Source organism: Monodelphis domestica, chromosome 5, assembly GCF_027887165.1.
Source record: "Monodelphis domestica isolate mMonDom1 chromosome 5, mMonDom1.pri, whole genome shotgun sequence".
Taxonomy (NCBI): Eukaryota; Metazoa; Chordata; class Mammalia; order Didelphimorphia; family Didelphidae; genus Monodelphis; species Monodelphis domestica.
Genome location: NC_077231.1, coordinates 226873090 through 227017268, shown reverse-complemented (window position 1 = coordinate 227017268; position 144179 = coordinate 226873090). Strand labels below are relative to the sequence as shown.

The window sequence follows — 144179 nt, the reverse complement described above, 5'->3', positions numbered from 1 at the left end:
GGGGAACCTAACTCAGCCTCTGTAAAACAGATAGTATCCTATCATACCAGGAGCATGAGGACAGAGGATTGACCTAAGAGTCACAAAGACCTGAGTTCAAATTCAACCTTAACAACTACCTAGTATGATTCTAGGCAAATCACCTAATATCTTGCCTCAGTTTCCTTAATTGCAAAATGGGAATTATAAGAACATCTACTTCCCAGGGTTGTTGTGAGGATCAAATGAGATAATATTTGTAAAGTTTTTTGCAAACCTTACAGTGGTATATAAATGCTTATTTCCCACAAAGAGTCAGGCTAGTCCTTCTGGTCACTCTCTAAGTTTGCCTCTACCCTCTGACCTAGCTCTTTCCTATGATTCTCTAAACTGAACACACATTCCATGGTGTTTGACTCCTTTGTGTCCTTCCATCCCCAAACAGTAACCATCATTCTGGAAGTTTTCTTACTAACAGAGATCAGGAGAACTTGGCCACTAAGGAATGAAGCATTTCTCTGTTGGAGCATGCTAGAAAGTGAGGTCCCTGATAACTGTCCTAGATTCCATGCCAGGGAAAGGACATCCAGCCAACATGACCTTGGAGACAGAAATGAAGATTCCAGCTCCTGGCCGGCCCTTATATCTGGGGACATTGTACAGCTGTTGCTCAGATACCTCCATCCTTGGTAATTACTCTCTTGAATGCAAAGCATTGTTCCAGATGGAGGGGAGGAGAGTGTCAGAAAGGGATTAGTGTAAACAAATCAAATTTAGAGAGTCGCAATGATGAGCATGTCTTACCTTTTTCCCCCTCCCATTTAGAACCCAACTAGATCACTTTACTGTGATTGAAGACACTCTGTGATGGCAAAGCCAAGCCAGGAGTGATGAGGGTTGTCTGGAGAGAGTGGGATAAGGAGGGTGGTCTGTTACCCTTGATGGGAGAAAGTCAAAATAAGAAGAAACATTTGTAAACTCTAACAAAAAGAAGCCTGAGTGATCATACACACTGTCAGGAAGAAGGGAAATGCAGATTGTCACATATAATCCAATGTGTTTGTGCATATCTACTAATCTGATTCAAGGGTGGCCTTGAAGGACAAAAAAAGACTCAATGTATCAGAATGAGGGACTGGGAAAAAGCAGAAGAGCAGGTGGTTCCACACTTTCTCTTGATAAGGGTAAGGGTTGCAGTTTGTTTGAATATACATTGGCTTCTGATCTTTACCACTATCTAGAAGAGAGGCAGCTGGTGGCTCAATGGATAAAACACTGGACTTGGAATCAGGAAAACTTGAATTCAATTTCAGTTACTTTTTAGCTGTGAGACTCTAGGCAAGTCATTTTGCCTTTGCCTCAGGTTCCTTATTTGTAAAGTGGGGATAATCTTTTTTCCAGCTCAGGAGGTGGGATTTTTTCCACCTCTGGGCATCTGTACTTCTTGCCCTTCTTACTCTCCTTCCAGGTAATGCCTCTTAAGCCCAGCTATCCCTGCTGGAAAGAACACCCTAAGATGACAGACTGCCATCTCTCTGAAATCTGCCATTTACTCCCTGATATCTCTGTCCCATTCTAGGCATCACTGTGGAACAGGAAGACCCCTCGAGAGCAAAGTGACAAGAGAAGAGCAATGTAAGACTGAAGTTGACATCCTCACCTCTGACTGTTGATGCAAAGACCAGTGCCCTGAACATCCATGGAGAGCTGAAAGCAAGTAGGGGGGGGGGGTAGGGGAGGGGGAGGGGGTGATATAAGAGGCTTTGCTAAATATGTGATACCAAGACTTCCAGACAACAAACCCAGGCCACCCTCAAGTATAGTAGGACCGCACAATATTCCATCTATTGATGAACCACCTGGGATATCAGAAGATCTCTTTTCCTGATGTATTTGATAAAGAAATAGTCACCCACACAGTCATGGTAGTGCTCTATGGAACCCAGGCAAAAAGCTTTCATTAATGAAAATGCCAAGAATATAGAAGGATTTTTGAAGTCTATAGCAGAAAAGTTTCCTAAAGTAGCAGGAAAAGGAAAGGGAGAGATGAAAACAGAGAACAGTGAGGAAAAAAAAGTCTACTAAGGAATTCAGGTGTAGATTTTATGGGAATTTTGTTCTTGAGAACAATCCAGTGACTTGTGAAGATGCAATAAAAATCTATGCCTCCCTTCCAAAGCTCCGTAGAGGCCATGGGGTGCCCCCTATAGTTTGGTTGTACCCTCTGGAGAAGCTGAGCTCCACATCTGCTAAGCTGGCCCAAGGAATCAACATTAGCTTGGCATGTGATACCCAGGACACTCTGGAGAAGTTATCTGAATGTGACAAGAAGTGTAATGACATGCTGGAGGCACCAGGTCTCTCAGTCTTTTCTTCAGCCTAGGAAACACTTGGGCTATTACAGGAGCTAAACAAGCAGCACAGATTTTACAGAAGAAAATAGCCAAGGTATCCATTGCCCTGATCCAGGCAAGCAGAGCAGAGGAAGATGAGCTGGCTAGCACTTCAAGGATGGAAAGCCAGTTCCCAATTAGCTCTAGAATGCTCTGAGAATTCCTTGAGATGACTGTGGTAAATTACTACCTCCCCTTCTGAAGGAGATGAGTCATAACTGACTAGAGTGAGTTACAGGACATGGTACTAGGCTCTCTCAGGCAATTTGTCTTGGTGTTTGCACTCACCTCCTTGCAGAAGGAACCCTACTTAGCAGATGGGAAACAGTATCTTTGGAATCCAGTTTCATTCAGTCCTGAATGTAAGCAAAAGACATATTCCTCTTGAGTGGAGGACAAAGAGACAAGGAGAAAAGCAATCCAATTGGCAGAATCATTTTCCAAGTTTGCTAAGGCCAATCATTCCACTGGGAAGATTCCATTCTTTGTGGCATCTGTCTTCAACTAGGAGAACAAGGTCGAATCAATCCATTCACCTCTACAAAAGGGGCTCACTAGTCAGTTCCAACTTTGAACTACCAGTCAAACCTCTTTCTCCCAAGATTGGGGGCATCACATGTAACTGTGCAGAAATCATACTGACCCCAGCATTTGGGAGAGAGGAGAGGATCACTGGCTATCAGGTAGAGAACCAAGTTGTAGGGTCTTGTGTCTAGAAGTCCAGGAAAATTCAAAGTGAATGGCCTAGAACCTAACACAGAATATGGGTTCCAGTTGCAAAGGTGTGTGAGCACGAACATGGTGAGAACCGTGATGTAAGCTGTGCTGAGAGGATACCACTTTCTATCAGTTCTCCTGGGAAGCCAGAAGCTTTTGTAACTCTTCAATGGCTGAAGCCAAGTGTTGTTGGAGCAGGAATCAAGAAAAGGAATCTAGAATACAGTTTAGAGAGAAGAGGAGGGTGAGGAAGAGGAAGGAGAGTGGCATGAACACAGAACAGAAAGTAATGAGAAATACTGTGGCATAGATGGACTGACACCTCAGATTGTATACTGGTTCCAAGTTTCAGCTCTGTATGATGGTAGCTGGACAAGTGAGAGCAGTGACAAGTAACCCTGTGAATACCTTCTCCACCACAGGGGAAGCTACAGACTCTTGTAAGGAGCTTGTCTCAATCAGAATCCATAAGGATGTTTCTCATGACTGGAATATTTGAAGTGTGACAAGGGTTGAGCAAGAAACTTCAATTGAGCTTCACAGTTTACCTAATGAAATCACAGAGGATCATGCTCTGAGAGACATTTTCACACTTTGAACTATGGAGGGGGTTGATGAAGACATCTTTGATCAATCAAATTCCATTCCTCCCCCTCCAAGAAGAATGTCAGGTACATATCTACTCATTGGATTGATTAAATTAAGTGCCTGAAATTCTTACCATTGGAAATCATACCCTACTGGGGGTAACTCCCCACAGTTTCTGAAGCTATTCTTTTTATTCCAAGTATATTATTCCTTATTCTAGAAATACAAAAACTGGTCTTTGACATATGTTTATATTTATACTGGAAATCAAGTTAAATTGTTTGATTAGGGGATTTGGGGAATTTTAAGGCACTCCTTAGTATAAACAATAGAAAAAATTCTAGAGCCAAAATGGTCACCTCTTCTGACTCCTAGTAGCATTTTATATATATATATATATATATATGACATCTCTACAACATCTCTCTAGGGAACCTGAGAAATCTTTCTCTTTTCTGTAAACAGGGAGCTCTGTAGGAGAAACAGAAAAGCCCATTCCTTTCTTTATTGTACAGGACTTGAGATACCCAGACAAACTTTTCCTAGAGGCAGCTAGGCATCACCTGATGTCAGAGATCAATGCTGTAGAAAACCTGGAAAAGCAGATGCAATGAATGGAAGCTTGAAGATCTGTCCATCAAGGAAAAATTCCAGAGGAGAATGTGACCTGGGGAAGGCAGTTAAGCAGGGGAGACACAAACTGCTTCATACTGACTCTTTTTCCTGAGACTTGAGGAGGAAGAGCTAAGGAGAATTCTCTGCCTTTTGGTTATTGATTTCTCTCTGAAATATTTGGAGCTTAGTTCTGAAGACCTTTTAAAACTGTTAATAACATCCCTCTCAAAAGACCATATAATTTTACTAACTCTTTTCAAGATTTACAATAGATCAGGGAAAAGCCTGAAATCCCTCTTTCCTATCCAAATCCCCTCATCCTTCCTTCCTTAAAATAGACCCCTGTTTCTAACAATGTAGAGAGTGAGTTATCTGTTAAAATTTCAGTCAACTTACTCATTTGAATCCCAGCTTGACTACAACTGAAGAGGATAACAGATGTTGGGGGCGGGGGGGGGGGGAGGAAGAAAGAATTCTGACTTCTCATCACCTTATTGCCCAGTGTGCTTACCCAGCAACTCCATATTACCATAAACAACTTAAGAAAGGAACACCTAATACCCTGAGAGCTAGACCTGGAGTTGAGAAGATTTATTTTCCTTTTATTTTTTAATTAATTTATTTATTTAGAAGATTTTTCCATGGTTACATGATTCATGATCTTTCCCATCCATCTTCCCTCCCCACCCCAGAGCTGACAAGCAATTTCACTGACTTATACATGTATCATTGTTCAAAATCTATTTCCAAAATTATTCATATTTGCAATAGAGTGATCTTTTAATGCTAATATTCCGATCATATCCCCACTGAACCACATGATTGATCATATGTTTTTCATCTGCATTGTTACTCCCACAGCTCTTTCTCTGGATGTGGATAGCTTTCTTTTTCATAAGTTCCTCTGGATTGTCCTGGACATTGTATTCCTACTAGTAGAAAAGTCTGTGAGATTTGATTGTGCCATGATGTTTCAGTTTGAGTTGAGAAGATTTAAGATGAAATCCAGCTTATTAGCTATGTGATTGTGGGCAAGTCTCTTAGCTTCTGTCTTCCTCAGTTGTTTCATCTGTAGAATGGATAATTTTCATAATAACTGTATCTATCTTACAGAACTGTTTTGAGGATCCAAGAAGATAATTTTGGTTAAGCACTTTGCAAATCTAAATACACTATGAGTTCCATTTAATTCTTTTCTGTCACTAAATGTGTAGTCAGGCTTCCTTATGACAGGAAAGCAATAATTTCTAATGTTATAGTTTATACTAGCCACAATTTAAACTGAATCTTTTGTTGAATCTTGGGAATTAGAAGCATCTTTAGAGATAACTAGAGGAGGCGGAGTCAAGATGGTGGCCTAGAAGGAGCAGAAGTTCAGACCTCTGAATACTTTTCCTTACTGATAACAAACTGAATGCTCCGAGGGGATTGAAAACCAAACCTAACAACAAGACAGAGCCAAGGAACCCTCTTGCTGGACTCAATTCAAAAGGTACACCTTCCCTAAGGGGAAGGCAGAAGGAAGGTCCCAGGAAACCTCCCTCCCCCCCCCCCCCCACCTAGAGCACTAAGGCTCCAGAAGCAGCGGGAACCTCTGGGTGGGAAAAGGCACTGGTCTGGATGGTGTACCTTGTGGGCAGGGCTGTGCCAAGTTCAGAATGTCAAACACAGATGTTGGGGAAAGAGCTGGAGAGGGAGCATAGAGCTGGCACCCTGGCCAGAGCTGTGGAGATCCTCCATATTGTTCCAGCCTTCCAGGAGGTTTTGGCCTCAGAGCACATCCAGCCCAACCCAGCTGAACTTAATCCCATAAAAAGTCTTCAGAACTCAGGGATGCCCAAGCTCCAACACCCCTCCCTCACTGATTGCTGGACTTTAATCCAATCAAAAGCCTCCAGAGGACAGGGAAGCTCAAACTCCAACAACCCTCCTCAACAGACTGCACTGAGAGATCTTCTGTCAAAGCTCCAAGAGAGGAGAATGACAGAAAGCCCCAAAGTCAAAAAATGAGAGGAGCAAGATCACAAACAAATATGGGGAGCAAAGAAGGGGGGTAAATATGAACAAACAACAGAAAAAGAAGAAAGACATTACAATAGACATCTTCTATATAGCAAACGGAACAGAGGGGGAGGGATCAACAAAAGATAAATCAGAAATCCCAGCTAACTGGATACAGGCTTTGGAAGAATTGAAAATGTAATTCAAAACACAATTAAGAGAGGATGAAGAAAATGGGGAAACAAACTTAAAAGCTAAGATAAGTCATCTGAAAACAGAGGCACTTGAACTAAAATGAGAAAATAGTTCTTGAAAGCCAAAATCAACCAGCTGGAAAATGAGGCAAAGGAGATGAAAGATGAGGTAAAGAGGATGAAAGATGACCTTCATAGAAAATCAGACCAGAAAGAGGATGACCAAAAATCCCGGGATGAAATCCAGTCTTTAAGAACCAAAATACAACAACTAGAATTAAGTGACCTCACAAGGCAGCAGGACACTATAAAATAAAACCACACACACACACACACACACACACACACACACACACACACACACATGTATATATATATATATAACTAGTGCTAAAAAAGAGGTTAATACTAAAAGAAATGGGAAAAGAAACAAATGGGGTAAATTTATATGTCACAAAGAAGCTCATGGCAGGAGGGGGGAGAACATCAATACACTGAAAGGGTGAAGAGGTTGGAGATAAGAAATACTCAACTCTTATGTGCATTGAAATTGACTCAAAGAGGGAAGAACAATCCAATCTATTGGGGCAAAGAATAGATTTGCACCCTATAGGGGAGTAAAAGGGTAACAAATGGAGTGGTGGAGAGGGAAGCAGTACAAGGAAGGGAGAGAATAGGGGGGGTAGTTTTAGAAAGATTGCAAGAAAAATAAGGGGGGGGAATAAGAAGGGAGGAGTGGTAGAAAGGGAAGTAAAACAAGGGTGGGAACTAGGGGGATTGACTAAAAACAAACATTGGGGTAGTAGGAAATAGTTAAAGAAGAAAAGGCAGGACCAGGAGTAGAAATCAAAATGCTGGGAAATACACAGCTAGTAATCATAACTCTGAATGTGAATGGAATGAACTCACCCATAAAATGCAAGTGAATAGCAGAGTAGATTAGAATCCAAAACCCTACTATATACTGTCTACAAGAAACACACATGAGGATGGTAGATATGCACAGGATGAAAGTAAGAAGTTGGAGCCAAATATATTGGGCCTCAACTGATAAAAAGAAGGCATGAGTCGCAATCATGATAGCTGACAAAGCCAAAGTAAAAATAAATCTAGTTAAAAGAGATAGGGAAAGTAATTACATCCTGATAAAAGACAGTATAGACAATGAGGAAATATCAGTACTCAACATGTATGCACCAAATGGCATAGAATCCACATTTCTAAAGGTGAAACTAGTGGAGCTCAAGGATGAAATAGATAGAAAAACTATACTAATGGGTGACCTGAACCTTCCTCTATCTGAACTAGATAAATCAAACCAAAAGATAAGAATGAAATCTTAGAAAAATTTGAGTTAGTAGACATTTGTAGAAAAATAAATAGGGACAAAAAGGAATACACCTTCTTTTCAGCAGCACATGGTATATTCACAAAAATTGACCATGCATTAGGGCATAAAAACATTGTAAACAAGTTCAAAAGAGCAGAAATAATAAATGCAACCTTCTTAGATCACAATGCAATTAAAATAATAATTAGTAAGGGTACATGGAGAGGTAAATCAAAAATTAATTGGAAATTAAATAATACGATTCTCCAAAACCGGTTATTTAAAGAACAAATCATAGAAACAATTAATAACTTAATTGAAGAAAATGACAATGATGAGACATCTTTTCAAAACCTATGGATGCAGTGAAAGCAGTACTCAGGGAGAAATTTATATCCTTGAGTTCACATATTAACAAATTAAGAAGGGCAGAGGTCAATGAATTGAGCATGCAAATTAAAAAACTAGAAAGTGAACAAATTTAAAATCCTCAGATTATCTAAATAATCTCTAAATTAGAGATTTAATTATTTTTTAATTTTTTAATTAATTAATTAATAATCTAAATTAGAGATCCTGAACATCAAAGGAGAAATTAACAAAATTGAAAGTCAAAGAACTATTGATTTAATAAATACGACTAGAACTTGGTACTTTGAAAAAACAAATAAAATAGACAAAGTACTGATCATTCTAATTAACAAAAGTAAAGAAGAAAATCAAATTGACAGTATCCAAGATGAAAAGGGAGCCCTCAGTTCTAATGAAGAAGAAATTAAGGCAATCATTAAAAACTATTATGCCCAATTATATGGCAACAAATATGGCAATCTAGGTGATATGGATGAATACTTTCAAACATATAAATTGCCTAGACTAACAAGGGAAGAAATAAATTACTTAAACAACCCCATATCAGAAGAAGAAATTGAAGGTATTAAAATTGGCAATGAGGAGACCAAGCTATCACTCTTTGCAGATGATATGATGGTTTACTTAAAGAATCCTAGAGAATCAACTAAAAAGCTAGTGGAAATAATCAACAACTTTAGCAAAGTTGCAGGATATAAAATAAACCCGCATAAGTCATCAGCATTTTTATATATCTCCAACCCATTTCAGCAGCAATAATTAGAAAGAGAAATTCCATTTAAAGTCACCCGAGACAATATAAAATACTTAGGAATCTATCTGCCAAGACAAACATAGGAACTATATAAAAACAACTACAAAACACTCTCCACACAATTAAAACTAGATCTAAACAATTGGAAAAACATAGAATGCTCATGGGTGGGAGTAACTAACATAATAAAAATGACAATCCTACCCAAACTTATTTACTTATTTAGTGCCATACCCATTGAACTACCAAAAAACTTTTTTACTGAATGAGAAAAAAACACAGCAAAGTTCATTTGGAAGAACAAAAGATCAAGGATATCCAGGGAAATCATGGAAAAAAAATGCAAAGGAAGGAGGACTTGCAGTCCCAGATCTCAAACTATACTATAAAGCAGTGGTTATCAAAACAATTTGGTAGTGGCTAAGAGACAGAAAGGAGGATCAGTGGAATAGACTTGGGGTAAATGACCTCAGAAGGCAGTCTATGATAAGCCCAAAGAACCCAGTTTGGGGAACTAAAACCCACTAATTAATAAAAACTGCTGGGAAAATTGGAAGACAGTATGGGAGAGATTAGGTTTGGATGAAAATCTCACACCCTACACCAAGATAAACTCAGAATGGCTGAATGACCTGAATATAAAGAAGGAAACTGTAAGCAAATTAGGTGAACACAGAATAGTATACTTGTCAGATCTTTGGGAAAGGAAAGACTTTAAAACCAAGCAAGAGCTAGAAAAAAAATCACAAAATGTAAAATCAATCATTTTGATTAGATCAAATTTAAAAGCTTTTGTACAAACAAAACCAATGTAACTAAAATCAGAAGGGAAGCAACAAATTGGGAAACAATCTTCATTACAAAAACCTCTGACAAAGGTCGAATTACTCAAATTTATAAAGAGCTAAACCAATTGTACAAATAATCAAGCCATTCTCCAAGTGATAAATGGGCAAGGGACATGAATATGCAGTTTTCAGTTAAAGAAATCAAAACTATTAAAAAGCACATGAAAAAGTGTTCTAAATCTCTTATAATCAGAGAAATGGAAATCAAAACAACTCTGAGGAATCATCTCACACATAGCAGATTGGCTAGCATGACAGCAAAGGAAAGTAATGAATGTTGGAGGGGATGTGGCAAAGTTGGGACATTAATTCATTGCTGGTGGAGTTATGAATTGATCCAACTATTCTGGAGGGCAATTTGGAACTATTCCCAAAGGGCGATAAAAGACTGTCTGCCCTTTGATCCAGCCATAGCACTGCTGGGTTGGTACCCCAAAGAGATAATAAGGAAAAAGACATGTACAAGAATATTCGTAACTGCGCTCTTTGTGGTGGATGTGGTGGAAAATGAGGGGATGCCCTTCAATTGGGGAATGACTGAACAAATTGTGATATATGTTGGTGATGGAAAACTATTGTTCTCAAAGGAATAATAAAGTGGAGTAATTCCATGGGGACTGGAACAACCTCCAGGAATTGATGCAGAGTGAGAGAAGCAGAACCAAGAAAACATTATACACATAGACTGATACACTGTAGTACAACCAAATGTAATGGACTTCTCCATTAGTGGCAATGCAATGACCGTGAACAACTTGAAGGAATCTATGAGAAAAACCACTATCCACATCCAGAGGAAACACTGTGGAAGTAAAAACACTGAAGAAAACAACTGCTTGAATACATGAATCGAAGGGATATGGTTATGGATTTAGACTCTAAATGAACATCCTAGTGCAAACACCAATAACATGGAAATAGGTTCTGATCAAAGACACAAGTAATACCCAATGAAATTGCGAGTTGGCTGAGGGTAGGGTGGGTGGAGGGGAGGGAGGGAAATAATGTGATTATTGTAACCAAGAAATAATGTTCTAAATTGACTAAATAAACTAATTCAAATGGGAAAAAGAAGCATCTTTAGAGTTCTACATCCTATCTGAAGATTGAATTCCCTTTATAATATCTCTAACAACTGTGGCCATTTCCAAAGATGGTTAGCTCATTCTCTCCCAGGTCATTCCATGTTGGAGGTAGCTCAAATTATTGAGAAATCCTTCTTTCTTTATTGAGTTGAAATCTTCCTTCTTATAATTTACATCTATCTGTACCAACTTTATTCTTTGGGTCAAGCCAGAGGTCCAATCCCTTTTCTGTAAGATAACCCTCCAGATATTTAAGAACAAAGACTAAGCCCTTCCTCAATCTTTTCTCTGCCAGCCTAAAAATGCCCTGTTCCTTGCCCTGTTCCTTTAGTGAGTGAGAAATCCCCTACCCCACTTTATGATTGTTTTATTACCAATTTTAACATTTGATTTCATTATAATTTTTGCATAGGTTAGCATACTTCTTATGAAAAATCTAGGAATTTCTCACTTATCTGACTCAAACAGCAGGTGTTACAGCTTTTATTAAGATTTAATTCTAGATAAAAGTCAAGCATTGTAAAAGTTAAGTGAATATATTTGAGCATCCTGCTTAAGCAAGAATAGTCCCAAGAACAAATATCAGTTATGACCCTTGGTGAATTATTGGTGACCTTCTGTAAATTTATATCGTGCTTAGTCAACTCTATCAAACTCCCTTATTTTATTGTTTTGGGACTATATTGCTGCAAGGTGGGCCAGCCTCCCACAGGGGATGGGTTCTTAGGAAGGTGTCAGCAAAATGATGGATGGGACACAGCTTTTGCATTCAACCCACATCACAGGTTTCATAGGATAAACTGCTCCCCTTTGGCTGAAGCCTGGCTTTATTTTATACCCTCATGATCACACATCTACTTGGCACACAGTTTCATTCCCAACATACATGTTTCCATGGAACCTAACAACACACAGGAAGTCAACAAAACACTGTTGCTAAGTGCAGGATCAGTGGGTAGAATCAACATGGCCCAGATACAGGTTAGGGAATTCAGAGCACAGATTTGCCAGAAATTGTTATGCCTAGAAAAGGGGGTCCTATCTAAGTGGGTATATAAGAATCTTTAAGTTTAATTTTGTAAGTGGGCTCTCCTGGTAATATCCTGGAGGGACAGAGTGGGACATCAAAATAACCCTGCAAGTATGTTGCTCTCATCCATTTTTCCTGGGACTAAGTAAGAATAATAATTATGGAAATTCCAATAATAATGGATTTTAATAATGAAAGTCACTTAGTGGGGTTTCAGTGGGTGTTTCTATTCTTCCTGGGGGCTGCATTGCAGTCCCCGGTTTCCACATGGACTGTGTCAAACAGTGTGATCTTTGATGGCTCCCAGCATCTCCCCCTTTTTTGTTTTTTAATTGGAGTGACTTCAATTCATTTTGGACTTGATGTAAGGTAGAACCTAGTTATGGATGATGACTATTATGTAGTCAATCAATCTTCTACATAGGTGACATTCTACAATTTGATTGGATATTATCAAATCACCTAAACAACACTCTTGTGATGTTTCTACAACAAAAAATTTGTGATCATTTATTAGATTTCTACAACACTCTGATAGATATGATTAATGTGAATAAAGCCATTTTTAGGTTAGTACCCCTTGACCTGCTGAGAGGATCATTGTGCTTTTGGTCAGCTTTCACTATTAATCATAATTGCTTGGGAGATGAACAACAAAACATCTTTGTATCTAGGTGTGAGGACTTAAAGCAGATCAGTTTTGGGGTTTCCCTCAGTTTACAAGTTCTGTTTTTCTTGTGTTACTTTGAAGTGCCTAGCAATGATGCTTGGCTTTTTTTTTCCAACAAATTCACTGGAGTGTGGTAACTGTAGGAAAAGATTCATTATAGTACTCCAGCTTTTGGCCGGTGTTTATTATAGGGCCTTGGAGCATGTCTTGTGCTTGAGAAAGGAGGGGTCATCGGCAGTAATCTTTGGGCTTTAATTCTATAATTGCAATCTTTTTGGGGTAATCACCTAGTGGGCTTAAAGTAGGGTAGATATATCCTATAAGTATTGGGTATCATATTATTTCTCCTGTATTGGGGAGAGAATAATAATCATAACAAGTCCATTAGTGAGGAAGACTTGGGGAGAGAAGTCACAGAGGTGGATCAGCAGAGGGCTCTCATTTTGGGGTTTGCTTTGCAGACATCCTTTCCTCAGACTGTGACCTTGTCAGCTGGTTAGGGTATGATGGCCTCCAGCACTATATATATGCCCCGTGTAATTATATTATATGATAACTTTTATATTTGCTGATCTTTTGCAGTTGCTGACCTAATTGTTTTGATGATATTTTTATAAATACTTTACTTTTATAGTTGCTGACCCCTATTTTTACATTGCTAAGGTTTTTTCAAAATACAGTAGATTATATCTTTGATTTTTTGACAGTCAAAAACCTATAAATGTTAGCATCAGTTTGTTATATTAGGAGGTCACTCACAAAGCTTGAGGTCATTGGTCTTTACCAGAGTCTGGTTTTATTGTGAGACTGGTCCTCTCTCAATAAACCTATTTCTTTTTGGCTTGGAGACTTTGTTTTACTTTTTGGTGTCTTTGCTAATAAATTCTCACCACATTTATATGCCATCATTTCCAGACCCTTTCCATTTCTCATTGTCTTCCTTAGAATGAGTTGTAACTGGTCAGGTAGTAAAGATTAGGATGAAAATCAGAAGACACAGAATTCAATCTTAGCTCCATTTCTTTTTGCCTTTGGACAAGTCATTTAACCATTCTGGGGTTTAGGTTTGTCATTTTTCAAATGAGCAGGGTAGGCTTATATAATATTAAAGATTCCTCCTAACTCCCAAACCCATGATCTTAACTCCTGTAAATCTGGCGCCTAAATTGGAACAGGATGTAGCACATGGGATTCAACTGGTGTGAGACAATGGGACTGTCACTTAAAACCATGGTTATGATGGGAGCCTACAGTCCTGTGTTCACTGACTGCCAAATGGAAAATTTATTTAATGTCTCACAGAAAGTGAGTTCATGAAGTACCTGTTCTTTAATACTTTCCCAACCTCCACTCATACCCTTTGTTTCAGCTTGTGTCATCCCTAGGTGACAAGGGAGAGAGAGCTAGGGCATGAGCAGGAGGTAGTGTAGAAAGAATTGGAGACTCAGGTTTGGGGAAAACATAAAAGAGAATTCTGTTGATCCAGTGGTAATCCTTGACCAGAATTCTGAGAATAAATAGAATGATAGGTCTATGGATGCACCCCTCAGGCTTCATTAGCTAGACTTCCAGCTCATCACTGTCACCATTCCCTACTGACCCTGTTGGAAATGATAAGACTTCAGAGCTCCTCACTCAGAAAATTCCATTGACCTTTGATATTAGAGCAGGAAAAGCTTGCTTACATTCATCTTAAGGGCCATTGCTGGGAGCTAGGAAACTGTCTTGTTAGAGAAGAAACCTTGCCAACAGTCACTGAAACTTTCCCCGCTTTCTACTGGTGGCTAAGCATCCCATCTCTGAGGTGGGTCCAGGGCAGAAGGTTGAAGAGACTAGTCAACTAATATGGGCTTTGAGGTAGCAGTACTGACTTTCTACCAACCAAAAGCTTGAAGCCCATATGGTTCTCTGACTTTGTTCCCTTATAAATAAGACATCCCCAAAGTCTTGGTGCAGTTTCAAGTTTTAGTAATTTAAATCTGTACTAAGAACTTACAGGTAGCCTGGAGTCCTGTTTCTCTTGCCTTACCCCCAGCAGCCCACTTTCCCACCTCCTCCCAGTTCCCAATAATTGAGCCCAATGTTGTTTCTGTCTGGTGGCTCCACATTTTACTAGAACAGAGAAAAGTTGTGATCTGGAAAAAAGATTCCATGGAACTAGAAGAATGGCAACCACTGATGATGACACAATATTATTTTCACAGAAACACACGACACTGTTCTTCCATGTTCATGCCTCTACTTCTACCCCTAAAAACCCCTTTGGGGGATGCTCCTGCCCCACACTCCCTTTAACTTGGTTATGACCCTGAATTGAGGTCACTGTAAACCTCAAAATTTCTCAGACTTATGAACGTTAGGGGTTTCCCCCATTGGGGAATCTTCTACTTTAAAAAATTCCCTAGCAGATGGTGAGAACTCTACTTGAGTGTGGGGGCTCCTAGCTATGGGAGTGTCCCTGCTCCATCTTACTTAAGACTGCTTTAGGACAGAAAACTGTTTGCTAAACAATGAAAGTACTTTGATCCATGCTTATGGAAGGGACAGGAAGTTCTTTGAGTCATGACTGTTTAAGAATTGATACAATGGGATACTAAGTACTTATAAAGGTGGGGCAACTTGTAAACTACTTAAACCTAAAAGGGTGATAACTTATTCAGAGGTTTTTTCTTAATGAAATTTGTCGACACAGCAGCATTTTTTCCTGACTTACTAAAGAGATTAAAACTACTCAGCTGTGAATTCAAAATGGGCAGTCCTTTAGAAACATCTACAGTGATTGGTAGATGTAAGGACTTAGGGGAGGTGACAGAGGAGATTTTTCCCTTAAAAATAAGAGCTCAGAGAAGAGCAAAAGTATCTCGATTTCTGACTCTCATTCTGGAGGAGAGCTCCTTGAGGAGCTCCTCTGAGGGGCTCTGTCCCTCTGGGGTAGGAGCTCTGGAGGCTTTTGAGAGAGGCCCCTTTGAAACAATCTCTGGCTGGAAGACTCTTTGAGGAAGGACGCTGGCCTGGTGTTACTAGAATCCTTGTTTAGTCAGACCTTGTGGTGAGTGTTAAAAAAACTGACTGATTTCTCTTTTAAGACTCAGGTCTAGGCCATATTGGCTTGAGGCCCTTCATACTTATTCCTTTCTTACTCTCTCTCTCTTTCTTTGATTACTCATTGTATTGTTAATTAAAATCTCTATAAAACCCAACTGACTTGGGTATTTGAATAATTGGGAATATTTCCCTGGTGACCACCTTATATTTGATTTTAAAACCCAAGACACTGTAGTGAAACATATTTCTGCGGTCAAATTTACTCACCCTCTCTTATATCTATCACAATTTATATCTTCCACTATTTTAATCACTACAGTTTAAGACCTCAACCATTTTAAATCTCACATCACTCACTAAAGAAGCATGAGTTACGGCTCTTTTTGACTTCAGGGAGTTTAGAAATGAGGAGACTCCATTAGTTCCTTCAACCCATTTCAATTCTTATACTCAGATACAAAAATCCTCTCCAAATCAATCAGTGATAATGAAGTATCTACACTAGGAAGAGAAACAAGACAAACCCACACAAGACTTAGAGACAATTTATATTGTCTAAAAGAACTATATTGTGGAAATATGGTTTGATCAATGACACATGTAAAACCCAATAAAATTCTTGTTGGCTAATGGGAGGGGAGGGAAAGAATATGAATCATGTAACCATGGAAAAATATTCTAAATGAAGTAAATAAATAAACTTTAAAAATTAAAAAAAGCACTATATTAAAAGTGATTCTTTGTAACTAGCTGGAGATGGTAGGGAGAGGCTAAAGTTAACTACCTCAAGAAACAAGAAATATTTATTAAGTGCTTACTAAGTATCTAACACTGTGATGTTCTGGGTGATACAAGATACAAGATGAAGCAATTCCTGCTTGCAATGAGCTTTCATTCAATTAGGGAAAGCTTACATTCTAATTGGCTTCCAGACTGGGGGGATTGTGGCAGTTCCTCCTAAGATGGATTCCCAGCTTTCCCCCATTGTACAACAAAACCCCATTTCTGATGTATGTTAACCATGTGCTCTCCTTTTAAGATAGGAGTAAGGGGAAAAGTTACAGGATAATTATTGATAGGAGAAAAGATACTATTTTCCACTTTTGTTTCCAAATCTATATGTTGGCTTTGAACACTGTCATAGGTTGAGGTGGGATTGGATCATTGGATCATGGGATTGGAATTCCCCCTTCCCCCAATTTACTTGAGTCATCTAAGAAAAGGGATGTGGAATTTCACATTGTTGATCCTAGCTGCTAGGAAATTATTTGGGCCTAGGTGGACACATGTATAAAATCATAATTAGGGAGAAAGGGGGATAACTAAATTAGAGATCCTTAGTGGCAACAAGTAGAATGAGTGCTTTCTTAGTTTAAGGATTTTGTTTTAAATGAAGATGACATTTGATCAAGGTGCCTTCTCTCTTCCTTTTCCTTCAATTTGGTGGTAAATGTACCTCCTAACAAGAAATTATATGGTAATTCAAGTATCTGCACTCAGAAAGGGAAAAAAAGAAATTAAACCATAAGACTGATATGTTTAAAAAATGATTTATTTAAAATTATTCCCATATCCCCAAACAAAGCCTTATAGGATAATAGAAGTTGGATGCTGTAATGCTCCAGTTCTGCATCTGAACTGGAAAAGTGTAGATACTTCAATGATGGCTTCTCAGTTTCTCTTTTTAGTATATGAGAAGCATGTAGTCCTCAGGAGAACAGTGTCATGAAACGAGCTATTTCATTAAAATTTTCTTTGTTTGTGGTGTCAGTGTCAAAAATGCTTGGAGTATCAACAACACAAATGTCTCTCTCACTCCATCTGACCCAGCCTTTCCTGTAGACCTTGGTGACTAATCCTCCTGAGCACTTGGACTCAAACTCTCTCCTGGCCAGGATGGTGTTTCCTGTGGCACTTTTCCTAGCCCCTGTTTTGCCCACAAGGACAATTCTGAGTTCTGGCTCCCTTGAGTCTCCTCTGCTATTGCCTGGAACTGTAAGAAACAAGAAAGAAAAATGAATGACCTGGTTTTATACATTATTTCAATAAAGCCCTGCTCAGAAGTCACAGCTTGACATGGAGGCAACCTTTAGATACCAGAAGGCAAAGTCAATTGAACTCAAGATGAAACAGATCCTAACAATCTGGACAAGCTATGAGTAAAGGCCAGTTCTCTTTCATCCTAATGAAATTCACAGATCCTTGTCACCAGAAGGGAGGCCACCACCTATTTTTTTTTTTGAGGAGGAGGATGGAAAGTAAGATGTCACTCTTTCTCTGGGGAATAAAATGAATGAATTAGTGTTACTTGCTGAAGAACCCATGTACACATTTATATATAGTCATATTATGCCTAGCTATACTAATGACTCAGAGCTTTTCAGAATCTTTATGATATGGAAGTTTATTCCTCCCTCACCTAAAAAAATCTGAATTAATATTTCATTTATAAATCCCAAAGAGAAAAACTATTATCATCTCCATCAGAAGATCTTTGATTTTCCCTAGAGAAAAACCCCAAAGCCATCTTTCTACTAATTCTCTCTGGGAAGACTCTGCTCATATTAACTGGATACTATCCCATTTGCCTAGGTAGTTTTCATTGAGTCTTGATTCTTTTCATTTCGTTCTTAAAATCAACTTATAACCTGGGACAGAGTCAACAAAACCTTAATTTATACTTTAATTTTGACTGGTCTCTGAATAGCAAAATCTTTCATAGTTGATCATCCTTATAATATTACTGTTAGTACATATGATATTCTCCTGGTTCTGCTCAATTCACTTTCCATCAGTTCATGTATGGCTTCCCAAGTGTTCTGAAACCAACCCCTTTGTAATTTCTTATAGCACAATAGTATTCCATCACAATCAAATATAACAGCTTATTCAGCTACTACCACAAGGGCATCCCTCAATCCCATATGTTTCAGGACTGTAGGGGCACAGAGAATAAAAGGTGTGGTGCCAAATGCTTGGGCTTATTCACTCTCTCTGACTCTCTCTCTCTATCTCTGTCTCTCTGTCTCTGGCTATCTCTGTCTCTGTTCATCTGTGTCTCTGTCTCTGTCTCTGCTCTCTGTCTCTCTCTGTCTCTGTCTCTATCTGTCTCTCTCTCTATCTCTCTCTGTTGGCATTCTTGCAGGCTTTGGTATTTTGCCGACTTTGGATTTCAGCTTCCTGATTCCACTTAGATTATTATTTTAGCTAGGTGATATTTTGTCTCCTTCCTACATTTCCCCTTCCCTCCTCCCATATCCTTCTTGACTAAACTTCATTGTTAAAAGCTTCTAATAGACTTGTGACTTGAGAGGTAATTTTGTGAACAGAGACCACAACAATTTTTTAAATTAATATTACATTTAATACTCTTTTCTTAGATCTCTTTAGACTACAGACATTTCTGGTCAAAGGGTATACACAGTTTTATAGCCTTTTGAGTAGAGTTTCAAATTGTTCTTTAGAATAGTTGGACTAGTTAGTGCATTAGTGTACTAATTTTCTTACATCCCCCCAGCATTTGACATTTTCCTTTTTTGTCCTGTTAGGCAGTCTTATAATTATGAGGTGGTACCCCAGAGTTGTTTTAATTTGCATTTTCTCTAATGAGTAGTGATTTGGAGTATTTTTCCATGTAATTATTGATAACTGATTTCTTCTGAAAACTGCCTTTTCCTTTCTTTTGAGTATTTTTCATTTGGCAGCTAGGGGTGTTTAGAAGCCCCGATTAAGGTCTCCCCAATCATGATTTTATAGATAAGTGTCTACGTAGGTCCAAACAACTTCCTAGCACCTGGGATCATCAGCCTTGAAATTCCATATGCCTTTTCTTAGTTGCCTCAAGTAAGGTAACCATGAGTTACAGAGGAGTTGCTGCTCTGCCCAGAAGGAGTTTCCATCATGGGAATTTCCCATAAAATGGTGATGATTGTAAAAGTCCAGAAAAATAAACAACAACAAAATACCTTAATGTGGGATTAACTATCCAAAAAAGCTAACAAAATCTTAGGCAGCAGCAGTTGGAGTACAATGGTTTTATGATGGCAAGTGACAGTCTCCCTGCATTTCATACTATGCAATATTGGTGTGTTATATCACGTTCCAATTTTGTCAACACATTTGAAGAATTTAGGATCATGGCTTTTAGAGGCAGAGGAATGATCAAGGTTATATTAAGTCTTCCTCTGATATTTGACAATGAGGACTCTAAGCCCCAGGTGGATTAAATAAGTTACCCAAATCACAAAGGATAAAAGAAATAGTCAACACTGGATTTAAGGTTCTCTGGTTTCACGTTGAATCTCCTTTTGCTACATGACCAGCTAGAGCTCATGCTGAGGAGGACAATAAGGAAGGAGAAAGGTCTGGAAGTGATGGCATGCCAGGAAGAGGGCAAGGAACAGGACATGTTTAGGCTGAAGGAAGGGCTTGGTCTTTGCTCTTAGGTATCTTACAGGGTTATCTTCAAAAGGGAGTAGACCTCTGGCTTGATCCAAAGAATAAAGTTGGTACAGATAGGTGTAAATTACAAGGAGAAAGATTTCAATTCAATAAAGAAAGAAGAATTTCTTAATAGTCTGAAGTGACCCCAACATGGAATGGCCTGGGAGAGAATGAGCTCACCATCTTTGGAAATGGCCACAGTTGTTAGAGATATTATAAAGGGGATTCAATCTTCAGGTAGGACGTAGAACTCTAAAGATGCTTCTAATTCCCGTGACTCACTGAAAGCTCAATTTAAAACGTGACTAACATCAGCTATAACATTAGAAATGATCATTTTCCTTTCATGACTACACATTTAGTGACAGAAAAGGATGAAAAGGCATGTCATAGTGCATCAAGATTTACAAATGTTACCTACTTGAATCTTCACCTCAATTCTGGAAGGTAGGTATTATTATTATTATTATTATCTTCATTCCTAGATGAAGGACTTGCCCAAGGGCACATGGCTAGAAAGGGTTTGAAGTTGGATTACATCTTCAATCTTTTCACCTCCAGGTCCAGCTCTCTACCATATTCACTGCCAAACCGCCTCTAAGAAGCATTTGTGTGGGTGCTTCAAGCCCGGTGCACTGGAGAGAGGAATATTCCAATGAGAGTACTACTGTCATCTCCACAGAGCTATGCCTGCATAAGGAGAGGAGAAAGATTGCTCAGATTCCCCAAGGAGACATTGTAGAAAGAATATATGACCCAGCTAGGAGAAAGGAGTAACCTTCTATGGATCCTTCCAACTCTAGGATTTTTTGTTATTGTATCTATACTATGGACTGTCTTAAAATTCTCAAGGCAAGTGCTTTAAGCTGACTTTCTTTTAGAAAATAAACACATGCCAAAGGTCACTTTTTATGTCCCTGCAATAAAAATCAAGCCTAAGAAAATGGAGGCAAATCACCGCCAGCTACACCTAGATTTCCAGTGGTAAGAGTTTCTGGCACTTAATTTAATCATTGTAATGAGTAGAGACATCTGCCTGGCATTCTTCTGAGAAGGGGAGGAGTGGAATTTGATTGATCTGAGATGACTGATCAGCCCCCTCCCACACTAAGTGGACCCTTACAAACACCAAATAAGTCTCTCAGTCAGTCTAACCCTTTGTAATTCATTAAGAAGATTGTGAAACTCAATTGGAAGCGTCCTGATCAAATCTCACAACACTTCAAATATTCCCGTCATGAGAAACATGGTAAATGCCTCTTACCAGAGTTTGTAGCTTCCTCTGTGGTAGAGAGGGTCATCACTGGGTCACTCTTCTCACTGCTCTCACTTCTCCAGCTGCTGTCATGCACAGCTGAAACTCGGAACCAGTACACAGTCTGAGGTGTCAGTCCATCAATGGCACAATCCATCTTATCATTTCCGGTTCTGTGTACACACCATTCCCCTTCCCCCTCCTCACTCACAGCCTCAGTCTTCTCTCTATACTCTATTCTGTATTCCTTGATCTTGACTCCTGCTCCAACAACACTTGGACCCTGCCACTGGAGGCTTACACACTGTGGCCCCACCACAACAGCTTTTGGCTTCCCAGGAGGGCTGGTAGGAGGAAGTGTTCTCACAGCACAGCTCACTTCACTGCTTTCACCCCGTCCTACTTCACACACATTAGCACACTGGAACACATACTCTGTGCTAGGCTGTAGCCCCCTCACTTTGAACTCCTCTGGCTTTTCAGACACAGGGATGGTGGTCCAGTCATCTTCTCCTACAACTTGGTACTCAACTTGATAACCAGTGATCTTATTCTTCCCAGATGCTGAGGTCAATATGAGCTCTACATAGTCATGTGTGACTCCACCAATCTGGGGAGGGGGAGGTTTGACTGGTAGCTCAAAGCTGGTGCTGATCTGCAGTCCCCTTTCTTAGAGGTGAATGGAGATCCCCTTGTTCTCCTCGTCTGGGATGGATGCCACAAGGAACTGAGTCTTCCCAGTGGAGTGATTGTTCTTGGCAAACTTGGAAAAGGATTCTGCCAATTGATTTACTTTTCTCCTTGTCTCTTTATCCTCCACCCAGGAGGAATATATCTTTTGTTTACATTTAAGACTGAATGAAACTGGATTCCAAAGCCATTGTTTCCAATCTGCTAAGTAGGGTTCCTCCTGCAAGGAGGTGAGTGCAAACACCAGGACAAATTGGCTGGGAGAACCTAGTACCACATCCTGCAACTCACTCTGGTCAGCTATGGCTCTCACCTCTTTCAGAAGAGTAAGGAAGGAATTTACCACCTTTATCTCATGGAACTTCTGATCTAGGAATTCTGAGAGCCTCCTAGAGCTGAATGGGGAGTGCCTTTCCCTAGTTAAAATGCTGGCCAGCTTATCTTCTTTTGTTCTGCCCATCGGGATCAGGGGTAACACTTTGGCTATTTCCTGTTGTAAAATTTGTCTGTGCCTCTTATTCAGCATTTGGAATAGCCTGAATTTTACCTTGGTTGCAGAAAAGACTGAGAGACCTGGTGCCTTTAGCATGTCATTACACTTTCTGTCACATTCAGATAACTTTTCCAGAGTGTCCTGGGCAGAACACAGCAATGCCCAGGACATTCTGTTGTTGTTCCCTGTGGTTGGGTGGATATATTGGCATCTTGTGTCCTGTGGAGTACACAGAGGGGACAACCAGACTCTGAGGGGCATCCTCTTGTAAGCAAACTGTATGGGAAGGGAGGCATAAACTTTTATTGCATCTTCATAAGTCTCCAGACTATCCTTAAGAACAAAATCCCCATAAACCCTACAGCTGAATTCCATAGTTGATTTTTTCTCATTGTTCCCCATTTCCATCTCTCCCTCTTCCTGCAACTTTGGGAATCTTCTCTACTGCAGCCTTCAATTTTTGTTTTATATCCTTGACATTTTTATTAGTGGAAACTTTCTTATCAGATACAAAGAAAGTCTGGGCCCCATAGAGCCCTGCAGTGACCACGTGGGTGGCTGTCCTACTTTTCACAATATTATTCTAAGAGATATTCTCATAGCCCAGGTGGTTCATCATTAGATGGCAATATTCTGTGGTCATACTGTACTTGAGAGTGACCCTTGCTTGCCATCTAGAAGTCTTGGTGTCACATAAATATTTGGCAGAGCCTCCTATATCAACCATCACCTTCCCCCCCCCCCACTTGCTTTTAGCCCTCCATGAATGTTCAGGGCACTGGTCTTTGCATCAATAGAGTCAGAGGTGAGGACGTCAACTTCAGGCTTGCATTGCTCTTCTCTTATTACTTTGCTGTTGAAGGTGTTCTTGTCCCACAAAGTGATGCCTAGAATGAGACAGAGACATTGCAGAGGGGCCACAGCCTGTCACTTTAGGATGTCCTTTCCAGCAGGGATAGCTGGGCTTAGGAGGCAGCATCTGGAAGGAGGGTAAGCAGGGCAAGAAGTACAGGTGCCAGAGGTGGAGAAAATTCCCAAACTACTATAGGCCACTTTAACTTTGTTGCTTTCCAGTGACTAGATAGAGGGCCTTTCCAAAGCTTATGCCTACTCTGAACCCTTGAAATTGAATCCTTATTCCTTCTACTGTGTCATTAGGATTTGCTCCCCAGAACTCTACATCACAGCTTCCCATGTTCCCTCTCCCTTTACCTGCTAACCTAGGGAGGGTGTGCATTTTGCATAGCTCTACCCCTTGCTCTTCTCTCCTGATTGTGGTTTGTGAAGGTGGGGTGATTTCCAGGCAAGAGAATTTTTTGCATGTGTCTTTACTCAGATTTTTACTTTTGTTTTTGTATTTTTCCTACTCCAAGTGATTATTAACACATCTTATAAAAGATAATACTTGGAGTTATTGGATATTAGTTTAAATCTTATACCACCCACTGGGCCTGAGTACACACCTCTCTACTCTGAGCTCCTCTTCATCTTCCATAAGTAAGGAAATCTCTTCCTCTAAGCTTTGGAACTAAAAAAAAGTTCAGTTTGACATAGATTTCACAAGGTTTATAGAGCACTTTCCTCCTAACAGCTCTATTGGATAAGTAGTGCTAATGCTGGGTGTATGGGGTGTTCAGGGAGGGGTAGTATCTCTGGTATGGAGGGCTTGTCATGCCCTCCTAGGGCAGCTCTCCAGCCTCTGACCCTCACCTGACACCCAGCTCTCACTTGTGGCTCCCAGTAGCTGCTAGCATGAGGCAGTAGCCACACACCGGGCAACGGCTTTGACAGGCCGGCTAAACCTTGTGAGGGTAGCCATCGGGTCATCGTGGACCCCTGGTGAACCAGGGCTTTGCTCACCCAGCATGTGAGGACTACTTTGGCGGAACAGGCGGAAGAAACCAATAAGAAGGTTCAACGGCTGAGAGGGCGACGCAGCAAAGCACTGTGGAGTGCTTAGGGCATGTTGGAGCACAAAGGACAACACGGCCATCCAATGCAGCTGAGGAAGTCTCCAGGTGTAATGACTTTTCATGCCACTGGACCCAGGCTTCCAATGCCGAGAGAGTGGGACTGTCTCTGTGCATCGACTTTTCCACTTAAATCTCCTTCTCACACAAGTGTCTTTGTGCACACTCATCTATCACTGATGAAAACGCACAAAGACAATCATCATCCTCGGTTACTGAGAGACTACTACTACCATTTTACAGACAAATAAACTGAGATTCAGAGAGTTGGAGGTTAACTTTTTGGGCAGCACACAGGTAGACAGTGTCAAAATAGAGCTTTCATCTTTTGACTTCAGGAGCAGGCTGACACATTGTCTGCCCTAGAGAGACAGCAGGAGGTGACCCAGAATGAGAGCAGTGCTCCATGAAGGGAGAAGAATGAACCCTCTATAAAGCAGGCTCATCAGTGTTAGCTAAGGCTACAATCTTTGGAACATTCTCTGAGACATGAAGAAGAGTAGTTATGCCCCTAAAGAAGTATGACTCCTTCTGGGTTGTCTTGGTCAGGCCACTTGTTCTGAGACAGCCTATACTGCCACCTAGCATTTATTTTTTTATTTTATTTTTTATTTTTAAAACTCTTACCTTCCGTCTTGGAGTCATATACTGTGTATTGGCTCCAAGGCAGAAGCGTGGTAAGGGCTAGGCAATGGGGGTCAAATGACTTGCCCAAGGTCACACAGCTGGGAAGTGTCAGATTGGAACCTAGGATCTTCCATCTCTGGGCCTGGCTCTCAATCCACTTAGTCACCCAGCTGCCCCTTGCCACCTAGCATTTAGATAGCACTTCAATATTTGCAAAGAAATGGGGAATGGCTGAACAAGTTGTGGCATATGATTATGATGGACTACTATCATAGTGTAAGAAATGACCAATGGATGGTTTCTGCAAAACCTGGGAAAACTTCCATGAACTGATGAAAAAAGAGTAGTAAGGCAGCTTAATGGGTCAGTAGATAGGTCAGTAGATAGAGTGCCAGGTTTGGAAACGGGAGGTCCTGGGTTCAAATTTGACCTCAGACAATTCCTAACTGTGTGACCCTGGGCAAGTTACTTAACCTGAATTGCCTAGCCTCTTACTGATTTTCTTCCTTGGAACTGATATTTAGCATTAATTCTAAAACAAAAGATACAGTATTAAAAACACTTTTTTTTTTAAAAGAGAGAAAAGAGCAGAACTAGGAAAACATTGTCCTCAGTAACAGAAATATTATAAATGATTAACTGTAAAAGACTTAGTTATTCCCAGCAGTATGAAGGTCCAAAACAATTGCAAAGGACTGAAGTGAGGTAAATTAATTCATTGACCAGAAAAACTGTTTTTCCCTGGGGAAAGTAGAAATCAGAAATGAGCTTTCCTGTGGTCAGTCAGCTCAGAACCCAAACAACATAACAGTCAGGATCCAAGAGAAAGTAGCTCTCTTACTACATCCAGCCTAGATAAGATACATAATGTAATGTCCTGTACCCTACACCATTGATGAATATAGCTTCTAGATGATAAGGTTTGCTTGCTCCAATTTCATTCTACATCACTTCATGTAGGTCTTTCCAGCATTTTCTAAAATCATCCTGCTTACCATTTCTTATAGCAAAATAGTATTCCATCCCCATCATATTCCATAATTTGTTCAGCTCTAACTGATGAACATCCCTTCAATTTCCAACTCTTTGTCAGCACAAAAAGAGCAGTTATAAATATTTTTGTCCAAGCAAGTCCTTTCACATTTTTTTTTATCTCTCTGGGATACAGATCTCTTAGTGGTATAACTGGATCAAAGGGTATATGCATTGTGTCACATAGCTCTTTGGGCATAATTCCAAATTGCCCTCCAGAATGGTTGACCAGTTTACAGCTCCACCAGCAATGCCTTAATGCCCAATTTTGCCACATCCCCTCCAACATTTATCATTTTCCTTTACAGTCATATTGGCCAATCTGATAGGTGTGAGGTGGTACCTCAGAGTTGTTTGAATTTATATTTCTCTACTCAAAAGGGATTTAGAACATTTTTTCATATGGTTACTGATATTGTCGATTTCTTCATTTGAAAACTGCCTATTCATATCCTCTGACCATTTGTCAATTGGGGAATGATTTGTATTCAGAACTACATGATCTGAATAGGTTCTAAAGGAGAGGAGAAAAAGGCACAATACTAATCCCTGTGACTTTTGTAAATCTGACTTTCTTACACTGAACATTTTTCACATAAAAAGGACTCTTTTCTAACTTTCCCCTCTCCTGACATCTGGAACAAGACTCTGCATTTAAGAGGATAATTACCAGGGATGAAGGTATCCCAGTGGCAGTTATACAATGTCCCCAGATATAAGGGTCGACCAAGAACAGGCATCTCCATTGTAGTTACAACGTTCATGTTGTCTTCCCTGATGAAAGAAAAAATGGATTATATGAATCATGAAGCAACTCACTTTCTAGTATGCTTTAACCATAGAGAAATGCCTCATTCCTCAGTGACCAAGCTCTCCCAATCTGTTAGTCAAGAACCTTCTAGAAAGGAGGTGACTTCTGGGAAGAAAATACATTATTCTTGTATGAGGCCACAAAGGAACCAGACTCAATGGAATGGGGTGCTCAGCTTAGAGAGAACCATAGGAACAAGCTAGGTTGGTGAGTAGAGAAATGACTAGAAGGACTCATCTGACTGGGAGGAATAAACATTCATAAGCCATTCTAAGGTTTACAAAGCATTTTACAAATATTACTTCATTTGTTCCTTACAACTATTCTGAGAGGTTGGTGTGTTATTGTGCATGTTTTACTGTTGAGGATTCTGAAGTAAACAGAGAGTAAATAACTTGTAGGTATGGGGTGAGGGGGGTGTCAGAGCTAGGTAGAGTCTGAGGTTGAATTTGAAATTATCCACTGCACCACCTACCTGCTCCTGTTGGGATGCGATGTTATGTGCCTTACAAATGCTGAACCGGGATTAACTTGGAGAAGGCAAGGAGGCTGACTTCAGGATTTGGCTGATTTAGAGGAATTAGCCTTGAACCCTTGGACTTGGCTTATTGCTTGAGACATGAAGACCCCAGTCAATGGAGTCATGGTAGGGAGAGTAAAAGTATTGTAAGACCAGGTGTTTCTTGGCTCTTAATCATGGTTGTTGAAGAGCTGATCATTAGTGTAAGGAAAATGAAAATAAATTGTCTGTGTATTTAGCAATTAGAGACATATATAAATGTGCTTTTAATTGATAAGAATTGTACCTTTAAGACAGAGGGGGGTAGCTTAGTGATTTAGTAGCAGCACTAAGGAGCACTGCTAATGGGCCCAGGGATCAGTGAGTTGCAAAGGAAGGCATGGTCTCAGTCCCAGAGGTACTACAGAACAATGGATTGATCCAGCAGAGATCAAGACCAAAAGGAAAGAGAATAGCAGAGAAAATGAGAATGCTGGCAACTACAGGTGAAGAGAGATCCTCCCCTCTTGTCCTCTTATTGCCAATCTAAAGAGTTATTTCCTCCCCTGGGAAGTCTGAAGGTGGATGGGCTTTCCCATCGCAACTTGGGACACTGAAGGGGAAGTTTAAACAACTCAGTGAAGCAATAATTAATGGAGATGTGTTCTAATGAGAGCTCAGAAGGAATTCCTCTTGCCTGTAGAGTTCTATTGGCTTGGGAACCTCTTTGATTTACCTTTGCAAAGGCAATTAAACTAGTTAAAGTACTACCTAGTATGGATGAGAGGATTACAGACTGCATTTCAAGGACTTGTTTAAATAACATCATGCAGAAAGAGAATGAAATTCTGATGTCTAGATGCTAGAACCTCCAGCCAAGAAAAACAGATCAGCAGTTGAAGAGAGGATTCTTTCTCTTTTTGAACAAGAAGAGAGGAGCATCCTGCTGAGCTCAACCTGTCATTATCCCTCAGTTATATGAAAAATAAGATTAGTCAACATCTTTTCAGTAGTGGATAGAGACTTTTTCCCTGTGGGGAACAGAAGAGACTATCCACCCAAGAAGATTTTCAATTGACCCTTATATAATTGTACATCCCTCTAGATCAGGAAAATCCAACAAACTGACTCTACAATCTCTTCAGGAACTCACCCTGAGTGGAATTTAGGATAAACTAGAAATTAGGGATTTCCTAATTTTCCTCTACCCTAAACCCTACCATTCCTAAATACTCCAAAGAATAAATAGATCTTATTAATCCAGAAGAGACTGATCATCCTTTCCATCTAATGTTCTGGGGGAGATCAGGAAAACTATCAATTAGGGAAGGAAACCAGACACCAGAAATTGAAGGGGAATTTTTCCTTCTTACCTTTCAGAGCTCTGGACCTTGGACAAAACCTCTCCCCTTCCCTTGTGTAGTCTTACCTAAGAGAGGAAGTAGTGTTTTCTTTTATCTGTCCCTTCTCTCTCTCTTAGACCATTCTAACTTTGGTTCCTGACCTCCTACTAGTACACTAGTGACTATCTTTTTTTTTAAGGCAACTCCTTTGGAGAATTCTGCATATCTGGCCCCCTAAATATGAATTCCTTTTACAGCAAATTCCCCAGTGGAAGTAAGCAAGGAAGAGGGTAAATGCTTTACTTTTCTCTTTTATTTCTGGAAAGTTATTTGTAGAGTCTAATATATATATATATATATATATATACATATATATATATATATCAAGCTGTATTTAATAGATTCAATTTCATGTACAATCTTCTTTTCTATTTTGCTATGTATATAAAATATACATCTTATTTAGTTTTTGTTAAATTTGGGGAACATTTTTTAAAGAAACATAAAGAGAAAGTAAAGGCCATTTATCATCCCTTTATTGAATGAGTCACCTCTCCCAGATGAACTACATCTTCAGGTATTGAAACAGAAAGGAATTATTCTACAATAGATAAATGGTCAAAGAATATGAATATTCACTTTTCAAAAGAAGAAACCCCAGCTTTCAACCTCCTTATCAAACACTAGTAATTAGAGAAATGCAAATTAAAGCAGCTCTGAAGCTCCATCTTGTCTAGGAGAAATGACATATTAGGGGTGATTTGGGAAAATGAGAACACTAATTTTGTAAAGGTATTTGGAACTACATGTCAAAAATCTTGAAATCGTATAAAGTGTCTAGCCCAGAAATATAGCACAACTAGACTGATAACCCCAAAGAAATAAAAGATGGAAAAGACTTATGTGGAAACAAATATTTATACTATCTAAAAACTGGAAACCAAGGGCTACTGGGGAATGGCTGAACAAATTATGGTACATTAATTTAAATCAATGACAGTATAGATAGAGTGCTGGACTTGGAGTTAGTAAGAATTGAATTTGAATCTTACTCTGACAATAGCTATGAGAATTTGGACAAGTCCCTTTCTCTCAGCACCTCAGGTTTCTTATGTGTAAAATGGAAAAAACAAAAACAAAAACTAGCTTTTCTCCCACTGGATGGTTGTGATGACCGAAGGAAAAAAACACACATAAAGCAGTTTGCAAACCTTAAAATGCTAACAAACACTAGCTTTCTTTATTATTGTTATTTTTATTGGGCTATGAGGAATGACAAAATGGAAAGTTTCAGGGGAAACTGGGAAAACCTCTATGAACTGATGCATTGTGAAGTAAGCTTATTTAGAACAATTTATAAATTTTAACAATATTATAGAGAAAAATAATTTTGAACAAAGTTTTTAGAATTTTGATCAATATAATAATAATCACGATTCCAGTATCCTAAATGGGAATCATTCCCTACCTCCTGCCAGATAGGTAATGGAATTGTGGCATGAGTATATTATGAGACATACAGTTTTGGACATGGAGATATGGGAACTTGTTTTGTTGGTTTTGACGGTTTTCTTCTCTCTCTTTCTCTCTTTCATTCAAATGAGTAAATATTAGGAGAAAGAAATAATAATGTTAGGAAATTTTTAATAAAAAAGAACTACAAAGTGATATTTGAAAGATTGAAGGTAATAGAAAAATTAGAAGATTGGAGAAGGATGAATATTGTCCTTTAAAATTATAGAATGTGTCATTAGTAAGATAGCAAAGATACAGAAAAGGAAGTATTCATCTCAGAAAGTGAGCATGGAGTAATCAAAAACAAATCATGGAAACCTAACTTTACAGACTTTTAAAAATACTTTAACTGATGAATAAGTGTAATGCTAAGGATAGTTAACCTAGGTTACAGTAAAGTCTCTAAAGAATATTTCATGACATGGAAATGAAGGGGAGATTTGGACTAGATTATAATAAAATTAGATGCATTTGGAACTATTTAAATGATCAGCTTCAAAAAACAGCTAGGTGGCACAACAGATAAAGCACCAGACCTAGAATCAGGAAAATCTGGGTTCAAATACAGCCTCAGACATTTAATCTGAGTCACTTAACATCTGCTTGCCTCAGTTTCCTCATTTATAAAATGGGGATAATTATAGCACCTATTTCCCAGGATTGTTGCAACACTCTAATGGAATAATATTTGTATAATACTTTGCAGTGAGGGAGGCGAAATTGACCAGCCTTGAAAATACAGACAAGCTGGCTGGCCTTGGGAGTTTGTCAGAACCATAAATATGCCAGCTGCAGTGGGTACCTGATAAAGGCCAAGAAGACCCCAATAACATAAGAACCATAAACATGCCAAACCCCAGCTGTAGTGGGTACCAGATAAAAGCCAGGAAGACCCCAATAAATATGCCAAACTCCAGCTGCAGGAAGACCCCAATAATATAGAATTGTCAAAGTTCCAAGAATAGTAGGAAGCAGATAAGAGCCATACATGTAGGCAAAATTCCAAGGATAAGGGGCTGGAAAACCGGGCTTACAGAAAAGTATTTAAAGCCCAGCCTGTCAGAAGCAACTCGGAACTCTGATGATAGAGGTTCCCACTGATGCGCGTGTCAGTTCAATAAATGGCCTTTCTCTGCCAGTTTGCATTGTTCGTGGACCTCCATGGTGGTGGGTGAAATCCTGGACCTTAACAGCAGATCTTAAAATGTGACATAACTTCTAGCTGCTATCATTATTACTGAATACTCATTTGGTCCATGGTGACCTGGCAGGTCATCATTCAACAAGCTCCTCTTAATCACCTATATTTATAGTAAGCTAGAACATTGTCTTTGGAGTCAGGAGACCAGCCTTCTAATCCTGGCTCTGCTACATTTTTGAAGAAGGGGGTAAATTCTTAAAAGAGATAGGTTGGGTGAACTGGACCTCTATGAACCATCACTCTCTCCCCTCACACTCTTCCCTCACTGTCTCTGACTGGCCATTTAGCAGGACCAATTAGATCCCACCTTCTGGTACAGCCCAGGAGAGAGAGAACAGGTGTTAGCTCTGGGCCTCCTCTGACATAGACCCTGGTGGGCTGCTTGGAGAAGTTTGAGCTGGAGATTTGGACCACTCCAGCAGTTGTCCAGACAATGAGAGTGGCTCAGACAAATAGTCACTGTAAGGGCAGTGGGTGAAAAGGAGAGGAAAGCTCTAAGGAGTTTTGAGTGTGGCTCTTGAAAGGATGAAGTGAAAAAAAAAAAAGATGAATGAGCCCCAAACTCTGGGCTTTAGTAAAACCACATTTCTATAGCAAATAGCTCAACAATGAAGATTAGGGCAGCCAGGATGTTTCTGCCCTTCTAGACCTCAGGCCGCTCCCCAAAGACCCCACAATGTTTGGGGGTTCTAAACAATGTGAGTCTTTGCATCCAGATTCTGGACTCATGAATGTCTGAGATGAGTCCCTCTAGGCCAGGGGGTGCGTATGGAGGGTGGAGCTTCGGAACTCCACTGGACCAGCCACGCCCAGCTGTCAGGCTTCTTGCAGCAAGAAGTCAAGAAAGGTCCAAACTTCCAGGCTTCTAGGAAAGAGCAAGACTTGTAGGAGTGGGCAGGCCAGATTTGAGGGTGGTTAAGAGGACTCAGAGACGTCCAGGCTTGAAAAGAAGGGGCTCATTTCCTCTTTCCCAGAATCTTGCTTCTCTTTTAACTTTGATCACCTAAGAGTAACGTACAAGACTTCAGTTTGCAAAGAATTATTTTCTCTGTCAGCCTGACGTAATTCTGTGTGTAAGAAGCCTTGTTAGAATCTGAATCGGGATTCGGGTATTCTTTGATGACTGAACCTATACTTGAGCATAATAATATGCCCGGCGTTTTTACTGAGATCATCTCTGCATTGCGGTAATACGTACTTGGCAGCAGTTACCCACAATAGGAACTCAGAAAAGAGCTATCTCTACCATAAGGACGTGGTTGGTAGCAGGAATGGGAGACTCAAACTTTGTTCAGTCCAGAAGTAAGAAAAGAATTTGATGTGAAGAAGTGGTGGCTTTTGATGGCATAATAGCAGGTGGAATGGTCTGGGGGCTAATCGGTTAGCCTTGGCAGGGGCTTGTAGAATAGCTTCTTTGGAGCTGATAGTGTGGAGGGAGTAGCAGCTCCACTAGAGGGTGGCAGCTTCCTCCCAGGAGTGGAGCTGTTGTAGGGAAGCTTTGAGGTGAAACCCAGATTTGGGACAACAGTTTTTGCAAGAATGCAAGACTCCAAAAATTAGCTTCAAAATAAGAAGAGAAATTGATTAATTCAGAAGCAACGTTGAATGGCTAGGAGACAGTGTACAGGTGGAACACTGTCTCCCTGAGGAGATGGAGTCTGGGGTTTTTATACCCTTTTAACAACAGGGGTTACAGGATAAGGGGGTGGGGGTGAATCAGGAATGAGATAATTCATTGGGTTGGGGGTATAAGGGATGAACTCTGGAATTCAAGGGATGTTTGGATTAGGTACCACCCAGTGATTATCAGGGTGGAACTGGGAGGTGCACATCTATGTTAATTGAAGATCTAGGGGGAAGTCCATGGAGGATGTTTCTCTCAGGGATCAGAAAGGAAATTCCTATGTCCTTTTTGATCTGGAACACTTCTGGACTTTGGGGTGTCCACAGGGAAACCCTGGAAACCCAAAGCTAAGGAGTAGCAGCTTCCACTGTGGGCTGGCAGCGCCCACACACTGTGGATCAGGATTGGCATATTTATTGGTGTCTGGTAGCTTAGCATCTCTCTTCCCAAACTCAGGTGGAGGTATATTTTGGGGGGTTGTTGCCATAGGGAATAAGGAGCATGCACAAGATTGGGGGATTCTTCTGGAATGCCAGTTTCTAGGGCAAAAGTTCCATGTTTCTCTATTGTCCACTTTGTTATTATTTATCAGGGAGAAGTCTTTGTGCCCTTCCAGAGTGGGTACCTGGGGAGGGGATACACTGGAGAACCCTATAGATAATTAATTATTTCTAAGAACAATATAAGCAATTCATAAGACTGAATAGGTACAAAAGTGATGCCTTACATAGAATGGTACCAATATTGTACACAGAGTGGATAATTGAACAATCTATAATTCATGCTTGACTAATGCTGAAACTACAGGTTTTACATTTGATGTTTAACTAGTGTTCACTAGTGAGAAAGGCAAAATTTCAGAGTATGAGGGTCCCATTCCTATTACTGCCTCTTACTGCTCACTGTCAGCCCACATCAATAACACATCACGATCTTATTAAAGCTTGGGGATTTTAAGAGTAGGTTTGCTATGTCATATTTAAACTTTATTTAATGTTTGGGCATTTGTACAACCAGCCTATAGGAAATGGTGGTCTGGAAATTAGACTGGTGCATGCACACTTAGTAGTAGCTAGGTGGCACAGTGGATAGAGTTCTGGGCCTCTAGTCAAGAAGATCACCGACATTTATTAGCTGTGGGACCCTGGCCAAATCACTTAACCCTGTTTGCCTCATTTTCCTCATCTGAAAAATGAGCTGGAAAAGGAAACTTCAAATCATTCTAGTATTGTTGTCAAGAAAGCCTCAGATGGTGTGAGAGGATTTATTTTTATACAAACTGAATTTTTTCTATATCTGAGTTTTAAATTAGAGATGCCAATTAGTTCTTCGCCATTTGGACATGCTCCTTTGGTCTTATGGACTTCATGGAATGCCCTCTCTTCAATATCCTTAGAGCCTGGTATATAGGAAGGGAAGATAATGAAGTTCATCATACTTAGTAATAAAAACTGGTCTAGACTAGGAGTTATTGCTACCTGACCGTCCACCATCATTAGGGGTAGGGAAGGAGTTGAGAGTTTGGATGGATCACCTCCTCTTTGGTTCTTTACCAATTAGAGATGTCTTGGGATGTCCAAGAGAAGGGCTGAATAATGAGTTCCCAAATTGTATATATAGGCCTTGGGGAAGGGACATCAGGGTCTTTCCTCCCTGAGAGAGATGATTAATTTATTGGTTAATTCTAGCCTAATTAATACATTGGCATTCAGAAGCCAATCTCTTGAAATTCTTCATTGTCACAGGGATCACAAAAAATCAGACAGGGTTAAATAGTCTGAAAAACAACAATGCATACATTAGACGGGGGGGGGGGGGGGGGAAGCTAGGGTGACATAATCCCTATTTCCTCATACTTTTTTGCTCCTCTGCAGAAGTCATTTATTTCTGTCTATAAAACTCTGATGGTTTATAATCTGTGCTGCTTACTGAATTGGTATGCTAATGATAAACAACTTGTCTCTTATTTCCCAAGTTACTCTTATTTTTTTTTTTAACTAAACCCTTACCTTCCATCTTGGAGTCAATACTGTGTATTGGCTCCAAGGCAGAAGAATGGTAAGGGCTAGGCAATGGGGGTCAAGTGACTTGCCCAGGGTCACACAATGTGACAAGGAAATCACTTTAAAAGACTGATATATATTAATTTAAGGTCGCCAAGGAATTCAGCTATGTAATTCCTAAATGAAAACTCAAATCAGCAGTCAATCTTTTATGGAGTTTAATTACAATAGGAGGAAGAAAGGAATTAGAGGTAGAGAGAGAGAAAAGGGAGAGAAGGGAATAGGGCTTAAATACCCCTTCTGTTTAGGCTGGGCCAAAAGGCCCAAGCCCTTAGATAGCTGGGGCAAAGAAAAGAGATCAGTCCCTATTACTCACGTGACCAAAATGGAGAAACAGTCTCAGAGGCCCCCACCTTCAGCTTCCTTCAGAGCAAGCTTCTCAGAGCACACTCCAACCACTCAGACAAACTCCTCAACCACACCCTCTGAGTCTTCAGACCCCTCTCTCTTTAAGGAAACCATCCAAGTTCCCTCCCCTCAGTTCTCATATCTACCAATCACTGTCCATCAATTTCCCTGTGCCAATGGAGGCTCTAGCTTAACCCAGGACTGCCCAGAGGTCTCTGGCTTTGCACATGTCTGTTGAAGGTCATATTTTCAAATAATTAAATCTTTGATCCTTTGCTACAGCCCTTCCTAAATCCTGTTAACCTGAGTAGGGTAGAGATTGGAATAATTAAATTTTGATCTATGCTGCAGCCCTTCCTCAATCCTGTTAGGACTGAGTAGGGTGGAGATTGATTCCAAGTATCTCCATTGTATCAATTCTAAAATCAATCATGACTCAAAGAAATTCCTGTTCTATGCTTAAGCATAGGTCAAAGTCCTTTCCATTGTTCAGCAAAAGGTTTCTGTCCTAAAGTAATCTTAAGAAGGGAGGAGGAGGAACCTCCCATGCCAATGGGGTTCACATTCCAATAGACTATCAGTAAGAAATTTTCCAAGTATAAAATTTCCCAATGGTGAAATTTCCAACATTTATAAGTCTAAGGAATTTTAAGGTTTACAACAGCTGGGAAGTGTCTGAGGCCAGATTTGAACATAGGACCTCCCATCTCTAGGCCTGGATCTCAATCCACTGAGTCACCCAGCTTCCCCCTCAAGTTACTCTTATTGACCAGGGTGAGGAACCAACCAAGAGTCCTCCGGACAGTGAATTAAAAAAAATATTATACTAAAAACTTACCCAAATGCACAAAAATCATTTCCTAATTTTATTATGAGTAACTCAACATTTCTGTATGTTACTACTGTCTGTGGAAGTATGTGTATTGGCAACCTGAAAAAAATATAAGTACTATTAATGTAGTTATGATAATAGGTCTTTAACTAAGACATACAAATTACAATCTGGGAAGCCCCACACTGGAATTTCCAGTGAAAGATAGAAAGGGGAGTGATTAAATTACCTTTTGAAGGAAACAGTGACACTTCAGACAGGTTCTTCTGGGTTCATAGAAGCTTGGGAAAGACTCAGTAGTCAGAAGCTAAGGTGATTGGGAGTGACCTTGTTCCTTCCTGGCCAAGAGGCAAAACAATCTCATAGTTAATTCAACCATTATCTGTCCTTTGTGTTCTAAACAGTCACAGCCAGGGATGGAGTGGTGTCTGGTCAGCATGCCTGGGCCCCCCAAAGTCTTACCCTGGGCAACTATTCTAACTTCAACTGTAAGTTGGTAAAAATGTCAGGAACTGAAGTTGCCACCCACACAGTTGCTCCAATGACTCTCTGTTGAATCTAGTGGTATTTGCTACTGGGGTATAAACTCCCAAGTAAGCTAACAAAATGGAGCTGCCCAGTTGTACAGCCTCCCTCAGAGCTTGTTGCTTATTGACTCTGAGATATCTGCTCAGCAGTGTTTTGCCCTCGAAACAGATCAGACCACTGCCTAGGAGATCAGAGACCTTCCTCCCAAGTTGTCCTTGGATAGGAGAATAATTTACAAATATACAAGAAAAAGAAGCATTGTGAGATATAAAATGTATATTTCCAAGGTGTCATCTCATACCTATCAGTTTAGCTGAAATGACAAATGTTGGAGGGGATGTGGAAAAATGGGGACACTAATACATTGTTGGTGGAACTATCAAGTGATGCAATCATTTTGGAGATTAATTGGGGATTTCACCCAGAGAGGTATAAAAGTTTATACCCTTAGACCCAGCAATGCCACTGTTGAGTCTGTTTCCAAAGGAGTTTAGGGGAAAAGGAAAATATTCTAATATTATATTAGAATTATTATATTATATTATATTAGAAATATTATATTAATTATTAAACATATTCTAAAATATTTATAGCAGTTCTCTTTGTGGTGTTAAAGATCTGGAAATTGAACAGTTGCCCATTAATTAGGGAATGACTAAACAAGTTGTGGCATATGATTATGAAGGCATACTACTGTATTGTAAGAAAAGATGAACAGGTTAATTTTTAGAAATATATGGAAAGAACTACATGACATTAGGAAGAGCAAAATGAGCAGAATCATGAGAACATTGTATGAAGCAACAGAAATACTGTTTGAAGAATGCCTTGTGTATGTCTACTTCCAAAGAAAGAACTGATAAATGGTGTGGAAAGGAAACAAAACTGACAGTTTGTGGGGGAAAGGGCCAATTGGGAGTGGCAGTTGGGTCTTGTGACTAGCACGTCCTTCCTGTGGGGTGGAACTTCCTTCCTGGTGTTGGAGGAGGAAGGAGCTTGTCAGCCCAGTCTGGTGTGTCATGCTCTTCTTGGTTCAGTTGGAAGACACAGGCTTCTGAAGGTCAGATCTGTTCTTGTTTGCTTTCTGTCTACTGCTAAGATTCTAAAAAGAGAAAACTGTACTGATATAGAGTAGACAGAAGTGGGACAAACCCTCCGCCAGCCTCTTGGGCCTGGCCTCAGGTCTGAAGCTGAGAAAAAACTCCAATTCCAACTGGTTATTAAACTTTATATTATTTGAATTCGCAGTCAGATAAGTGCACTATCTTTTCTGGTCATAGAGGGAGCTGAACTTCAGCTCAGTCATTCCAGGACAAACAGTCCTTATCGGACCCCTGCTGCTTCCTCTCAGCAGGGGGCATCTCCCTCCCTTGCCTCACCAAGCAATATACCCTCTTTCCCCTTAACTTCTCTATACCCCATACAAACCTCCCACAAATTCCCATTTTTTCAATCCCATTTCCTTTCTCAATAAATATTACAATGGAAACCATCAAGACATAGTTACATGTATATTTTTTCATTGTTATATTATATATCATATTGTCATATATTTTTAAAAGTTGTTTTTGTCAAATGATATCTTCTCTAGTCCATGGAGGGGAGGAAGGGAGATACCTGGGTATTTTAATGCAACAAACAAATCAATTTTTTAAAAATGGTTTCTTACAGAAGGGGTGTTGTAGCTAGAATTTGAAGGAAGCCAGGGATGCCTGGAAATTGAGATGAGAAAGGAGAGAATTCCAAATATGAGTAACAGTCAGTCAAAAGCTAGAAGAGCAAGAAGGCCAGTGTCACTGAATCATAGATGATGCAGAGGGAAGGAAGGTGGAAGAAGACTAGAAAGGGAGGAAGAGACCATGAAGGGCTCTAAAAATTAAACAGAAGATTCATATTGGATCCTGGAGGCAATAAGGGGCCTGGAATTTACTGAGTAGGACTGAGGGAGAGTGTGTATAACAAAATAAAATTGTAAACACCTTTTTAAACCCTCATCCCTAAGTGAAGTAATCCCTTCTATTCTAGCTATGAAGGACAAGGGAGAAAGATGCAAAATGTTAAGGGAAAGAGTAGAAAAGAAAAAAGTGAGGGCAAAGAAGAGAATGGCATTTTCCCTCCAATGCTGACTAGACAAGTTTTTGATCTTCTAAACATTTCTAAATTTTTTCAGGCCTTCACATCTCTAAATATATAAAAATAATAGTCTGAGGAACAAACTAGTTTAAACACAATAGGTTCAAACATTTTCAAAGCTGTGGAAACTATAGATCTATCTGGGTTGCTTTAAAAATAAGAAATGGTATACACACACTCACACACACACACACACACACACACACACACACACACACACACACACACTCAACTTACCCAAAACTTTATTTTTGAAAATCTGGGTATTTTATCTTTCTTCTTTCTCTTTCTTAGAAGTAACCTTAAATTCGGTGGCCTTATAACTTGAGCCTTTTTTTTTTTCACTTGATTGGATTTGGAATAAAGATGGAATAATCCTAGAAGAGACTTGAAATCTGATTTTTAAAAATAAAGGTCAGGAACAAAAGGTTTATGAAGGTCCCCAGGGAGAGAACTCTGCATCTTGTAAGAATTGTTTGCCTTTATGAGCTCAGGACAAAGTGAAAACAAGGAATGAAAGAATTCTGGTTGTCAATAGATCTTACACTATCATTTTAAATGAAGTACAAATACCCCAAAAGAGGTCTTTTTTTGGGGGTGGGAGGAGGTTGAGCAAAGATGCTGGAATAATTTTTCATTTCCTTTTCCAGATCATTTTACAGATGAGTGTAAACCTTAAAATTTCACAGACTTATGAATGTTAAAAATTTTGCTCTACATTGAGGAATCCTCCAATTCCCTACTTGAAATAATTCCCTACCAGATAGTGAGAACTCTACTTGAATGTGAAAACTCTTTGCTATGGGAGTATCCCTACTCCACCCCCACTTAAGAATGCTTTAGGGCAGAAAACTCCTTGCTAAACAATGAAAGTACTTGAAAACCATACTTATAAAGGAAAGGAGTTCTTTGAACCATGCCTGTTTTTAGAATTGATACAATGGGATGCTAGGTACCTATAAAGGTGGGGCAACTTGTAAACTTACTTAAACCTAAAAGGTGAAAACTTATTCAGAGGTTTTTTCAAAATGAAATTAGTCGACACAGCAGCATTTTTCTCTGGTTCAAACTTACTGAAGAGATCAATCTATTCAGCTGTGAATTCAGAAGGGGTTGTCCTTTGGAAAACGTCTACTGTGATTGGTAGATGGAAGAATTTAGGGGAGGTAACGGGAGATTTTGCCCTTAAAAATAAGAGCTCAGAGAAGAACTAGGGACTCATTCTGAGAAGAACTCATTCTGAAACATTCAGATTGAGGAAGACTGATTCTGAAACATTCAGATGGAGGAGGGAGCTGGTGAAAGCAGCTGAGATGATGCTGGCCTGGTGTCACTAGAATCCTTGCTTAGACAGATCTTGTGGTGAGTGATAAAAAACTGACTGATTTCTCTCTTAAGACTCAGGTCTAGGCCATATTGGCTTAAGGTCCTTCATACTTATACCTTTCTCTCTCTCTCTCTCTCTCTCTCTCTCTCTCTCTCTCTCTCTCTCTCTCTCTCTCTCTCTCTCTCTCTTTCTTTGATTAATCATTGTATTATTAATTAAAAATCTCTATAAAACCCAGTTGACTTGGGCATATTCATAATTGGGAATATATTCCCTGGCGACCACTTTATATTTGATTTAAAACAAGACACTGTAGAGAAACCTATTTTCTGCGGTCACAAATTTACTACTCACCCACTCTTATATCTACTACAATTTAAGTCTTCCACTATTTTAATTATTACAGTTTAAGCCATATACTATTTTAAATGTAACATGAGGAAATTAAGGTAAACAAAGTTAAGTGACTTGCCCAGGGTCACACAGCAAATAAGTGTCTGAGGCTAGATTTGAACACAAAAAGAAGAGTCCGCTTGATTCCAATTCTAGCAATATTCATTGCACCACCCGTCTGATACTAACCTGCTGAAAATTAGGCTTGAAACTCTGTCCAGTCCAGAAGAATGTTTCCTTTTTCACTTCTCCTAGCCCCTGTATTCCCCATAAAGACAATTCTGAGTTCCGATTGCCTTGTCTTTTCCATTGCTGTCTAATTCTGTAAGAAATAAACAAAAATAAGAATGAATGATCTGGCTTTGTAGATGATTGTGATAAAACCCTACTCAGAAGTCCCAAAATGGCATGCATGAAGCCCAAGATGAGATAGGTCCTAACAATCTGGATAAGCTTTGTGTATGGGCCATCTTTCTACTATCCTAATAGAGTCCCAAAGCTTGCCACCAGGAGGGAGGTCACCACCCGAAGATTAATTTTTTTGGGAAGGGAAGAGGAGTAAGAGTACAAATATTCTAGAATTAACTATTACCCTTCCTCTGGGGAATAAAATGAATGAATTACTATTTTTCCTAGGAAAAGAAATGCAGGCATTTATATATAGCCATATTTATAATCAAGACCTTTTCCTCCTTGTTAGAATTTTGTTTGATGCTGAATTTTATTCTTTTCTCCCTTAAAGAATCAAGTCAATAGTTCATATTTAAAATACCAAAAGGGAAAATCTATCATTCCTTCCTTCAGAAAACATTTGATTTTCCCCTGAGAAAAAACTCAAGGCATCCTTCCACAAAAGTTCACTGGAAGTAATTAGCAACTTCTGTGTTTATGTCAATAGTTTCAATTGTTTCTTGATCCTTTTACTTTCATCCCTAAAATGACTTAAAAGATGGAAAGATCAGCAAAACTTGAACTGCCTTTTTAGAAGTTTTTTTTTTCAGTGAATTTTTGTGCCCTTTTTACCATTAGATCAATTCTGTTTTTATTTTTCTAAGCCCAGAGTTCTGTGGGTTTTAAAATTAATATACAATAACTAAGTGTTATATTTTAAAAGTTGCATTAGTAATAACTTGAAATAAAAAGGTAGAGTAAAACCTGACTAACTCAGCTTGGATCAGCTTGTGAGAGAAAGAGAGAGGAGCTTCAGAACTTATAAAATAACAGGATCACACAAATATGGGGGCGTAGGAGAGAGTAAAGGGAATTTTGGGAAATACTAAGGGACTTCTGAGGGATGAAGTCCAAAGGTTCAAAATCTCCATTTATACAGGTTTTTTTTAGTATTAATTATAATAGTTACCATGTATACAGGTTTGCAAAGCACTTTATATATAGCTCATTTTATCCTCAAAACAACTATGGAAGGTGGATGGTATAATAGCTAAGACAAATAGATTAAGTGATTTTCCCAGTACTGCTAATAAGTAAGGGAGGACTTCAGGCTTCCTGATTCCAAAGGCAGCATTCTATCCACTAAGCCATCACAGACTTTCACACACTCGAAGGGCTGGCATGTGAAGACAGCCTTATTTTGTTTGAGCCTGGATGGCAGAACTGGGGTCAATCACTCAACAATGGTTTATTAAGCCCCTACATTATGCTAAACACTGAGGCTTCAAATACTGAAGCAATATAATCTTTACCCTCAGAAAGTTTAGATTCTGTCAATGGGTAGAGACTACAGATGATAAATTCTTCCTTACATAAAGAAAAATGTAATAAATGGGCATCTCGGTGAGGCAATAAGACACAATAAATAGTTTCAGACAGAGACAATATGTCGGCTTATTAGGAATGGTGTCACAGATACTGAAAAGATACAAGTAATGAATCTGTTTTCTTTCTCTTTTTTTGAACCCTTATCTTCTATCTTAGAGCCAATACAAAGTATCGGTGGTTCCAAGACCAAAGAGTGGTAAGGGCTAGGTGATTGGGATTAAGTGACTTGCCCAGGGTCACACAGGTAGAAAATGTCTGAGACCAGATATGAACCAAGAACTTCCTATCTCCCAGCCTGACTCTCTTTCCACTTAGCCACCTAGCTGTCCCCTTATTTATTTTCTCTTTTTATAATTTTCTTACATAACTATAAAAGGGTAAACATGAAAAAGAAATAAGGGATTTAATGAGGTTCAACTCTTTACATTCCTATATGAGAAGATGATAACTATAACGCCTAAAAACTTTCTAATTTATTAGGGTAGTGAGAAGGAGGCTACAGAGAGAGCACAGTTGTGAGCTGATTACGTTGGGATGATCTCAAAAACTAAGAAGGGATGAGAAAGAAAGATGCTCTTGAAGAAGGGGAAAATAGAGAAAGGATGAAGGAAATTTCACCTATAAGAGAAATGCCCAAGGAAAAGCTTTTACAGTGGAGGGGAGTGAAGGAATGGGGGAAATTAGTTCAAAGAGGGGAGTATATGTACATACACATAAACATATATGAAAACAGTATTATAGAAATTTATCTTACACAATGAAAATAGGAGGAGAAGAGGACAAGAAATAGGAAGGGGGAGTGATAAAAGGGAGGGTGGATTAAGGGAGGCAATGATCAGAAACAAAATAGACTTGAGGAGGGGCATTGTGAAAAAAAGAGAGAAGAGAATAAACAGAAGAAAGTAAGATGGAGAGAAACACACAGTAATTGTATCTGTGAATTTGAAGGGGATGAACTCACTTATAAAACAGAAACTGATATCAGAATGAATTAGAATCCAGAATTCAGCAACATGTTGTTTACAAGAAATATATGTGAAATAGAAAATCAGACAAAAAGTTAAAATAAGTGGGTGGAGCAGAATCTATTATGTTTCAGCTGAGATGGAAAAGAAAAAGGCAGAAGCAGTAATAATGATCTCAGACAAAGCAAAAGCAAAAATCAAATGAGATAATCAGGGAAATTACATTTTGCTAAAAGTTACCATAGACAATGAATATAAAAAAAAATGTTACATCATAAAGGTCTCATTTCTCAAATTATATAGGAAACTGAGTCTAATTTATAAAGATCAGGGCCAGATGGCAGTCAGGTAGTTCAGTGGACTGAGAGCCTGGCCAAGAGGTAGGAGGTCCTGGGTTCAAATATGACCTCAGACACTTTCTAGCTATGTAACCACTTAACCCCAATTGCCTAGCCCTTACCACTCTTCTGCCTTTCAACCAATATACAGTATTGATTTAAAAATCGAAACTAAGGATTTAAAACACAGATTCCTTCCCCAGTACATAAATGGCCAAAGTATATGAACAAGTAATTTTTAATCATTAGCCAATAAATTGTCTATTTTTTTTCATAAAACCAACTCCTTGTCTTATTTATTAGTTCAATGGTTTTCTTACTTTCAATTTTATTAAACTCTCCCTTTATTTTCAAGATCTCTAATTTGGTGTTTGATTGGGGATTTTTAATTTGTTCTTTTTCTATTTTTTTACTAGCATGCCCAATTCATTGATCTGCTCTTTCTCTGTTTTATTGATATAAACACTCATAAGTATGACTTTCCCAAGTACTGATTTGACTGCATTCCACAAATTTTTATATGTCTCCACATTATCATTTTCTTTAATGAAATTCTTGATTGTTTCTATGATTTAGTCTTTGACCTAATTGTTATTTAGGATAAGATTATTTAATTTTTCCAATTAATTTTTAGTCCTTCTGCTGCCCTTTGTTGAATGTAATTTTTACTGTATTATAGTCTGGAAAGTATGCATTTAATATTTCTGCTTTTCTACATCTGGGGATGAGGGATTTATGCCCTGGGCCTTTCTTTGAATCTCCAATGCTTAGTCTAGTGCTTAACACAAAATAAAAGTTTAATAAATATTTATTAACTGAAACAGAGCACAACTTTTCCAAGCCTTCCAGGAAATGATCTGAAGAAAAGATTGAACACCACCACCAAGAAATGACCCTCAATCAAAAGAGATAATCATGTCTATACTAAATATGATGGCCTAGAGAGAAAAATCTTTGAAAATTTCAGAGTGAACTTTAGAGAAGGGGTGGGGAGAAGAGAAAAAAAGCTGCCTCAGGAACCCTAGGGAGCCTTTCTTTCTTCATTGTGTTTTTGGAAGAGATTGCTGCATCAGCCTAAAAGGCCTATCTAAGCCTAAACTTTTTATAACACTATGGAGTATCCTGGTCACCTCTAAAGAGAAGCCTCTCATCATACATCAATTAACTTTCTGGTTCATAACAAGACATGTATTTGGATTCTGATTAACATTGACCAAGCCCTGAATCTTTGATTCTGTCTGGCTGCAAGGTTTGAACTCAGTTTCTAAAGTGGCAGCCACACCAGATTATTTTCTCTATGCATTGGGGCTAGACCTATGGAGACTTGGTCAAAGTATTGTCAAGGTCCTTTCAGGAATGCCATATTGAAGATATGAACATTTTAACTTGAACTAAACAGACTACAAGGGCTTCTCAAGATGAGAGGCAATTACCTGGAATAAGAGTTTCTTTGCAGCAGTCACCAAGATCCCACATTAGAAGGATCCACCAAGATCTTCCATTTTCAGCAGCAGATATCCTCTAGGAAAGAATAATAGAGTCCTTTGGTGCCATCTTCTCCTAAGCTGGACATTCTCTTCAAGGCAAGTGATAGTAATCCTTCTGCCCTGATTCTATGCCCCAGAATACATGCAACGGCCGACCAGCAACTGTTACATAAAGGATCTCCTTAGTGGGTAATAACTTGAGGAGGAGAAAGAAGTCGGGAGAAAGGGGTAATAAATCGAGAGACACAGACAAATTAATTGTAATAAGGGATGGCGCGTGCCCCTGTAATATCTCCCTTTTTAGGGTATTCTATGAAAGAAGATATGAACAACAAAGAATGCATGGAATAGAGGATTTCTAGATAGGAATAGCTGGTGAGAGCATAGGTGAGAGGGAAACAAAAGAACAAAGGAAGGAGATCTTTAGAGACCATAGTGGGGCTCCAGAGAAGGATTGATCCAGATTGTAGAAAGCCAGAGTCAGAGAGAGGGAGGGACAGCACCATTCCTTCCTGTCTTTTATTAAGGTAATGATGGGGAGGTACGGAATGCATATGAAACAACACACAGTGGATTCACATTGGTTTGAGATGCTAATGATGACACATTCTAGCCCTCTAGCCCACACAATTCAAAGGAGCTTGGGCTTCCTGCCAGAATATTAATGAGTTTGCCCAGAACAAAGGAAGCATGGTGAAGTCCAACTTTCACTGCCCTCCAGAGGTCTGACCATGTGCCTTTCAAAGGAATACTGTTTGACCAGGTTAGAGCTATGCCTTCTATGGCTCAGGCCCAGAGACTCTTCTGGCCTTTGAACTGTATCATTAACTGCTCTGACCAAGTATAATATAATATCAATACATCAACCAAATTTTCCATATGTATATGCCTGGAATGGTACAATAAAATTCACTTATGACATACCCAGGTCCCAAATGGTCCCACTCTCTAGGACTTTCCCAGACTAAGCATGCACCTGGCCCTTATGGGCAACTACACTCACTCTGTGTTGTGAGGGAGAAGTAAGGAGCATCTCATAGCTTGGAAGTTCCTGTCAACGCTTCTATGAATGATAGGACTCTCATTAACCTCAGGTTCCCGTCACCACATGACCTGTTGTTTAATCTGTAGCTATAAAGTGTCCCTGAGAGAATATGTGTGTGAAAATTTTAGTTACTGAATTTGAGGGAAGATGAAGGAGCAAAAAATTTCAAGAAACTCTATATTTCATAAAGATGAAAGTAGATACACCAAAAATGTGTCAAAATTACCACAAATCTTCAAAAGAAAGCTCGCACTGCAGAGGAAGACATTCAAAGAAATAGAACATTTTTTCTGATGCATTGAAAAAATGTTATGAATTAAAATAAGTCAAAGCCAAAATGTCATGAAAGAAATATAATTAAAGACAACTGTAGAAACAGAAAACAGAGCTGAATTTTTTTTTAAAGATACAACACAGAAATAGACAATAATATAATAAAGATTCTGGAGGAATTAAGATATTAAAGAAAGAAATGTAATTAGCAATCTCAGAACATGAAAAAAACATCTATGTAAGCAAAATAACTTAATTATGGAAAAAGTAAATAAGATGCAAAAAGATGAGAGAAATCAATAACAGTAGGAGATTTCCACAACTGTAGTAGTAGTAGTAGTCTCTTAGTAACCAAGGATGATGATTGTCTTTGTGCGTTTTCATCTGTGGTGTATAGATGAGTGTGCACAAAGACACTTGTGCGTGAAGGAGATTTAAGTGGAAAAGTCGATGCACAGAGACAGTCTCACTCTCTTGGCGTTTCCACAACTAATGTGACACTAATAGGGTAAATCAAAGAGATTAGGGGGAAAGTTAGCTAGCTGAAGAAACAAAAACTGATCAATAAGTGAAGAGTAGAGAGTGAGAAATATAGCAAATGCACTTTTTCTAATACATGTGGAACATGTTTTAGGGCACAAACAAGTCATGTTCAGAAGGCACGATTTTAAAATATTATATAAATACCAATTTAAATATTTTTTTTAGTGATAGGGTTAGGAACTGGACTTGTGAGTCCTTTAGTAAAGAGAACTCTCCATTGAGGAAACTCTCTCCACCAGTAAAAACTAGCACCCTCTCTCAAATTGAGAGCTTTACATATGCCTTCAGCATTGAGGGCTGATTATCAAAACAGTAGTTCTAAAGAAGGAATCAAAGAAATGGAAAGAGGTATGTTGGTAAATGTTGACAAGTCAGCTCTACAAAAATATGACACACTTTTAAAGTCTCTGCTGCATTATTAACATTTTCTCCATCACTTTTGAGACAGTAAACAAAACAATCAAGTCCCGGTTTGTAACATTTGCCAGTTCCTGAGTTGTAAATGCTCATAACAGAAATCTCAGGTACAAATTGCAGCTTACACTACCATGCCATGGGCTAGAAGGCTCATGAGAGGTTAGCCAGTTCATACCCCTCATTTGATAGGTGAAAACCCCGAGACCCAGAGAAATTAAGGCACTTGGAGATTTTACTGCAGCTCTGAGAGGAAGATGAGGCTACTGCAGTCCAGAGGGAAGACATTGTGAGGCCACATCACACTTTCTCATAAAAATAGGAGCTCATATTGACAGTCTTAATTTTCATAGACATTATTTCATTTGATCTGAAGTTCAGCAAGAGAAGAGTGATTTATACTGTGGAGGAAACAAAAAAAAAAAATCTGTGTTCTATGACTTTGGAGGAAACATCTACTCAGAAAAAGGAAAGGACCAGAACCTGACTATTTTAGAGATTTTCAGCCAACAGCATATTCTTTTTAAAAAAATTAATTAATTTAGTTAACTTCTAACATTATTTCATGGTTTCAAGAATCATATTATTTCCCTCTCGTACCCCCACCCTTCCCGTAGCTGATGCACAATTCCACTGGGTATTACATGTGTCCTTGATCAAAACCTATTTCCATGTTGTTGGTGTTTGCATTAGGGTGTTCATTTAGAGTCTACATCCCCAACCATATCTCCTAATGTGGATGGTTTTCCTAATATTGAATCATCCTTGCATTCCTGTTACGAAACCTACCTGATCATAGTGAATAACCCTCGTGATCACTTGCTGGAGTCTTTTTGCTAGTATCCTATTTAAGATTTTTGCATCTATATTCATTAAGGAGATTGGTCTATGGTTTTCTTTCTCTGTTTTTGACCTGCCTGGCTTTGGAATCAGTACCATATTTGTGTCATAAAAGGAATTTGGTAGAACGCCCTCTTTGCTTATTATATTAAATAGTTTGCATAATATTGGGATTAGTTGTTTTTTGAATGATTGATAGAATTCATTTGTGAATCCATCTGGACCTGGGAATTTTTTCTTAGGGAGTTCTTTGATGACTTGTTTAATTTCTTTTTCTGATATGGGGTTGTTTAGGTAGTCTATTTCTTCCTCTGTTAGTCTAGGCAATTTATGTTTTTGTAAATATTCATCCATATCACCTAGATTTCCATATTTATTGCCATATAATTTGGCATAGTAGTTTTTAATGATTGCCTTAATTTTCTCTTCATTAGAGGTGAGGTCTCACTTTTCATCTTGGATACTGTCAACTTGGTATTCTTCTTTACTTTTTAAAAATTAGATTGACCACTACTTTGTCTACTTTGTTTTTTCAAAGTACAAAGTTCTAGTCTTATTTATTAAATCAATAATTCTTTGACTTTCAATTTTATTAATTTCTCCTTTGATGTTTAGGATCTCTAATTTAGTCTTCATCTAAGGATTTTTAATTTGTTCACTTTCTAGTTTTTTAATTTGCATGCCCAATTCATTGACCTCTGCCCTCTCTAATTTGTTAATATATGAACTCAAGGATATAAATTTCCCCCTGAGTACTGATTTGGCTGTATCCCATAGGTTTTGAAAGGATGTCGCATAGTTGTCATTTTCTTCAATGAAATTATTGTTTCTATGATTTGTTCTTTATCCAATTTTGGAGAATCACGTTATTTAATTTCCAATTAATTTTTTATTTACCTCTCCATGTACCCTTACTAATTATTATTTTTATTGCATTGTGGTTTGAGAAGGTTGTATTTATTATTTCTGCTCTTTTGCACTTGTTTGCAATGATTTTATGCCCTAATACATGGTCAATCTTTGTGAATGTACCATGTGCTGCTAAAAAGGTATATTCCTTTTTGTTCCTATTTATTTTTCTCCATATGTCTACTAACTTTAATTTTCCCAAGATTTCATTCACTTCTCTTACAAACTTCTTGTTTATTTATTTCTGATTGATTTATCTAGTTGTGATAGAGGAAGGTTCAGGTTCCCCACTAGTATAGTTTTTCTATCTATTTCATCCTTGAGCTCCACTAGTTTCTCCTTTAGAAATTTGGATGCTATGCCATTTGGTGCATACATGTCGAGTACAAATATTTCCTCATTATCTATAGTGCCTTTTATCAGTATGCAATTACCTTCCCTATCTCTTTTTTAACTAGATCTATTTTTACTTTGGCTTTGTCAGCTATCATGATTGAGACTCCTGCCTTTTTTTTTTTTAATCAGTTGATGCCCAATAGATTTGGCTCCATCCTCTTACTTTTACCCTATGTGTGTCTACCTTCCTCATGTGTGTTTCTTGTAGACAGCATATGGTAGGGTTTTGGTTTATAATCCACTCTGCTATTCGCTTGCATTTTATGGGCGAGTTCATTCCATTCACATTCAGAGTTATGATTACCAGCTGTGTATTTCCCAGCATTTTGATTTCCACTCCTGGTCCTGCCTTTTCTTCTTTCACTATTTCCTTCTACACCAATGTTTTGTTTTTAATCAGTCCCCCTAGTTCCCCCCCTTATTTTACTTCCCTTTCTACCCCCTCACTTCTTATTCCCCTCATTTTCTTTACATTCTTTTCATACTACCCCCCACTCTCTCCCTCCCTTGTACTGCTTCTCTCCCCACCAGTCTGTTCGTTACCCTTCTACTTCCCTATAGGGTGCAAATCAATTCTCTGTCCCAATGTATTTGATTGCTCTTCCCTCTTTGAGTCAATTTCAATGCACATAAGAGTTGAGTATTTAACTTTTGCTGCCTCTAGATGGCATCTTGACTCTGCCTCCTCCAACAGAATATTCTGACAACGCTGACATCAGAGAAATATATACCCATAGCCTGCATACCTCCTCTGTTTTCTATCCTGTCAAACAATGCTGAGGTTGGCTGCAAATTCTAAATTCAAGGGGAAAGAAGTCAGTTAATTAAACTTAGAATCTATTTTTGTTTGTTTGTTTTACGGAAATTGAGTAGATAATACTAAAAAGGTCTAATAATATAATGCAGAAAAATATGGTTAAAAATCAATGGCTGGTAGTAAAAGCTGTTAAATCTTCAAATTTTAAAAATCAAAATAAATGATTAAGAGAATTGCAATTTTCCTGTTGCTGCCTAAGCCCAGATAGCATGTTGTGTCTCATGAACCCCTTTTGTGTTCTGGTTAATATTCCTAATCCTTTCTCATAATGTGATTTGTTTTTTCTTTTGTTTTGTTTTTCACATTTAGAAGAAATGTTTCACTGCAACAACAGAAAGTTTTGTGAAGGCTTCATGTGCCAAAATATCCTTTGCACGTATATGCTTTCAGTTTCATTTCTCATATAAAAGGCAACAAGGAAAGTTTATCAGTCCTACTTTAGGGCTGTTCACATTCACAAGAGTCTTGTCATCTGGTGGCTCCATTTTGAAGAAGCGAGAGGGGAAACACTGGTTTTTAAAAGTAAGTTGAGAGAATTTTTTTTCCCTTTCAAGTTCATAGACTTCTTGGAATCTGTGCAGGCATTGTGGGAAAAACACTCCAAAGTTTGTAGCAGGGTCTCACCTCAAGAATGGGAGGCCCCAAACTCCATTCTTGTCCAGAAGTTTGAAAGTCTTTATTTAAAGAAGAAGAGGTTTAGGGAAATGAAATAGCCTCAGGCCTGGTGGAATAGCCCTGGGGCTGATGGAATAGCACCCTACCTAGGTGGAATGGTAGGGGCTGGTGTAGTATCCCATGGGGTGGACCAGGGTTTGCATGTTTATTGAATAGTCCATCCCTGAGCTTTCTAGGGCATTCCAGGCAGAAAACCCCAACAAAGGAGAAGCCTTACTATCTCCCTATGAAATAGAGAATGTAACAGAGGGGAACTGTTTCTTTTACCAATGACTGCTGTTTTCTGGCTTTGACCAGAGAGGGCTGCTATAGGAACCTGAACCTGCTTATTTATAATGGAGGTAGGAATGAGAAATGCTGAGGGATGCCCCACAGGGATTGCTCTGGTGTCTGCTCTGGGGTCTGCCTGCTGATCCCTACTGATCCCTATTGATGGCTAATGGATCAATATATTTCCTAACCTTCTTCCCCCCTCACCATCTCCCTTAACCAACCCTCTTCCTCCTGCTACCCTCTCATCCCAATTCTTCCCTCCCCCCTGAGTGAACTATAATAGATGCTAGTTTTCTTTCTCAGGTAAGGGATTTATTGTGATAACAGGATGGGAAACTGAGGTAAGAGGGACAAGGATATCCCTAAACTATGGGGATAATTTTAGGAAGGTTTGAGGAAGTATTCCAGTCACAAACTGTGACTCTAAGACAGTTAGGGAAATGGAGGACAATAGCAGTTCAAAATCTTCTTTCTTCTTCACCAAGAAAAGTCTCTTCTTCAGCCTGGCTTGTCTCTTTTCTCAGCTTCAACCCCAGAGAAAAACAAAGTTCAAAGTCTCTAAGTTTCTCCTGGCCAGCTCAACTCTCAAATAGATGACCAACTCAAAAGTCAAGTTTCTTTTTCTTATCAGCTTCAACTACCCAGAGTCAGAGAGACAGAGACAAAGTCCAAAAACCAAGTTTCTTTTCTCAGTGTGGCCAGCAACCCCCCAACTGCCACTCCTGGGAACATTCCCTTAGAACCTTCATTCCATTGACAGGTAGGTTTCCAGCCTTGGCCCTTGCATCCTGGCCCACAAGTCCTGCAAGACCTCTCTCTCTCTTCATGTCTGTATCTCACCTGGAATGCATATATCTCCCTGGGAAATGTTAGGAGGGTACAGTTCAGCATAAGAGCAGTATAAGTGATGTAAATACAGAAAGAAATAGTACAATACTATTATAACTGATTAATAATATTCAACAGTTAAATGCTTAGCAATACAGATTTGGCCATTTATGCCTAGCTAGCGCTAATAATACAGCTTTTGCTTATATATATGCTTAGCTAATGCTAACTAGTGAAGAATATAAGACTTCAGGACTTGGGGGTCCCACTTCTATCACTGCCCACCTCCATCACAAGGATGTCTTGGGGTCTGTGGACATGAGATGAAGAACTTCTTTCCCCATCTGTGTATTCTTTGGCAACATGGCTTATTTGGAAATGTTTTACATGATTTCTGATGTAGAATTGATCTTCTGAAGGACAGAGACACTTTGGATTCAACATTTTTTAATGAATGTTTAAAAATGTTTTTACACATAATTGGGAAATCTTTAACAAAATACATAATTAATTTTAAAAACACTCCTCTGAGCTTGCTGGCAAGGAAGATCAGGTTTGCTACACCAAGCTTCAATATGCCTCAGTGACTCGATCAAGTTACTGGTTTGTGAAGTCGAGTCATTGAGGCATATTGAAGCTTGGTGTACCTGTACGTTTTGAATGGGCCTTTATGATTGATTTGTGTGTTGGCTTCATGAGAATAGGTTTCTGTGAGTGGGAAAGATTTGGGCTTGACCTGTAGCTACAGTTTTACCAGGAATTATGTACCTAAGTAGAAGTTAACCCATAGTAGTCTTTTGGGGTTGGGTTTGAGGGTCTGATCTTTTGGTGATGTTTTGGGGAATTAGGGTACAGGTATTTTGCTTTTGCATTATTCCTTCTGAGACTAGGGGGAATAATAATCATGTCAATTCCATAGGTAAGGGACATTTATGAGAGAGGTCATGCAAGGGGGACTGAGTGGGCAATCACATCTTGTCAAGGGCTATTCTGTGGCCTCCTTAGCTACCACGCGTGACTCTGTCAAGGCATTGTGGCTTGATGGCTCCCAGCAGTCTTCCTGACTCTGAGGCCAATCTGTCATCCATTATCACATACTACTTGCCTCAAGCTTGTAGCAATTTTAAAGAACCAGGTCTTATTCACAGCCTTGTAATACTCTAAATATTATGTAGCATAGAATTGAAATATTCAGTAAGAATCCCAGGACATAATGATACTATTTAAGTAACCTAGGATTCCATGAGTGCTTTTAGCTGCTAAATCACCTTGCTATCTCAGGCTCCTACTGGACTGCCCACTAAACGTCCTAGGTTATGCACCATTTTCTAGTCTTAACTGCCTTCTCTGGCATTTGCATCTGACAGAGTTCTCTCCTGGAAAGAGACTTTCAATATTGTTTTTCTGTGCCCTTCCTATTTGGTTCTAGATCAATGTGATGGGATTAGATTTGTTCAGATTTCTTCCCACCTTAGCAGAGAAAGTTAAAGGAAAAAAAAACAACAGCAATACCATCTGAGCAAATACAGTTCATGGACCAGACTTCTTTAGGTTTGCCCGTCGCTAAGATTTTGGAGATATGCAGATGGAAAATTTTCCACACCTGAGCTACATTCCCAGCATCCTTTTAAGTTATGTCCTCATTTTACATCAGGATGCTTGGGAGTTAAATTTGGCTGAGACCCACTCTTCAGGGCTCTTTTTCTGGAGCTTGTGCTTTTGGTAAAGTGCTGCAGGTGTGAGTCTCTGGCTCTTTTTGCTCTGCTCACTTGACTGAAAGAAGCTTTTTCCTTTTCCCTCTTTACTCAAACTTAACAATACACTAAAACTTTTGGGACATCTGGATATCACACCTTTGGTTGGTGGGATAGCAGCTCTACTCCCTCCAAGCCCATATTATTTGACTGGTCTCTTCCCCCTTACCTCATTTCCTCCTGGACAAACAACAGAGATGCTTAGCCACCAGTAGGAAAGCAAGGTAAATTTCAATGACACTTGGCAGACTTTTTTCTCTAGCAAGAGATAATCCCTTAGCTCAAAGCAATGGGCCTTAGGCTAGGTGTAAAAAGCCATAATATTAAAGGTCAAGAATCTCTTTATAATGAGGGGCTATTTTTTATTTCTCTCATCTTAGGATTTCCAACAGGGTCAGTGGGGGATTGGTGAAAGCAGTGATCTTGAATTGGAGCTAATGAAGCTTGAGGGGTGCACCTATAGGTCCATGATGATATAAATGGTTGACTGGGATTTTACTCGACCCAGTGTGGCAAGATGATCTCAGGGTCAGAGAGTGAAAATGGCTTCCCTCTCTCTGACTCAGGCCAGTAGGCAATCACTCAGCCTCCACTGTCAAGGTAACAGGTTGATTGTAAGTTGTTGCTGAAGATGAGGGAAGGCATGTGGGCTGAGAATGTTCCCTGAACCCTAATAAAAGCTATCTTAACACCACCATCTGCCTTTTCACAAAGTCTCTTCTGCCCTCAGTAGAGCCGAGGCTACACTGCCTTCCTGGCTTTCTCAATGTCTTCCCCTCCTATTCTGATCTAATCTAGGCTAAGCCCACAGAGGAAATAGTCTTTAGAGTAAGAGCAGTTAGTAAAGGATTCAGGTTTCAGGTGTGACCTTGTCCAGTCTGGTGAGGCCAAAGCTCCCCAAAGCAAACTGAGCAGTTTGGGTCAACCTTGCTTGAGATTTCTTCTTCAGAGTAGCAGCAGTATAAAGGGCTCAAGAGATCTTCAGGAATTAACTGGGTTATCCACAGGAACACGTAGAAGAGTCCACAGGAGGTCAGAGCTGGGTCCTGGAGATGCTTTCTACTCCAGAATCCTCACCCAACTCCCTGATGACACTTAAGTTCCTCCGCATTCCAGTCCAGGCTTCTGAGGGCTCCTCCTGCACCCGCTGGTTCTCTGCATTCCCTTCAACTCTGCATGTTCACTTTGTTCCATTACTTCCTTCCTCAAATTTCCCTTAACATGACAGATTTTTTACTTGCTTCTGTTTTGGTTGATCAAGTCCAAAACAGAGTAAAACTGATGAACAACTCGTTTTCACTTGTTTACCTAGTTTTTAGAGCTAAGGGATTTTCAGCTATCCTCAGCCTTCAGGAATGCGGAGGGATAAACAAATCACAAAACACAGAGACTTGCTTTCTAAAATCCTAACTCTGTGCCCACAGACAGATCAAAATACAGATTCATGAAGACAGACTTGAAAGAGCCAACGTCTAGCCTGATTTACTAGCTTGGTTTTCCTTAGAAAAAGTTTCATTGGGTGCAGCTGGGTGGCTCAGTGGATTGAGAGTCAGGTCTAGAGACAGGAGGTCCTGGGTTCAAATTTGACCTCAGATACTTCCCAGTTGTGTGACCCTGGGAAAGTCACTTAACCTCCATTGCCTAGCCCTTACTACTCTTCTGCCTTGGAGCCATTACACAGTATTGACTCCAAGACAGAATGTAAGGGTTTAAAAAAAAAAGAAAAAGTTTCACCGACTATTCCCATAACCTGAAATAGAGACAAACAGACTGGCACATAGAAAAGAGAAAAACATTTTAATTTTGAGGATTCCTTCTTTGTTCCAGCCTCCCCTGCCCCACAAGTACAGAGGGAAAGTGGTGACAGAGTAAACCTGTTCTGAGCCCAGATCATCTGAACACATAGTCCTGGATTGGTCCAGGAAGTCCATCCCACTGCACCACTCCAAGCCAACCCATCTACCATCCCCACAATTAGCTCCCAGATAACCAACTTGTTTAAGGTCTGACCAAGGTATATCAAACTGAAGAGTAACTGATTTAAAGCCCTTAATGATTTTTTCAGTTTTGTGTGGTGATGGCTTGTCTGAGGATTTCAGGGGAGATTGGCAGAGTTTGGAGTTGAGGTGTTTTTCCCCCCTACAATAATGGCCTTTTGGTGTTACAATAGAAAATCATTAATTTCTTTTTACTCTTTTCTTTATATGTTTCTAATTAAAAACTGTAATATTTGTATATACCTCGAGTTCAAGTTATAAGTTAGTAATTTTTTTCATGATCCATTGGAGAGACTGGTCTCCCAAAGGATCACAGGGGGATGTACAGACTTGAATAGCTTCTCACCATCTGGGTCTATAGACTCAAACCACTTCACCCTGGGCCTATGGACTCTAACTACCTGGCTCTATGTCCACCCAACTATTACTTAAGAGCCTTTCTTAACTGGGTCTGTTCACACAGCTTCTGTGGTCACCTCACAAAAATCAAACTCTCTGCAAAAGCACTCATCTTTCTTCCCTCCATTGTTTGCAATGCAATGCAAAGCCCCTTTGGTTTTGTTAGGATTCAGGTTCCTCAGAGTCCAATAGCCAGTCAGCCACCAATAATGGTTCAGTGGGATGTTCTGCCAATGGGTGTTGCAATCCTGGGTCCAGAAGTCCCCTCAGATCCCGGACAAGCCTCTAATTGAGAGGAACAACTACCTACTCAAAAGAATCTTAAACTTTGGATTAATGTGGCAATGTCTTTTTTTTTCATTCTTGTGAGGAGTTAATCACAAATTAGTTTTATAGGTGTTACAGCCAGCAAGCAAGTACAAGGAATGGGAGCATGCAGGTTCCCTTTTATCCTAATCTCTAATGTGAATCAGTCCTTCCTCTCCTTCATCATTAGTTGGTTACTAGAGAGTTATAATCTAGTCACAAGAGCCAGCTAATCAGAACACAATTTACAATTTCTCATTATTCCAATCATTCACATGAGTTTTAATCAATCAAAGTGAAAACCTCTTAAAGGACTAGACTGCTGGCACGGATATGTGGAATGGCACTTAAGTTGGGAACATGAAACTTAACTATTTTTTTTTACTTTATTCTAAAAAGTTTCGAGAGGAGTTCATCATCTTGTCAGGACCTGTTCCTCACAGGAAAGAAGTGGACAGGGAGGTCCTCCAAATTATCTGGAGAAGGGAACGAGAGAAGTGTGTGTGTGTGTTTGTGTGTTTGTGTGTGTGTGTGTGTGTGTGTGTGTGTGTGTGTGTGTGTGATTTTCTTGGCTCTCTCATATATCTGGAGGTGCAGAGATTGTCCTCTAGGAATTCTGGTATGTAAAAGCCTCCCGGGACACTACTCAGATATAGGAATTTGGCCCCTTTTGATCTATTATCTTCACAATGAACTAGCTATAGAGAAAGTAGATGCTCTGTTCCCTCATTGTTGGAGTGGTGGAATATTTATCTTCAAATTCTGGAATGTTGTTCTTTTGCCATTTGACATCTTGAGCTTTGAGATCTATCCAGTAGTCTCTCAGAGGGTGAGAGCGTACTCTGTTTAGATGTGACAATCTAGTTGAGTAATGGAAATGAAAACCACTGTGTGCTCAGGCCTACATACATAGGCATCACACAGCATTCTGCCATTGTAGGGAGGTTTGTTTATTATATTTGCATTTCCAATTCATTGATCTCTGCCCTCCCTAGTTTGTTAATATATGCACTCAGGGATATGAATTTTCCTCTGTTTACTGCTTTGGCTGCATCCCATAAGGTTTGAAAGGATGTCTCACCATTGTCATTTTCCTCGATGAAATTATTAATTGTTCCTATGATTTGTTCTCTAACTAACCGATTTTGGAGTATCATATTATTTAATTTCCAATTAATTTTTGATTTGGTTCTCCATGTACCCTTACTGGTCATTATTTTTATTGCCTTATGATCTGAAAAGGCTGCATTTATTATTTCTGCTTTTCTGCATTTGTATGCCATGTTTCTGTGACCTAGTGTATGGTCAATCTTTGTGAATGTGCTATGTGGTGCTGAGAAGGTGTATTCCTTTTTGTCCATATTTATTTTTCTCCATATGTCTATTAACTCTAATTTTTCTAAGATTTCATACACTACTTTTACCTCTTTCTTATTTATTTTTTATTTGATTTATCTAAATTTGATAGTGGTTGGTTCAAATCTCTCATGAATATGGCTTTACTGTCTATTTCCTCCTTCAATTCTCCTAGTTTCTCCATTAGAAATTTGGGTGCTATACTATTTGGTGCATACATGTTGATTAATGATATTTCCTCATTAAATATAGTCCATTTTAACAAAATATATTTACCTTCCCTATCCCTTTTAATCAGGCCTATTTTTGCTTTAGCTTTGTCAGATATCATGATTGCAACTCCTGCCTTCTTTCTATCAGTTGAGGCCCAGAAGGTCTTACTTCACCCTTTAATTCTGACCTTGTGAGTGTCTACCAACCTCATGTGTGTTTCTTGAAGACAACATATGGTAGGGTTTTGGATTCTAATCCATTCTGCTATTCATCTACATTTTATGGGTGAGTTCATCCCATTCACGTTCAAAGTTATGACTGTCACTGGTGGACTCTCTGGCATTTTGATATCCTTCCCTAATTCTAACCTTTCTTCTTCAGCTATAACCTTTTAGTCCAGTGATTTACTTTAAATCAGTCCCCCTAGTCCCCTCCCTTGATATATTTCCCTTTCTAGCCCCTTCCTTTTGGTTCCCTTCTCCTCCCCCCTCTCCTTCCCTCCCTTTTTGTGTTCCCTCCCCCCCCCAGTCCCCTTGGTTTTCTCTTCTCCCTTACCCTGTTGGATAAGATAAAATTAAAGGTCCCAATGGATCTGGAGGCTCTTCCCTCTCAGAGTTGATTTCACTGAGAGTAAGGTTTAAGTAAAAACTCTCTTCCTCTCCTTCTTATAGGAGAATTCTTCCCCTCCCCTTCCCATGTGTATCTTTGTGTGAGAAAGATTATTCTATTTAGTATTTAGTATTTTTTTCTCTATTTCTTGGAGTATATCTTAGTACCATCAATGATTCCCCCCTCCTTTTTCTTTCAATCCCCCCTTTCTTCATATCATCTTGATGCCCCAAACTTTCTCTATGTGTGATTCTTCTTACTACTCTAATGATGCATACAATTTTTGAGAGCTACACATTACATTTTCCCCACATATTAATATATATAATTTGATATTAATGTAGTCCTTATAGAAGAGAGTTTGAATAAAAGAAAAAGATAACATTTTTCTCCTTTTCCCTTTCCTTCATATTTACCCTTTCATGTTTCTCTTGGTCTTTGTGTTTGGATATCAAACTTTCCACAGAGTTCTGGTCTTTTCTTTACAAACACTTGGAAATCTTGTATTTTGTTGAATGCCCATACTTTCCCCTGGAAGTATATAGTCAATTTTGATCGATAGCTAATTCTTGGTTGAAGACCCAGCTCTCTTGCTTTTCTGAATATCATGTTCCATGCCTTACGGTCGTTCAGAGTGGAAATTGCTAGGTCCTGTGTGACCCTGATTGGTGTTCCTTTATATCTAAATTGTCTTTTTCTGGCTTCTTATAAGATTTTTTTCTTTTGCTTGGAAGTTTTGGAATTTGGCAATTACATTCCTAGGAGTTGTCTTTTGAGAATTTAGTATAGAGGGTGTTCTGTGGACTCTTTCAACGCATATTTTGTCCCTTTGTTCTAGAATCTCTGGGCAGTTTTCTTTGATGCTATCATGTATTATGATATCAAGATTACTGTTTATTTCTGGTTTCACTGGTAGACCAATGATTCTCAGATTGTCTCTCCTTCCTCTGTTTTCCAGTTCTGTCACCATGTCAGTGAGATATTTTATGTTATCTTCTAATTTTTAGTCTTTTGACTTTGTTTTATTAATTCTTGCTCTTTTGCAAGATCATTGTCTTCCTGTTGCCTGATTCTGACCTTTAAAGACTGGTTTTCCTTTTCAATTTGATCTGACCTGTTTTTTGAGTCTTCGAGCTATTTCTGCATTTGCATATTTTGTTCTCTCAGATTGCTGAGTTACTTTTGCATTGTTTCCCATTCTTCCTGCCAGAAGGAAATTATCTTTTTGATAATTTCTGATTTGAATTCTTCAAGAGATTGTGGAGAATTTCCATTTCCTTTGGAAGGTTTTGGAGCATTTGTTTGTGTTTCATCTTCTATCTCCTCTGATTTTGTATTTTTGCTCCGTAAAACATGTCCAAAGTCAGCCCCTTCTTCTTGCTTTTCTTCGTATTTGGAAGTTTTTGCACATCTGTACTGTTTGCCAGACAGTCCCACTCTCTCGGCATTGGAAGCCTGGGTCCAGTAGCATGAAAAATTGTTATGTCTGGAGACTTCCTCAGCTGGATTGGATGGCCGTGTTGTCCTTTGTGCTCCAACACACCCTAAGCACTCCACAGTGCTTTGCTGAATTGCCCTCTCAGCCATTGAACCTTCTTATTGGTTTCTTCTGTCTGTTCAGCCGAAGCAGTCTTCACATGCTGGGTGAGCAAAATAAAACAACATGGATGCACCCACGATCAAAACAGTGGCATTTCATTGACTACATCTTTGTACGCCGGCGAGACATCCAGGATGTACAGATCACCAGAGCCATGAGAGGAGCTGAATGCTGGACAGACCACCGATTGGTTAGAGTGACTCTTCAAATGCTCATTGTGCCTCTCCATCCAAAACGCACCCAGACAGTTCGTGCATTTTACAACATGAGTCATCTTAGAGATTCATCTTATTTGCAAACATTCCAGTCCTGCCTGGATGACAAGCTATCTGCCAAGGGACCACTCACTGGAAGCCCAACTGAGAAATGGAACCAGTTCAGAGAAGCAGTAAAGGAAACATCAAAGGCAGTCCTAGGCCAAAAACAACGCAACCACCAGGACTGGTTCTATGAGAACAACACTGCTATTGAAGACCTATTGAGCAAAAAGAAAAAAGTCTTTATGGAATTGCAAAATAACCCAAACTCTGCTCCTAAAAATGACAGATTCAAGTCTCTCCAAGCCACGGCTCACTGTGAGATCAGGAAGATGCAAGACCGATGGTGGGAAAAAAGGCAGAAGAAATCCAGCGGTTTGCTGATATGAAAAACTACAAACAATTTTTCAGTGCCCTCAAGACTGTGTATGGGCCATTAAAACCCACCACCACTCCCTTGCTATCCTCTGATGGTGACACTCTCATAAAAGATAAAAAAGGCATCAGCAACAGGTGGAAAGAACACTTCAGTCAGCTTCTCAACCGACCCTCTTCAGTCGACCAAAGGGCCTTGGACCAGATCCCCCAAAACCGCACCATTGAACAACTTGATGTCCCTCCTTCAATAGAAGAAGTCCAAAAAGCCATTAAACAAATGAGTGCAGGTAAGGCACCCGGTAAAGACGGGATCCCAACCAAGGTGTACAAGGCCTTAAATGGAAAGGAGCTCCAGGCATTCCACATAGTGCTGACCAGCATAAGGGAAGAGGAAAACATGCCCCCAGAACTCAGAGATGCCTCCATCATAGCCCTATACAAGAACAAAGGCTCACGAGCAGCCTGTGACCACTACAGAGGCATCTCACTACTCTCCACTGCTGGAAAGATCCTCGCCCGTGGAGTCAACAGACTCCTGTCATCTGTTTCAGAGCAGAACCTGCCTGAATCACAATGTGGCTTCCAAGCAGATTGCAACACCATTGACATGGTCTTCACGGTGAGGCAAATGCAGGAAAAATGCCTTGAGCAGAACCTGAGTCTCTACATTGTCTTCATAGACCTGACAAAGGCATTCGACACAGTGAACAGGGAAGCATTGTGGGTGATCCTCAGCAAGCCCGGTTGCCCAGTAAAATTCGTTAAACTGATCCAGCTCTTTCATGTCGACATGACAGGGGAAGTCCTATCTGGTGGAGAGACTTCCGATTGCTTCAACATCTCCAATGGCGTGAAACAAGGCTGTGTCCTCGCTCCGGTACTATTCAACCTATTCTTCACCCAAGTATTACGACATGCTGTGATGGATGTAGACCTGAGTGTCTACATCAAATACCGACTGGATGGCTCACTATTCGACCTTCGCCGCCAGACCACAAAAACAAAGACAACAGAGAGACTCATCCTGGAAGCTCTCTTCACAGATGACTGTGCTCTCATGGCCCACCAAGAAAATCATCTTCAAACCATTGTGGACAGGTTCTCTACCGCAACAAAACTGTTTGGCCTGACTATCAGCCTCAGCAAAACAGAGGTGCTGTTCCAACCTGCACCAGGGAGGCCAACTAACCAGTCGTGCATTACAATCGACGGCACACAGCTTTTCAATGTCAAAACTTTCAAGTACCTGGGCAGCACCATCGCCAACGACGGGTCCCTAGACCACGAGATTAATGCCAGGATCCAAAAGGCCAGCCAGGCACTCAGGTGGCTGCACTGCAAAGTCCTCCAACACAGAGGTGTAAGCACTGCGACGAAGCTCAAAGTGTATAATGCAATGCTCCTCAGCTCGCTCCAGTAAGGTTGTGAGACATGGACACTGTACTGAAAGCACATGAAATAGCTGGAGCAATTCCACCAATGCTCTCTCTGGTTAATCATGAGGATCCAATGGCAGGACCGAATCACCAATCAGGAAGTCCTCGACAGAGCCAACTCCACCAGCATCGAAGTCCTGGTCCTCAAAACCCAGCTACGATGGTCTGGACACGTCATCTGCATGGACCCACAGCGAATACCAAGACAGGTATTCTATGGTGAACTGTCAGCTGGACTCAGGAAACAAGGCCGACCAAAAAAAACGATTCAAGGATCAGCTAAAGTCCAACTTGAAGTGGGCTGGCATTACACCAAAGCAACTAGAACTTGCTGCCTCTATCAGAAGCAGCTGGCGAACCCACATTAACCATGCCGCCGCCACCTTTGAAGATGAGCGACATCGACGTCTTGCTGCTGCGCGTGAACGCCAACACCAGGCCACAACTGCACCTCCCGTAACAAACGACGTCCCATGCCCCATGTGGCACAAACTCTGTGCCTCAACTTTTGGACTCCAAAGCCACATGAGGGTACACCGTAGATGAAACTGCACAAAGACAATAGTCATTCTCAATCACCGAGAGACTAACACTACTGTTTGCCATCTCTATGGCTTTTCTTCCCCTTTCCAGTCAGAGATCTGAGTGAGGAGGACTGGCTCTTAGTGTATCTGTCTGATGGTCCGAGGCTTTAGCCCCAGGCAAATTTTCTGTTCTCCTCAGCTCTGCTGTCTTCCTGGGGAAGCCCAGGGTCTGCCCTCCCCTGCCTGCCAGCTTTTCAGGTGTTGCTGCTCTCAATTCCCTTCAGTTGCTTCTCTGCTGCCTTACTTCCCCACTCTGAGCCTGGCACAGCACTGTTCGCAATGTACCTCAGTGCCTTTTCTGGCCCTGAGGTTCCTGTCTTTTCAGAGGGCCCTGCACTCTAAGGGTTGAGGGGTCCTGGCCTCCCTGAGCTCTGAGGACTCCTGATGGGATTAGTTTCATCTGTGTTAGTCTGGATGTGCCCTGAGGCTAAAGTCTCCAGTGAGACTCCGATGGAAGGATCCAGCCAGGGGGCTACAGGCTCCACCCATCTCTCTCAGGCTGCTTCCCTGTCATCTGTATTGGACGTCCCGAGACTGGCCTAGGTTGCTTTCAAGGTACGCCCTTCAAACCAGTACCTTTGCAGGCCCTGAGGTTCCTGCTGCTGCTGCAGGCTCAGCACTCTGGGTTGGGGGGAAAGGATCCTAGGACTTTCCTTCTGCCTTCCCCTTAGACCTGAGTGTTCTAGTATTCTGGTTTTTGTGGGGTGTACCTTTTGATTTGAGTCCAGAAGGAGGGTTCCCCGGCTCTGTCCTGTTGTTGAGTTTGAATTTCAGTCCCCTAGGAGCATTCAGTTTATGATCAGTAAGGAAGGGTTTTCAGAGGTCTGAACTTTTGCTACTTCTAAGCCGCCATCTTGACTGGAAGTCATTTGTTTATTATATAGGTTTGTGATTACATATTTCTTTCGCACACAATCAATTTTCTATATACGTGTTTCCATGGAACTTAACAACAGACATGTAGCCTAAAGAGATAGTTAATGAAACATTGTTGCTATAGATGAATGACATAAACAGAGTGGTCTAGAGGTTAGTTCTCTCTAACCAAAGGAGAATCATTGATCCTTTTGGTCAGCTTTCACAATCAATTACAATTACTTAGGAGATGGGTAACAAAACATTTTATAGCTCAGTACATGGTTAGAGGGTAATTTAATGACAGACCAGATTTGGGGTTTTCCTCAATTTCCAAGTCACATTTTTCTTATGTTTCACTTGGGTACTTGGAGATGTTGCTCTGGCTATTGTAACATAACAAATCAGGGAAGGGTGTCCTGTAGACCTAGGATTGAAGGTGATTGATGTTCTTGGCTTGCCTGGCTTGTAATGGGAGTGAACTCTGTGAAGAGGGAAAGGGGGGGGTAATGTGTAATCTTTAGGTTTTAATTCTGTGAATGTAACCTTTTATGATAATTATCTGGGGGGTGAAGGTGGGATATATGTGTATTAACCCTATAAGTCTTTGCTGTCATATTATTTCTCCTGTATTTGGGAGGGAACAATAATCATAACAATTCCATCAGAGAGAGAGAAGTCACACGAGGGGGTGGGGGTTGGGGGTTCCATGGGTGTCTAATTTTTCCAGAAAGTCGCTTTGCAACTCTGGAACTCATGTGTGATCATGTCAAACAGCATGGACTTGATGGCTTCCCACACTTGAGGAAAGAAATTTTTCACCAGACAGATAAGACTGATGCCATCTTTGTGTTTCAGTACATCAGGATGTGGGACGAATACATATATATCAAGCCTCCATCCCTTGTCCTTAGTGTGGGAGATGGTCTTTCTCCCCACAACTGCTAATTCTTTTGTATCAATTTTACAGGTGTATGGAACATCTTCTAGCCAGGGCTAGTGGGCTACAGGGAAAGTGCTAACCACTTGAAAGGTGCCATGGAAATGTGGGAGAAGGTAAATGAAGATTATGAGAAGGAAAAAATATATGAGAAGCAGAAAAAGGAATGTAAGAAGCAAAAAGTTGAATATGAGAAGCTGAAGGCAGACTATGAAAAGCTGAAGGCAGACTATGAGAAGCTAAAGGCAAACTATGAGAAAGAAAAGGAGGAATGCAAGAAGCAAAAAGTTAAATATGAGAAACTGAAGGCAGACTATGAGAAGCTAAGGGCAGACTATGAGAAGCAAAAGGAGGAATGTGAGAAGCAAAAAACTGAATGTGAGAAGCCAAAGGAAGACTATGAGAAGCAAAAGGAAGAATATAAGAAGCAAAAAGCTGAATATGAGAAGCTGAACACAGACTATGAGAAGCTAAAGACAGACTACGAGAAGTTGAAGACAGATGATGAGAAGCTAAAGTTATACTATGAAAAACAAAAGGAGGAATGTAAGAAGAAAAATTCTGAATATGAGAAGCTGAAGGCAGACTCTGAAAAGCAAAAGGCAAATTATGAGAAACTAAAGGCAGACTATGAAAAACAAAAGGAGGAACATAAGAAGCAAAAAACTGAATATGAGAACCCAAAGACGGACTATGAGAAACAAAAGGCAAACTATGAGAAACTTAAGGCAGACTATAAGAAGCTGAAGGCAGACTATGAGAAGGTGAAAACAGACCATGAGAAGCTGAAAGCAGATGATGAGAAGCTTATGGCAGACTATGAGAAGCAAAAAGAGGAATGCAAGAAGCAAAAATCTGAATACAAGAAGCTGAAAATAGACTATGAAAAGCAAAAGGCAAATTATGAGAAGCTAAAAGCAGATTATGAGAAGCAAAAGGAGGATCATAAGAAGCAAAAAGATGAATATAAGAAGCTGAAGGTAGACCCTGAAAAACAAAACACAAACTATGAGAAGCTGAAGGCAGATTATGAGAAGCTAAAAGCAGACTATGAGAAGCTGAAGGCAGATTATGAGAAGCTAAAAGCAGACTATGAGAAGCTGAAGGCAGATGCTGAGAAACTTATGGCAGACTATGAGAAGCAAAAAGAGGAATGCAAGAAGCAAAAATCTGAATACGAGAAGTTGAAGGCAGACTATGAGAAGCTGAAGGCAGACTATGAGAAGCTAAAGGAGGAACATAAGAATCAAAAAGATGACTATAAGAACCCAAAGGCAGACTATGAGAAGCTGAAGGCAGACTATGAGAAGCAAAAGGAGGAATATGAGAAGCAAAAAGCTGAATACAAGAAGTTGAAGGCAGACTATGAGAAGCTGAAGGCAGACTATGAGAAGCAAAAGGAGGAATATAAGAATCAGAAAACAGAATATGAGAAGCTAAAGGCAGATGATGAGAATCTAAAGGCAGACTATGAGAATCTAAAGGCAGACTATGAGAAGCTGAAGGCAGATGATGAGAAGCTGAAGGCAGATGATGAGAAGCTAAAGGCAGACTATGAGAAGCAAAAGGAGAAATGTAAGAATCAGAAAACAGAATATGAGAAGCTGAAGGCAGATTATGAGAAGCTAAAGGCAGACTATGAGAGGCTTTTAAAGACAGACTATGAGAAGCAAATAGCAGATTATGGGAAACAAAAGGAAGAATGTAAGAATCAGAAAACAGAATATGAGAAGCTGAAGGCAGCCTATGAGAAGCTAAAGGAAGACTATGAGAAGTTAAAGGAGGAATATGAGAAGCAAAAAGCTGAATTTGAGAATCAGAAAACTGAATATAAGAAGCTGAAGGCAGACTATGAGAAGCTAAAGGCAAATTATGAGAAGCAAAATAAAGAATATGAGAACCAAAAGAAAGAGTCAGAAAAAGGAAAGGAAACATCTTGGAACAGAATTTAAGATTGTCTTCCCTTTCTTTTTTGAAGCACTAAAAATTGTATTTTCCAAAATAATCTAAGATCTTTTGACAACCAGAATTCTCTCACATCTACTTTCCACCTAGTTTTGACTGAATTCATAGCCATATGAATAGCTTTATAATTTTTAAAATAGTCATATAATTCTTGGAGAATGTGGAGCTCAGTAGTAGGAAGTCTTCATGGGCTATTGATTACTGACCTTCATTTTCTAATTAGATTCCAAATCTCTTGTAGGATTGCTCCATCCTTAATCTAATTCTAACCAGGCAGTTTGAGCAGAAAAAAAATAAAGTATAAGACCTGAAAATTAAAGGTTTATGAGAAGGAATACAGAGATGAAAGATAAGTTATGCAGTTGACAATAAGACTTTTTCACATTTTTGGAAAAGTTTCAAATATAAGCCATTCATTATTTTTGAAGCATCCTTTACAAATTTAGTATCTGTTAGTTCAGCAGAAAAGTATTTTAAGAATTGTGTTCCCCAAACTACTTTGTTTGATATATTTAGAGTTGTAAAGGGCAGAAAATAAGTAGAAAAATTAAGGAGACAAAAGACCATAGACTAGAATTTTTCCTTATAGTGGTTTTCCTATGATTTTATTTTATTCATTTGTTAATTTATTCATTTGACTTTCATCTCTCTTTTTTTTGGTTCAGATTCACTAAGGGTTTTTAAGTTTATTCATCCTTTCATTCATCCTTTATTCATTTAAACATCAGCTTTTAGTTTTATCACTTATATGGGAGGGTATTAATTTATCTATTTTCCATCTAATTTTTAGATCTCTTTTGTGCTTATTTTAGGTTTCTTTATTTGTTGATTTTCTAATTTTTTAAAATGCATGCTTCTTTAATACTTAAATATTTAATAAAACATTAATAATATCATTAACCTTAAATATAAATAGATAATGAATTTGTTAGTACTAAATATTTGATAATTTGGTAATGCCATTAATAATAAAAATAATATTTAAATATTATATTTAATCTTCTCTTCTATTTTGTTCATGTATGATTGTAAGGATATGATTTTCCCTCTAAGAGAGGCTTTAGTTGCTTCCTAGAAATTTTCATATGTGTTTCCTCATTATCATTTTCTTTCACATAGTTATTAATAGTTTCTATGATTTGTTCTTTGACCCACCCTTTATTTTATATATTGCTGTGAAGTGTCCATTTGGGTCTATATCTTCTAATTGTTATCCCTGAATCAATTGTGATTTTTATTGCATCATGACCTATAAATGATGAATCAACTATTTATATTGTTTGATCTTTGGGACCAGTACCTATCTCTGTGCTTTAGTTTATAAAAGTTCCATGTAGTAGAGAGAATTATGTTTAATTCTTTGCTGTTCCATTTAGAAGATGCCATAAGTCTTTCCATTCTAATTTCTCCAGAAATTTGTTCAGTTCTATATTTTGCCTTTTGTTTATCTTCCTGTCAGACTGATCCAATTATTATTTTATTCTAACAGTCTTAGCCTTGATAAAAACATCAATTTCATGGCAGAAAAGCTAAATAATTGAGATTTCGTGACTTGCCCATGGTTACACAGTTAGTGTCTAAAACTATTTGCACTTATAAAGAAGAATCTTTCTGATTCCAAGCCCAGTTCTCTCTCTACTTTGCCACATAGGTGCCCCAGGGAAGTCTAAAAGGGAAATGCTAAAAATTTGCCTGGCTTTGCATAGGGCAGGAAAACCATGGTTAATAAGAACATGGTAAAAAACTATTAAATATTCCAAATAAATGTTTAAGTGAATTGCAGTTTCCCTAGTGCTGCATAAGCCTGTGTAGATCAGGGATTCTTGTCTTACGTGTCTCATAGACCCCTTTTGTGGTCTTGCTAAGTTTCCCACTCCCTTCTCAAAAAGTTTTTGGGAGAAATGCTGCAATTCAAATGAAGAAAGTTTTAAGAGACCTTCATGGAGCAGAATTGCTTTGCTCATGAATACTTTCAGTTTCATTTCTGCCCCAAAAAGGAAAGATCATTCATTAGTGACTCTTTTCGGACGATATATTCACTAGAATTTTGGCTTCCTGAATCTTTCTGGAGGCTCCATTTTGAGGATGTAAGAGGGAGAGAGAACTGTTGTTGTTATTGTTATTTTTAAAATAATAATTAAAAAAAAACCTTGTCTGTTCCATCTTAGAATCAATACTGTGTATGGGTTCCAAACCAGAAGAGTAGAAAGGGCTAGACAAGAGGGGATGAGTGACTTGTCCAGGGTCACAGAAGTAGGAAGGATCTGAGGCCAGATTTAAACCCAGGACCTCTGGTCTTTAGGACTGGCTCTCACTCCACTAATTCACCTAGCTGCCCCCAGAACACTGGTTTTTAAAGGTAAATGGAGATAATTTTTCCTCTACTAAGTTGTTAAATTTCTTGGAATCTACCCAGGGACATCTTGAGGTCTGGGGACTGCAGGTGAAGAACTTCTCCCCCATTTGTGGTTATTCTTTGGGAACAGGACTGTGAGATGACTCTGTAAGCTGAAGGCAAAGACATACCAAAGAATGAGGCCAGAATAGCCAATATGGCAAGTAACGATGAGAGGTAACTTACACATGGACACGGGTAGTCCACGATGGCCAGCAGATGAAGTGGATCCCAGGACTGGCCTCCTGGAAGAGGCCCCTTTTTTTATGGGGAGGGGCAAACAAAGCATGCATAGCAGGAGCCAGGTGTGCACATATGCTGTCTTGGTATTATGTCCTTAAGGTTGTACCTAAAGCCAGCTGGGACCATTCCCGGGGCCAACAGGATGTGGCAACAGGCCTGAAGGAGGCGCCTGTGCACATACCTTCCCCTTAAATAAGGGGTAAATGGGAGGTCCTGTTTCCTTATCTAGCCTGGCCTTGCAGTGGAAGCCCTGGCATTCCACAAAGGCTAACAGGGAAACATGGGTCAGATGACTTCTACATATAATCACTATTGAATTGCTTGCCTTCTCAAGGAGTGCCTATTCCTGAGTATCTCCCTGACCCCAGCTCCCACTCGCTCTCTTCGGTTCAGCTTTTTACCCTCAGCATTTGGGGGGGGGGCAGGCAAAGGAAAGAGAGCTAAGGCACAGGAAGGAGGTGGTTGGGAAGAAACTGGAAACTCAGATGGGGTGGGGGAAGGTCCTATCTATTCACTCAGTGGTGGCTCTTGGCCAGAATTGGGGAAATAAACACAATGATAGGGATGCCTGGCCTCTGGGTGTGCCCCTCAGGCTTCATTCATTCTGTTTCCAGCTCCTTGCTTTCACCACTCTCCACTGGCCCCGCTGGAAATCATAAGACTTCGGAGAAATAAAAAATAGAAAAAGCTTGTAGTCCTTTGATATACCAACAGAATAAGCTTGCTTACACCCATGCCAAGGCCCTTTCCTGTGAGCTGGGGGTTGATGCTTGTTAGAGAACAAAATCTGCCCAAACTCATTTTAACTCTTTTTACTGGTGGCTAAGCATGGCATTTCTCTAGTTTTAGGCCACCCCCATTGCCAACCTCACTTTTCCTCCTCATCTCTCTCTCTCTTAAGAAGACAGAATGGTAAAGAAAGAGCTGGCTCTGGTACCAGAAGACCTGGATTTGAATCCCAATTCTGATATTTAGTACCTATATGATCTTGGGCAAGTTACTTACCTTCCCTTGGCCTCAGTTTCCTTAAAGTTCAATGAAGGGGTTGGACTAGAAGACCTCCATTGTTCTTCTAGATGGATGAGTCTATGACTCATGCTTTTCCCTACCACTAAAGCTAAACAGTTTGGCTAAATCATGAGTATATAGGAAGGATTTGGTCCTGGAAATATCTCTGGAAATAACAGGCCCTTGGAATTTCAAGGGAGATGTCATTTAAGGAAGGAACAGCTAGTTTCAAAGAGAGAAGTTTGGTAACAAGGACTCAGTGATCACTGAGTACTTGTTGACGACATGGGTTCCTAGGGAATACTGAATAAGAAAGAAGAGTTTTTAGTCTTATGATGGCACATGAAATCTAACTTTTCCTGAACATTGTATTTCAGGGGACAAGGACTGACCAGAAACAACAGTGAGTAAATAAGACCTATACCTGAGGATCTGCAGGACAGACTTGAACCACAATCCCTGGGAGATCAAGATTATAAGGACCCTTCCCTTGAATGAAATTATGGCCACCAATTGTACGTATCATTTAGAATTGAAGGCTATTCACCTCTGATGAAATTTCACTTATCCTAATATTCCAATACTGATTTATTTTCTTCTGAAAAGAAAGGTGTTGGTTTACCCATCCTCCCCAAATCCCAGATGACCCACTCCCTCTCTGGCATTCTCATTGAGTCCATCAGATCCTATTGAAGTGATTTATGAGTGAACTTCAAGTTAAGATACTTATATTTAATTTGTAGTATTCAAAAGGGGATATTGAGAACACTTTGACAAAGTCTCCATAGGTCTGCCCCCATTACACTGGGAAAATACCTAGGTGAGGTCAGACCCAGGTCTTAAGTTCTAAAATTTTAGAAAGTTATTTGAATCAATTCAGACAAATGCAATCAAAAGCAAGGAAGATTTCTTGGGGATCCTGAGACATCTTTCTTTTCTCCATATATAGAGATAGTTTTGTGGAAGCAATGGAAATACTCCTGTTGGAATGTTGCCTCCTTCAATAGGGTGCAAGGCACTGTGCAAATAGAAAACTTCCCACACCTGAATTACATTTACCCAGCATCCTTTTAAGTTATGTGCTTAAGTTTGGGAGATAAATTTGGCTGAGACCCAGCTGCAGGCTCTTTTTGAGCTTGTGCTTTGGTAAAGTGTGGCAGGTGTAGGTCTTCAGACTTGTGCTCTGCTCACTTGGCTGAATTAACCCTTTTCTTACTCACTTTATTATTATTATTAAATTCTACATATTTAAAATACTGGGATTTATGCATTCTTACTCCCATAGCACCCAGACAAACTTTCCCTAAAAGTAGCAAGGTGTTCAAGCAGGAAAAAAGGTGGGCCTGGAGTTGAAAAGAAAAGTTCAAATTCAGCTTCAGGTTTTTACTGGGTGTGGGACTCTGGGCAAGTTTCTTAGCCTCTGCCTGCTTTCTCTCCTTCATTGGTGAAATGGAGCTCATTTTAATAGCTATCTTAAGCAGCCATTGTGAGGGTTCAGGAGATAATATTTGTAAAGCCCTTTACAGATTTGAAGGCCTTACAACTTCCCAGCAATCCCTCTCTGTCACTAAAATAGGTAGTCAGGGTTCCTTCAGACAGAAATAAGGTCCATTCCTAAGGTTATAACTGCTGGTAGTTGCATTTTAAATAGAGACCTTACTAGAACCCATTATTTCCCATTCAATTTCAATGTGTTTCCAAAATCTCAAAACAACTTCATCAACCCCTGGGTAAAGACACCTGTAATTTAGGCAGTTGGTGGAAGGACACTAGGAGCTTAAGAAGACTTTGGGCATCATCAAATACAACTTGAACAACCTAGGTCTTCCTGACTCCAAGGTCAAGCTGCTAGCCACTAGCCTCCTCTGTCTCCCTCAAACTGATAGCCAGTTTTAAAGCACCAAGTCTTGTTTAACATATAATGACTACTAGTGGTGTTGTAAGGCACAGAACTGGCATATTAGGTAAGAAAAACAGGATAAAGTGATTCTAATTAAGTAACCCACGATCCCATGAGAGTTTCCAGCCACCATGTCACCGTGATGCCTCATTCAGACACAGGTTGGGCAGCCCACTAAAAGTAGGTTATGGAGGTTTCCTAGTCTTCACTGCCTTCTCTTGTATTTGCATCTGGTAGGATGCTCTCCAGCACAGAGACTTTCGATCTGATCTTTCTGTTCCCCTTTAGCCTGATTCTTGATCTATTTCCTGGAACTGAATATTTCAGACCTCCCCCTCCCCCATCAGAGAAGCTTAAATAGAAAACAACAACAACAAACCATTGCAATTGAGTGACCAGAATTCTTGAGGTTTGCCTCTTACTAAGATTATGGAAAAACACTGGTCTTCTCAGCAGTACATCAGAAGACCTTCTCTATGGGTGGGCACTTTCCCAAATGGCTGACCTCACCCATGTGTGTTCAGTCTTGGTACTTTCAGCTTTGAATGGCTCCATTTTCTGAATTCCCATAGACTCCTAAAAACCTGTAGTAGATTGGACCTTAGAGGAGTTATCTAGTTCAACACTCTCACAGAAACTGAGACCAAGAGACATCCAAAGTGGTGACAGAGATGACAAGTGTTAGGAGCAGGACTTGCACCCAGGTTTTCTGACTTCTAGTCCAGGGCTTTTTCAAATCCAGGAAATATTTATGACTGGGACCTGATGTCCTCTATTCACTGACTGACAAAATGGACAAGATATGTTTTGTAGCAAGTCAGGTTGTGCTGGTCCTATCCCTTAATACTTCCCCAAACCCAATTCCAATCCCAATTTACACTCTTTGTTTCAAATTCTAGCCCAAGCATTGTGCACGTAACAGGAAAAAGAGAGCCAGGGCATGAGCAGTGTAAGATTTAAATTAATATCAATAACTCCAAGTATTTTGTTTTATAAGATTTATTAGTAATCACTTGAAGTAGAAGAAAAAAATAGAAGTACAAAGCTTAAGTATGACCAGGTGAGTAAACTTTCCTGCCAAGCTTTCCCTCCCCAGCCCCAAAACCTTCTCGGTCATGTTCTTGGAAGAAGAGAGAGAGAGGGAGGAGCTACACCCACAACTTTATCTTCAAAGCATAAGCATGTACGATGAGAACAAAAATGGAAAGAGAGTTCTGGGGAGCAGATTCTAATTACACAGCAGGAAGGTGTTAAAAAAGAACTAGACACTCAGATTTGAGAAATACATAAAAGCTCATCTCTGTGGACTGAATGATAGTCCTTGGTCAGAACTCTGGGAACAAACAGGATGAGAGGGACCCATGGACTTGTTGGTGTGCTCCTCAGGCTTCACTGGCTCCACTTCCACCTCCTTGCTTGTGCCCATTCCCCACTGACCCTATGGGAAATCATAAGACTTCAGAGAAATAAAAAGTATTTCTTCATTAGAAAAAGATCATTGACCTTTGGTATTAGAGCAGGATAAGCTTGCTTACACCCCACAAGACCCATTGCTGAGAGCTAAGAGCTTGTCTCTTGCTAGAGAAGAAAACCTGCCAACAATCATTGAAACCTTCCAAGCATTTTCCTGGTGGCTAAGTATGCCTTCCCTGTAGTGGGTCCGGGAGGGAATGAGAGAAGAGAGAAGAGACCAGTCTAGTAATATGGACTTGGAGGTAGTAGTACTGATTTTCCAACATTCAAAGGCCTGATCTAATGTGGTTGTCTGCCTGTGTTCCTTGTCAATAAATTGTCCCCAAAGTCTGACTGCAGTTTTAAGTTTTAGTAAGTGAGATCTGCACTAAGACTTCAGGACATTCGGTATGTATTCTGTTCAATGGAGTCCTACTTCTGTCCCTGCTCACACTCCCACTCCTCCAACACCACCCTGGGTACTCTGACTTGGCCCAAGGCTCTTTGGCTAGTGCCTGGACATTGACCAGAGCAATATGAGGAGAGCTGTCTGGAAAGAGGGTTCCATGGGACCAGGAGATAGTCAGATACTGCCAACTACATCCAGTCATTTTCACAGAAAGAAACCCACCTCTGTTCCTGCATGTTAATACTTCTGATTCCACCTCCATCAATCCCTGGGCAATGCTCCTCCTGCCCCACACTACCCTATAGCATGGTGATGACCCTGAATACAGGCCACTCACTGTAGAGGCATAACTTAAAGCTCTGAGTTCAAGGAATTTAGAAATGGGGAGCTTTGGTCACTTCCCTCAACCATTATCATCCTTAGTCCTGGAGGCAGAGGCCTCTCCAAATCAGTGATCATAAAGCATTCATGCTAGGAAGGGAAAAGAAGACAAACCCATAGAAGACTTAGATGTCCAAAAGAGGTAAATGAAAGGCTCTTCTTTACTGCTGGCTAGAGGAGGCAGGAAGATGCTGAAGTTAATTAACTCAATGAAACAGGAACTATTCATTAAGTAATCATTAAATGTCTAACTGTGCCAGGTGCTGGGTGATACAAGTACAAAGGATGAAGCAGTTTTTGCTTGCAATGAGCTTACATTTTAATGAAGGAATTGTCTCCCAGACTGGGGTTGGGTTAGGGGAGTTCCTCTGAGATGATTTTCTAGCCTTCCCCCCTTTGTATATCAAAATTTCAGTTCTGAGGTATGCTAGGCATGTGCTCTCCTTTTGAGATGGGGGTAGGGGAGACGCTAACAGGATGGTGATGAATGGCAGAAAAGGTGGTTTCTGCCACTTTTGCTTCCAAATCTATATTCTAGGATCTTTGAACACTGTCAAAGGATGAGGGAGATGAAAATCATGGGATTGGAATGTCTCTCCAGCTGCTTGAGGTCAGCCAAAGCAAAGGATGTTGAATATTGCATAAGGGCTCTCAAGTGCTCAGAAGTTGTTTGGACCTAGATGGGCACATGTATAAAATAACTACGAAAATATAGGGAGACCTCAGTAAAGTCTTCACACTGGCAATGAGTAGAATGAGGACTTTCTGAGTGGAAGCATTTTTTTTTTAATGAAGGGAGAATTTGGATAAGGTGCCCTACCTGTTTCATTTTCATTATTTGGTGGTAAATACCCCTCTCAGTGAGAGGTTATGTGGTAACCCAAGTGTTTAAACTAGGAAGGGGGAAAAATCCAATCAAAAGACTTATCTGTTAAAGAAATAATTTATTAAAAATTTCTTTCATATTGCCAACCAAGACCTTGGAGGGCTCTAGATAGGAGTGGGTTCTTGTAATGTTCCAAATCTACATCTAAAATGGAGAAATGCAGTGGCTTCAAAGATGACTTCTCAGTTTCCCGTTTTGGTATAATAAAATTCTCTTCTCTGACTTGGGCTAAAGACACTTTTTTGTGGGATTCCAGAATGGTGATATATAAGGATCAAAGCATTATTTGTTCCTTCAGTTTCCAAATCTGTTTCTGGGAATTTATGAGCTCAAGAATGGTTGAAGAGATGAGAAAATGAACTGAAAGATTTCTTCATTTATTCAACATTAGCTAACAAGAGATCTATCTATAGGGGAATTTATCTGTGATTGCAGGGGGGAGGAACATGGGCCATCTAGGCCAAAATGAGCTCGTCTATGAAGTTAATTTGACAAGATATAGAGTCTTTTTTGACTGGTTTTAGGAATGATAACAAAAGCTCATAGACAATCCTTAAGGGATACTTGCTAATTATCTGTCAAGTGATAGAAGAATGACTTTGTGTTGTTCTCATCATGGAGAAGTCAAAAATTCATAAATTCCTCACATTTGTTTGTACTTTTTTTCTGGGATTCCAAATGTGAAACTCTAACTTGGAATCTAGAGGGAATGGCAAATAAATTTTATTTTTTGTGCTTTATTGTATTTTTATCTCTTTTGTTAAGTATTTCCTAATTCCATTTTACCTTTCTTTTTAGAAAATTCACTTTAAAATTTTGAGTTCCAACTTCTTTCCCTTCCTTCTTCTCCAACTTCACCCACTGAAATGGGAAGCAATATGACAAACATTATATGTTTGAAATCATGAAAATCCTATATCCATAGCAGCCAGATTGCCCAAAAGCAAAAAGAAAGAAAAATAAAGGGAAAATAACATTTACTTCTTCCTGTAATCAAAGTTCATTAGTTCTCTCTCTGGAGGTGGTTAACACCTTTCATCATGAGTCCTTTGGAATTGCTAGGAACTAGTGTTTTGATCAGAATAGTCAAGTATCTCACAACTGAATATCATTACAATATTGCTGTTACTATGTATGGTATTCTCATGATTCTGTTCACTTTACTAGGCACTGGTTCAGATAAGTCTTCCCAGTTTTTTTCTGAAACCATCTCCTTAGTCATTCTTTATTGTACAATAGTATTCCATCATACTTGGGCAGCCATCCCCCAGTTGGTGGATATCCTATCAATTTCCAATTCTTTGCCAGCAAAAGAGAGCTAATACAGATGATCTTTTATACAGAAGTCCTTTCCTTTTTCTTTGATCTATTTAGGATATAAATGCGGCAATTGGATTGTTATGTCAAAAATTGGCACAGTTTTATAACCTTTTCAGCATATTTCCAAATTGTTCTACAGAATGGTTGGACAAAATCAGAGCTCCATCACTAGTGTCCCTGCTTTTCCACATCCCCTCCAGCATTTGACAGTTAATCTAATAGGCATGCAATAGTATCTCAGTGTTGTTTAATTTGCTTTTCTCTGATTATTAATCATTTAAAACATGTTCTCATATGATTATTGATCATTTTTATTCCTTCTTCTGAAAAAATGCCTGTTCTCCTTTGACCATTTGTCAAATGGAGGACGGTGCTTAGTTTCATACCTTTGATTTGGATTACTTTATATTTGAGAAATGAAACCTTCAGAGAAACTTGTTATTTAAAAAAAAAAAAGATTTTCCCAATTTCCTTCATTCCTTTCAATTTTTGATGCCTTTGTTTAGTTAGTGGAAGATTTTTTTAATTTAATAAATCAAAATTATTCATTTTATCCCCATGATTTTTTGTATCTCTTCTTTGCTCATTAACTCTTCCCTTATCTGTAGATATGGTACTTCTTTGCTAGACTCCTGAAATTGGTTTATGGTATTACCCTTAGATTTCAATCATATACCTATATTAGCCTTATCTTGGTATATACTTTGAGATATTAGTCCTTTTCCTAGTTTCTGCCAGCCTGTCTTCCAGTTTTCCCAGTAGTTTTTGTCAAATACTGAGTTCTTGAATAAAACAAAACAACAACAAAAAAAACCTTAGATCTCCAAACTTATCAAACTAGAGTACCCTAATCAATTATTTCTGTATGCTGTATACCTAATCTGGGAATCTACTTTCAATACATAAAGATACATAAAATACATAAAAGGATAAACATCTTACTTATCAAAATAACCACACAAGTGTGTACATCCAGGTACATGTTCTCCAACAATCAATACTGAATCATTTACATTCCTGAGGGAGGAAAAATAGCACTTGCAGGTTCAAATTTCTAGGAAGCCAACATCATAATCACATAGTAAGAAGATATTTCATACTATGGAGAGCAGGTATAATGGAATCATCAATTAAAATTTTGTTCACCTGCCAAATGTTTTCAATTGATTTTTTAATTTTTTATCTTTATTTTATTTTATTTAAAAATTTTATTTAGTCAATTTAGAACATTATTCCTTGGCTACAAGAATCATATTCTTTCTCTTCCTCCTTCCCCCACCCCTTCCTGTAGCCAACATGCAATTCCACTGAGTATTACATGTGTCCTTGATCAGAACCTATTTCTATATTATTGATGTTTGCACTAGGGTGTTCATTGAGAGTCTACATCCCCAATCATATCTCCCTTGACCCATGTAATCAAGCAGTTCTTTTTCTTCAGTGTTTCTTCTTCCTCAGTTTTTCCTCTGAATTTGGATAGTTCTCAATTGATTTTAAGGATGAACGGAAAAGGAATCAAGGCATTGAAAACCATCTAGGCAAAAAGAATAGTAGCCAGTTAAGGGCATGAGTCTTCCTTGACAATATTGGCAGAACACCTTCATTTTCTTTGTGGTTTGGTGTTTGTTTGTTTGTTTGTTTGTTTGTTTGTTTGTTTTTAAGGAAAAGTCAAAGGCCTTCTGATGTAGGTGATTATAAATTTTCCCTTTGGGGATTCTTTCTATGAAATGTTAATTCAAAATATTAGAGGAAGGAGAAATAAACTTCCATAGTACACAAAAATCATAGCATCAAGGAAAGGGCCTCAATTATTAATAAAGCTGCATATAATGAGGTGTACGTGCACTCAGATGGAAGCAGTAGTTGTTCACTCATGTTTTTCTCCAGAGGAATGTTGGGATGTGCAGCTCTATAAGTCTAAGAAACTCTATCTTCTATCCCCCCCCTCCCCCCAAACATTCACAATGTTCTGTGAATTTCACTAGCATGACAAGAGAACTGTCCTATAGTCAAAGCTCGCCCAGGTTGTTCAGACTTGTCTCAGCTTGGGCTGTTGGCATAGCCTTCAGGGACCCAAAGGTCCCCTTTGTGTTAGGCTGGGATTTCTGAGCACTTCTTTGCTGTAATCATTTACAAAGGCTGGTCATTCATTCATTCTTGCTTGCTTATTTCCTACAGACCCAGACACCAGCAGAGGAGACTCAAGGGAGCAAGAACTCAGAATTGTCCTCGTGGGGAAAACAGGAGCTGGGAAAAGTGCCACAGGGAATACCATCCTGGGCAGGACAGAGTTTGAATCCACAATCTTAGGAGGATCGGCTGCCAAGACATGCAAAAAAGCCCAGACCAATTGGGAAGGAAGGCAGGTTTCTGTAGTTGATACTCCAGGCATTTTTGACACGAACACCCCAGAGCGAGACAATTTAAAGGAAATAGCCGGTTTCATGACACTCTCCTCTCCAGGCCCACATGCTCTCCTCCTAGTGTTGAGAGTGGGTCGTTTCACAGAGGAGGAGAAGGCAGCCATTGAGCGGCTTTATTCTCTTCTGGGAGCTGATGCAGTCAGGTTTTTGATCATTGTATTCACTGAGAAAGATCAGCTAGAAGGGCTAAGTATAAGGGATTATGTAGAATCCATTCCAGACCCCTATTTCAATGAATTGAGGAAGAAGTGTGGAAACCGATATTGCTCACTTGACAATAGAGCAAGAGGAGCTCAGAGGGATGCCCAGGTTTCAGAGCTGATGGCCATGATTGTTAGCATGGTGCAAGAGAATGGAAACACCCACTACACCAACAATTTATATCACTCGGTGGAAGACTATCTCCAGAAGAAGACACAGGAAAGTGTGGAATACATCAAGATGCAGCATCAGAGGGAAATGGCAGAAATTAGGCAAAGGTATTCAGATGAGGAACAGAGGGAAAAAACCCAGGAAGCCGAAGAAAAGTACCAGAGAAGTAAGCAGGAAGCTAGGAAGATTGCTGAGACTAATGACTATATCCGTTTCGGAGTGGTTCCGATTATTGTGGACATTGTTATAGCATGGGTTGGGAAGATCTTCTGGTAGACCTACTAATACCCAGAATTCTTTTCATATCTAGTTTCACTCTGGCCTGCATTCATAGAGTCATGCTTTTCCAGGGAGAAGAGTAGTAAGAGCTAGGCAACTAGAGTTAAGCAACTTGCCCAGAGTCACCCAGCTAAAAAATACCTGAGGCTAGATTTGAACCCAGGATCTCCAACTTTGCCCCCGAGATATACTGTCCTAAAACGATGCACAACCCAGCAGCGGGAAGGCTTCACAAACCATTTATTTCTGAGCCTCATTTTTCTCATCAGATCCCAAGTCTTTAATAGGATTATTCAATTTTTAATCAACACCAAAGGAAAGTCTGAGTGGGGGGAAAAAGAAATAAAGCATAAGGACTAGAAATTTAAAGTTAATTAGAAGGAACAGAGAGATGAAAAATAAGATATGCAGACATTGGGGTTTTTAATAGAGTTTTGAAATTTTTTCTTTATAAATCAATCTTTATTTTAAAAGCATTCTTTACAGTCCTGGAGACTCTGTTAGTCTAGAAACCTAAGAATCGATTGTATTCTAATTTTTTTAGATTTTTGGAAATATGAAGTACTGAAAAAATTTTTTAATTAGGAGAAAAAATAACTTGCCTTGGCTCTATTAGAAAAAAAATCATTCTCTTTTTTAGGGTTGTTTCAGATTTTTCTCTGGTTTTCTGACTAACTTCTTTGCGTTATTTATACTTTTTATGGCATTCTATGTTTTTATGGTTTGTCTTATTCTTGTTCCTGTTTATTCAGTATTGATAAAATATAACTTGTCATGGTTCAGGTTATTCTTTTTTACTCCTTCTGATTTTGCTAGGATTTTGCCTTACTTATTTGCTATTTTATTGATTTGTCTCTCTGCTCTTTTTTTTTTTAAACAGATTTGCTGTGTTTAATTTTGTTGATCTTTTGAAAGAGCTAATTTTTAGTTTTATCAATTATATGAGCTTTTTGTTGCCATTTTAGCTACTTCCCATCTAATTTCAAAGACTGTTTTTGTACTCATTTTAGCTTTGTTTTATAATTTTTCAAAATGCATATTCACTTTTTGATCCTCTCTTTTCTGTTTTGATTACATATGATTATGAAGAAATTATTTTTCTTCTAAGGAATGCTTTAAAGGCATCCTAGAAATTGTCATACGTGTTTCAGGAATATATTTTTCCTTCACATTGTTATTCAGTGTTTCTGTTCTATTTCATATGTTTTTGACCCAACCTGTATTTTAAATTTCATAATATATCAATATCAAATATCAATAAATAAAAATTTTATGTTAAATATTCATTTAAGTCTATATTTTCTTATTGTAGTCCCTGAATAAATTCTTATTTTTATTGTATTATTATCTATAAATAATATATTAAGTATTATGGTAGAGGAGGAATGCATGCAAGACAAAAATCTGAAGATTCCATTTGGAATGTGACTGGGAAAAGCAGTTTGGAGCCAAGCCAAGGGTGACTGGGCTGAAGGGCTTTTGGCTTTTGGCTGATGGTGGTGACTGAAGCTGAGGCTTTTGCTGGCTGGCTGAGGTGAAAGAAGAAGAAGAAAGACAGTTGTCCTCAAATCTCTCTGACTGACTGTGTGACAGAATTGTGACAGAATTGCCAATACTCTCAATATCCTCCTAACCCTCATTGTAGAGAACAGGGATATCCTACCCCTCTTATCTTATCCTCTACCCTTGTCCTGTTTTCCCCAATAAACCCTTACTTGAGAAAAGAAGAGAAAAGAGTATCTCCTCTGAAATCTCTAGCTCACAGAAGAAAAGGGGGAGGGGAAGCTGAAAGGCTTCTGAAGAGAGGGAGGAAACCTGGGAGGTATAGGGATGAGTGTAGACAAATTTGATACATTAGTTATCTAATATATCATCAAATAGACACCCCAAAATACAATCTATTACAGTATTTATGGATTTTGACATTTGTTTCCAGTATTTCTGTGCCCCGGTTTAAGAAAATTCCATGTAGTACAAAGAAATATAGTTTTGATTTTTCATTTTGAAGTTGCCCTAAGTCTTCCAACTATGTAGTTTATCCAAAAATTTGTTCCATTCTGTATTTTGCCCTGTATTTCTCTTTCTGTTAGATTTATCTGAAACTGATACAGGGATATTTAAATCTATCACCTATATGTCACAGGCTCTATCTTCTTGTAGATCAGTAATGGTTCTTTCATAAATTTAGATGTTAAGACATTTGGGAAATATTGGTTTGTCATCAATGGTTACTTTTAGTATAATTTAGTTTCCTTATCTGTCCCTATTTATCTCTATATTTGTTTTTCCTTTGGCTGATGGGATTTAGCAAATCCTAATTTTTTTGATTCACTTGATGCAAAGTAAGTTTTCTCTCCAACTTCAGGTTGATTTTTTATATATTATTGGTTTTAAATATATTTATTATGTTGACATATTGTAGGTTTATGTTTCCTTATCCAATCTATCTTTTAGATTTTGTTGGATTTTAAAATCTATTTATATTTAAAATTGTGAATTTAGTTTATATTTTTCTCAATCTGTCTCTAAAATTGTTTTATTCCCTTCAAGTTGTGATTTTTTTGCTTTTCCCTTTGGTTTTTATTTGGAGGTAGAGATCTATAAATTCTTCTAATTGGAATTTCATTTTCTATGTTCAGAAGTTCAAGGCAGGTCTCTTCTATTATTTCCTTTATTGTGCTGTCAGTGATTTTTGTTCTGTCATGATCTAATTGGAGTCTTTTAATACTTAGGTTGTCTTCTATATGTGTATGTGTGTGTGTGTGTGTGTGTGTATTTGTGTGTGTATCTTTATATATACACCTTACCTTCTATCTTACAACCAACACTATTTCTTGTTCTAAGGCAGAAGAGTGGTAAGAATTAGGCAACGGGATTTTATAGACTTGTCCACAATCACATAGCTAAAAAGTGTCTGAGGCCAGATTTGAACCCAGAGTCTCCCATCTCTAGGCCTGACCCTCTAGCCATTGACCACCTAGCTACTCCATGCCCCCTCAACCCCAGGATATTTTGCTTGTACTGTATAATGGCATATTTTCTTTGAATATTCTTGCTTTTTGTTTCTCTTCTTTTAGATTATCCCTTACTTCTGTGGAATTCTGTAGAAACATACAACAATCTATTGTCCTTTATTTCTTTAGTAAGGCATGCCAAGGCAGATTCAAATGTTTCTGATATCTACACTGAATTCTCTAAGAGTATGGTGACTGGAATTTTTCTATGGATGAAAACTGAAATTATGGAGAGATGTCTGGGAACTTAAAGTCTAGTCTGCCATAGAGAAGTCTCTCACTCTTCAGTTACCAAACTCCCTCAATCTCTGATAATCAGGAGCAATTTACTGCAATTAAGGATGTTCTGGGGTGGAATGATATCATTCTTTTTGAGGGTCACAAATGAAGCAGATGCTGTGGAATTGTTTTTCAGAATAGATTAAGGCACTTTTTTTTGTTTGTTGTTTGTACACCTTTGGCAATCTGATGAAGTCTTTAGTCCTCAACTCAGAATCAAATTTTAAATGCATAAAACAAAATACATAGAATTACAGAGGAAACCAGATATTCATAGACTCCAGGACACTCTCTTATTCTTTTAAATAATGAGAAAATCATGGAATTAAATTAACACAGAGGGTGCTAGTACAAGGAGACAGTAATGACAAAGACTCATTTGGATGTTCTAGTATCATCCAGGCTGCGCTAGATAGAACCATTGATATACATATCTACCACACTTTATTATGTAGGAATTTCTTTTCCTTTGGACATAAATATTCTTGTTTAGACCTGAAGTGACTGGACTAGGGTAAGAGACAGAGAATAGAGTGATAGATTCAAGTACCAAGATAAGGTCAAATTTTCAAAGAAAAAAAATAAAGGCTGATCTTTCTCTAACCCAAGGAATGTAGTAAGCTCAAGAACCAAGAAAGTCAGGAGGCCTGTGTTTTCTTTGAGTTGGCTTTTAAAACCCTTTATAACCTGGAAAAGTTTAATCTCTTATACTTTGTCTTCCCATCTACATTAAAATCTAGTAAATAATCACAGCTAGCAATTACACATTGAATGAAGACTGACAAAGTATTTTACAACTATCATCTGTTTTTATCCTTACAAGGACCCAAGGGTATTGGTGCTATTATTATCCTCATTTTTAAAATGAGGAAATTGAGAGATAGAAGTGATGTGTCCATAGTCGTTACGTGTCTAAAGCTGCTTTTAAAGTGAGGCTCTCGTAACTCCAGGCACAACACTCTTATCCTTTATGTCACTTAGCTTCTGTGACTCTGAACATCCTGCTGTTTTGGGATGAAGAAACTGGATTTTCCTGAAAGTTTCCCATGCCTGGAACTTTGTCCCTCCTCATCTCTGCCTTTGGCTGCCCTGGTACCTTTCATGTCTTAGCCAAAATGTCTCTTTCAGCAAGAATCTCTTCCCTAGGCCCCTCAATTGTAGGGTCTTCCCTTTGGAATTGTATTCAAGATCCTTAAGTGTAATATTCCTGAAACTAACAGTTCTGTTTTCCATGTGCTACTTTACTCTTCAGATTCACTGCACAGAAAATAAGTCTGTTTGCAGAAAAGAGCCAACCAGGACTCACTCCCAAAGGCCTTCAAGGCATTTTTGCAGGTTGACCTTGCTGAGTTGTCCATCATATGCTTGACCTGAAGCAGCTTAAGCCAGCTTAAATATGCCTCATGGTCAGCCATGGCTTGAAGCATCCCCTTTCTTTGTTCATCTGTTCCTGAGAGGACTGTCCATTCCTTATCCTCAATTTTTCCCTAAACCACTCCCCCTGTGATCTAGCCCTGAGCTCCATCATCCTCAGTCCTTTGGCTGCTCTAACGTACATGTCAATAACTTTGCCTTATACTAAATGGAATTCTTCTATACTTGAGGGATGGAGTTTTCATGTTTCACACACACATACATACACATATATGTGTATATTCTATATGTGTGCCCACAAATATAAATATATATATATATACATAACTTGTTCATAATTGTTTCATTTTGTCTTTACTAAATTACCCAATAAATGGAAAATGCTAGTGTTCCAAAAAATAGAATAAAGTCAACAACTTCTCATATTCTTTACAGCCTTGAAATCTTTTGGTCTGTCAGACTGGGACATTTCTCCGTGACATCTAAATAATAAATTACTGATCTTAAATCAATGACCTTTAAATGGGAAATATCTTTACAATACCAGGAAGTTTCTTCTAAGAAAGAAGCTTGTACCAAAACCAGTTTCCCTTTTCAAATTGTTTTACCCTGCCCTATTTGAAGAAAGACATATTTGTAGTACTCCCTACTTGAGTTCTCTAAAATAGAAAGCAGGTTTGGAGCTTAATTAACCTTGTGAAGCAAGACTCACAAAGTTCTATTCTCCTTGTATTCCTTGGACTAAAGTGTCTTTCAGGTGCCAGACTAGTAGGAATTGTCCTCCAGTGTCCAATGCAAACCCATCAGTGGGATTTAACCACTGGCAGGAGGCTGGGATTATTTCCGCATTTTGGAGTAGCCTTGAACTTTTTTTTCATGAAGATTTGGACTCCTATGGGCTTGGGACCCCGAAGAAAAGGAGAAGGAATACTCCTATAGGATAGAAATACAGCGGCCTCTCAACCTGACCAGCACCAAAGTTTTATTTAGCCTGACACTTTTTTCTGGCCTTGTCAGGTTTGCCCCTATGTCGGCAGCTTCTTGGTGCTTTCCTTTCCAGAGAGCTCACTGCCATATTGGGGAAGAACTTGGTGTAGCATCTGATGCGCTCTTCTGTAATCCACCAGCCTCAGTCTCCTCAGAAGCATGAACTACCATGAACCATAAATTATAAAGAGTGTGAGGGAACCCAGAAAGGAAAAGTTTAGAATCAAGCCAGAGGCCCAGAAGGTCATATATTCAGGTATTTTCCACTGTGTTGTTCAATTGTGCTGATTTTTTCCTTTTCTTTATTAAAAAAATATCTTTCTTGAATAGGATACCTCCCTGAGATGGGAAGGGGAAAGAATACAGGGGGAAATTTACCATGATAAAACAAGACACCAATAAAAACTCTTTTTTTATTTTTAAAGAAACAAATAACATAAATACACAGTGTAGTAACAAAGGTTTTCTGGACAAAACTTTAGGTGAGTTAACTATTGCCCCAAGGCTAGAATGCTTTTCCCTTCTTGAATCAGTCATCTGATTTCCCTGATTGACTTCAAAATTCAACTCAAATTCTAACTTCTATAAATCCTTCTCCAGTGTGTCTGCCTCCTCCCCTCCCTTTAAGAAGTCCCTTCTCTCTGAGACTACCTCCAGTTGGTCCTGTATATCTTGAAGGTCTATGATTATTACTTGTGTCCCATTAGAATGTGAGCTCCCTGAGGGCAGGGACTATTTTGCTCTTTCTTTGTGTCCACAGACCCTACCTAATTTCTTGGCACACGCTTATTCATATTTATTAAGACGTTTGGCCATTCAAAATAAATTGGGATGATGGGGGTGCCTGGAGAGGAAGAGTCACAGGGAGTTGAAGAGTCAGGATGGGGCTAGGAGAGATGATAATAACTAAAGTAGCTGAAATCCAAGTCATATAGCAGAAGGAGGGAGAAAAGCCAAAGCAGTCATGGGTGCACTGGTAGAAGATAATTGCATGCTGAACCATTCAGAGACTCAGAGGAGAGATCCTGTAATTCCTATCTCAAGAGAGCCAGGAAATGATAGATAAAATTACATTTTTAAAAAAGTTTAACTAATTAATTAATTTAGAATTTTCTTCCATGATTCCATGATTTCATGTCCTTTCCCTCCCTTCCTCCCACTCCCTCCCATATCCAATGGGCAATTCCACTGGATTTTACATGACACGAAATTACATTTTTCAACTGTCCTTCTCTATGGATACTAAACTGCTTACTCCCTTAATTAAAATAATAACTTAATAATAACTATAAATGACTATATCAAATTAAAAAGTGTTTGTACAAACAAGACCAATGTAACTAAAATCAGAAGGGAAACAACAAATTGGGAAACAATCTTCATAAAAACCTCTGACAAAGGTCTAATTACTCAAATCTACAAAGAGCTAAATCAATTGTATAAAAAATCAAGCCATTCTCCAATTGACAAATGGGCAAGAGAAATGAACAGGCAGTTCTCAGTCAAAGAAATCAAAACTATTAATAAGCACATGAAAAAGTGTTCTAAATCTCTGATAATCAGAGAGATGCAAATCAAACAACTCTGAGGTATCACCTCACACGTATAGCAGATTGGCTAACATGACAGCAAAGGAAAGTAGTGAATGCTGGAGGGGATGTGGCAAAGTAGGGACATTAATTCATTGCTGGTGGAGTTGTGAATTGATCCAGCCATTCTGGAGGGCAATTTTGAACTATGCCCAAAGGGCGCTAAAAGACTGTCTGCCCTTTGATCTAGTCATAGCACTGCTGGGTTTGTACCCCAAAGAGTTAATAAGGAAAAAGGCTTGTACAAGAATATTCATAGCTGCACTCTTTGTGGTGGCCAAAAATTGGAAAATGAGGGGATGCCCTTCAATTGGGGAATGGCTGAATAAATTGTGGTATATGTTGGTGATGGAATACTATTGTCCTAAAAGGAATAATAAAGTGGAGGAATTCCATGGAGACTGGAACAACCTCCAGGAAGTGATGCAGAGCGAAAGGAGCAGAACCCGGAAAACATTGTACACAGAGACTGATACACTGTGGTATAATCGAAGGTAATGGACTTCTCCATTAGTGTCAGTGCAATGTCCCTGAACAATCTGCAGGTATGTAGGAGAAAAAACAATATCCACAAGCAGAGGACAAACTGTGGGAGTAAAAACACCGAGGAAAAGCAACTGCTTGACTATAGGGGTTAAGGGGACTTGTCTAAGGACAGACTCTAAATGAGCACTCTAATGCAAATACCAACAACATGGAAATGAGTTTGAATCAAGAACACATGTGAAACCCAGTGGAATCGCGCCTCTGCTATGGGGTGGGGGGGGGAGGGAAGAAAATGATCTTTGTATTCAATGAATAATTTTTTGAAATGACCAAATAAAATATTGTTAAAAAAAAGAAAGAAAATATTTGATTTTCCCCTGAGGTAAAACTTAAGGTATCCTTCTACAAAAGTTCATTGGGAAGACTTTATGTTCATATTAATTAGCAACTTCCATTTTTATGTCAATAGTTTCAATTGTTTCTTGCTCCCTTTACTTTCATTCCTAAAATGATTTAAAAGATAGAAAGATCAGCAAAACGTGGACTGTCTTTTTAGAAGTTTTTTTTCAGTGAATTTTTGTGCCCTTTTTACCATTAGATCAATTCTGTTTTTATTTTTCCAAGCCCAGAGTTATGTGGGTTTTAAAATTAATATACAATAACTAAGTGTTATATTTTAAAAGTTGTATTAGTAATAACTTGAAATAAAAAGGTAGAGTAAAACCTGCCTAACAGCTTAGATAAGCTTGTGAGAGAAAGAGAGAGGAGCTATAGAACTTATAAAACAATGGGATCATACAAACATGGGGGCGTAGGAGAGAGTAAAGGGAATTTTGGGAAATACTAAGGGACTTCTGGGGGATGAAGTCCAAAGGTTCAAAATCTCCATTTATACAGTTCTTTAGTATTAATTATAATAGTTACCATGTATACAGGTTTGCAAAGCACTTTATATATAGCTCATTTTATCCTCAAAACAACTATGGAAGGTGGATGGTATAATAGCTAAGACAAATAGATTAAGTGATTTTCCCAGTACTGCTAATAAGTAAGGGAGGACTTCAGGCTTCCTGATTCCAAAGGCAGCATTCTATCCACTAAGCCATCACAGACTTTCACACACTCCAAGGGCTGGCATGTGAAGACAGCCTTATTTTATTTGAGCCTAGATGGCAGAACTGGGATTGATCACTCAACAATGGTTTATTAAGCCCCTACATTATGCTAAACACTGAGGCTTCAAATACTGAAGCAATATAATATTTACCCTCAGAAAGTTTAGATTCTGTCAATGGGTAGAGACTACAGATGATAAATTCTTCCTTACATAAAGAAAAATGTAATAAATGGGCATCTCGGTGAGGCAATAAGACACAATAAATAGAGTTTCAGACATAGACAATATGTCAGCTTATTAGGAATGGTGTCACAGATACTGAAAAGGTACAAGTGATGAGTATGTTTTCTTTCTCTTTTTTTTTGAACCCTTATCTTCTGTCTTAAAACCAATACAAAGTATCAGTGGTTCCAAGACCAAAGAGTGGTAAGGGCTAGGTGATTGGGATTAAGTGACTTGCCCAGGGTCACACAGGTAGAAAATGTCTGAGACCAGATATGAACCAAGAACTTCCTATCTCTCAGCCTGACTCTCTTTCCATTTAGCCACCTAGCTGTCCCCTTATTTATTTCCTCTTTTTATAATTTCCTTGCATCACTATAAAAAGGTAAACCTGAAAGAGAAATAAGGGATTTAATGAGGTTCAACTCTTTACATTCCTATATGAGAAGATGATAACTATAATGCCTAAAAACTTTCCCAGTTACTAGGGCAGTGAGAAGGAGGCTACAGAGAGAGCACAGGTGTGAGCTGATTAGGTTGGGATGATCTCAAAAACTAAGAAGGGATGATAAAGAAAGATGCTCTTGAAGAAGGGGAAAATAGAGAAAGGATGAAGGAAATTTTACCTATAAGAGAAATGCCCAAGGCAAAGCTTTTACAGTGGAGGGGAGTGAAGGAATGGGGGAAATTAGTTCAAAGAGTGGAGTATATGTACACACATACATATATATATATACCATATTATAGAAATTTAACTTACACAATGAAAATAGGAGGAGAAGAGGGCAAGAAATAGGAAGGGGGGTGATAAAAGAGAGGGTGGATTAAGGGAGGCAATGATCAGAAACAAAAATAGACTTGAGGAGGGGCATTATGAAAAAAAGAGAGAAGAGGATAAAGAGAAGAAAGTAAGATGGAGAGAAACACACAGTAATTGTATCTGTGAATTTGAAGGGGATGAACTCACTTATAAAACAGAAACTGATATCAGAATGAATTAGAATCCAGAATTCAGCAACATGTTGTTTACAAGAAATATATGTGAAATAGAAAATCAGACAAAAAGTTAAAATAAGTGGGTGGAACAGAATCTATTATGTTTCAGCTGAGAGGGAAAAGAAAAAGGCAGAAGCAGCAATAATGATTTCAAAGTAAAAGCAAAAATAGGCCTAATCGAATGAGATAATCAGGGAAATTATATTTTGCTAAAAGTTACCATAGACAATGAAGTAATATAAAAAAAGTTACGTCATAAAGGTCTCATTTCTCAAATTATATAGGAAACCAAGTCTAATTTGTAAAGATCAGGGCCAGATAGCAGCTAGGTGGTTCAGTGGACTGAGAGCCTGACCAAGAGATAGGAAGTCCTGGGTTCAAATATGACCTCAGACACTTTCTAGCTATGTGACCACTCAACCCCAATTGCCTAGCCCTTACCACTCTTCTGCCTTTCAACCAATATACAGTATTGATTTAAAAATGGAAACTAAGGATTTAAAAACACAGAATCCTTCCCCAGTACATAAATGGCCAAAGTATATGAACAAGTAATTTTTAGTCATTAGCCAATAATTTGTCTATTTTATTTTTTTTCATAAAACCAACTCCTTGTCTTATTTATTAGTTCAATGGTTTTCTTACTTTCAATTTTATTAAACTCTCCTTTGATTTTCAAGATCTCTAATTTGGTGTTTGATTGGGGATTTTTAATTTGTTCTTTTTCTATTTTTTTATTAGCATGCCCAGTTCATTGATCTGCTCTTTCTCTGTTTTATTGATGTAAGCATTCATTGGTATGAATTTCCCAAGTACTGATTTGACTGCATTCCACAAATTTTTATATGTCTCCACATTATCATTTTCTTTAATGAAATTCTTGATTGTTTCTATGATTTAGTCTTTGACCTAATTGTTATTTAGGATAAGATTATTTAATTTTTCCAATTAATTTTTAGTCCTTCCGCTGCCCTTTGTTGAATGTAATTTTTACTGTATTATAGTCTGGAAAGTATGCATTTAATATTTCTGCTTTTCTACATCTGGGGATGAGGGATTTATGCCCTGGGCCTTTCTTTGAATCTCCAATGCTTAGTCTAGTGCTTAACACAAAATAAAAGTTTAATAAATATTTATTAACTGAAACAGAGCACAACTTTTCCAAGCCTTCCAGGAAATGATCTGAAGAAAAGATTGAACACCACCACCAAGAAATGACCCTCAATCAAAAGAGATAATCATGTCTATACTAAATATGATGGTCTAGAGAGAAAAATCTTTGAAAATTTCAGAGTGAACTTTAGAGAAGGGGTGGGGAGAAGAGAAAAAAAGCTGCCTCAGGCACCCCAGGGAGCCTTTCTTTCTTCATTGTGTTCTTGGAAGAGATTGCTGCATCAGCCTAAAAGTCCTATCTAGCCCAAACTTTTTATAACACTATGGAGTATCCTGGTCACCTCTAAAGAGAAGCCTCTCATCATACATCAACTAACTTTCTGGTTCATAACAAGACATGTATTTGGATTCTGATTAACATTGACCAAGCCCTGAATCTTTGATTCTGCCTGGCTGCAAGGTTTGAACTCAGTTCCTAAAGTGGCAGCCACACCAGATTATTTTCTGTATGCATTGGGGCTAGACCTATGGAGACTTGGTCAAAGTATTGTCAAGGTCCTTTCAGGAATGCCATATTGAAGATATGAACATTTTAACTTGAACTAAACAGGACTACAAGGGCTTCCCAAGATGAGAGGCAATTACCTGGAACAAGAGTTTCTTTGCAGCAGTCACCAAGATCCCACATTAGAAGGATCCACCAAGATCTTCCATTTTCAGCAATCGATATCCTCTACAAAAGAATAATAGAGTCCTTCGATGCCATCTTCTCCTAAGCTGGACATTCTCTTCAAGGCAAGTGATAGTAATCTTTCTGCCCTGATTCTATGCCCCAGAATGAAAAAAAAAATCACCCAGGTCCAAAATGGTCCCACTCTCTAGGACTTTCCCAGACTAAGCATGCACCTGGCCCTTATGGGCAACTACACTCACTCTGTGTTGTGAGGGAGAAGTAAGGAGCATCTCATAGCTTGGACGTTCCTGTCAAAACTTCTATGAATGATAGGACTCTCATTAAATCTCAGATTCCCCTCACCACATGACTTGTTGTTTAATCTATAGCTATAAAATATCCCTGAGAGAATATGTGTGTTAAAAATATTAGTTACGGGGCAGCTGGGTAGCTCAGTGTGTTGAGAGCTAGGCCTAGAGACGGGAGGTCCTAAGTTCAAATCTGGCCTCAGATACTTCCCAGCTGGGTGACCCTGGGCAAGTTACTTGACCCCCATTGCCTAGCCCTTACCACTCTTCTGCCTTGGAGCCAATACACAGTATTGACTCCAAGATGGAAGGTAAGTGTTTAAAAAAAATAGTAAAAATATTAGTTACTGAATTTGAGGGAAGATGAAGGAGTAAAAAATTTCAAGAAACTCTATATTTCATAAAGATGAAAGTAGAAACACCAAAAATGTGTCAAAATTACCACAGATCTTAAAAAGAAAATTAGCACTGCAGAGGAAGACATTCAAAGAAATAGACAGAACATTTTTTTTTCTGATGCATTGAAAAAATGTTATGAATTAAAATAACTCAAAGCCAAAATGTCATGAAAGAAATATAATTAAAGACAACTGTAGAAACAGAAACCAGAGCTGAAATTTTTTTAAAGATACAACGCAGAAATAGACAATAATATCATAAAGATTCTGGAGGAATTGAGAAATTAAAGAAAGAAATGTAATTAGTAATATCAGAACATGAAATAAGCATCCATGTAAGCAAAATAACTTAATTATGGAAAAAGTAAATGAGATGCAAAAAGATGAGGGAAATCAATCACAGTAGGAGATTTCCACAACTAATGTGACTCTAATAGGGTAAATCAAAGAGATAAGGGGAAAAGTTAGCTAACTGAAGAAAGAGAAACTGATTAATAAGTGAAGAGAAGAGAGTGAGAAATATAGCAAATACACTTTTTTCTAATACAAGTGGAACATGTCTTAGGGCATAAACAAGTCATATGTTCAGAAGGCATGATTTAAAAATATTATATAAATACTAATTTAAATATTTCTTTTCAGTGATAGGGATAGGAACTGGACTTGTTAGTCCTTTAGTAAAGAGAACTTCCCAGTGAGGAAACTCTCTCCACCAGTAAAAACTAGCACTCTCTCTCAAATTGACAGCTTTACACGTGCCTTCAGCATTGAGGGGTGACAATCAAAACAGTAGTTCTAATGAAGGAGTCAAAGAGGTAGAAAGAGGAGTATGCTGGTAGATGTTGACAAGTCAGCTCTCCAAAAAATATGACACACTTTAAAGTCTCTGCTGCATTATTAACATTTTCTCCATCACTTTTGAGACAGTAAACAAAACAATCAAGTCCCGGTTTGTAACATTTGCCAGTTCCTAAGTTGTAAATGCTCATAACAGAAATCTCAGGTGCAAATTGCAGCTTACACTACTACCATGCCATGGGCTAGAAGGCTTATGAGAGGTTAGCCAGTTCAAACCCCTCATTTGATAGGTGAGAACACTGAGACCCAGAGAAATTAAGGCACTTGGAGATTTTACCCAAGCTCTAAGAGGAAGATAAGGTTACTGCAGTTGAGGGGGAAAACATTGTGAGGCCACATCATACTTTCTCATAAAAATAGGAGCTCATATTGACAGTCTTAATTTTCAGAGACATTATTTCATTTGATCTGAAGTTCAGCAAGAGAAGAGTGATTTATAACTGTGGAGGAAACAAAAAAAAAATCTGTGTTCTATGACTTTGGAGGAAACATCTACTCATCAGAAAAAGGAAAAGACCAGAACCTGACTATTTTAGAGATTTTCAGGCAACAGCCTATTCTTTTTTAAAAATTAATTAATTTAATTAACTTCTAACATTATTTCTTGGTTACAAGAATCATATTATTTCCCTCCCTTACCCCCACCCTTCTCGTAGCTGATACACAATTCCACTGGGTATTACATGTGTCCTTGATCAAAACCTATTTCCATGTTGTTGGTGTTTGCATTAGAATGTTCATTTAGAGTCTACATACCCAACCATATCCCCTTATGTGGATGGTTTTCCTAATATTGAACCATCCTTGCATTCCTGGTATGAATCCTACTTGGTCATAGTGAATAACCCTCATGATCGCTTGCTGGAGTCTTTTTGCTAGTGTCCTATTTAAAATTTTGGCATCTATATTCATTAAGGAGATTGGTCTATGGTTTTCTTTCTCTGTTTTTGACCTGCCTGGCTTTGGAATCAGTACCACATATGTGTCATAAAAGGAATTTGGTAGAACTTCCTCTTTGCTTATTATATTAAATAGTTTGTATAATATTGGGATAAGTTGTTCTCTGAATGTTTGATAGAATTCATCTGGACCTGGGAATTTTTTCTTAGGGAGTTCTTTGATGGCTTGTTTAATTTCTTTTTCTGATATGGGGTTGTTTAGGTAGTCTATTTCTTCCTCTGTTAGTCTAGGCAATTTATATTTTTGTAAATATTCATCCACATCACCTAGATTTCCATATTTATTGCCATAAAATTTGGCATAGTAGTTTTTAATGATTGCCTTAATTTCTTCTACATTAGAGGTGAGGTCTCCCTTTTCATCCTGGATACTGTCAATTTGGTTTTCTTCTTTCCTTTTTTTAATTAGATTGACCAGTACTTTGTCTATTTTATTTCTTTTTTCAGTCTTACTTATTAAAATCAATAGTTCTTGACTTTCAATTTTATCAATTTCTCCTTTGATGTTTAGGATATCTACTTTAGTCTTCATCTGAGGATTTTTAATTTGTTCACTTTCTAGTTTTTTAATTTGTATGCCAATTCATTGACCTCTGCCCTCTCTAATTTGTTAATATATGAACTCAAGGATATAAATTTCCCTCTGAGTACTGCTTTGGCTGTATCCCATAGGTTTTGAAACGATGTCTCATCATTGTCATTTTCTTCAATTAAATTATTAATTGTTTCTATGATTTGTTCTTTAACTAATTTTGGAGAATCATATTTAATTTCCAATTCATTTTTTATTTACCTCTCTATGTACCCTTACTAATTATTATTTTTATTGCATTGTGACCTGAGAAGGTTGCATTTATTATTTCTGCTTTTTTGCTCTTGTTTGCAATGTTTTTATGCCCGAATACATGGTCAATCTTTGTGAGTGTACCATGTGCTCCTAAAAAGAAGGTGTATTCCTTTTTGTTTGTATTTATTTTTCTCCACATATCTACTAACTCAAATTTTTCCAAGATTTCATTCACTTCTCTTACATATTTCTTATTTATTTTTGGTTTGATTTATCTAGTTCAGATAGAGGAAGGTTCAGGTTCCCCACTAGTATAGTTTTTCTATCTATTTCATCCTTGAGCTCCACTAGTTTCTCCTTGAGAAATTTGGATGCTATGCCATTTGGTGCATACATGTCGAGTACAAATATTTCCTCATTATCTATAGTGCCTTTTATCAGTATGCAATTACCTTCCCTATCTCTTTTTCAACTAGATCTATTTTTACTTTGGCTTTGTCACCTATCATGATTGAGACTCCTGCCTTTTTTTTTTTTAATCAGTTGATGCCCAATAGATTTGGCTCCATCCTCTTACTTTTACCCTATGGGTGTCTACCTTCCTCATGTGTGTTTCTTGTAGACAGCATATGGTAGGGTTTTGGTTTATAATCCACTCTGCTATTCGCTTGCATTTTATGGGCGAGTTCATTCCATTCACATTCAGAGTTATGATTACCAGCTGTGTATTTCCCAGCATTTTGATTCCACTCCTAGTTCTGCCTTTTCTTCTTTCACTATTTCCTTCTACACCAATGTTTTGTTTTTAATCAGTCCTCCTAATCCCCCCTTAATTTACTTCCCTTTCTACCCCCTCCCTTCTTATTCCCCTCTTATTTTCTTTACATTCTTTTCATACTACTCCCCCCCCACTCTCTCCCTCCCTTACACTACTTCTCTCCCCACCAGACTGTTTGGTAGCCTTCTACTTCCCTATAGGGTGCAAATCAATTCTCTGCTCCAATGTATTTGATTGTTCTTCCCTCTTTGAGTCAATTTCAATGCACATAAGAGTTGAGTATTTAACTTTTTCTGCCTTTAGATGGTATCTTGACTCTGCCTCCTCCAAAAGAATATTCTGACAAGGCTGACATCAAATAAATATATCCCCATAGCCTGCATACCTCCTCTGTTTTCTATCCTGTCAAACAATGCTGAGGTTGGCTGCAAATTCTAAATTCAAGGGGAAAAAAGTCAGTTAATTAAACTTAGAATCTATTTTTGTTTGTTTGTTTTACAGAAGTTGAGTAGATAATACTAAAAAGTTCTAATAATATAATGCAGAAAAAATATGGTTTAAAAATCAATGGCTGGTAGTAAAAGCTGTTAAATCTTCAAATTTTAAAAATCAAAATAAATGATTAAGAGAATTGCAATTTTCCTGTTGCTGCCTAAGCCCAGATAGCATGTTGTGTCTCATGAACCCCTTTTGTGTTCTGGTTAATATTCCTAATCCTTTCTCATAATGTGATTTGTTTTTTCTTTTGTTTTGTTTTTCACATTTAGAAGAAATATTTCACTGCAACAACAGAAACTTTTGTGAGGGCTTTATGTGCTAAAATATCCTTGCACGTATATGTTTTCAGTTTCATTTCTCATATAAAAGGCAACAAGGAAAGTTAATCAGTCCTACTTTAGGGCTCTTCACATTCACAAGAGTCTTGTCATCTGGTGGCTCCATTTTGAAGAGGTGAGAGGGGAAACACTGGTTTTAATGGTAAGTCAAGAGAATTTTTTCCCTTTCAAGTTCATAGACTTCTTGGAATTCGTGCAGGTATTGTAGGAAAAACACTCCAAAGTTTGTAGCAGGGTCTCACCTCAAGAATAGGAGGCCCCAAACTCCATTCTTGTCCAGAAGTTTGAAAGTCTTTATTTAAAGAAGAAGAGGTTTAGGGAAATGAAATAGCCTCAGGGCTGGTGGAATAGCCCTGGGGTTGATGGAATAGCACCCTACCCAGGTGGGATGGTAGGGGCTGGTGGAGTAGCCCATGGGGTGGAGCAGGGTTTGCATGTTTATTGAATAGTCCATCCCTGAGCTTTCTAGGGCATTCCAGGCAGAAAACCCCAACAGAGGAGAAGCCTCACTATTTCCCTGTGAAATAGAGAATGTAACAGAGGGGAACTGTTTCTTTTACCAATGACTGCTGTTTTCTGGCTTTGACCAGAGAGGGCTGCTATAGGAACCTGAACCTGCTTATTTATAATGGAGGTAGGGATGAGAAATGTTGTGGGATGTCACACAGGGATTGCTCTGGTGTCTGCTCTGAGGTCTGTCTACTGATCCTACTGATCCCTATTGATGGCTGATGGATCAATATATTTCCTAACCTCCTTCCCCCCTCACCATCTCCCTTAACCAACACTCTTCCTCCTGCTACCCTCTCATCCCAATTCTTCCCTCCCCCCTGAGTGAACTATAATAGATACTAGTTTTCTTTCTCAAGTAAGGGATTTATTGTGATAACAGGATGGGAAACTGAGATAAGAGGGATGAGGTTTTCCCTAAACTACAGGGAAAATTTTAGGAAGGTTTGAGGAAGTATTCCAGTCACAAACTGTGACTCTAAAACAGTTAGGGAAATGGAGGACAATAGCAGTTCAAAATCTTCTTTCTTCTTCACCAAGAAAAGTCTCTTCTTCAGCCTGGCTTGTCTCTTTTCTCAGCTTCAACCCAAGAGAAAAACAAAGTTCAAAGTCTCTAAGTTTCTCCTGGCCAGCTCAACTCTCAAATAGATGACCAACTCAAAAGTCAAGTTTCTTTTTCTTATCAGCTTCAACTACCCAGAGTCAGAGAGACAGAGACAAAGTCCAAAAACCAAGTTTCTTTTCTCAGTGTGGCCAGCAAACCCCCAACTGCCACTCCTGGGAACATTCCATTGGAACCTTCTTTCAATTGACAGCTAGGTTTCCAGCCTTGGTCCTTGCATCTTGGCCCACAAGCCCTGCAAGACCTCTCTCTCTCTTCATGTCTCTATCACACCTGGAGTGCAAAATTCTCCCTGGGAAGTGTTGGGAGGGTACAGTTCAGCATAAGAGCAGTATAACTAATATAAATACAGAAAGAAATAGTACGATACTATTATAACTGATTAATAATATTCAACAGTTAAATGCTTAGCAATACAGATTTGGCCATTTATGCCTAGCTAGCGCTAATAATACAGCTTTTGCATATATATATATGCTTAGCTAATGATACCTGGGGAAGAATACAAGACTTCAGGACATGGGGGTCCCATTTCTATCACTGCCCACCTCCATCACAAGGATGTCTTGGGTCTGTGGACATTAGATGAAGAACTTCTCTCCCCGTCTGTGTATTCTTTGGCAACATGGCTTATTCGGAAATGTTTTTACATGACTTCTGATGTAGAATTGATCTCCTAAGAACAGAGACACTTTGAGATTCAACATTTTAAAATGAATGTTTAAAAATGTTTTACCACATAATTGGGAAATCTTTAACAAAATAAATAATTAATTTTAAAAACAGTCCTCTGATCCTGCTGGCAAGGAAGATCAGGTTTGCTATGGGGAGGAAATTCTTTAGGGTAGGAGCAAGATAGAGGACTATCTTGCCCACTGATCTGCCCATTTTTCTTCTTTGACTCCTTGGTTCCTTTTATACTTTTACACAAGGCTAACACCTGGAATTGGTGCACAGAGCTAAGTTCTCTAGTGTAAAGTGGGAAAGCTGATCCTTGGCTTGGGGTCTGTCCACAGTCACTAGGATCTCGGCTTCCTGATTTCAGTTGGAGTTTACATTTGGAAGAAGTGGGAAACCATTGGTATGGAAGTCAGAAGATCTGGGTTGGAATGCCAGCTCTGCAGCCCTTCTGAGTTGTGCGTTGAGTGGGAGCTAATGTACCGATATGAGAAGAGGTGATTAGAAAGTTGATTCCAACTCTCAGTTCTATAGTGCTTCACCATCTTGGTGTTTTCATAGTTGACAGAGCTGTAAATAACTCACAGTCTCCAAGTTTGTGGTTATTGCTGTTTTAAGCAACAGAATCCAGGTCCTCTCCATTTCCACTCTCTTCCCTCCCATACAATTGTGTTAAAAAAAGGCATTATGGTAAATAAAGAGCTGGCTCTGGTTTCATAAGACCTGAGTTCTAATCCCAGTCCTGAGGATCAGCAGGAAAGAGCTGCACCACAGTCCCTGGGAGGTAAGATGAAGACTCATTCTGGTATAGTCCTAGACAATGATACCATGTTGACACTGGGTATACTCTGAACAGCCTTCTTGATTCAGGAGTATGGAATCATCACAGAAGGATTACTACATTTCTCTTTTTGCCTGAAGAGCATGTTTAGTTTGGGAAGGGATAGCATCAGGGAGCTCCCAATTCTTTCTATGAAAAATACTGTCAGAGTGAAAGAAAGGAGCCCATAATGTTGGGCTCTGAGAAAAGGGTGATGATGCCAGCTCTGGGTAGGCCATTCCAGATGGCGATACTGGATGACTACTGTAGGGACACCCTCATACCAGGTAAATGCCAGCATTTAGTCAGAAAGAATTCTGGTCAGGTCCTAGGAAGTACTTCAGATCATACTTTGGTGTCTTCTGAATGGACTTCAAGTGAAAACATTTACATCTAACTTATGCTATTCAGAAAGAGATTTTGAAGATACTCTGACAAGATTTCAATAGATTTGCTCCCACTACATGAGGAAAATATCCTGACAAAGTTCAGAATCAGGTTCTTAGAGCTACAGATTTAGAAAGTTGTTTGAATCATTTCAGACCGATATATTCAAAATGTCAGGACCTGGTCAGTAATAACCAGGTGTACAATACATTTGGTGTTACAAACAGGAAAATCAGTTATTTACTATGTAATAAGACATTTTACTGAAGAGGTGACCAGAATGTTCCATAGTATCATAAAAAGTTTGGACTGGTCGGGCTTTCACATTGGTGCAACTTTCTCTTCTAAGGAGGGAAGTCTAGGGAGAAAACCCAATGAAGAAGGGAAGGCTTCTTGGGGTACCAGAGACATCTTTCTCCTCCCCATATATAGGGATAGCTCTGTAGGCAATGGGGACACGTCTATTGGAATTTTCTTCTCTTCAGGGCACAGAGCTTGAGGCACTGAGACAAAATTGTCACAGAGGCAAGTAGGGGTCACAAAAAGCTGGATCTACAGTTGAAGAGACTTAAATTTAAATCTAGCTTCAGACCCTCACTAGCTGTGTGACCCTGGGCAAGTTTCTTAACCTCTATCTACCTTAATTCCTTCATCTCAAAAATGGAGTTTATAAAAGTGCCCATCCTCCAGAACTGCTGTGAGGATCCATGGAAGTAATTATATATATATATATATATATATATATATATATATATATATATATATATATGTACATATAGCACCTTGAAAATCTTAAGGCATTCTGACTTCCCAGTTTTCCTTCTCTGTCACTAAAATATTCAGTCAGGCTTCCTCCTGACAGGAAAGCAACAATTTCTAATCTCATAGCTAATGTGTCACATTTTAAGCTAAGGCCTCCCTAGAATCATGGGAGTTGAAAGCTACTGTAGAGTCCCACATTCTACCTGAAGAATGAATCCACTTTATAATATCTCTATCAACCATGGCCTCTTCTAGGAATGGGGAGCTCACTCTCTCCCAGCCCTCTCCCGGTTAGTGGCAGCTCAAATTTTTAGGATATTTTTCCTTTATAATTGAGCTGAAATCTTTCTCCTTGTAATTACACCTATCAATACCAACTTTGCTCTCTGAGGCCAAGCCAGATGTCTAAACCCTTTTCTATAAGACAACCCTCCAGCTCTCTGAGGAAAGTCACCATGCCTTTCTTAAATCTTCTCTTCTCCAGCCTAAAAAACCTCTGCTTCTTTTTGTGCCATCATTTCCACACCTTTCTCCTTCCCCATTATCTTCCTGAACAGGAAGCTCTAGCTGGTCATGTAGCAGGAGATTAGAAGTGAAAACAGACGACCCAGAGTCTAATCCTGAGTATTTCTTCTAGCTTTTGTGAATTTAGGCAAGTCATTTAACCCACTGTGGGTCTTGGTTTCTTCATTTGTCAAATGAGTGGGGTGGACTGATACAATTCTGAGGATTCCCCGAGCTCCAAACACCCAGATTCCAATTTTTTAAAATGCAATGCCAACATTGGAAGATGATATTACACAAGAGATCTGTCGGGGAACTGTCACTTCCCATGAGAAAAAAAAGCCAAAACACACTCTTTTCCTCTGAGGCTGCCAAAGATTTTGTTTGGGTCTTTTTGGTCAGTTGAAATTATTAAGATTTAAAAAAAATCTTTTAAAAACATTATATTTTGTTTTCTTATTTTTGGTCCACATATGCAATATCATCACAGTTTTATAGGAAATTCATATGATAGAAACCTATTCTATGCAGAGCAGTAACTCCTTTGCAATTTATAGTTTAAGAGTATGAATTCTTAGCATTTTTTTGTATATCTTGTACCCTTTGGCAATGTGATAAAGAGTATGAATCTCTTTATAAAATGATGTTTTGAAATGCATACAATAAAATACAAAATTACAAAAGAAATCAATGATATATTAATGAAATTTTCAATTATTTTTAACAATCTCAATACAAGTCTATGGATCTCTGGGTAAAAATCCCAATAATTCAGGGATTTCTTAGAAGTGCACTAAAGAGATTAAGGTACTCTGTCGGTTATCATGTATGACTTGAACTCAGGTCTTCTTGACCCCAAGGTCAACCTGTCATCCATTATCACATACTACCTGCCTCAAGCTTGTAGCAATTTTAAAGAACTCGCAGACTTGTATTACTATAAATATTATGTAGCATAGAACTGAAATATTCAGTAAGAATCCCAGGACACAATGATTCTATTTAAGTAACCTAAGATTCCATGAGTGCTTTTAGCTGCTAAATCACCTTGCTATCTCAGGCCCCTACTGGACTGCCCACTAAACTTCCTAGGTTATGCACCATTTTCTAGTCTTAACTGCCTTCTCCAGCATTTGCATTTGGTAGAGTTCTTGCCTGGAAAGAGACTTTCAGTATTGTTTTTTGTGCCCTTCCTATTTGGTTCTAGATCAATGTCATGGGATTGCATTTGTTCAGATTTCTTCCCACCTTCGCAGAGAACGTTAAATGGAAAAACAATAACAATGCCATCTGAGCAAATCCAGTTCATGGAGCAGACTTCTTTAGGTTTGCCCCTTGCTAAGATTTTGGAGATGTGCAGATGGAAAATTTTCCACACCTGAGCTACATTCCCAGCATCCTTTTAGGGTACATCCTCATTTTACATACAGAGGCTTGGGAGATAAATTGTGCTGAGACCCATGCTGCAGGGCTCTTTCTTCAGAGCTTGTGCTTTTGGTAAAGTGCTGCAGGTGTGCGTCTCTGGCTCTCTTTGCTCTGCTCACTTGACTGAAAGAACCTTTTTTCTTCTCCTTCTCTTTTGATTTATTAGTCAAAATCCTACATATTTTAAATACCAGGAGTGTTTATTAATTTTTACTCCTTCAGAGAGAAACCTGATCTGCTTAGCAGTACATCTGAAGAGCATCTCTGGGCAGAGCACTTGTCCAAATAGTTGGCCTCCTCCATATGTGCTCATCCTTCGGACTTTCACTTTCTAAGAGTGCTATTTTCTGACTTTGTTCCTGAATTACCATAGACTCCTATAAAATCTGCAGAAATCATCTCATTCAATCCTCTTTTGACAGATGAAGAAACCAAGACTCAGAGAAGTCCAGAGTCACAGGAATGATAAATCTCAAGAACAACCTTGAACACATTAAGTTTTCTGATTCTCAGAACAAGACTCTTTCAATTGCAGGAAGTGGTTATGATTAGAGCTTGATCACTAACTGCTAAAATGGAAAACTTTGTCTTAGAGGAAGTCAGTTGATCATACCTATTCTTGGAAAAAGTCCCCAACTGCAACACCCAGTCACACTCTTTTTTTGTTTTAAATTCTCATCCCCAGCATTTTGCAGGTGAGAGAAGAAAGAGTTAGGGCATAAGCAGGAGGTGAGTGCAAAGGAACAGAAGCCTCAGATTTGGGGAAAACATAAAAGAGAAACTCGGCTCACTCAATGGTAGTTTCTGTCCAGAATTCTGGGGGCAACTGGAGGAAAGGAATCACAGACTTATAGGTGCATCCCTCACACTTCATTAGCTCCAATTCAAGATCACTGCTATCACCACTCCCCCACTGACCCTGTTGAAAATCCTAAGATGAGAGAAAAAAAATAACCCCTCATTATAAAAAGATTCTTGACCTTTAATATTATGGCTTTTTACACCTAGCCTAAGGCCCATTGCTGTGAGCTAAGAGATTGTCTCTTGCTAGAGAAGAAAGTCTGCCAAGTGTCATTGAAATTTCCCCTGCTTTCTGCTAGTGACTAAGCATCTCTGCTGTTTGTCCAAGAGGGAATGAGGTAAGGGAGAAGAGACCAGTCAAATAATATGGGCTTGGAGGGAGTAGAGCTGCTATCCCACCAACCAAAGGTGTGATAGCCATATGTCCCAAAAGTTTTAGTGCATTGTTAAGTTTGAGTAAGTTAACACTACACTAAGAACTCAGGGACATTCTGTATGTATTCTGTTGACTTGGAGTCCTATTTCCTTCCCTACCTTCATTAGCCTCCTTCCATCATCACTCTGGGCACTGTAACTAGGCCCAAGGCAGTTTGGTCCTAGCAATTTGGCATTTTACTAATAAACAGAAGAGTTGTGATCTGGAAAGAGGAATCCATGGACCTAGGAAAATGGCAGCTACTGCCAGCCAAATGTCATTATTTTCACAGAAACAGACATCTCTGTTCTTTTATGTTCATAGTTTTACTCCCACCCACAATAATCCCTGGGGGACACTTTTATCCCAGGTTAACTTCTACCTTGTTTATGTAAGAAATAAAGAAATCTGGGCCATTGTTCTGAGTGGTGGGAAATTGAAACTGAAAGTCACCACACCCAATCTGTGGCAAAGGCGTCCTTTGGATATTCACAGTTGTTTTTAGAGGATTTTGACAGTTACTACAGATGATTGATTAGCAAAAACTCAACTGTACAAAGTAAGTTAGCTAGTAGTGACTAAATTCTAGTACAAAATCCATACATTTTATTGATCTTATAACTAATACTCTCAGACTATGACATTGAAAGAGACTTTTAATCTTATAATTAATGACCTTAGGAAGAGATTTAAAGATCAAATCTGAGCATCCTGTTGTGGACATCAAAGCAAATGTTAGCAATAAATTCTTTTTTCTGCAAATGCCTCTTTATGAAGGCTTCTATTTATCTTTAGCCAGAATCAGGATTCAGTCAGGCTGTGGACTTAATATTTTAGAGTTGATAATTGGAGCTCTTCTGCTAACTTCCTCCTCATCTTATCACAGTTGATTTACAATAGGAGCTAATCTTTCTAGCATCCCAGTTGCAGGTACTGCCTAAAAGTTTATATGAGATGAATTGGTTTATAATAAATGATTTAAAACAATAAATAAATACAATTTCATTTTTCACTGGTGACCTGAATTCAGGCCACTCACTGTAGAGGCATGAGTGAAGGCTCTGACTTCAGGGTGTTGAGAAGGGAAGAGACTTGGTCAGTTCCTTTAACTCATGTCAGTTCTTATACCTAGAGGCAAAGGTCTCTCCAAATCAGTGATAATGGAGCCTCACACTGGGAAGGGAAAAGAAAACTAACCCAAAGAAGACTTAGGTGTCTAAAAGGATTCCTTAAAGGATATTCTGTATGGGTGACTAGAGAAGAGGAGATGCTACAGTTAACTAATCCAATCAAACCGGAAATATTTATTAAGTAACCAGGAAGTGTCTAACACAGTGCTAGGAGCTGGGTGATACAATTACAAACACTGACACAATGCCTGCTTGCAATGAGCTAACATTCTACTGAAGGAACTGGCTCCCTAGTTGGGGTTAGGCTATGGGAGTTCCTCTTCAGATAGCTTCCCATTTTCTTCCTTTTGTACAGCAAGATCCCACTTTGGGTGTGTTAGGGATGTGCTTTCTTTTTGAGATGAGGACAACAGGAAGAGTAACTGGATGGTGATTAAAGGGAGAAAAGGTACTTTCTGCTACTTTTGCCTTGGAATCTGTAAGTTGGGATCTTTGAACAGTGTCATAGTGGTGAATGAGAATCCTGGCATTGTCTCCCCACATACTCCTCTCAGCTAAGAAAAAGGATGTGGAATTTCACATATGTGATCCCAGGTTCAAGGTAGTTGTTTGGGCTTAGATGATCGCTTGCATGTAAAATCATAATTGTGGAGACCTCAATGAGGGATCCTCACTGGCCCAACAATTCAAATGAGGTTTCCTGAGTTTGAGGATGAGAAACTTTCCTGAGTTTTTTAATGAGAAACTTTTGGTCAAGGTGCCCTACCTCTTTCATTTACTTCACTTGCTGGTAGGGCCTTTCCAGTGAGGGATTGATTACATTTAGGTAACTCAAGTGTCTACCCTAGGAAGGAGGAAAAGGAAATCCAACCACAAAATGTATATGTTCAAAAATTTATTTAATAATAATTAATCCCATATACCCAACCAGGGCCAAGAGGGCTGGAGATAGGAATGGGGTGCTTCAATGCTCTAAATCTACATCTGAATTGGGGAAAGGTGAAGGCTCCAATGGTGGCTTCTTAGATTCCCTTTTTAGTATGATAAAATTCCCTTCTTGAATCTGGGATAGAGGCACACAATTGTGTGAAGTAATTTATTTAGGGGACTTGGATCCTGAGCACAATAGCTGTAAGACATAGGTATCACAGAGTTCAGACTCCTGGGTTCCCTTACCACAGCATCAGCTTGGCAGAGCCAGCACAATGTGGCCATGTTCAATTTAAAAATCAAGCTCAAGGAGAGTAGTCTTTTGCTTCTACCTTTGAAGGAATGGTCTCTGGGGTTTAGCTCTCTTTTGGCTTCCTTATCTGATCTGGCCATCTTTGCTTGAGCCAGCTAAATGGAGACTCTAAAATATCCCAAAAGTTAGAAGGCTGAGATCTCTCTCTTTCCCCCCTTATATCTTTCTCTCTCTTTACTAATAAATGCTTTAAAATCTGGTAATAAGGCTCCAGATTAATTTTTTATAACACAATGCATTTGGGAGGTTTTAGAATAGTGAGGTATGAGGATCAAGATGTTATTTGCTCCTTCAGTTTTCAAGTCCATGACTTGGAATCTACAAGCACAGGTATATTGGTATATACTGAGCTTATGAAAGTAGATTTCCTAATTTTTGTAAGATTGACTAGAGAGCTATAGAGAAATATATCTATGATGCCAGGTGTTTATGGAACATCTAGGCCAAGATGGATACTCACCTGTGAAATTAATTGGGCAAGATTTCTTCTGTACTGGTTTTAGGGGCATAGCCAAAACTAATAGACAATTCTTAAAGAACACTTGCCAATTACCTGTTAAGTGATCTTGGGTTGTTCTCATCATTAAGGAACCAAAGATTTGTAAAGCTGTTAACATTTGTTTTAATTTTCTTGCTAGCATTCTACATGTGAAATGTTAATCAGAATCTACAGGAGAGAGGGAATAAACTTTTTAAATTTTATCATATTTTTATTCACTCTTAAATTTATCTCCTAATTACACTTTTATCTTCTTAAAAAATTCATCTTAAAGTGTTGAGTTCCAAATTCTCTTCCTCCCTCCATTCCTAACCTCACAAATATTAGACAAGTGATATAATATCCAATAGACATGAGAAACCATGCAAATCATATATTTATATCATTTACATTGCAAAAAAAAAATAAAAAAGCAAGAAAAAAGTTAAAAACATTTACTTCTCCCTGTACTCAGAGTTCCCTCTATGGAGTAGCTAACATTTTTCATCATGAATCTTTTGGAATTTTCATGGATCATTCTACTGATCAGAGTAACTTAGTCTTTCACAATTGGTCATCCTTACAATATTGCTGTTGCTGTGTGCAGTGTTCTCATGGTTCTGCTCACTTCACATTGCTTCATAGAAGACTTCCCAGATTTTTCTGAAACAATCACTCTTGTCGGTCCTTATAGTATCATAGTATGTCACAATCATTCCCCAATTAATGGACATTCTCTCAATATTCAATTCTTTCCCACCACAAAAAGAGCTGCTATAAAGGATCTCTTACACCTAGACCTTTTACCTTTTCCTTTGATTTCTTTGGGATATAAATTTTGGCAATTTTGTTGTTTTGTCAAAGTGTGAGAACAGTTTGGGGCATAGTTACAGAATAGTTGGACCAGTTCATATCTCTACCAACATACAATAGTGGTCCTACTTTTCCATATCCTACCCACTATTTGTCATTTTCCTTTTCTGTCATGTTAATGAATCTCATAGATGGGTGGTAAAACCTCAGTGTTGTTGTGATATGCATTTCTCTCATTATTTATGAGACCACTTTTATGTGACTATTGATAGCTTTGATTTCTTCTGGAAAATGTCTGTTCTTATCCTTTGACCATTTATCAGTTGGGGGATGGATCTTATTTTTATAAATTTGACTTTGTTCCCTATATATTTAAGAAATGAAATCTTTATTAGAGAATCTTGCTATTAAAAAGTTGTCCATGTTTCCTGCTTTAATTAGTACAAAACCTTTTTAATATAATGAAATCAAAGTTATTCATTTTACATCCCCCATAGTTTCCTCTATTTTTTCTTTGCTCATTAATTCTTCCCTTATTCACAGATGTGACAGGTAATTTTTTTCAGACTCCCCTAATTTCCGTACAATATCACTCTTTATGTCTAAATGTGGTGCCCATTTTCACTTATCTTGGTATATGGTGTGAGACAATGGTCTATCCCTGGTGTTTGCCAGACGATTTTCTAGTTTTTCCCAGTAGTATTTGTTAATACATGAGATGTTCCTCGCCAACCTCACAACACACACACACACACACACACACACACACGCTCCCAAATTTAGATCTTTGGACTTATCAAACTCTAAATTACTCTAGTCATTTACTTCTCTATATGGTGCACATAATGTGTGAATAAACCTTCATTACACAAAGATCCTAACAAGAAGATAAGAGGTTTACTTATTAGACAATCTGATAGACAATTTGCCATACTGGAACCTGACTTTATATGTAGAATTTGAAACTTTTATTCCCAAATGGCTTCCCTCTCTCTGACTCAGGCCAGTAGGCAATCACTCAGCCTCCACTTTCTAACAGGTAACAGGTTGATTGTAAGTTGTTGCAGAAGATGAGGGAAGGCATGTGGGCTGAGAATGTTCCCTGAACACTAATAAAAGCTCTCTTAACACCACCATCTGCCTTTTCACAAAGTCTCTTCTGCCCTCAGTAGAGCCGAGGCTACACTGCCTTCCTGGCTTTCTCAATGTCTTCCCCTCCTATTCTGATCTAATCTAGGCTAAGCCCACAGAGGAAATAGTCTCTAGAGTAAGAGCAGTTAGTAAAGGATTCAGGTTTCAGGTGTGACCTTGTCCAGTCTGGTGAGGCCAAAGCTCCCCAAGGCAAACTGAGCAGTTTGGGTCAACCTTGCTTGAGATTTCTTCTTCAGAGTAGCAGCAGTATAAAGGGCTCAAGAGATCTTCAGGAATTAACTGGGTTATCCACAGGAACATGTAGAAGAGTCCACAGGAGGTCAGAGCTGGGTCCTGGAGATGCTTTCTACTCCAGAATCCTCACCCAACTCCCTGATGGCACTTAAGTTCCTCTGCATTCCAGTCTAGGAGGGTTCCTCCAGCACCTGCTGGTTCTCTGCATTCCCTTCAACTCTGCATGTTCACTTTGTTCCATTATTTCCTTCCTCAAATTTCCCTTAACATGACAGATTTTTTTTACTTGCTTCTGTTTTGAGTTGATCAAGTCCAAAACAGAGTAAGACTGATGAACAATTATTTTTCACTTGTTTACCTAGTTTTTAGAGCTAAGGAACTGAAAATTTGGGGATTTTCAGCTATCCTCAGCCTTCAGGAACACGGAGGGATAAACAGATCAGGTCCTGGGTTCAAATCTGCCCTTAGACACTTCCCAGCTGCGTGACCCTGGGGAAAGTCACTTAATCCCCAGTGTCTAGCCTTTACCACTCTTCTGCCTTGGAGCCAATACACAGTATTGGCTCCAAGACAGAAGGTAAGGGTTTAAAAAAAACACAAAAAGGGTCACTGACTATTCCCACAGCCTGAAATAGAGTCAAACAGACTGGCACATAGAAAAGATTAAAAAAAAACATTTTAATTTTGAGGATTACTTCTTTGTTCCAGCCTCCCCTGCCCCACAAGTACAGAGGGAAAGTGGTGACAGAGTGACCCTGTTCTGAGCCCAGATCATCTGAACCCATAGTTCTGGCTTGGTCCAGGAACCCCATCCCTCTGTACTACTCCAAGCCCACACATCCTTCATCCCCACAATTAGCTCCCAGTTAACCAACTTGTTTAAGGTCTGACCAAGATACATCAAAGAGAAGAGTAACTGATTTAAAGCCTTAATGATTTTTTTCAGTGGTGTGTGGTGATGGCTTGTCTTAGGGCTTCACGGGAGATTGGCAGGGTTTGGAGTTGAGGGTTTTTTTTTCCCCTACAACAATGGCCTTTTGGTGATACAATAGAAAATCATTAATTTCTTTTTACTCTTTCCTTTATATGTTTCTAATTAAAAACTGTAATATTTGTATATACCTCGAGTTCAAGTTATAAGTTAGTTATTTTTTCATGATCCATTGGGGACACTGCTCTCCCAAAGGATCACAGGGGAGTATGTACAGACATGAATAGCCTCTCACCAAATGGGTTTATAGACTCAAACCACTTGACCTTGGGCCTATGGACTCTAACCACCTGGCTCTATGAACACCCAACTATTACTTAAGAACCTTTCTTAACTGGGTCTGTTCACACAGCTTCTGTGGTCACCTCAAAAAAATCAAACCCTCTGCAAAAGCACTCATCTTTCTTCCCTCCGGTGTTTGCAATGCAATGCAAAGTCCCTTTGGTTTTGTTAAGATTTGGGTTCCTCAGACTCCAATAGTCAGTCAGCCACCAATAATGGTTCAGTGGGATGTCCTGCCAATGGGTGTTGCAATCCTGGGTCCAGAAGTCCCTTCAAATCCTGGACAAGCCCCCAATTGAGAGGAACAACTACCTACTCAAAAGAATCTTAAATTTGGGTTAATTGGCAAATTCTCTTTTATTTCATTCTTGTGAGAAATAATCACAAGTTAGTCTTATAGGTGTTACAGCCAGCCAGCAAGTACTTTTATCCTAATCTCTGACATGATCAGTCCTTCCTCTACTTCATCATTAGTTGGTTACTAGAGAGTTGTAATCTAGTCACAAGAGCCAGCTAATCAGAACACAATATGCAGTTTCTCATTATCCCAATCATTCACATGAGTTTTTTTTAATATATTTTATTTGATCATTTCCAAGCATCATTCGTTAAAGACATAGATCATTTTCTTTTCCTCCCCCCCAACCCCCATAGCCGATGCGTAAATCCACTGGGCATTACATGCTTTCTTGATTTGAACCCATTGCTTTGTTGATAATATTTGCATTAGAGTGTTCATTTAGAGTCTCTCCTCTGTCATGTCCCCTCAACCGATGTATTCAGGCAGTTGCTTTTCCTTGGTGTTTCCACTCCCATAGTTTATCCTTTGCTTATGAATAGTGTTTTTTTCTCCTAGATCCCTGCAAATTGTTCAGGGACATTACACCGCCATTAATGGAAAAGTCCATTACGTTCAATTATACCAGAGTGTATTAGTCTCTGTGTACAATGTTCTCCTGGTTCTGTTCCTCTCACTCTGCATCACTTCCTGGAGGTTGTTCCAGTCTCCATGGAACTCCTCCACTTTATTATTCCTTTTAGCACATTAGTATTCCATCACCAACATATACCACAATTTGCTCAGCCATTCCCCAATTGATGGGCTTCCCCTCGTTTTCCAGTTTTTGGCCACCACAAAAAGCGCAGCGATGAATATTTTTGTACAAGTCTTTTTGTCCATTATCTCTTTGGGGTACAGACCCAGCAGTGCTATGGCTGGATCAAAGGGTAGATATTCTTTTGTTGCCCTTTGGGCATAGTTCCAAATTGCCCTCCAGAATGGTTGGATCAGTTCACAACTCCACCAGCAATGAATTAATGTCCCTACTTTGCCACATCCCCTCCAGCATTCATTACTTTCCTTTGCTATCATGTTAGCCAATCTGCTAGGTGTGAGGTGATACCTCAGAGTTGTTTTTATTTGCATCTCTCTGATTAGAAGAGATTTAGAACACTTCTTCATGTGCTTGTTAATAGTTTTGATTTCTTTATCTGAGAACTGCCTATCCATGTCCCTTGCCCATTTATCAATTGTAGAATGGCTTGATTTTTTATACAATTGATTTAGCTCTTTATAAATATGAGTAATTAAACCTTTGTCAGAGGTTTCTATGAAGATTTTTTCCCAATTTGTTGTTTCCCTTCTGATTTTAGTTACATTAGTTTTGTTTGTACAAAAGCTTTTTAGTTTGATGTAGTCAAAATTATTTATTTTACATTTTGTGATTCTTATTATGTCTTGCTTGGTTTTAAAGCCTTTCCCCTCCCAAAGGTCTGACATGTATACTATTCTGTGTTTACCCAATTTACTTATGGTTTCCTTCTTTATGTTTAAGTCACTCACCCATTTTGAATTTATCTTGGTGTAGGGTGTGAGGTGTTGATCTATTCCTAGTCTCTCCCACACTGTCTTCCAATTTTCCCAGCAGTTTTTATCGAATAGTGGATTTTTGTCCCAAAAGCTGGGATCTTTGGGTTTATCGTATACTGTCTTGCTGAGGTCGTTTTCCCCCAGTCTATTCCACTGATCTTCCTTTCTGTTTCTTAGCCAGTACCAAATTGTTTTGATGACTGCTGCTTTGTAATATAGTTTGAGGTCTGGGACTGCAAGGCCCCCATCATATGTGTTTTTTTTCATTATTTCCCTGGATATCCTTGATCTTTTGTTCTTCCAAATGAACTTTGTTATGGTTTTTTCTAAATCAGTGAAGAAGTATTTTGGTAGTTCAATGGGTATGGCACTAAATAGATAAATAAGTTTGGGTAGGATGGTCATTTTTATTATATTGGCTCGTCCTATCCATGAGCAGTTAATGTTTTTCCAATTGTTCAAGTCTAGTTTTAGTTGTGTGGCGAGTGTTTTGTAGTTGTGTTCATATAGTTCCTGTGTTTGTCTTGGGAGGTAGATTCCTAAGAATTTTATTTTGTCTAAGGGGATTTTGAATGGGATTTCTCTTTCTAGTGCTTGCTGCTGAGCTGTGTTGGAGATATATAGAAAAGCTGATGATTTATGTGGGTTTATTTTGTATCCTGCAACTTTGCTAAAGTTGTTGATTATTTCAATTAGCTTTTTGGTTGAATCTCTAGGATTCTTTAAGTAGACCATCATGTCATCCGCAAAGAGTGATAACTTGGTCTTCTACTTGCCTATTTTGATGCCTTCAATTCCTTTATCTTCTCTAATTGCTACTGCTAGTGTTTCTAGTACAATGTCAAATAGTAGAGGTGATAATGGGCATCCTTGTTTCACTCCTGATCTTATTGGGAATGCATCTAGTTTATCCCCATTGCAGATAATATTAGCTGATGGTTTTAGATATATACTGTTTATTATTTTTAGGAACGACCCTTCTATTCCTATGCTTTCTAGTGTTTTTAATAGGAATGGGTGTTGTATTTTATCAAAGGCTTTTTCTGCGTCTATTGAGATAATCATGTGGTTCTTGCTAGTTTGCTTGTTGATGTGGTCAATTATGTGGATGGTTTTCCTAATGTTGAACCAGCCCTGCATCCCTGGTATAAATCCTACTTGATCATGGTGAATGATCCTTATGATCACTTGCTGGAGTCTTTTTGCTAGTATCCTATTTAAGATTTTTGCATCTATATTCATTAGGGAGATTGGCCTATAGTTTTCTTTCTCTGTTTTTGACCTGCCTGGTTTTGGAATCAGTACCATGTTTGTGTCATAAAAGGAGTTTGGTAGAACTCCCTCTTTGCTTATTATGTCAAATAGTTTGTATAGTATTCGGATTAACTGTTCTCTGAATGTTTGATAGAATTCACTGGTGAATCCATCAGGCCCTGGGGATTTTTTCTTAGGAAGTTCTTTGATGGCTTGGTGGATTTCATTTTCTGATATGGGATTATTTAAGAATTCTATTTCCTCTTCTGTTAGTCTAGGCAGTTTGTATTTTTGTATATATTCATCCATTTCTCCTAAATTGGTGTATTTATTGCCATATAATTGGGCAAAGTAATTTCTAATGATTGCCTTAATTTCCTCTTCATCGGAGGTGCTGTCCCCCTTTTCATCTTTAATGCTGTTAATTTGCTTTTCTTCCTTCCTTTTTTTAATTAGATTGACCAGTACTTTGTCTATTTTGTTTGTTTTTTCAAAGTACCAGCTTCTTGTCTTATTTATTAAATCAATAGTTCTATCACTTTCGATTGTATTAATTTCTCCCTTAATTTTTAGGATTTCTAGTTTGGTTTTCTGCTGGGGGTTTTTAATTTGATCGCTTTCGAGTTTTTTCATTTGCATTTCCAATTGATTGATCTCTAATCTCCCTTGTTTGTTAATATAAGCATTCAGGGATATGAATTTACCTCCGATTACCACTTTGGCTGCATCCCAAAAGGTTTGAAAGGATGTCTCACCATTGTCATTTTCCTCGATGAAATTATTAATTGTTTCTATGATTTCTTCTTTAACTAAACGGTTTTGGAGTATCACATTGTTTAATTTCCAATTGGTTTTAGATTTGGTTTTCCATGTACCATTACTGATCATTATTTTCATTGCCTTGTGATCTGAGAAGGCTGCATTCATTATTTCTGCTTTTCTGCATTTGTGTGCTATGTTTCTGTGACCTAATGTATGGTCAATTTTTGTGAATGTGCCATGTGGTGCTGAGAAGAAGGTGTATCCCTTTTTATCCATATTTATTTTTCTCCATATGTCTATTAGTTCTAATTTTTCTAAGATTTCATTCTCTTTCTTATTTATTTTTTGATTTGATTTATCTAAATTTGATAATGGTTGGTTTAAGTCTCCCACTAGTATGGTTTTATTGTCTATTTCTTCCTTCAATTCTCCTAGTTTCTCCATTAGAAATTTGGGTGCTATATTATTTGGTGCATACATATTGATTAATGATATTTCCTCATTGTCTAGAGTCCCTTTTAACAAAATATAATTACCTTCCCTATCCCTTTTGATCAGGTCTATTTTTGCTTTGGCTTTATCAGATATCATGATTACCACTCCTGCCTTCTTTCTATCAGTTGAGGCCCAGAAGGTCTTACTCCATCCTTTAATTCTGACCTTGTAGGTATCAACCCACCTCATGTGTGTTTCTTGAAGACAACATATGGTAGGGTTTTGGATTCTAATCCATTCTGCTATTCGTCTACGTTTTATGGGTGAGTTCATCCCATTCACGTTCAAAGTTATGATTGTCATTTGTGGACTCCGTGGCATTTTGATAGCCTTCCCTAATTCTAACCTTTTCTTCTTCAGCTCTACCTTTTAGTCCAGTGATTTACTTTGAATCAGTCCCCCTTGTCCCCTCCCTTGATGTTTCCCTTTTTAGTCCCTCCCTTTTTGTTCCCTCCCCCTCCCCCTCTATTTCCCTCCCTTTTTGTTCTCCCTCTCCCCCCCCCCCTTGGTTTTCCCTTCTCCCTACCCTTGTTGGGTAAGATTGAATTCAAGATCCCAATGGATCTGGATGTTTTTCCCTCTCAGAGTTCATTTCCCTGAGATTAAGGTTTAAGTAAAAAAAACCCTCTCGACTTCCGGTTAAGATGGCGGCTTAGAGAAAGCTGAAGTTCAGATCTCCGGAAAACCCTTCCCGACCGATCTCAAACTAGAAGCTCCTAAGGCACCGAAATTCAAAACGATCAACAGCACAGACCCTGGGAACCCTCCTCCTGGACCTGGACCCGGTTCAAACGGTACGGCTCCCCTTAAAAGCCAGAACCCGAGATCCCTCGGACCTCAGGGGTAGGAGCGCAGAGTCCAAGGCTCCCGGAAGCGGCAGCCGCGCCGGGCTCAGAGAGCAGGGTCTGAGGAACAACAACCCTCAGGGTCTTCTACCCAAGTCCCAGTCCGGGTGAAAGTTACTGCCTGGGGCCTCCGCTGCAGAGAGCTGGTCGGTCCGGGTGAAAGTTACTGCCTGGGGCCTCCGCTGCAAAGAGCTGGTCGGTCCGGGTGAAAGTTACTGCCTGGGGCCTCCGCTGCAAAGAGCTGGTCAAAACAACAGCAACCCTCAGGGCGGGCAAGACAGCCTCACGGGCTGGATCCTGCTATCCAAGTCTCAGTGAAAGTCTGTGCTCTCGGAGCTTGGGGAAGCGGCAGCCCATCCCCCCGCAGGCCGACGAAACAGCCTCACGGCCAGGGATTCTGAAGGCAACTTCCGGAAATCGAGCCAGGGGGAGAGTCTGGCCTCGTGGTCCGACCCTTCCATTCCAGTTCCAGTGAGGCATATTCAGTTTAACCCAGGGAACGCTCATAGAACCAACATCTGCCCAGGACTAAAGCCTCTGATCACCAGACAAAGACAAGAAAAGCCAATCCTCCACGTTCAGAGATGACAAACTCCACAGAAGCACAGAAGCCCCAAAATACCAAGAAAAATAAGAAGAAAGGGGCGACTCTGGACACATTCTATGGAGCCAAAATACAAAATACAGAGCAGATAGAAGAAGATATACAAGAAAATTCTCCAAAATCTTCCAAAGGAAATAGGAACTCTCCACAAACCCATGAAGAATTTGAATCAGAAAGGACCAAAAAGATGGAAGCCCTCTGGGAGGAAAAGTGGGAAATGATGCAAAAGAAATTCACGCATCTACAAAACCAGTTTGACCAAACTGTAAAAGAAAACCAGGCTTTAAAGCAAGAACTAATAAAGCAAAGCCAAAACACCAAGAAATTAGAAGAGAACATAAAATATCTCACCGACAAGGTGATAGATCTGGAAAACAGGGGGAGAAGAGAAAATTTAAGAATAATTGGACTCCCAGAAAAGCCAGAAATAAACACCAAACTGGACATGGTGATACAAGATATAATCAAAGAAAATTGCCCAGAGATTCTAGAACAAGGGGGCAATACATCCACTGACAGAGCTCACAGAACACCTTCTACACTAAACCCCCAAAAGACAACTCCCAGGAATGTAATTGCCAAATTCCAAAGCTATCAAACAAAAGAAAAAATCCTACAGGAAGCCAGAAAAAGACAATTTAGATATAAAGGAATGCCAATCAGGGTCACACAAGACCTTGCAAGTTCTACTCTGAATGATCGTAAGGCATGGAACATGATCTTCAGAAAGGCAAGAGAGCTGGGTCTCCAACCAAGAATCAGCTACCCAGCAAAACTGACTATATACTTCCAAGGGAAAGTATGGGCATTCAACAAAATAGAAGACTTCCAACTTTTTGCAAAGAAAAGACCAGAGCTCTGTGGAAAGTTTGATACCGAAAATCAAAGAGCAAGGAATACCTGAAAAGGTAAATATTAAGGAAAGGGGAAAAATGTTATCTTCTTTTACTCAAACTCTCTTCTATAAGGACTACATTTATATCAACCTATGTATACTAATATGTGGGGAAAATGTAATGTATAAATAGGGGGTAAAGAAAGACCAAATAGAATAATGGTTCTCACACAAAGATTCACAGGGGAAGGGGAGGGGAAGAAAACTCCTATAAGAAGGAGAGGAAGAGAGGGGGGGGGGGTTTACTTAAACCTCAATCTCAGGGAAATCAACTCTGAGAGGGAAAAACACCCAGATCCATTGGGATCTTGAATTCTATCTTACCCAACAAGGGTAAGGAGAAGGGAAAACCAAGGGGGGGAGGGGGAGAGGGAGAACAAAAAGGGAGGGAAAGAGAGGGGGGGAGGGGGAGGGAACAAAAAGGGAGGGACTAAAAAGGGAAACATCAAGGGAGGGGACAAGGGGGACTGATTCAAAGTAAATCACTGGACTAAAAGGTAGAGCCGAAGAAGAAAAGGTTAGAATTAGGGAAGGCAATCAAAATGCCAGGGAGTCCACAATTGACAATCATAACTTTGAACGTGAATGGGATGAACTCACCCATAAAACGTAGACGAATAGCTGAATGGATTAGAATCCAAAACCCTACCATATGTTGTCTTCAAGAAACACACATGAGGCGGGTTGACACCCACAAGGTCAGAATTAAAGGATGGAGTAAGACCTTCTGGGCCTCAACTGATAGAAAGAAGGCAGGAGTGGTAATCATGATATCTGATAAAGCCAATGCAAAAATAGACCTGATCAAAAGGGATAGGGAAGGTAATTATATTTTGTTAAAAGGGACTCTAGACAATGAGGAAATATCATTAATCAACATGTATGCACCAAATAATATAGCACCCAAATTTCTAATGGAGAAACTAGGAGAATTGAAGGAAGAAATAGACAATAAAACCATACTAGTGGGAGACTTAAACCAACCATTATCAAATTTAGATAAATCAAATCAAAAAATAAATAAGAAAGAGGTAAAAGAAGTGAATGAAATCTTAGAAAAATTAGAATTAATAGACATATGGAGAAAAATAAATAGGGATAAAAAGGAATACACCTTCTTCTCAGCACCACATGGCACATTCACAAAAATTGACCATACATTAGGTCACAGAAACATAGCACACAAATGCAAAAAAGCAGAAATAATGAATGCAGCCTTCTCGGATCACAAGGCAATAAAAATAATGATTAGTAATGGTACATGGAAAACCAAATCTAAAACCAATTGGAAATTAAACAATATGATACTCCAAAACTGTTTAGCTAAAGAAGAAATCATAGAAACAATTAATAATTTCATCAAGGAAAATGACAATGGCGAAACATCCTTTCAAACCTTTTGGGATGCAGCCAAAGTGGTAATCAGAGGCAAATTCATATCCCTGAAAGCTCATATTAACAAACAAGGGAGAGCAGAGATCAATCAATTGGAAATGCAATTGAAAAAACTCGAAAGCGATCAAATTAAAAACCCCCAGCAGAAAACCAAATTAGAAATCCTAAAAATTAAGGGAGAAATTAATAAAATCGAAAGTGATAGAACTATTGATTTAATAAATAAGACAAGAAGCTGGTACTTTGAAAAAACAAACAAAATAGACAAAGTACTGGTCAATCTAATTAAAAAAAGGAAGGAAGAAAAGCAAATTCACAGCATTAAAGATGAAAAGGGGGACAGCACCTCCAATGAGGAGGAAATTAAGGCAATCATTAGAAATTACTTTGCCCAATTATATGGCAATAAATACACCAATTTAGGAGAAATGGATGAATATATACAAAAATACAAACTGCCTAGACTAACAGAAGAGGAAATAGAATTCTTAAATAATCCCATATCAGAAATTGAAATCCATCAAGCCATCAAAGAACTTCCTAAGAAAAAATCCCCAGGGCCTGATGGATTCACCTGTGAATTCTATCAAACATTCAGAGAACAGTTAACCCCAATACTATACAAACTATTTGACATAATAAGCAAAGAGGGAGTTCTACCAAACTCCTTTTACGACACAAACATGGTACTGATTCCAAAACCAGGCAGGTCAAAAACAGAGAAAGAAAACTATAGACCAATCTCCCTAATGAATATAGATGCAAAAATTTTAAATAGGATACTAGCAAAAAGACTCCAGCAAGTGATCAGAAGGATCATTCACCATGATCAAGTAGGATTCATACCAGGGATGCAGGGCTGGTTCAACATTAGGAAAACCATCCACATAATTGACCACATCAACAAGCAAACTAGCAAGAACCACATGATTATTTCAATAGATGCAGAAAAAGCCTTTGATAAAATACAACACCCATTCCTATTAAAAACACTAGAAAGCATAGGAATAGAAGGGTCATTCCTAAAAATAATAAACAGTATATATCTAAAACCAACAGCTAATATCATCTGCAATGGGGATAAACTAGATGCATTCCCAATAAGATCAGGAGTGAAACAAGGATGCCCATTATCACCTCTACTATTTGACATTGTACTAGAAACACTAGCAGTAGCAATTAGAGAAGATAAAGAAATTGAAGGCATCAGAATAGGCAAGGAGGAGACCAAGTTATCACTCTTTGCGGATGACATGATGGTCTACTTAAAGAATCCTAGAGATTCAACCAAAAAGCTAATTGAAATAATCAACAACTTTAGCAAAGTTGCAGGATACAAAATAAACCCACATAAATCATCAGCTTTTCTATATATCTCCAACACAGCTCAGCAGCAAGAACTAGAAAGAGAAATCCCATTCAAAATCACCTTAGACAAAATAAAATACCTAGGAATCTATCTCCCAAGACAAACACAGGAACTATATGAACACAACTACAAAACACTCGCCACACAACTAAAACTAGACTTGAACAATTGGAAAAACATTAACTGCTCATGGATAGGACGAGCCAATATAATAAAAATGACCATCCTACCCAAACTTATTTATCTATTTAGTGCCATACCCATTGAACTACCAAAATACTTCTTCACTGATTTAGAAAAAACCATAACAAAGTTCATTTGGAAGAACAAAAGATCAAGGATATCCAGGGAAATAATGAAAAAAAACACATATGATGGGGGCCTTGCAGTCCCAGACCTCAAACTATATTACAAAGCAGCAGTCATCAAAACAATTTGGTACTGGCTAAGAAACAGAAAGGAAGATCAGTGGAATAGACTGGGGGAAAACGACCTCAGCAAGACAGTATACGATAAACCCAAAGATCCCAGCTTTTGGGACAAAAATCCACTATTCGATAAAAACTGCTGGGAAAATTGGAAGACAGTGTGGGAGAGACTAGGAATAGATCAACACCTCACACCCTACACCAAGATAAATTCAAAATGGGTGAGTGACTTAAACATAAAGAAGGAAACCATAAGTAAATTGGGTAAACACAGAATAGTATACATGTCAGACCTTTGGGAGGGGAAAGGCTTTAAAACCAAGCAAGATATAGAAAGAATCACAAAATGTAAAATAAATAATTTTGACTACATCAAACTAAAAAGCTTTTGTACAAACAAAACCAATATAACTAAAATCAGAAGGGAAACAACAAATTGGGAAAAAATCTTCATAGAAACCTCTGACAAAGGTTTAATTACTCATATTTATAATGAGCTAAATCAATTGTACAAAAAATCAAGCCATTCTCCAATTGATAAATGGGCAAGGGAAATGGATAGGCAGTTCTCAGATAAAGAAATCAAAACTATTAACAAGCACATGAAGAAGTGTTCTACATCTCTTATAATCAGAGAGATGCAAATCAAAACAACTCTGAGGTATCACCTCACACCTAGCAGATTGGCTAACATAACAGCAAAGGAAAGTAATGAATGCTGGAGGGGATGTGGCAAAGTAGGGACATTAATTCATTGCTGGTGGAGTTGTGAACTGATCCAACCATTCTGGAGGGCAATTTGGAACTATGCCCAAAGGGCGACAAAAGAATATCTACCCTTTGACCCAGCCATAGCACTGCTGGGTCTGTACCCCAAAGAGATAATGGACACAAAGACTTGTACAAAAATATTCATAGCTGCGCTCTTTGTGGTGGCCCAAAACTGGAAAACGAGGGGATGCCCATCAATTGGGGAATGGCTGAACAAACTGTGGTATATGTTGGTGATGGAATACTATTGTGCTCAAAGGAATAATAAAGTGGAAAAGTTCCATGGAGACTGGAACAACCTCCAGGAAGTGATGCAGAGCGAGAGGAGCAGAATCAGGAGAACATTGTACACAGAGACTAATACACTGTGGTATAATCGAACGTAATGGACTTCTACATTAGGGGCGGTGTAATGTCCCTGAACAACTTTCAGGGATCCAGGAGAAAAAAAACACCATTCATAAGCAAAGGATAAACTATGGGAGTGGAAACACCGAGAAAAAGCAACTGCCTGAATACAGAGGTTGAGGGGACATGACAGAGGATAGACTTTAAATGAACACTCTAATGCAAATACTATCAACAAAGCAATGGGTTCAAATCAAGAAAACATCTAATGCCCAGTGGACTTACGCTTCGGCTATGGGGGGTGGGGGGGAGGAAAAGAAAATGATCTATGTCTTTAACGAATAATGCTTGGAAATGATCAAATAAAATATATTAAAAAAATAATAAAATAAAAAAAATAAAAAAGGGAAAAAAAACCCTCTCTTCCTCTCCTTCTTATAGGAGTTTTCTTCCCCTCCCCTTCCCATGTGAATCTTTGTGTGAGAAAGATTATTCTATTTGGTCTTTCTTTACCCCCTATTTATACATTACATTTTCCCCACATATTAGTATACATAGATTGATATAAATGTAGTCCTTATAGAAGAGAGTTTGAGTAAAAGAAGAAGATAACATTTTTCCCCTTTCCTTAATATTTACCTTTTCAGGTATTCCTTGCTCTTTGATTTTCGGTATCAAACTTTTCACAGAGCTCTGGTCTTTTCTTTGCAAAAAGTTGGAAGTCTTCTATTTTGTTGAATGCCCATACTCTCCCTTGGAAGTATATAGTCAGTTTTGCTGGGTAGCTGATTCTTGGTTGGAGACCCAGCTCTTTTGCCTTTCTGAAGATCATGTTCCATGCCTTACGATCATTCAGAGTAGAACTTGCAAGGTCTTGTGTGACCCTGATTGGCATTCCTTTATATCTAAATTGTCTTTTTCTGGCTTCCTGTAGGATTTTTTCTTTTGTTTGATAGCTTTGGAATTTGGCAATTACATTCCTGGGAGTTGTCTTTTGGGGGTTTAGTGTAGAAGGTGTTCTGTGAGCTCTGTCAGTGGCTGTATTGCCCCCTTGTTCTAGAATCTCTGGGCAATTTTCTTTGATTATATCCTGTATCACGATGTCGAGTTTGGTGTTTATTTCTGGCTTTTCTGGAAGTCCAATTATTCTTAAATTACGTCTTCTCCCTTTATTTTCCAGATCTGTCACCTTGTCGGTGAGATATTTTATTTTCTCTTCTAATTTTTTGGTATTTTGGCTTTGCTTTATTAATTCTTACTCTTTTACACGATCATTGTCTTCCAGCTGCCTGATTCTGGCCTTTAAAGCCTGGTTTTCCTTTTCAGTTTCATCACACCAGTTTTGTAGATGCATGAATTTCTTTTGCATTATTTCCCACTTTTCCTCCCAGAAGGCTTCCATCTTTTTGGTCATTTCTGATTCAAATTCTTCATGGGTTTGTGGAGAGTTTCCATTTCCTTTGGAAGGTTTTGGAGCATTTTCTTGTATATCATCTTCTATCTCCTCTGTATTTTGTATTTTGGCTCCATAAAATGTGTCCAAAGTTGCCCCTTTCTTCTTATTTTTCTTGGTATTTTGGGGCTTCTGTGCTTCTGTGGAGTTTGCCATCTCTGAATGTGGAGGATTAGCTTTTCTTATCTCTGTCTGGTGTTCAGAGGCTTTAGTCCTGGGCAGATTGCCGGTTCTATGAGCTTTCCCTGGGTTAAATTGAGTATGCCTTCCGGCAATGACTTTCATTGGAACTGGAATGGAAGGGTCGGACCAGGAGGCCACACTCTCCCCCAGCTCTCTGGGTCGGGTTGCTTTCCGGAAGTTGCCTTCAGAATAGCTGGCCGTGAGGCTGTTTCGTCGGCCCTGAAGATTGCTGTTGTTTCAGAGGACCCTGCTCTCTGCGGGGGGAGCACTGAGCGCAGTGACTTTCACTGGGTCTCGGATAGAAGGCCCTGAGGGTTGTTGTTGTTTCAGAGGACCCTGCTCCCTGAGCGGGGTGGGGCTGCGGCTTCCCGGAGCCTTGGACTCTGCGCTCCTACCCCTTAGGTCCGTGTGATCTCGGGTTCTGGCTTTTGAGGGTGGCCGTACCTTTTGATCCAGGTCCAGGTTCAGGAGGAGGATTCCCAGGGTCTATGCTGTTGATCGTCTTGAATTTCGGCACCTTAGGAGGTTATAGTTTGAGATCGGTCGGGAAGGGTTTTCCGGAGATCTGAACTTTAGCTTTCTCTAAGCCGCCATCTTGACTGGAAGTCTCACATGAGTTTTAACCAATCAAAGTGAAAGCCTCTTTAAGGACTAAACTGCTGGCACAGATATGTGGAATGGCACTTAAGTTGGGCGCAAGAAACTTAAATAATTTTTTTTTACTTTATTCTAAAGAGTTATGAGAGGAGTCCATCATCTTGTCAGGACCTGTTCCTCACAGGAAAGAAGTAGATAGGGCAGTCCTCCAAATTATCTATCCCTGGAGAAGGGAATGAGAGGAGTGTGTGTGTGTGTGTGTGTGTGTGTGTGTGTGTGTGTGTGTGTGTGTGTGTGATTTTCTTGGCTCTATCATATATATGGAGGTGCAGAGATTGTCCTCTGGGAATTCTGGTATGGAAAGGCCTCCTGAGACACTACTCAGATATACGAATTTGGGCCATTTTGATCTATTATCTTAACATTGAACTAGCTATAGAGAAAGTAGATGCTCTACTAGAAGACCTGGATTTGAATCCCAATTCTGATATTTAGTACCTATATGATCTTGGGTAAGTTACCTTCCCTTGGCCTCAGTTTCCTTAAAGTTCAATGAAGGCATTGGACTAGAAGACCTCCAATGGTCCTCTAGATGGATGAGTCTATGATTCATGCTTTCCCCTACCACTAAAGCTAAACAGTTTGGCTAAATCATGAGCATATAGGAAGGACTTGGTCTTGGAAATATCTCTGGAAATAACAGGCCCTTGGAGTTTCAAGGGAGATGTCATTTGAGGAAGGAACAGCTAGCTTCAAAGAGGGAAGTTTGGTAACAAGGACTCAGTAAGTGATCACTGAGTACTTGTAGAAGACATGGGTTCCTAGTGAACACTGGATAAGAAAGAAGGGTTTTTAGTCTTATGATGGCACATGAAATCTAACTTTTCCTGAACATTGTATTTCAGGGGACAAGAACTGACCAGAAACAACACAGTGAGTAAAGAAGACCTATACCTGAGGATCTGCAGGACAGACTTGAACCACAATCCCTGGGAGATCAAGATTATCAGAACCCTTCCCTTGAATAAAATTATGGCCACCAATTGTACGTATCACTTAGAATTGAAGGCTATTCACCTCTGATAAGGTTTCACTCCTCCTAATACTCCATTCCTGGTTTATTTTCTTCTGGAAAAAAAGGTGTTGGTTTACCCATCCTCCTCAAATCTCAGGTGACCCATCCCCTCTCTGGCATTCCCAACAATGCTAATTGAAGAGTTTTCAGCATCTGAGAAGACTCTCTGAATATGGAAGAACTGGTAGGGCTCTTTCTGTTGGATTTTACCGATTCATCCATCTAACTTGTACCTTTAGAAGGATTCTAATTAATGATCATGTCAATACCCACAATCATATATTGACAAAGGCTGCCTAGTTATTGGTTGCTCCTGACATCATTACATTACCTGCAGTAGATTAAGTTTTCTGTCAAGTTCTGTTCAACAAATTATTTGTGAGTCATCAAACTGGGATGAGAAAAATTATTCTGGGATTACAGGAGGACTGAACCACCAGACTTTCAGACCAGACATGCAGACATGCTTCTTGCTGGGCAGTGACAAAGTTTAATGAGTCGGGGAACATAGTACATACTTTATAGGGAAAATGACATAGGCTAAGGGATTAGGTAAGCCTACAGTAGTTAATGATTTACAAGATGGAGACAATGGATTTAGATTATCTTGTGATTTTCATAATATATATGTGTGTACACACACACACACACACACACATATACATACATACATATATATCTCAGTATTTAACCTGTTGATAGAATTCAATGGTGGGTTCAATTTGTCCATTTTTCTGTCCTTTAGATTTCTATGTTCCCTCTTTCATGGACAGTGAGAAATAGAAGGAGAAATGTCTGGCAGATTAGTTTATTTGACTCTTGCTTTAATGAGACCATAGAGTGATTGCTTTTCACTTAATTAAATTTTGTTGAGTTTTAGGAGACTTGAAAAGTCCTACAATGCTGTTTATGAATATCTCAATCTCTGGTTTGTCCCCTCCATTCTTCATGGGGTAATGAAAGAGAGAAAGAAAGGTAGCGAGGTACAAAGGACCTCTTTTATTTTTCCCCCAAATTAAGCCTCCCAGTGCACACATACAGAATGCATATAGACAGCACAGACATATCATGGAACATAGAACAAAGACTGATCCCAGACAACATACCCTGGGTATTCCATGCACTGTCTGACAACATAGCACATAAAATTATGGACTAGACTCTTCTTTTTATTCTAGTTAATCCTCAGCTGCTGGGACATCAAAGTTTGGTGCATCTTCTGCCAGTTGCAGACATATTATGCTTTGCTTCACCAACTCTCACTTGTGGCTCCCAGTAGCTGCTAGCATGTGGCAGCGGCCACACCCCAGGCAACAGCTTTGACAGGCTGGCCAAACCTTGTGAGGGTAGCCATTGGATCTTCGACCCCTGGTGAACCAGGGCTTTGCTCACCCAGCATGTGAAGACTGCTTCGGCTGAACAGACGGAAGAAACCAATAAGAAGGTTGAACAGCTGAGAGGGCGATGCAGCAAAGCACTGTGGAGTGCTTAGGGTGTGTTGGAGCACAAAGGACAACATGGCCATCCAATGCAGCTGAGGAAGTCTCCAGACGTAACAATTTTTCATGCCACTAGACCCAGGCTTCCAATGCCAAGAGAGTGGGACAGTCTCTGTGCATCGACTTTTCCACTTAAATCTCCTTCACGCACAAGTATCTTTGTGCACACTCATCTATCCTAACCCCGTCCACCCTCTTCAAGACCTGCGGTGATGGGGGAGTGGTGAAGCAACTGGTGGAGGTGACCACTGGCAGTTGTAGTCACGATCCTGCACGTAGGTGGCCCACAGACCAATGGTCGCTCGGCCCTGTGGGCAGCAGGGATGTTTAGCAGCATCCTGGGCGACTGAGCAGTCCTCTCTAGGACAGCACTGCTCACCCTAATCAAGGGAGGGGACTAGAAAAGGTGTCCCAAACATTGCCTGCCCTACAAACACCTGGTCAGCACACCACGGCTGGCGGGTCATCACTTTAAGCGGTCTAAATCAAATAAAAAATACAAAGAAACTCCTACTAGGAGCATGGAACATCAGAACATTACTTGATAGAGAGAATACCCCAAGACCTGAGAGATAAACAGCTTTAATCGGTAAAGAACTGGCGCAATACAACATCGACATCTCAGCCTTAAGCGAAACACGCGTACCAGAAGAGGGATCACTCAGTGAACCCACCACTGGATACACCTTCTTCTGGAAAGGTAGAGCCTCAAATGAAGACAGAATCCATGGTGTTGGCCTGGCTATCAAGATCAGTTTGCTCAAACAGCTGCCAGACTTGCCTGTGGGCATCAGCGAGAGGCTCATGAAGATCCGTTTGCCTATCAGCAAAGACTGGTGTGCCACAATCATCAGCGCATATGCCCCAACACTGACCAGCATAGGGGAGACCATCGAGCAGTTCTACTCTGACCTGAGTGCCATCCTGCACTCAGTGCCCACAAATGACAAGCTGATACTACTGGGAGACTTCAATGGCCGCTTTGGCCAGGACCATGAAAGATGGAAAGGAGTGCTTGGCAAACACGGCGTGAGCAAAATGAACAAAGGCCTACTGCTACTCAGCAAATGCTCAGAGTTTGAACTCACCATCATGAACACTGTGTTCAGAATGGCAAACAAATATAAAACAACGTGGATGCACCCACGATCAAAACAGTGGCATCTCATTGACTACATCATTGTACACCGGCGAGACATCCAGGATGTACAGATCACCAGAGCCATGAGAGGAGCTGAAAGCTGGAAAGACCACCGATTGGTTAGAGCGACTCTTCAAATGCGCATTACGCCTCACCATCGAAAACACGCCTAGACAGTTCGTGCATTTTACAACGTGAGTCATCTTAGAGATCCGTCTTATTTGCAAACATTCCAATCCTGCCTGGACGACAAGCTATCTGCGAAGGGACCACTCACTGGAAGCTCAACCGAGAAATGAAACCAGTTCAGAGACGCAGTGAAGGAAACATCAAAGGCAGCCCTAGGCCCCAAACAATGAAACCACCAGGACTGGTTCTATGAGAACAACACTGCTATTGAAGACCTATTGAGCAAGAAGAACAAATCCTTTATGGAATTGCAAAATAACCCAAACTCTGCTCCTAAAAAGGACAGATTCAAGTCTCTCCAAGCCACGGCGCACTGTGAGATCAGGAAGATGCAAGACCGATGGTGGGAAAAAAAGGCAGAAGAAATCCAGGGGTTTGCTGATACGAAAAACTATAAACAATTTTTCAGTGCCCTCAAGACTGTCTATGGGCCATTAAAACCCACCACCACTCCCTTGCTATCCTCTGATGGTGACACTCTCATAAAAGATAAAAAAGGCATCAGTAACAGGTGGAAAGAACACTTCAGTCAGCTTCTCAACCAACCTTCTTCAGTCGACCAAAGGGCCCTGGACCAGATCCCCCAAAACCTCACCATTGAACAACTTGACATCCCTCCTTCAATAGAGGAAGTCCAAAAAGCCATTAAACAAATGAGTGCAGGTAAGGCACCCGGTAAAGACGGGATCCCAACCAAGGTGTACAAGGCCTTAAATGGAAAGGTGCTCCAGGCATTCCACATAGTGCTGACCAGCATATGGGAAGAGGAAGATATGCCCCCAGAACTCAGAGATGCCTCCATCATAGCCCTATACAAGAACAAAGGTTCAGGAGCAGCCTGTGACAACTACAGAGACATCTCACTACTCTCCACTGCTGGAAAGATCCTCGCCCGTGTAATACTCAACAGACTCCTGTCATCTGTTTCAGAGTAGAACCTGCCTGAATCACAATGTTGCTTCTGACCAGATCGCAGCACCATCGACATGGTCTTCACGGTGAGGCAAATGCAGGAAAAATGCCTTGAGCAGAACCTGAGACTCTACATTGTCTTCATAGACCTGACAAAGGCGTTCGACACAGTGAAAAGGGATGCATTGTGGGTGATCCTCAGCAAGTTCGGTTGCCCAGCAAAATTTGTCAAACTGATCCAGCTCTTTCATGTCGACATGACAGGGGAAGTCCTATCTGGTGGAGAGACTTCCGATCGCTTCAACATCTCCAATGGCATGAAACAAGGCTGTGTCCTTGCTCCGGTACTATTCAACCTATCCTTCACCCAGGTATTACGACATGCTGTGATGGATCTAGACCTGGGCGTCTACATCAAATACCGACTGGATGGCTCAGTATTTGACCTTCGCCGCCTGACTGCAAAAACAAAGACAACAGAGAGACTGATCCTGGAAGCTCTCTTTGCAGATGACTGTGCTCTCATGGCCCACCAAGAAAATCATCTCCAAACCATTGTGGACAGGTTCTCCACTGCAATAAAACTATTTGGCCTGACTATCAGCCTCAGCAAAACAGAGGTGCTGTTCCAACCTGCACCAGGGAGGCCAACGAACCAGCCATGCACTATAATCGACGGCATGCAGCTTTCTAACATCAACACCTTCAAATACCTGGGCAGCACCATCGCCAACGACGGGTCCCTAGACCATGAGATCAATGCCAGGATCCAAAAGGCCAGCCAGGCACTTGGGCGGCTGCGCTCCAAAGTCCTCCAACACAGTGGTGTAAGCACTGCGACGAAGCTCAAAGTGTACAACGCAGTGGTCCTCAGCTCGCTCCTGTATGGTTGTGAGACATGGACACTGTACCGAAAGCACATGAAGCAGCTGGAGCAATTCCACCAACGCTCCCTCGGGTCAATCATGCGGATCCGATGGCAGGACTGAATCACCAACCAGGAAGTCCTCGACAGAGCCAACTCCACCAGCATCGAAGTCCTGGTCCTCAAAGCCCAGCTACCATGGTCTGGACACGTCATCCGCATGGACCCACAGCGAATACCAAGACAGGTATTCTATGGCGAACTGTCAGCTGGACTCAGGAAACAAGGCCGACCAAAGAAAAGATTCAAGCATCAGCTAAAGTCCAACTTGAAGTGGGCTGGCATTACACCAAAGCAACTAGAACTCACTGCCTCTGACAGAAGCAGCTGGCGAACCCACATTAACCATGTCGCCACCACCTTTGAAGATGAATGATGTCGATGTCTTGCCGCTGCGCGTGAACGCCGACACCAGGCCATAACCGCACCTCCCGTAACAACTGGCGTCCCGTGCTCCATGTGCCACAAACTGTGCCTCGGCCTTTGGACTCCAAAGCCACATGAGGGTACACCGTAGATGAAACTGCACAAAGACAATAGTCATATTCAGACTTCTACAACAAATATTCTCCTGATAGACAAGCTTTAGCTTTCCTTTTCCAATCATTCAGGGGAGAAGGTTATTAGAAAGGGTCTCCACCAATTTCACTTTAACTGGAGCTGTAGGACCATATTGAGAAGTAGCTTGCTTTAAATGTTTAAAAGTTTTCAATGACACAGGCTGATGTATCCGTAGAAGATTTCTCTGTGTATCCGACTGCTCTACTTCTAGGAAGGAGAAATACTGTAGCATTTCATCATTTGTGTCCTGATTTTTTCTCTATGGTTACTTGTAACGTGGACATCATAAAGATTTTATTGGGGGAGGGGCAGCAGTTTTCCACTAGGTGTAGACTTAGCCTGGATAGTCCTAGACAAATGTATCGTTTTGGACGTGGCTACTTAGTTCAGGGATTCGGTATTAGGGCTGAAGAAACACGAAGTATCTCTTCCTGCCTGAAGAGTATATTCAGCTCCGGAAGGGATGGATGGCATTAGGGAACCCCGTAGCTGCCTCCTGAAGAATACTCTCACAGAGAAAGGAAGGAGCTCGTTGTGTTTGGGTCTAAGAAAGGGTGAAGATGCCAGCTCTCTGTGGGCCATTCCAGCTGGAGAAACTGGATGACTGCTACAGGGAAAGCCTCATTGCAAGTAAATGCTTACATGTAGTCTGAAGGCTCATTGAGTCCATCAGATCGTATTGAAGTGATTTATGGGTGGACTTGAAGTTAAGATACTTACATTTAATTTATAATATTCAAAAGGGGATATTGAGAACACTTTGACAAAGTCCCGATAGCTCTGCCCCCATTACACTGGGAAAATACCTAGGTGAGGTCAGACCCAGGTCTTAAGTGCTAAAGTTTTAGAAAGTGATTTGAATCAATTCAGACAAATGCAATCAAAAGCAGGGAAGATTTCTTGGGGATCCTGAGACATCTTTCTTTTCTCCATATATAGAGATAGTTTTGTGGAAGCAATGGAAATACTCCTGTTGGAATGTTGCCTCCTTCAATAGGGTGCAAGGCACTGTGCAAATAGAAAACTTCCCACACCTGAATTACATTTACCCAGCATCCTTTTAAGTTATGTGCTTAAGTTTGGGAGATGAATCTGGCTGAGACCCAGCTGCAGGCTCTTTTTGAGCTTGTGCTTTGGTAAAGTGTGGCAGGTGTAGGACTTTAGACTTGTGCTCTGCTCACTTGGCTGAATTAACCCCTTTCTTACTCACTTTATTATTATTATTAATTCCTACATATTTAAAAATACTGGGATTTATTCATTCTTACTTCCATAGCACCCAGACAAACTTTCCCTAAAAGTAGCAAGGTGTTACAACAGGAAAAAAGATGGGCCTAGAGTCGAAAAGAAAAAGTTCAAATTCAGCTTCAGGTTTTTACTGGGTGTGGGACTCTGGGCAAGTTTCTTAGCCTCTGCCTGCTTCCTCTCCTTCATTGGTGAAATGGAGCTCATTTTAATAGCTATCTTAAGCAGCCATTGTGAGGGTTCAGGAGATAATATTTGTAAAGCCCTTTACAGATTTGAAGGCCTTCCAACTTCCCAGCAATCCCTCTCTGTCACTAAAATAGGTAGTCAGGGTTCCTTCAGACAGAAATAAGGTCATTCCTAAGGTTATAACTGCTGGTAGTTGCATTTTAAATTGAGACCTTACTAGAACCCATTATTTCCCATTCAATTTCAGTGTTTCCAAAATCTCAAAACAACTTCATCAACCCCTGGGTAAAGACACCTGTAATTTAGGCAGTTGGTGGAAGGACACTAGGAGCTTAAGAAGACTTTGGGCATCATCAAATACAACTTGAACAACCTAGGTCTTCCTGACTCCAAGGTCAAGCTGCTAGCCACTAGCCCCCTCTGGCTCCCTCAAACTGATAGCCAGTTTTAAAGCACCAAGTCTTGTTTAACATATAATGACTACTAGTGGTGTTGTAAGGCACAGAACTGGCATATTAGGTAAGAAAACCAGGATAAAGTGATTCTAATTAAGTAACCCACGATCCCATGAGAGTTTCCAGCCACCATGTCACCTTGATGCCTCATTCAGACACAGGTTGGGCAGCCCACTAAAAGTAGGTTATGGAGGTTTCCTAGCCTTCACTGCCTTCTCCTGTATTTGCATCTGGTAGGATGCTCTCCAGCACAGAGACTTTCGATCTGATCTTTCTGTTCCCCTTTAGCCTGATTCTTGATCTATTTCCTGGAACTGAATATTTCAGACCTCCCCCTCCCCCATCAGAGAAGCTTAAATAGAAAACAACAACAACAAACCATTGCAATTGAGTGACCAGAATTCTTGAGGTTTGCCTCTCATTAAGATTATGGAAAAACACTGGTCTTCTCAGCAGTACATCAGAAGACCTTCTCTATGGGTGGGCACTTTCCCAAATGGCTGACCTCACCCATGTGTGTCCATTCGTGGTACTTTCAGCTTTGAATGGCTCCATTTTCTGAATTCCCATAGACTCCTAAAAACCTGTAGTAGATTGGACCTTAGAGGAGTTATCTAGTTCAACACTCTCACAGAAACTGAGACCAAGAGACATCCAAAGTGGTGACAGAGATGACAAGTGTTAGGAACAGGACTTGCACCCAGGTTTTCTGACTTCTAGTCCAGGGCTTTTTCAAATCCAGGAAATATTTATGACTGGGACCTGATGTCCTCTATTCACTGACTGACAAAATGGACAAGATATGTTTTGTAGCAAGTCAGGTTGTGCTGGTCCTATCCCTTAATACTTCCCCAAACCCAATTCCAATCCCAATTTACACTCTTTGTTTCAAATTCTAGCCCAAGCATTGTGCACGTAACAGGAAAAAGAGAGCCAGGGCATGAGCAGTGTAAGATTTAAATTAATATCAATAACTCCAAGTATTTTGTTTTATAAGATTTATTAGTAATCACTTGAAGTAGAAGAAAAAATAGAAGTACAAAGCTTAAGTATGACCAGGTGAGTAAACTTTCCTGCTAAGCTTTCCCTCCCCAGCCCCAAAACCTACACAGTCATGTCCTTGGAAGAAGAGAGAGAGAGGGAGGAGCTACACCCACAACTTTATCTTCAAAGCATAAGCATGTAGGATGAGAACAAAAATGGAAAGAGAGTTCTGGGGAGCAGATTCTAATTACACAGAAGGAAGGTGGTAAAAAAAGAACTAGACACTCAGATTTGAGAAATACATGAAAGATCATCTCTGTGGACTGAATGATAGTTCTTGGTCAGAACTCTGGGAACAAACAGGATGAGAGGGATCCATGGACTTGTCAGTGTGCTCCTCAGGCTTCACTGGCTCCACTTCCACCTCCTTGCTTGTGCCCATTCCCCACTGACCCTATGGGAAATCATAAGACTTCAGAGAAATAAAAAGTATTTCTTCATTAGAAAAAGATCATTGACCTTTGGTATTAGAGCAGGATAAGCTTGCTTACACCCCACAAGACCCATTGCTGAGAGCTAAGAGCTTGTCTCTTGCTAGAGAAGAAAACCTGCCAACAATCATTGAAACCTTCCAAGCATTTTCCTGGTGGCTAAGTATGCCTTCCCTGTAGTGGGTCCGGGAGGGAATGAGAGAAGAGAGAAGAGACCAGTCTAGTAATATGGACTTGGAGGTAGTAGTACTGATTTTCCAACATTCAAAGGCCTGATCTAATGTGGTTCTCTGCCTGTGTTCCTTGTCAATAAATTGTCCCCAAAGTCTGACTACAGTTTTAAGTTTTAGTAAGTGAGATCTGCACTAAGACTTCAGGACATTCGGTATGTATTCTGTCCAATGGAGTCCTACTTCTGTCCCTGCTCACACTCCCACTCCTCCAACACCACCCTGGGTACTCTGACTTGGCCCAAGGCTCTTTGGCTAGTGCCTGGACATTGACCAGAGCAATATGAGGAGAGCTGTCTGGAAAGAGGGTTCCATGGGACCAGGAGATAGTCAGATACTGCCAACTACATCCAGTCATTTTCACAGAAAGAAACCCACCTCTGTTCCTGCATGTTAATACTTCTGATTCCACCTCCATCAATCCCTGGGCAATGCTCCTCCTGCCCCACACTACCCTATAGCATGGTGATGACACTGAATACAGGCCACTCACTGTAGAGGCATAACTTAAAGCTCTGAGTTCAAGGAATTTAGAAATGGGGAGCTTTGGTCACTTCCCTCAACCATTATCATCCTTAGTCCTGGAGGCAGAGGCCTCTCCAAATCAGTGATCATAAAGCATTCATGCTAGGAAGGGAAAAGAAGACAAACCCATAGAAGACTTAGATGTCCAAAAGAGGTAAATGAAAGGCTCTTCTTTACAGCTGGCTAGAGGAGGCAGGAAGATGCTGCAGTTAATTAACTCAATCAAACAGGAAGTATTCATTAAGTAATCATTAGATGTCTAAATGTGCCAGGTGCTGGGTGATACAAGTACAAAGGATGAAGCAGTTCTTGCTTGCAATGAGCTTACATTTTGATAAAGGAATTATCTCCCAGACTGGGGTTGGGTTACGGGAGTTCCTCTGAGATGATTTTCTAGCCTTCCCCACTTTGTATATCAAAATTTCAGTTCTGAGGTATGCTAGGCATGTGCTCTCCTTTTGAGATGGGGGTACGGGAGACGCTAACAGGATGGTGATGAATGGCAGAAAAGGTGGTATCTGCCACTTTTGCTTCCAAATCTATATTCTGGGATTTTTGAACACTATCAAAGGATGAGGGATATGAGAATCATGGGATTGGAATGTCTCTCCAGCTGCTTGAGGTCAGCTAAAGAAAAGGATGTTGAATATTGCATAAGGGCTCTCAAGTGCTCAGAAGTTGTTTGGACCTAGATGGGCACATGTATAAAATAACTAGGAAAATATAGGGAGACCTCAGTAAAGTCTTCACACTGGCAATGAGTAGAATGAGGACTTTCCGAGTGGAAGCATTTTTTTTTTTAATGAAGGGAGAATTTGGGTAAGGTGCCCTACCTGTTTCATTTTCATTATTTGGTGGTAAATACCCCTCTCAGTGAGAGGTTATGTGGTAACCCAAGTGTTTAAACTAGGAAGAGGGAAAATCCAATCAAAAGACTTATCTGTTAAAGAAATAATTTATTAAAAATTTCTTTCATATTGCCAACCAAGACCTTGGAGGGCTCTAGATAGGAGTGGGTTCTTGTAATGTTCCAAATCTACATCTAAAATGGAGAAATTCAGTGGCTTCAAAGATGACTTCTCAGTTTCCCGTTTTGGTATAATAAAATTCTCTTCTCTGACTTGGGCTAAAGACACCCATTTTTTTGTGGGATTCCAGAATGGTGATATATAAGGATCAAAGCATTATTTGTTCCTTCAGTTTTCAGATCTGTTTCTGGGAATTTATGAGTTCAAGAATGGTTGAAGGGATGAGAAAATGAACTGAAAGATTTCTTCATTTATTCAACATTAGCTAACAAGAGATCTATCTATAGGGGAATTTATCTGTGATTGCAGGGGGGAGGAACATGGGCCATCTAGGCCAAAATGAGCTCGTCTATGAAGTTAATTTGGCAATATAAAGAGTCTTTTTTAACTGGTTTTAGGAATGATAACAAAAGCTCATAGACAATCCTTAAGGAATACTTGCTAATTATCTGTCAAATGATAGAAGAATGACTTTGTATTGTTCTCATCATGGAGAAATCAAAAATTCATAAATTCCTCACATTTGTTTGTACTTATTTTCTGGGATTCCAAATGTGAAACTCTTACTTGGAATCTAGAGGGAATGGCAAATAAATTTTATTTTTTGTGCTTTATTGTATTTTTAATCTCTTTTGTTAAGTATTTCCTAATTCCAATTTACCTTTCTTTTTAGAAAATTCACTTTAAAATTTTGAGTTCCTACTTCTTTCCCTTCCTTCTTCTCCAACTTCACCCACTGAAATGGCAAGCAATATGACAAACATTATATGTTTGAAATCATGAAAATCCTATATCCATAGCAGCCAGATTGCCCAAAAGCCAAAAGCAAGAAAAAATAAAGGGAAAATAACATTTACTTCTTTCTGTAATCAAAGTTCATTAGTTCTCTCTCTGGAGGTGGTTAACACCTTTCATCATGAGTCCTTTGGAATTGCTAGGAACTAGTGTTTTGATCAGAATAGTCAAGTATCTCACAACTGAATATCATTACAATATTGCTGTTACTATGTATGGAATTCTCATGATTCTGTTCACTTTACTAGGCTCTGGTTCAGATAAGTCTTCCTAGGTTTTTTCTGAAACCATCTCCTTAGTCATTCTTTATTGTACAATAGTATTCCATCATACTTGGGCAGCCATCTCCCAGTTGGTGGATATCCTATCAATTTCCAATTCTTTGCCAGCAAAAGAGAGCTAATATAAATGATCTTTTATGCAGAAGTCTTCTCCTTTTTCTTTGATCTATTTAGGATATAAATGTGGCAATTGCATTGTTTTGTCAAAAATTGGCGCAGTTTTATAACCTTTTCAGCATTTTCCCAACCATTCTGTAGGACAAAATCAGAGCTCCATCACTAGTGTCCCTGCTTTTCCACATCCCCTCCAGCATTTGACAGTTAATCTAATAGGCATGCAATAGCATCTCAGTGTTGTTTAAATTTGCATTTCTCTGATTATTAGTCACTTAAAACATTTTCTCATATGATTATTGATCATTTTTATTCCTTCTTCTGAAAAAATGCCTGTTCTCTGACCATTTGTCAAATGGAGAATGGTGCTTAGTTTCATACATTTGACTTGGATTCCTTTATATTTGAGAAATGAAACCTTCAGAGAAAATTGTTATTTAAAAAAAAAAGATTTTCCCAATTTCCTTCATTCCTTCCAATTTTTGATGCATTGGTTTAGTTGGTGGAAGATCTTTTTAATTTAATAAATCAAAATTATTCATTTTTATCCCCATGATTTTTTGTATCTCTTCTTTGCTCATCAACTCTTCCCTTATCTGTAGATATGGTAAGTCATTCTTTGCTAGACTCCCTGAATTTCCTTATGGTATTACCCTTAAGTTTCAATCATATACCCATATTAGCCTTATCTTGGTATATACTTTGAGATATTGGCCCTTTTCCTAGTTTCTGCCAGCCTGTCTTCCAGTTTTCCCAGTAGTTTTTGTCAAATAGTGAGTTTTTGCCAAAAAACCAAAACCAAAACAATCTTAGATCTCCAAACTTATCAAACTAGAGTACCATAATCAATTATTTCTGTATGCTGTGTACCTAATCTGGGAATCTACTTTCAATACATAAAGATCTTAATAAAAGGATAAGCATATTACTTATTAAAATAACCACACATAAGTGTGTATATCCAGGTTCATGTTCTCCAACAACCAATACTGAATCATTTACATTCCTAAGGGAGGAAAAATAGCACTTGCAGGTTCAAATTTCTAGGAAGGCAACATCATAATCATATAGTAAGAAGAGATTTCATGCTCTGGAGAGCAGGTAGAATGAAATCATCAACTAAAATTGTGTTCACCTGCCAAGTGTTTTCAATTGATTTTTTATTTTTTTATCTTTATTTTATTTTATTTTAAAAATTTATTTAATCAATATAGAACATTATTCCTTGGTTACAAGAATCATATTCTTTCCCTTCCTCCCTCCCCCACCCCTTCCTGTAGCCAACATGCAATCCCACTGAGTATTACATGTGTCCTTAATTAGAACCTATTTCCATATTATCGATGTTTGCACTAGGGTGTTCAGAGTCTACATCCCCAATCGTATCTCCCATGACTCATGAAATCAAGCAGTTGTTTTCCTTCTGTGTTTCTACTTTCTCAGTTTTTCCTCTAAATGTGGATAGTTCTCAATTGATTTTAAGGATGAAAGGAAAAGGAATCAAGGCATTGAAAACCATCTAGGCAAAAAGAATAGTAGCCAGTTATGGGCATGAGTCTTCCTTGACAATATTGTCAGAACAGCTTCATTTTCTTTGTGGTTTGGTTTTTGGTTTTTTGTTTGTTTGTTTGTTTTTTAAGGAAAAGTCAAAGGCCTTCTGATGTAGGTGATTATAAATTTTCTCTTTGGGGATTCTACAAGGGCCAACCAGGGACCTCCTTAAAGGATCTCCTTAGTGGGTAATAACTTGAGGAGGAGAAAGGGATAATAAATCGAGAGACACAGACAAATTAATTGAGATAAGGAGCTACAGGTGCCCCTGTAATATCTTACTTTTTAGGGTATTCTATGAAGGAAGATATGAACAAGAAAGAAAGCATGAAATAGAGGTTTCCTAGATAGGAATAGAATTCAAGGGTGGGGATAGAAATCAGAGTTGCAGAGAAGAGTCTTCCAAGAAGGAAGAGAAAAGAAGGGAAGGGGCTAGGCAAGCCACTCCTTTGCATTTATTTAGGTGTGTATTGGGAGGTATCTAATGAATACATAACAAAGCATAGTTGAATATTATTGGTTGAAATGTTAATTATGACAAGTTCCAGGCTTGGATAACTTTAGCCCCAAAGCCAAAGAAGCCTGGATTCCTGCCAGAATGTTAAGAATGCCCAGAACAAAGGCCTCATGGCCAAGTCAGACCTTTACTGCTCATGCTTGGGTCTGACCATGCCTTTGTTAATACAATCCCCATGCATCAAACATATTTCTTAGATGTACACATGTGTGGACTGTTATAGATTCTCTCTATGAAATGTTAATTCAAAATATTAGAGGAAGGAGAAATAAACTTCCATAGCACACAAAAATCATAGCATCGAGGAAAGGGCCTCAATTATTAATAAAGCTGCATATAATGAGGTGTACGTGCACTCAGATGGAAGCAGTAGTTGTTCATTCATGTTTTTCTCCAGAGGAATGTTGGGATGTGCAGCTCTATGAGTCTAAGAAACTCTATCTTCTATCCCCCTCCCCCCCCAAACAGTCACAATGTCCTGTGAATTTCACTAGGATGACAAGAGAAGTGTCCTATAGTCAAAGCTTGTCCAGGTGGTTCAGACTTGTCTCAGCTTGGGCTGTTGGCATAGCCTTCAAGGACCCAAAGGTCCCCTTTGTGTCAGGCTGGGATTTCTGAGCAGATCTTTGCTGTAATCATTTACAAAGGCTGTTCATTCATTCATTCTTGCTTGCTTATTTCCTACAGACCCAGACACCAGCAGAGGAGACTCAAGGGAGCAAGAACTCAGAATTGTCCTCGTGGGGAAAACAGGAGCTGGGAAAAGTGCCACAGGGAATACCATCCTGGGCAGGACAGAGTTTGAATCCACAATCTTAGGAGGATCGGCTGCCAAGACATGCAAAAAAGCCCAGACCAATTGGAAAGGAAGGCAGGTTTCTGTAGTTGATACTCCAGGCATTTTTGACACGAACACCCCAGAGCGAGACAATTTAAAGGAAATAGCCGGTTTCATGACACTCTCCTCTCCGGGAATTCTTCCAAAGCCTGTATCCAATTAGCTGGGATTTCTGATTTATCTTTTGGAAGGAAGGAAGGAAGGAAGGAAGGAAGGAAGGAAGGAAGGAAGGAAGGAAGGAAGGAAGAAAGAAAGAAAGAAAGAAAGAAAGAAAGAAAGAAAGAAAGAAAGAAAGAAAGAAAGAAAGAAAGAAAGAAAGAAAGAAAGAAAGAAAGAAAGAAAGAAAGAAAGTCATCTGTTTCCAGATGACTTATCTTAGCTTTTAAGTTTATTTCCCCATTTTCTTCATCCTCTCTTAATTGTGTTTTGAATTACATTTTGAATTCTTCCAAAGCCTGTATCCAATTAGCTGGGATTTCTGATTTATCTTTTGTTGATCCCTCCCCCTCTGTTCCGTTTGCTATATAGAAGATGTCTATTGTAATTTCTTTCTTCTTTTTCTGTTGTTTGTTCATATTTACCCCTTCTTTGCTCCCCATATTTGTCTGTGATCTTGCTCCTCTCATTTTTTTGGCTTTGGGGCTTTCTGTCAGTCTCCTCTCTTGGAGCTTTGACAGAAGATCTCTCAGTGCAGTCTGTTGAGGAGGTTGTTGGAGTTTGAGCTTCCCTGTCCTCTGGAGGCTTTTGATTGGATTAAAGTCCAGCAATCAGTGAGGGAGGGGTGTTGGAGCTTGGGCATCCCTAAGTCCTGAAGACTTTTTATGGGATTAAGTTCAGCTGGGTTGGGCTGTGTGTGCTCTGAGGCCAAAACCTCCTGGAAGGCTGGAACAATATGGAGGATCTCCACAGCTCTGGCCAGGGTGCCAGCTCTATATTCCCTCTCCAGCTCCTTCCCCACCATCTGTGTTTGACACTCTGAACTTGGCACAGCCCTGCCTACAAGGTACACCCTCCAGACCAGCACCTTTGCCCACCCAGAGGTTCCCGCTGCTTCTGGAGCCTTAGTGCTCTAGGTGTGGGGGGGGAGGTTTCCTGGGACCTTCCTTTTGCCTTCCCCTTAGGGAAGGCATACCTTTTGAATTGAGTCCAGCAAGAGGGTTCCTTGGCTCTGTCTTGTTGTTAGGTTTGGTTTTCAGTCCCCTCGGAGCATTCAGTTTGTTATCAGTAAGGAAAAGTGTTCAGAGGTCTGAACTTCTGCTCCTTCTAGGCCACCATCTTGACTCCACCTCCTCTTGTTATCTCTAAAGATGCTTCTAATTCCCATGATTCAACAAAAGATTCAATTTAAATTGTGGCTAGTATAAACTATAACATTAGAAATTATTGCTTTCCTGTCATGAGGAAGCCTGACTACACATTTAGTGACAGAAAAGAATTAAATGGAACTCATAGTGTATTTAGATTTGCAAAGTGCTTAACCAAAATTATCTTCTTGGATCCTCAAAACAGTTCTGTAAGATAGATACAGTTATTATGAAAATTATCCATTCTACAGATGAAACAACTGAGGAAGACAGAAGCTAAGAGACTTGCCCACAATCACATAGCTAATAAGCTGGATTTCATCTTAAATCTTCTCAACTCAAACTGAAACATCATGGCACAATCAAATGTCACAGACTTTTCTACTAGTAGGAATACAATGTCCAGAACAATCCAGAGGAACTTATGAAAAAGAAAGCTATCCACATCCAGAGAAAGAGCTGTGGGAGTAACAATGCAGATGAAAAACATATGATCAATCATGTGGTTCAGTGGGGATATGATTGGAATATTGGCATTAAAAGATCACTCTATTGCAAATATGAATAATTTTGGAAATAGGTTTTGAACAATGATATATGTATAAGCTAGTGAAATTGCTTGCCATCTCTGGGTGGGGAGGCAAGAGGGGTGGGAAAGATCATGTATCGTGTAACCATGGAAAAATATTATAAATTAATTAATTAATTAAAAAATTAAAATAAAATAATTCTTCTCAACTCCAGGTCTAGCTCTCAGTGTATTAGGTGTTCCTTTCTTAAGTTGTTTATGGTAATATGGAGTTGCTGGGCAAGCACACTGGGCAATAAGGTGATGAGAAGTCAGAATTCTTTCTTCCTCCCCCCCCCCGCCCCCAACATCTGTTATCCTCTTCAGTTGTAGTCAAGCTGGGATTCGAATGAGTAAGTTGTCTGAAATTTTAACAGATAACTCACTCACTACATTGTTAGAAACAGGGGTCTATTTTAAGGAAGGAAAGATGAGGGGATTTGGATAGGAAAGAGGGATTTCAGGCTTTTCCCTGATCTATTGTAAATCTTGAAAAGAGTTAGTAAAATTATATGGTCTTTTGAGAGGGATGTTATTAACAGTTTTGAAAAGTCTTCAGAGCCAAGCTCCAAATATTTCAGAGAGAAATCAATAACCAAAAGGCAGAGAATTCTCCTTAGCTCTTCCTCCTCAAGTGTCAAGAAAAAGAGTCAGTATGAAGCAGTTTGTGTCTCCCCTGCTTAACTGCCTTCCCCAGGTCACATTCTCCTCTGGAATTTTTCCTTGATGGACAGATCTTCAAGCTTCCATTCATTGCATCTGTTTTTCCAGGTTTTCTACAACATTGATCTCTGACATCAGGCAATGCTTAGCTGCCTCTAGGAAAAGTTTGTCTGGGTATCTCAAGCCCTGTACAATAAAGAAAGGAATGGGCTTTTCTGTTTCTCCTACAGAGCTCCCTGTTTACAGAAAAGAGAAAGATTTCTCAGGTTCCCTAGAGAGATGTTGTAGAGAAGTCAATATATATATATATATATATATATAATGCTGCTAGGAGTCAGAAGAGGTGACCACTTTGGCTCTAAAATTTTTTTTTATTGTTTATACTAAGGAGTGCCTTAAAATTCCCCAAATCCCCTAATCAAACAATTTAACTTGATTTTCAGTATAAATATAAACATATGTCAAAGACCAGTTTTTATATTCCTAGAATAAGCAATAATATACTTGGAATAAAAAAGAATAGCTTCAGAAAATGTGGGGAGTTACCCCCAGTAGGGTATGATTTCCAATGTTAAGAATTTCAGGCACTTAATTTAATCAATCCAATGAGTAGATCTGTACCTGACATTCTTCTTGGAGGGTGAGGAATGGAATTTGATTGATCAAAGATGTCTTCATCAACCCCCTCCATAGTTCAAAGTGTGAAAATGTCTCTCAGAGCATGATCCTCTGTGATTTCATTAGGTAAACTGTGAAGCTCAATTGAAGTTTCTTGCTCAACCCTTGTCACACTTCAAATATTCCAGTCATGAGAAACATCCTTATGGATTCTGGTTGAGACAAGCTCCTTACAAGAGTCTGTAGCTTCCCCTGTGGTGGAGAAGGTATTCACAGGGTTACTTGTCACTGCTCTCACTTGACCAGCTACCATCATACAGAGCTGAAACTTGGAACCAGTATACAATCTGAGGTGTCAGTCCATCTATGCCACAGTATTTCTCATTACTTTCTGTTCTGTGTTCATGCCACTCTCCTTCCTCTTCCTCACCATCCTCTTCTCTCAAAATTGTATTCTAGATTCCTTTTCTTGATTCCTGTTCCAACAACACTTGGCTTCAGCCATTGAAGAGTTACAAAAGCTTCTGGCTTCCCAGGAGAGCTGATAGAAGGTGGTATCCTCTCAGCACAGCTTACATCACTGTTCACACCATGTCCGAGCTCACACACCTTTGCAACTGGAACCCATATTCTGTGTTAGGTTCTAGGCCATTCACTTTGAATTTTCCTGGACTTCTAGACACAAGACCCTACAACTTGGTTCTCTACCTGATAGCCAGTGATCCTCTCCTCTCTCCCAAATGCTGGGGTCAGTATGATTTCTGCACAGTTACATGTGATGCCCCCAATCTTGGGAGAAAGAGGTTTGACTGGTAGTTCAAAGTTGGAACTGACTAGTGAGCCCCTTTTGTAGAGGTGAATGGATTGATTCGACCTTGTTCTCCTAGTTGAAGACAGATGCCACAAAGAATTGAATCTTCCCAGTGCAATGATTGGCCTTAGCAAACTTGGAAAATGATTCTGCCAAGTGGATCGCTTTTCTCCTTGTCTCTTTGTCCTCCACTCAAGAGGAATATGTCTTTTGCTTACATTCAGGACTGAATGAAACTGGATTCCAAAGCTACTGTTTCCCATCTGCTAAGTAGGGTTCTTCCTGCAAGGAGGTGAGTGCAAACACCAAGACAAATTGGCTGAGAGAGCCTAGTACCATGTCCTGTAACTCACTCTGGTCAGTTATGACTCATCTCCTTCAGAAGGGGAGGTAGTAATTTACCACAGTCATCTCAAGGAATTCTCAGAGCATTCTAGAGCTAATTGGGAACTGGCTTTCCATCCTTGAAGTGCTAGCCAGCTCATCTTCCTCTGCTCTGCTTGCCTGGATCAGGGCAATGGATACCTTGGCTATTTTCTTCTGTAAAATCTGTGCTGCTTGTTTAGCTCCTGTAATAGCCCAAGTGTTTCCTAGGTTGCAGAAAAGACTGAGAGACCTGGTGCCTCCAGCATGTCATTACACTTCTTGTCACATTCAGATAACTTCTCCAGAGTGTCCTGGGTATCACATGCCAAGCTAATGTTGATTCCTTGGGCCAGCTTAGCAGATGTGGAGCTCAGCTTCTCCAGAGGGTACAACCAAACTATAGGGGGCACCCCATGGCCTCTACGGAGCTTTGGAAGGGAGGCATAGATTTTTATTGCATCTTCACAAGTCACTGGATTGTTCTCAAGAACAAAATTCCCATAAAATCTACACCTGAATTCCTTAGTAGACTTTTTTTCCTCACTGTTCTCTGTTTTCATCTCTCCCTTTCCTTTTCCTGCTACTTTAGGAAACTTTTCTGCTATAGACTTCAAAAATCCTTCTATATTCTTGGCATTTTCATTAATGAAAGCTTTTTGCCTGGGTTCCATAGAGCACTACCATGACTGTGTGGGTGACTATTTCTTTATCAAATACATCAGGAAAAGAGATCTTCTGATATCCCAGGTGGTTCATCAATAGATGGAATATTGGGCGGTCCTACTATACTTGAGGGTGGCCTGGGTTTGTTGTCTGGAAGTCTTGGTATCACATATTTAGCAAAGCCTCTTATATCACCCCCTCCCCCTCCCCTACCCCCCCCCCCCTACTTGCTTTCAGCTCTCCATGGATGTTCAGGGCACTGGTCTTTGCATCAACAGTCAGAGGTGAGGATGTCAACTTCAGT

At 39.4% G+C, this 144179-nt stretch overlaps 1 protein-coding gene and 1 long non-coding RNA gene across 4 annotated transcripts; one reads left to right on the top strand and one right to left on the bottom strand.

Annotated features, from left to right (window-relative positions):
* Positions 1-31361: 31361 nt before the first annotated feature.
* Positions 31362-91944, bottom strand: LOC130454612 (uncharacterized). Of its 3 annotated transcripts, none has more exons than XR_008912346.1 (5): positions 91870-91944; positions 40938-41070; positions 36597-36705; positions 36374-36466; positions 31362-32503 (listed from the first exon to the last, which is right to left on the bottom strand). It is a non-coding gene; the product is annotated as an uncharacterized LOC130454612 (long non-coding RNA). The 3 variants fall into 3 exon arrangements; XR_008912345.1 differs by lacking the exon at positions 91870-91944 and adding an exon at positions 45264-45593; XR_008912347.1 differs by lacking the exons at positions 36374-36466; positions 91870-91944 and adding an exon at positions 45264-45593.
* Positions 71003-81333, top strand: LOC130454611 (GTPase IMAP family member 4-like). The gene is made up of 2 exons (XM_056799875.1): positions 71003-71140; positions 79152-81333. The coding sequence occupies exons 1-2, from the start codon at positions 71128-71130 to the stop codon at positions 80042-80044; spliced, it is 906 nt and encodes a 301-aa protein (XP_056655853.1). The 5' UTR covers positions 71003-71127; the 3' UTR covers positions 80045-81333.
* Positions 91945-144179: the final 52235 nt, after the last annotated feature.